Genomic DNA, 144179 nt, shown 5'->3' with positions numbered 1-144179 from the left:
GGATTAAATAAAGTCCTGACTTTTTGGGATTCAATAACCAAAGGCATTTCCAATTCGATATTGAAGTTTGTTTACACAGAAGTTTCCAAAATATAAACCCTGAACTTTTTAGGTTTGAAATATACGTTTATTTAGCGCTATAAACTCGAGTTTAATGTTTTGTGTTTAATAAACTCTGAGTTTAATAAAATTTTAAAATTAATTTAATAAATTAAATATAGTGCTTTGAGTTTAATAAACTCGGGTTTAATGTTTTGTGTTTAATAAGCTCTGAATTTAGTGTTTTGTGTTTGGAAAACGCTGAGCTAAATAAAATATAAAAATTAATTAAAAAAAATTAAATTTTATATTTTGTGTTTAGTAAACACGAGTTTAGTATACTGTGGGTTAAATAGAACATAAAAATTAATTAAAAAACTAAGCCTTATATTTTATATTTAATAAACTCCAGTTTAATGTTTGGAATGTAGTAAACTCTGAGTTTAAAATAACATAAAAATATCAAAATTAATTAAAGAAAATAAAGTTCAATATTTTATTATTATTAAACTCGAGTTTAATATTTGGAGTTCAATAAAATCCAAGTTAAATGAAATATAAATATGAATTAAAACAATTAAACCTAATAGAGTTAGAGTTTATTAAAATATAAAAATAAATTAAAAAAATTAAGTTTAATATTTTGTTTTCTACTAAACTCGAGTTTACGTTTTGGGTTTAATAAACTCGAGTTTAAAAAAATATAAATGTCAAAACTAATTTAAAAAGAATTCAATATTGTATATTTAATAAACTCGAGTTTAATATTTTGTGTTTAGAAAACCCTGAGCTAAATGAAATAAAAAATTAATTAAGAAAATAAAATTTTAAATTTTGTGTTTAGTAAACCCGAGTTTAATAGACTGTTTAATAGATTATAAAAATTAATTAAAAAATAAAGTCTTATATTTTATATTTAATAAACTCCAGTTTAATGTGTGGAGTGTAATAAACTCTGAGTTTAAAATAACATAAAAATTTCAAAATTAATTTAAAAAATTAAGTTCAACATTTTATTTTTATTCAGCTGGAGTTTAATATTTGGAGTTTAATAAACTCTGAGTTAAATAAAATATAAATATGAATTAAAAAAATGAAACTTTATAGAGTTAGAGTTTATTAAAATATAAAAATTAATTAAAAAAATTAAATTTAATATTTTGTTTTCTTCAAAACTCGAGTTTACGTTTTGAGTTTAATAAACTCGAGTTAAAAAAAAATAAAAATATCAAAATTAGTTTAAAAAGAATTCAATATTGCATATTTAATAAACTCGAGTTTAATGTTTTGAGTTTAATTAACTCTGAGTTTAAGGCAATATAAACATGAATTAAAAAAATTCAATATTTTGTTTTAAATAAACACGTGTTTACTGTTTGGAGTTTAATAAACTCAGAGTTTAATAAAATATAAATTCGAACTAAAAAAATTAAGTTTATTGTTTTGCTTTTAATAAAGTCGATTTTAATGCTTTGGGTTTAATTTAGGAAAAGTGTACATAAAACTTCTTTGACTCTCCACGATTACTAGAAGTGGAGCTTTATACGAGTTAAAAGCAAATTTTTTGTATTTGATAAACTCACTTTTCCCAAAAGTGACTCACCAATGAAAATAATTAATAAACTTGAGTTTATTAATAAGCTACGGAAATTCTTTGAAAATGGAGTTTAATGCGCGCTGAAATATTTTTTTTTGTGTGTGGTAAACTCCTTTTGACTCAATAGTTAAAATAAGCAATAAACTCGTGTTTGTTGATAGGCTCTTAGAGTTCACTAAAATAGAGTTTAACGCGAGTTAAGCGAGTTTTGTTTGTTTCCTGTTCTCGAAAGCAACTCAACAGCAAAATGATCAATAAACTCGTGTTTGTGCTTCGAAAATTCGTGTTGAGATTCGTTACACATAGGCGCCGATGTTGAAGCTATTGACCGTTGAACGAAAGTAACATAGCGCTTTTCATAATATGTCTTCCGAAATATTCATGAACCCGATCTACACCCTGACTCTGATGCTCTGCAGTTAGTTCGTGTTTAAGCTCATAATTTCAAACTTTGTTAATTTTATTAAATTTTACAACACAATCTTCAGGACTCAACTTCATTCCTTATTGCTTGCACGCGCAAGCGTTTGCCTATAAATGCACAGCATGAGTAAACAAATATTCCAAGCATTTTTCATAAAAGTTTTAAAATGTGGCAGTAACTCATTGCCACTTATTTCACGGCGCTGCGGTTCATGTGCCCGGGCACTTTGTCTGGTTATGCATTAATTGTGCATTATGTGAAAGAGCGGTAAAATCGACCAAAACAACAACAAAAGCAATTTGCAAAAAACGAAATTAACAAAACAGAAAAAAGTGCGAAATTTTTAAAGTTAACTTTGTTGGTAATTGGCATTCAAAGTGAAAATTTTAACGCAAGCTAAGTGAAGTAGTGAAATTATAAAAAAAGAACAACAAAAAGTGCAATTAAAAAGTCAAAAGCAATACATTTTCCGCCATTTCGCTTTTGCAGCGCGCATTCGCTTATTACTTAACGGTTTGCTTTTGTCTCGCAAATATGCGTCACATGGCGAGTGTTAAATAATTTTTCCATTTTTTCTAAATTTTACCATTTTTACCCATTTTTACCATTTTGTTTACCATCGTTAAGGTTTCAAGCGAGTCTCACATACACACATATGTACATACATCCATATAAACATCTGCGTATACCTCACAAAAGTGAAGCTAGTCAAACTAACTACTTTTAGTTAATAAAAATACAAATCGTGAAGCAACTCTGTAAAATAGCGCTTAACGACGCAACTACAACAACAATAGCTACTAACAAACCGGTGCTACAACTATAGCGTGCTGTCCACCATTCTTACCAGAATCTGCACCAAAAGCCACTCTTACCCTGCGTTCGTGTTCGTGTGCGTGTGTTTAGTTTTGTGTACACTTTATTGCGTGCTTATTTGAGCGTAAAAGGAAATCGCCGCTGTAATGGCTCCCAAGAAAGAGGCAACCTTGAATCTGCAGCTACAACAACAGCAACAAGTTTTGGATATCGAGCGCATAAAGCGACATTTCAGCTGGTCCGATCCAAATGCAATGTAAGTCAAATGACATTTTTTGCATTTATACACATATCTTTACAATTATATATACATATATATAGACATAAGTAGATATATAATACAATGTAAACGATATAAAGAAATCCAAGCTTTGACACCGGCAAATAACTTATGCGTTTAATGAGCAATCTTGATTGAGAAATGTGATATGGGACATATAGACCAAGTTTGTATGTTTGTGTTTACATATATAAAGTGCCTTAATCTGTGTATTAGTGTATGTATCGCTTTGTGATTACAAGTGATCTCAAATTACTAAAGTTCGTTTTCGTAATCTTTTGTTTACATACTACATTGCCCATCAGAATAATGTAAGTGCTCACAAGTGGTTCGCTTTCTATAGAGTTCGAATCTATAACTAGTTTGTGCTTGTAGGTACTACGTTATAGAAATACTACTACAGTGAAAGCTCCATTAAAAGAACGCTCTCTTAAGCGGACATCTTCATTAACCGAGCAGAATGACTGGTCCCAACTGTGTCCGCTTATTGGAGATTTCACTGTACTACTACTACTATTATTATAGAATTAATTTATAGCAATAATAACTATAAAATTTTTTTCTTTGCTTGCATACAAACAATTTTCTAAATTTTATAATTGTGAACAAATACGAACCAGTTACGGACTAGTTACATATGTAATTAGAACTTTTTTGAACTAGTAACAAAGTAGTCTAATTAAAACCACATGCATATACAACAAATTTATAGACATAACAAAAAACTGTAAAATATTTTTCTTTTCTTGCAAAATTTTATATCTGTGAACATATGTTAACCAGTTGCGGACTAGTTCCATATATATCATGAACTTTTTTGAACTAGTAACAGGCTAATCTACTGTCTACGACTTATTCGTACTAGTTACGGTTTAGTCAAATGAGCACATGAAAAACTGGAATTGATAGCCTCTAAACGTTGAACCATAAGCGGTCTAGTTACATATAATATCAGAGCTTTTTTGAACTAGTTACCGATTAGTCTAATGAGTAGCAAAAGCATTTACAACTTTGCGAACTAATTACGGAGAGATTATTTGAAAGCAATTGATCACAAGAAAACTGGAATTTTAAACGTTACGTCAAAATTCAAAAGTTGGGAAGTTCCGTTTGTTCAAGTCTACATTATTAATTTGATGAAAATCGCACAAAATGTTAAAATATTTACATTTTATGGACCCTTTCTTATTCATATACCTGGGCCAATTTCTAGCTCAATGTGGTTTGCAAAAGAGTGAGCTCTTCGCCGTCAGCTAGATTAGCCTTTCCGTAGTTGTAGAAGGAAAAGAGCAAGAAGATGCGGCAGAAAAATCTCAACACCTTCTTTTTGACCTTTGCGAGTTCAAGGCTAAAGCAGCAAGGAGCTTACACTTTCAGGCATTCCGGTGAGTTAGTGAGTATAAGGTTGAAATGGCAAAGCAGATTTGTAATAGTCTCAAAAGGTTTTTTTTGGTTTTACGAGATTTTTATATTTTTTTTGCATATTAAGTATACCAAGTAGACTACGTGTGATGATAGAACTTAACCTTAAATAATATGGTATGGATGATTTCAATATGTTGGCTATATTTTTTGTCATTTGCTGTGTCTGGGATGACAATTTCATTTCACTTGATTTCTAAATCGTCTTCAAAATTTGAATTTAAACAGAATCTGACCTCAACTAGGTGACTAAAGCAATTCGCGACTTTTAAATAATTATTTACTAACTATCATGTCAGTATAGCTCATGACCCAAAAAAATCGCAAAATTAATAATTACATGCTAAATTAGTCAATTAGCATAAAAGTGATGATTGATTTACTGATATATATATTTACTCGTATACAAAACGTATAAGAATTAGCTCAGTCGACCAATATTAAATGGCAATGGATTGAATAAACACAAAAAAATATTTAATAACACAACGAGAACATTATGAAGCGTTAATTAACTTCAATAAGCAAAATATTTGTGTCATGTAATATAACAATTACAAATCTTTTCAAATAACTCGATTAGCACCAAATGTTTACTGAAGACACACACGACTTCTTAGAGAATTGGGTGTGCCAATTCCACATTTGTGGAAAAAATGCCAAAATAGGTTGGTGTAATAACAAGCAATCTTAAAATGTTTGCTTATATTTGAATGGAGCTGCCATTTTTAAAAAAGTTAAAATTTAAAATGTGACAAAATGTCTGTCAAAACTTTTGGTGTTGGAGAAACACTGAGTCTTCTACTTATATATATTTTGGAGAAGTGTTGTCACTTATTAAAAAAGGTGCAAAATATAGTATGTCAAATAAAATGGCGCAATTACACAGCATTCTCGAAATAAATTTTTTAACACATTTTGAAATGGGGTTGCCACCTATTAAAAAATTAAAAATTGTCAACGATATTAAGTGTTGTGGAAACTCTCAGATTTGTAACCGGAAGATTTTTATTTATTTACATTTTGGTCTAGAGTTGCCACTTATTAAAAAAAGCTCCATTACAAACATGCAAAATATGTCAAAATAAAATATTGTATAATAAAATATAAATATTTAATGTAATTCCACATTCAAGCATTCTCTATATATTGTTTTTGCAAATTTTGGAATGTGGTTGCCACCTATTAAAAGCGTCAACATTAAAAAAATTAAAAAATTCTGCCAAAATATTAGTTTTTTCAGAAAAGTGCTCTGAAGTATATTATTTATAAATGTATATTTAGAAGTAGAGTTGCCACCTATCAAAAAGTCAAAATTTAAAGGATGAAAAAAATCCTGTCAAAAAAGTTAAGTGTTGAAGAAAATCCCAGGTAGAAAATATGTCCAAATAAATTAGTCCAATTACAAAGCAATCTCAGAAAAATAGAGTTGCCACTTATTAAAAAAATCTTCTTTAAAAAGGTGGAAAATATGTTAAAATATAATAGTGCAATTAAAAAGCAATCTCGAAATAATTATTTTTATACATTTGGGAATGAGGTTGCCACCTATTAAAAAAGTAACCGGACGCAGTATACATACATATATGTACATATATGTATATGTTTAAGAAAATAATAGTAAAATCTTTGAATGAAAAAATTAAACGTTCTCTGACGGCGCTATGTCAATGCCGTCATCTTATACGACTCGTCAGTTGTTGCCATCGCCCAAGCCTCTGCACCATATAGCAGGACGGGAATTATGAGCGACTTATAGAGTTTTGTTTTTGTTCGTCGAGAGAGGACTTTACTTCTCAATTGCCTACTCAGTCCGAAGTAGCACTTGTTGGCAAGAGTTATTCTGCGTTGGATTCACAGGCTGACATTGTTGATGATGTTTACACTGGTTCCAAGATAGACGAAATTATCTACAACTTCGTAGTTATGACAACAGTGACGTGAGTGCCAAGTCGCGAGTGCGACGACTGTTTGTTTGATGACAGGAGATATTTTGTCTTGCCCTCGTTTACTGCCAGACCCATTTGCTTCGCTGCTTTATACATTCTGGAGAAAGCAGAACTAACGGTGCGGGTGTTGAGGCCGATGATATCGATATCAGACAAGTCCCTAGGGTGGCAAAAATCGACAAAATGGTAAAACTCATATTAGTCTTCAGATTAAACAATATTGAAAGGAAAAACTGTAACCTTAAAAATAATTCACACCTTAATTTGCACCATTTGTTTCTAGATTCTTTATTTGCAAAACACATACTTTTATTAACACAACTAAAACAAATATGTATGTATATGTATATATGTATATGCATATATATGAGTGTATATTTCAAGGTGAAAACATTTAAATGTGCTAACTATAAGCCATATTTGATTAGGGGTGCTGGAAAAAGTTGTAGAAATCAGCGTCTAAATAAATTGCGAAACTTCCACAAATTAGCACCTAAGAGCGCTTTCGAAATAGCCGCAAAGAATTACGCAGGCGCAAAGTGTTAAAAATATTGCAAAAGTGCGAAAATGAAAACCAGCCAATCACTTTCAATGGAACTGAGCGGCGTTCGTGCAAATATCACCTACTTACCGCGGGGTATGTGCTTGTTTACATGAGCTAGTGCATATAAGCGCGTAAATATGTACATAATTGCACATTAAATAGTTTTGCGAAATTACCAAATTTGCTTATTAGTGTGTAAGTCTGTGTGTGTGTAGGCAAATAAGTTTGTTTAAAGCCGTCAACGAGCTTGCCAACGAAATCGAGCGCGTGCTGTGAAACCCATTTTCGCCGATTTTTACCATTCTGCTTGGTTCGGCGCTGGTGATTATGCGAATATTGATGAGTAAATATGCAAACCATATTATGGGTATTAATGGCTGGCTTCTGCATGCTTGGGCAGTTGAGTGTGTTTGCAGCAAAGGTATGGCATAACTTCTACTTCTCAGTTTTACGATCGTGTGTTAGCGTGGAGTTGGAAGAATGAAGTTGTAGGCAAATTAGAAAAAATATATTTAATGAACACGAAAATAATATGATAATTAAGCTGTAAACAATGTTATAAGATTAGTAAACTCATATTAGTCTTATTGTTAGTTCGAAAGCTTTAAAAAGCTTTGCAATATAGCCTTGTATTTATTGTTATAGCTAGAAGAATGGAGCTGTGGGCAAAGAGGAAGCAAAAAATTAACAAATACACAAAAAAAAAAATTTAAAACGTTGACTTCAAACGCACTGTAGCTAAAATATTGATCACAAATGTAAAAGTTTGCTTACAAAAATTTTTATCAGTTTGTTCTTATGACAGCTATATGTTGTAGTGACTCGATTTGATCAATTTCTTCGGAGATTACAACGTTTCCTCGAACAATAACCTATGCCTAATTTGGTGAAGATAACTTGACAAATGAAAAAATGTTTCATACAATCACTTGAAATCGTTTATTCTGTTTGTATGGCAGCTATATGTTATAGTGATTCGATCTATACTGTTTCTTGGGAGATTGCACCACATTAACATACCTCAGCTAGTTATCCTTACCAAATTTCGTGACGCTATCGCGTCAAACAAAAAAGTTTTTCATACAAATACTTTATTCTAATCGTTCAGCATGTATGGCAGCTATATACTATAATGGAACGATATCGGCCATTCTGGTAAATGAGTAACTTCTTGGTGAGAAAAGTACTTTGCAAAATTTTCTCATATATAACGATGGTCGCGCAGACGAACATGACCAAATCGACTCAGCTCGTCACGGAGACCATTTATGTAGTATGCAAGTCTCTTAGACGCTTCCTGCTGGGTGTTATAAACTTCGTGACAAAATTATGATACCTTATTCAGGGTACAAAAATAAAATTTTAAGCATTTCCATAATCACTCAAATTACATTTTTTCCAATTTTTAGTAGAAAGCTCACAAAAGTTCTTAATACTACACTTATACTATATACATTTTTTTTATTTATTTTGATTATTGTTATTTACTGGATTGTCCCGTGTCATTTTTGACCTAACTACCGTAAAATTCCAAATTATTTCAATCGACTTCCGCATTAGGTAAATAGCGCACACTAGGCGACACTAATCAATAGCGGCATCAACATTTGTTTACAAATAGTTTTGTTTAATAAAAGTCACCCACTCACACATGCGCGCTTAATTGTTTACAAAGTGATTGCTTGCTGTTAAATAAGCAAATAACAATTAATTGTGTTGCTTCTTTTGTTGTAACAGCCAGCGCGTGAGCTGCTGCCTGCATGCTCGCCATGAATCAGCAAACAGAATGAGCCGATTCGCATGTCAAAACCGCATTTGGCGTCAATATGGAGCGATCTTGTCTATAAGTAGAGAATACAAAGCGCAATTGATGCTTGCAATTGATATTCTCGGACCGTATTGGCATTGTGATAAAAGTTTTTATGCTTCATTCTTTGTGGCTAATGACAGTGGTGGCATGCCAAACACACACTTAGAGAAATGTGGGCAATAAGTCGCATAAAGATTGAAGTAATCCAATCGCATTTATAACAAGTAAGGAAGGGCTAAGTTCGGGTGTCACCGAACATTTTATACTCTCGCATGATAAAGTGATAATAATTTACATATTTTTTATTTTGCTGTAAAATTAATTAGATTAGATCAATTTATGTACTTTGAGCATTGAATTGTATTTTCATTCCCTAATGTATACATATATTATACAGAGATGGCATCAGATGGAATTTAAAATAGCGTTATATTGGAAGAAGGCGTGGTTGTGAACCGATTTCACCCATATTTCGTACATGTCATCAGGTTGTAAAGAAAATATTATGCACCGAATTTTATTGAAATCGGTTGAGTAGTTCCTGAGATATGGTTTTTGGTCCATAAGTGGGCGGCGCCACGCCCATTTTCAATTCTAAAAAAAAGTCTGGGTGCAGCTTTCTTCTGCCATTTCTTTTTTAAAATTTAGTGTTTCTGACGTGTTTTGTTAGTCCGTTAACGCACTTTTAGTGATTTTCAACATAACCTTTGTATGGGAGGTGGGCGTGGTTATTATCCGATTTCTTCCATTTTTGAACTGTATATGGAAATGCCTGAAGAAACGACTCTGTAGAGTTTGGTTGGTATAGCTATAGTAGTTTCAGAGATATGTACAAAAACTTAGTAGGGGCGGGGCCACGTCCACTTTTTCCAAAAAAAAATGCGTCCAAATATGCCCGTCCCTAATGCGATCCTTTGTGCCAAATTTCACTTTAATATCTTTATTTATGGCTTAGTTATGACACTTTATAGGTTTTCGGTTTCCGCCATTTTGTGGGCGTGGCAGTAGGCCGATTTTGCCTGCGAACTTAACCTTCTTATGGAGTACCAAGTTTCATCATGATATCTCAATTTTTACCCAAGTTACAGCTTGCACGGACGGACGGACGGACAGACGGACGGACGGACAGACAGATATCCGGATTTCAACTCTACTCGTCACCCTGATCACTTTGGTATATATAACCCTATATCTGACTCTTTTAGTTTTAGGACTTACAAACAACCTTTATGTGAACAAAACTATAATACTCTCCTTAGCAACATTGTTGCGAGAGTATAAACAGGGAGGTTCACATGCTTTTTGTACATTCAGATAATAATATTACAGCATTTAGATTTTTTTTCGAGAAAAATATGTTTTTTTGCGTAGCCAATTACCCAGCACGCTCTGAACTTTGTCCGTAGCCAATCTGCTTAAGAAAGACCAACAGTTTTGGTCTTTTCTTAGTTATACCAGCGTCCAAACTGAGGTTAAATATTTTGTAGAACGCAACTTGCAGTGAGGAAGATGAGCTGGAAACTTTCTCGACCACTGACCGGCTTTCGCCTGAACAAAGTTGAAACATCTCGGTCGTCATACTTTTTACGAACCCAGCAAATTGACTGGAATTGATATCAAGAAATTTGTGGCAGTCTGCAGACGTTTTATCGTATGCGACAGCCTTTTTGCACCAGTACCAAGAGTTCTGGGCATCAAAACAGGAAAGTGTCTCTAGCAGTCCAATTGCGATTATTCGTGGCTACAAGAAAAATCAGCCTTTTTACCTTACTTAATTTTACTTATAAACACTTGAGAGATATTATTCATAGAAAATACAAGTTAGTATCTAATTCTATCCTAATAATCAAGACAAAAAAAAAATATTCTGCACATAATTTTAAGGAAAAGACTGAAAAAATTCTTTATTATTATAAAAAACTCTTTTCGCTTTTAAACTAAAATATTTCTGCATTCGAGTTTATATATAATTAATATTATAATTATTGGAATATATAATTATTATATTACTCTATTAAAAGTCAGAATCGACTTAATCACATACTATTCATACACTTCCATTTCACTTCCTCATCGAGTTCGTTGCTTAAGTCTTCTGTACAATTGCCTTAAACAATATTACTGCTGTTCATTAGGCTTATCTTAACTGCGACTTGAAAACAACTAAAAGAAAATATTTACTTAAGCAAGTTTTCTCACACCTGAAACACCCTTTGTCTGATGCAAAAAGCTCGCTGTTAAAGCTTTTGCTGGCGCAAAGTTTATGCCACCTGCCGGCATTTTGCATTGCTGTGAGGCAAAGCTAATTGGTATACAACATGCTTGATTGTGGTGCGCGACTTGGATGAGAATTTGTGCGGAAATTTGTAAGGCGATCTTGTTAACAACTTTTGTTGTGTTTCTTTGTTGTTATTGTGGTTATTTAATGCGATTATTGCTTGCTTGCTACATTGTGCTTGAAGCTGGTGCAATAAATGCTTTGGGCTAAATTGCTTGTTGTTGCTGTTGGAATACTAACTTAATACTATTAATATTTGCTTACTTTCTTCGGAAATTTAATGTATTTGAAAAAATTACTGTATAGTCAATAATAAAATTTGTCCTTGTAGGAACTTAACGATCTACAAAATCGGTCTAATAGGATTTTTTGCTAAGCTGCCGCCTTCAAAAGGTCAAAGTCTAACTTGAAATCATAAAATATATTCTTCAAAGTTTTTTATAATTTTTGACAAACTTTTTTTTTGCACACCTAATGAGAAGAGAAATCTGGTATATTAATAAAATAATGATGAGTAGGCATGTTACCTAAAAAATTAATCAAGAAATGTGCAGTTACAATAAACTTTAAATATCGGTGATTTATTTTAAAAAAATTTACATTCATTAGTGTGTAGGTAAAGCAGATTTCTCTGCTTAAAATCATCTGAAATTCTATATATGAAAATTTATATGTACATATATGTACAATTTTTCATCTATATCTGCAAATTTATCTCAAATGGTCCATCCGTTGAGTCCAATTTTCGATGACTCGTTTGAGCATTTCAACTGGTAATTGCCGAATGACACGCGTGATGTTTTGCTCCAAGGCCTGAATCGAAGCGGAGTTGTCAGCATAGATTTTAGACTTTACGTATCTTCTTCTTCTTTACTTTACGTATCCCCACAGGAAAAAGTCTAACGTTGTGATATCACATGGTCTTGGTGGCCAATTGACCGACCCGAAAAGTGTAATTATCTGCTCACCTAAGTGTCTCTCTCAATAAATCCCTTGATTGATACAATGTTGATACATTGGAGCCGTTTTGTTGAAACCAAATGTCGCCGAGTTCGCGAGCTTCAATTTCAGGCATCACATAGTGGGTTATCATTGCGTAATAAAGGTCGCCATTGGCGGTTACGTGCTCAGTGTTCATTATTTCTAATGAAATGTAGACAGATGATTCCACCGGCTCACAAACCACGAATGAAATTGCAGTTCTTGATTCTCTTCAGGTTGCTCTTCGTCCCTAATGCGGCAATTTCGCTTGTTTACATACCCATAGAGCTTTAAAATGGCCCTCATCGCTGAACAAAATTTGGTTCGAAAACATCGGATCTTCTTGGAACTTTTCAAGAGACCATAGAACGAAACGTTGTCGCTTGGAAAGGTCGAGCGTCTTCAGTTCTTGCTCAAGTTGTATTTGGTATGCTTTCAAGTCGTTCCATATGCCACTAAGAGTTCCTGGAAACGGATAAAATTTAATAAATATATTAATTTCCTCTAAGTCTAATTACGCCACATCAGTCAGTTGCTGAATAAAAACTTTTAGATCTTTATAAGCATTGGTGTGCGACTTAGATAAACAGTATAGAAATTCGCCTGTATGTAGGCAAGACATCCTTGCCAATATATTATTATATGTGTACAAGTAGTTACATAAAATATTTACTACACCTAGATTTAGGGTGTTATAAAAGTAGTAAATATTAAAAATAAATAAATTTAATTATATATTATTCTATACTAAGTATATGTGACCTGGTCTACGAAAAAGGGGCTGCGAAAACTAGTTTTCTGGAAAAAGCTGTTAAAAATATTCGTCAGTTTCTCGTTATCTCATTAATTGTTCCCCTTTTTTTGACACCTAAGCCCCCTTTTCGTAGACCAAGTCACATATAATAATGGTAGGTCCTTACTATTTATACTGAGAAAATTTCTGTTTTGCTATAACTTGTAAAATAACCAATTAGGTAAATAATGCATACGAGACTTTTTGCCGACAACGGTATATAACTAATTACAACAAAATAATTTATGCTATTATACAAATACATACAACAAATCCGCTACACTCATCCTTGTGGATTTCAAAGCTAAAACCTGTTCCACAACTTACTCTAATTCCATTCTGTTATTGTTTTTTTAGTATTCTACCGTAATGCACCGCAATCACTACCCATTACTTTGCACTTGCACACAATGCAACAACTGCGAACGTCAAGTTTAAATGTAATTATCGTAATTAAGTCAGTGGCCAGCAGCAAAAACTGCTTGCTAATGCAAATTGAGAATCGAGAATTGTAACTTGCATTGATCTTCAATGAAACAAAATATGAGAATATTGATAAGTGAGTGCACATGTGATTTGCTCTACATAAATCCATATGTAAATAAATATTTTTTAAATATAATTGGAACAATGAATTGTTAATTGCAATGACATTGATAAGGTAGTAATAAAATTGACGCAGAAAACATGAAATATACCCTTAAGCCGCTAGGAGACCCATTGTGATACCACCAGGACTAAAATGCCCTAACTCCATTCGCTGCTCTCTGAAGAACCCAGCTGGAAAAGCTTGTAAGCGCTAACTCGTACTAAAAACTGTAGCAATTGAGCAGATCTCTGGCTTGGCAGCAGGAAAAATTACAAAAGCACACCAGCCTAATTACCGTTAAACATACAACAAACAACTTGAGCAAGCACTTGGAGTAAATTGGTGTAAAAAGTACAAGAAAGAGATTTTTTCTCATTTTTCATCATAATTGCATTCAATTAAAATATCGTTTTGGCTAATGTTACAAATCTACATGTGTACATGTGTGTTTGTATGCTTGAAATTTTTAGCTAAGTGCGGCATTTTCTTGCATTAGCAAGACCTTGACACATTAAAATGGTACATGCAAAACATGTGGTACTTACGGCGCATGCGCAATTACATCTCCTCAACTTTGAAAGTTCGACATCTCCACAATTATATTATTAAGTCATGTGTGTAAGCGTCATGCAGAGAGCAAATTTACTGTTAATCGCTGCTTTGTGCGCTGTGCTTTGTTGTGCTGACCGGAAAGGCTTGCTGTAAAGATTTTTAATCATTTGAGTTTTAAGGATTTTGCAAATTATAAACTTGCCTCTAGCGATTTTGGCTATTAAAGGCTCTAACGCTGGATAAGTTTAGAAAAACTTTAATTAAATTTGTTTCAATATTAAAAATAAATTTCGTTAATGAACAAAAACATTAAAAAGTGTATCTAGAATATATATAATAAAAATGTATTTGTATAAAGAGTGATCGATTTTGTGGAGTCTTTCTTTTTTTAAAGAAAAAGCACAGAAACTTCAAATTTAGTGGAGAATATTTATTATTTGAAAGAACATTATTTGGCATTTATTTTTTTAAAATTATCTCTATCAAATATTCTCCGCTGCTACGTCTTAGATGGTCCAACCGTTGAGTCCAATTATCGATGACTCATTCGAGCAGTACGACTGGTAATTGGCGAATGACACGCGAGATGTTTTGCTCCAAGGCCTGAATCGAAGCGGGATTGTCCGCATAGACTTTAGATTTTACATATCCCCACAGAAAAAAATCTAACGGCGTGATATCACACGGTCTTGGTGGCCAATCGACCGGCTCAAAATGTAAAATTATCTGCTCACCGAAGTGTTCTCTCAATAAGTACATTGATTGAAGCGACGTTCATGTATGAATTAGCAGCTCTTGAAACTGTTCAGGTTGCTCTTCGTCCCAAATGCGACTATTTGGCTTGTTGACATACCCATTGAGCCAGAAATGCGCCCCATCGCCGAACAAAATTTGGCTTGAAAACGTTGAATCTTCTAGGAACTTTTCAAGAATCCAAAGAACGAAGCAATGCCATTTGGGAAGGTCGAGCGGCTACAGTTCTTTTCCAAGATGTATTTTGTACGCTTTCAATTTAAGATCTCGACGTAAAATTCTCCAAGTCGTTCCATACAGCCGTCCGAGTTGCTGCGAACGGTACCGAATCGACTCTGCACGGTCTTCGTGTACACTCTTAGTTACGGCTGCTATATTTTTTTCATTGCATGCTGGATGTGGTCTATTCGGTCGAATATCATCGAATAATGACTGCTTTGTCGCATGATGGGTGTTGCGAATAGTACGCTCAGTAGGACAATTATGTTGACCATAAGTTGAGCGAAACGCGCGAAACACATTCTTTACAGAACGTGTTTTTTCGCAATAAAGTTGAACGACTTTCAAACGTTGTTCAGGCGTAAGTCTTTCCTTGATGAAATGCCAAACAACACTGAACAAAAAGTACCTCTATTTTGATCACCCGTTATAATTAAGGGCGCATTTTAGTGTGGAGATCCAAATTTCGAGCGTTTTTTGGCAATTGATGGAAACGAGTATTTTGTGTTTTTGCTATGCACATTTTATTATTTGGTTTTTTACGTAGGTTGCTATATATATTTCTGGCCTAATAATGTAAATAGGCATATTTATCAACGAAAATGTTTTTTTTTATTTTTTTATTTTTTTTTTTTTTTTTTTTTTTTGTCGATTGCTGTTTTGTTTCGGGCTCATACGCATAGATCCATGATTCGTCACCTGTGACGATCTTATAAACGTCTTTTGAAGCACCGCGTTCGTATTTTTTCAGCATTTCTTTACACCAATCCACACGAGCCTTTTTTTGAGCGATTGTCAAATTGTGCGGGATCCAACGAGAACAAACCTTTTTTACGGCCAGGTGTTCATGCAATATCGAATGTATGCTGGTGGGAGAAATGCATAGGCATGCCTCTATCTGAAGGTATTTTACATGACGGTCTTGCATTATCAGTTCACGTACGGCATCGATGTTTCTGGCACAACGGCTGGTTTTGGACGACCTTCACGGAATTTGTCTTTGAGCGAGCGTCGGCCACGATTGAATTCGTTGTACCAGTTTTTCAACAGTGCTATAGGATGGGGCTTCATTAGCCATATAAAGATTTTAGTTCATCGATGCACTCTTGTCGTGATAATCCACATCGAAAGTTGTGAAAAATGATCGCACGAAAATGTTCACGAGTTAATTCCATTTTTTGGCCGAGATGCATTTTTTAATTCCCTGTAAATAAAACAGTTCACGATTAAATGACAAAACGTTCTGAGTGATGTTATGCTAAAAAATGTCAAACTTTCCAATGGAAATGTCAGATTGCACTTGGCAACACTTAGTGTTGCTCTAGGCCAGAATATATGTATATAGCAGCCCTCGTATAATTGAAGAAAACACAAAAATGATTAAAAAAAAATCATAGAGTTATGGGTACTTGGAGTAAAGAGAAAGAGGATCATTGTAGTAAACAAGAAGCTGCAAAACTGAAAACAAAATCAAAAAATGGCGGCTAATCAAAAATAAAATTTATATTTTCACTATTTTTTAATTTTGTTGAATTTTTTAAAAATATTACAAATATCATTTTTACTTTTTTTTTTGTTGATTTACCTTTTAGAGATTAAGCTTTGTAAATATTGTAAATAAACTCTTAATTAAAGAATTTGAATATAATAGCTGTTCTCACTGGAGTTCAACTATTTATGTTATAATATTATATTTTTTTTAACAAATTTACTTATTGTCTAATTGATAGATTGTAAATAAATAAATCCAAAAATAAAAAAATAAAAAAAAAATGGTTTTGTTGCTTCCTCTGATAGTGGGCTTACACTGCTTCTCATTTGAAATTTGTCTTCTTGAGTACTTTTCACTTCTTAATTACTTATTTTCCACTTTGGAAAATTTATAAATGTTTGCACTTCATCTTTTCAATGACGGTTTGCTCAAGGTTCGAATAGCTGCGAAAATGAAATTGTGTGCCTTTGTTCTATACCAAATTATTTGCCAAAAAATTACATTAAAAAAAAATACAAATTGCACACATATACAGACATTTATTTCTCCGACTTCAAAACTAAATGTCACAAAAGGCGTACAACAACAAAATACTGGCTTTGTATAACTTTTTTTGTTATTAAACATTTCCGTATTAAAAAACCGCAATTACTTGGAGAAAAACGACCACCACACATGCGAAAATTAAAGAAAAACTTTAATACGAAATTATAAACAAAATGTCATGCTATTGGCTAAAGGAAAATGTGAGGCAAATAAAGAAAACATTTTATTGCTGTTGTGAGTGAATGCAAATGAAACAAGTGACTAAAAACAAAATGACTTAAACGCATTTGCATGCATCAAATTGTTACATGTTAACATCAATATTGTTATTATCATTGTTATTACGAGTACGCTTGCCGTTGTTGATCTTGTTGCCGCTATTGTAGTGATTGTTGACGCTGCTGGCGGCGCATTTGTCGAAGTGACTTGTCAATTTTTGTGTTTCTGTTAAGACGTGTACGAGTTCAAAGCTATTGAGTGCGCTTACAATGGTTCATTTGTATATATGTGTGCTTGAGTATATATGTATGCTAAGCATATAAATGTTGTATGCTAAGTGTAAAACAAAAATATACATATGTATATATGCACATGCAGGTTTATTTAAGAAAAAATGTGCAATAATACTTGCCCATCTTTCTGACAGTTTGTGGATTGTGTGATTTGTGGATTGCAAAAAATAGTACCTTCTTGCGGTCAAGAATCATCAAGTGTTGATACTCTGTTCCGATGCGCACCGCATTCAAGTGAAGGGCTTCTGCATCGATTGGAACAAATGGTAGTCAGCAAGGCCACGGCTTGGACTATGAAGCGATTGAGGCAAAACTTTCCAACTGCTGTTTTCCAAATGGGTTTTAACCGATGTTGAAACATGAGACCGAGCGTTGGCGTGATCGAAATATATTCTCTGGTGTCTAGTTGCAAGTTTCGAGTCTTCTTTCCCATTAATGGTTTCACTCTCAATCGGTGTTAGAAATTTATAGTATAACCCGCTCTTCTGATCTCACTTCTGATCCCACCAAATACATACCTTGGGATTATGAATATTCGGCTTCGACGGTGATTTGGCAAGTTGGAAAGGTTTCACAGATGATTTTTGGCATTTAGGGTTGTCGTAATGAATACATACAAAAACGAGTTAGTTTGTTTAGCATTCGAGCGGCATTTCTGACAAACAAAATTGGCTTTAATTTAGGTGGCATCCACTTTCCTAGCTTTTAAAAGTATCTGCGATACTTCATTCTTGACTCTGCGATCTCTTCCTTTTCGATATCATTTTTGTAATACGATTTGGCCTTCCTCCTTGAATAGGCCTCAGTTTCGGCGATCACCTCTTCATTAGACGAAAATTTCTTCCCAGCGAGCTAACTTTCGGATGAACAGGAATTAACCGCTAAAGGCCAGATTTGGGAATATGGTGTACAAGTATGCGTAAGCAATTAGTAGCTCAAGTCGTGGATTTTTGCCATCGTTTTCACCGACTTGTGTCACGCTGCATTGACTTGTTGAAACATCGTTTTCTTTTTTTTAATTGCGGCCGTTTTTCGGCGATTTCGTCCTTTAAGTGGTCTAATAACACTATGTAATCGTCGCTATTAATAAACATTCCTTTTTCAAGGTAGTCAATAAAAATTATTCCATGTGCATCCTAAAATACAGTCGCCATAACCTTGACAGCCGACAGCCGCGATCTCAAACGATTTGGAGCGGCTTCAACGTGTGCTGTCCACTCGCATGACTGTCGATTGGACTTCGGAGTGAAATAATGGAGCCATGTCACATATCGACGGGTTTTGTTACGCCTGAATATCTCCAAACACTGCTCCGAATCATCAACTCGTCGTTGTTTTTGGTAAAAAGTTAGCTTGCGCGGCACTAACTTTCTACAGAGCTTTCTTATGCCCAAATATTCGTGAATCAAATGATATATGCTTTCAGTTGATATCCTTAGTGTGCCTTCTATCTCGAACAACTCGTAAAGTGAGATCAAAGTTTTTTTTTTTTTTTTTTTTTTTTTTTTTTTTTTTTTAAATTGAAAAAGGTAATTTAATTACTCAACTCTATTTTTTCCCTTCAAATAGCAATATTTTAGCAACACGTAAAATTACCTTTTATGATTTTTTTTACGTTAAAAAAAGTTACTTTTCTCAAAATGATATAATTGAAAAACTAATGATCCGCTAGTTGCAAAATTTATAGACGCGCACTTCAAAAGTTAGGGCTAACTAAAAATTATAATTCTAGTAGCGCCATCTATGTGTCAGGCCGCGGATTTTTTAATTGACTTGTTAGTTATATGCCAAGGGTCTAGCATTAGCACTGTGAAATAAAATAAATTATTAACTATTACACTGAATTTAAAGATTTTTTGTAATTATCTAAATTTTTTAAGTTAATAGTAATACCAGCAAATCCATTTGCAACCCACATTTTCTCTTCTATTCAACAGAACTTTGCCCGCTTAACACAATAGGCCCGCATCAACGCATTTTGTTTATTATTACTTTCATCACTATTATTATTTTTTTTAATCACTGAAATTGCTATTTTTATGTCATTTTCACATTATGAAACTTCTTAATGCTCACATTTGGCTGCGCCATGCATTAACCCTTCTACGACTTACGTCACATAAGTCTGTGACTTTTGCACTTGGCGTCGCAAGCGGAGAAAATTGCAAAAATCACCTAAGCTTAATTACATATGGAAGATACTATATATATATATATTCTTTATAATTGTAAGTGTAAGTGTCTGTGCACGAGTATGTGTGAGCAAACAATTTCAATTGCCTGACAATGAATTTCAGTTAAGTATGCGGCTAAAACGTCTAAAAGGTCAGCTAATGGCCGTTCAAACTACAAAATTACACGTAAACAAATACAAACACATAAATATAAAATGACATATGTACACATATTAATATTGTAAGTAAATAGAAATTAACAACAACAGCAAGAAAAAATAGAAAATTAGTAAAAAGCTGACATGAAGAGGAAGTGCTCAGAACAAAGTTGTTAATACAGTATATGTATGTATCTATGTATGTGTGCATATATAATTACTTGTAAGACATTAGAAAAGTGTGAAAAAAGTTTCGCTTTAAGACATATCAATATTAAGCTGCGAACTGAAATAAAAATTAGCGAAATAAAAAATTTATCAAATAAAAAATTTATCAAAATTTTTTTTTTGCCCTTCCAACAACTCTTTTTTCCTAGAAGCATATTCTATATAACACCAAACTCCAAAAATGCTTTAAACATGATTTACATAAAACCAAAATAGTCATAACCTCAAATTTCAAATGAAATTGTGACTTCGTGCTTGAAAGCGTTTTCTACTTTTCCGCTTGATCGCCTGTACTTTGCGCCTGATTCCAGCTAATCGCCAACTGATTGCTGAGCTGAGTGTTACATTTCGCTGTTCTGCTGCATCTATTTCTAATGTTTATTCGCATTAAAGCATGTCCAGCGCTGCCTCGAGCTGCAATTAGTTGCTTTACTCGCTTCCGTTGAGGTGAATACTTTATAATTTGTTTTCCATGTTCTTTTGTTGCTTGTGCTTTCTTCGTTTTATATGGGATGTAGATTACGAATTCATGCATTAATCTGTGTATATGTAAATGTTTCTTAATTATCGTTCTTCGAAATAGAAAAATTAATAATTCAAGCATCATTTATACACACTTTACAGGGTCTCCGGCGTTGCTTTCTAGGCATTACAAACATCGTGGCAAACTTAATATACCCTGTTTAGAGTATACAAGTATTTTGGAAACCCCAGAAAGTTGTTTCAGAAATAGAAGTAACCATTAGTTTCATGTAAGAAAACGCTTCGTTTTGGAATGAACTCGAAAATCACATATAACGATGCGATTTTCGATTGTGGAACATAACTGATATTACTCAGAAAATAATTTTTAATATACCATGATAACCTAACTTTGCGCTCATCTGAATAATTTTCTCTTTAAACTTGACGAAAAATGTGTAAAAGAGCTCTAAAAGCCACTGGGAGATAAACAAAATGTGTGATTAATGTTATTGCATTAAGATCCTCTCTATTTTGCCTATATTGTCAAAAGTGTGTTCAATAACGTACAAAAGGTGCAAATAAAATTACTTAATCCATATTTAAGAAATAAGTTCGCAAAATAGTCTTCTTTACCTTGAAACCCTAACCCTTGCCTTAACATCTCTAAGGCGATCGTTAAAAAAAGATTTCATCTAAATTAAAAGCAACCCAGTTTCCAAAAGAATATTTTGCTATACGTTGACGTATAAGAATACATCTCCAACGCAGCTATTCAAACGAATGTATTGTCATGCTCAGCGTCAAATGGCACTTAAAGCGATCACAGCCAACGAGTTTAAATTGCCATTGGTGCAGGAGTGTATGGAAAGGTATGTAAACCCAAGTGGGTTTCATATTATTTTAATAGAACTCAGCAGGATTCTGGATTTTTCAGAATGCTGTACTTACTTGTAAGGGTACTCTCATGTGAACGCATACATTTTACCACTTTTTAGGACATTTTTTTTATGCGACAACAAAGTTCAATCATTTTAATTTTTTAATATATTTTTAAATGTACAAAAAAATTTTTTTTCGTTTTTTACATTTTTAGTATATTTTTTTTTTTAATCAAAGTAGTCCCCAACAAGAAAAAAGTAGTTCACTGGTCATGGTGATAGCGGCTGTTCATATTGTCTGAAGTAAAAAAATCGAATGGATTATTATTCAGTAGTTCTGACGCTATCGTCCCTACCAAATACATACATATAATCAATTTCATTAAAAAAAAATGTCGAACTTCAAAAAAAGTCACGAAAATATGGTTTTTTTTTTGTCGTTAAAAATCTTTAAAAAAAAATGTGAAAATATTTTCGAAAATAAACAATTCAGGTAGGGACGATAACTGTAAATGAGTATAAGAACATATGTAAATTGTAAAGCAATCGGTTCAATACTTTTTTTTTTAGGACCATGACAGTTTCAGAAAATGATGATTCGAGAATGCAAACAATAGAAACATAGCAGCTGCAGACTTGTCATGGCGCCTGGTAGACAGTCGCTTACGACACGTCGGCGACTATGTGCTGTAACTTATCAAATACTATGAATTTCGGTCTGAATTTTTCGCAGCATGTTTTCAATAGGTTTTACTGTCAAAATATAAAAAAAATCGATTTTTTGAAGTGATTACATGAGAATACCCCCTTATGTGAGTGAGTCTATGTGACAGAGGGGAGATCACAATAGACTTTAGGACGCAGTACAAAATCCCAATTTATTTCTATTATTTAACTGCATAAGTGACATATTTCCGAACCAGTGCTAATGTAGCAATTTCGGTGAAATTTTACTAAAATATATATTTATCATTCTTGAAAACGAAGTATTTAATCTGTCATAACCTAAAAGTTTGACATATCGTTATGCTATGTAATTAGTGTTATTGAAATTGTAAGACTATAATTAAGTCAAAGTTGAACTGAAACGCTGTTCTTCAGTCGGCTTATAATTAAGATATTAAACAAGCTTGTTAGGCCCTTCCTGATGGTGTTTTTTGTTTTTGTTCAATTTGAATAAACTTTAACACGCTATAATTATCGCAATTATATAAAATAACTGAAAATTAAATGGTATTGGTATGGGCTCAAAATTACTTGAACAAAAATGTGTAAATTAAAGGTATAGATATTCAATCTCAATTGGGTCTAGATGTCACGCGATAGTTTTGCTTGAGGTTAAAAGAGTATAACACAATTTTTTTCAGTAATACATGCGTGTCAATTAAAAAATCATCACATTTAGCATGTCTCACTGCAATGTGTTCCTCGAGCGTATTGTAAAGGTTGGTATGACTATTTAGCTATAGCGGTTTACGAAGGGCGGCAAGATTGTATTTTTAATTTTTTTTTTTTAAAGATCCCGTTGAAATATCATTCAGAATGAAAAAAAACTTGAGTTTGTCCTCTTAATATTAATGTTAAGAGCTGGCGCTTTGTGTGTTTTGATTTTCCATATATGGACAAAAAATAGTAAAACTAAAAATTCGTCCCCCTCAAAGTAATTCTTCTTGTTCCAACTATACTTGTTCCAACGTTCTACCCAATCCTCGAAACAGTTGTTAAAGTCAATTCCCGTATAAGCCTTCAATGTGCGTAGCTATTCAGGTTAATGTCTTGACTCAAAATGGCTTCCCCGGAGCAATCATTTGAGTTTGCTGAATAGCCAGAAGCCACACAAAGCTAAATCAGGCAAATAAGATATTGGTCAAAAATTTAGCGAAAAACTCACGAAGAATCTATGCACTATGCATGCGACGGTGCATTATGGTGATGCAAAAACCAAGAGTTTTCGGCCCATTACTCCGACCACGTTTTACGAATACCTTCGCGCAAACAACGCATAACAAATAGTATACCTTGTTGACAGTTTGGCCAGTCGGAGGGAATACGGAGCGCAGCACACCTCGATAATCGAAGAAAACTGTCAACAAACCTTGATTTTTGACCGGCTTTGGCGTGACTTTTCGACTTCGGCTCACTTTTGTCATGATATTCGGTCTGTTGATCATCTATTTCCGAGTCGTAAACATAACTTTAAGACTCATCGCCAGTATTAATAAGTTTCATGACATCCTGGTAGTCGAAAGCATTGTTTCGCAGACCTAAACGCGGCGCTGTTTTTTGAAAAAACTGAGTGATTTTGGAACCAATCGTTCTAAATAATATTTAAAATTGTTTTCACTGATCTTTCCGATATTCCAACGATGCCAGTAAGATCAATGACTAGTAATCGTCGATTCTCAAACACATATTGCTTTATTTTATTGACGTTTTATTCATGAGTTGATGACCGTCCTGGACGTGATTCGTCGTCAACGCTCTCTCGACCCTCTTTGAATAATTTGTACCAGTGAAAAACACTTGCTTGCGACAAACAATTATCACCGAAGGGCTTTTTCAACATTATGAACGTTTCGGCACCAGTAATTTGAAACAAACATCAATGGAATTTCTTTGTTGAATAATTTCGGTCATCGTAAAATTCGCTGAATGAACTTTATGTACTTCAGAAAGACAAGCATATGCTAAACACTTATGATTACTTTGCTAAAAAATTGGCACAGATGTTGCTGCCAGTCATACCAACCTTGAGAAAAAAATAGTTCGATGAATGGGTTTTCGTGTGAAGTTTAAATTAAAAAGTCCTACTATTTTCTGCCCACAGTAGTAGTCTCTTGCAGAATTCTGATAATGCTTAACTTAAGTATTATTTAATTGATCCACTGACTACCGTATTTATCTAACAATAAAAAACAATTAGGGTCTCATAACTTGCCCAAACGAATCGTAAAATCCTAAAATCATAAATTTTTACACTTGTTTAAAAAAATTGTTGTTGAATAACATACAAAAATGAGTTTGCGCAATTACAATTTTCAAAGCCATGTTTTTGGTTCATTATAGCTTATAACTTTATGAGACTGAATGAGATCCAAAATATTTTTTCATCACAAAAAACTCAATTAATTAAAACAAAAAAAAAATAATAACCTCAAATAAAAATGCTCTCCATAAATTACATACATGTGTTGAGCTATAAGTGCATATAGTACAGACCTCTCCACCGAGTTCAATTTTTTATAACAAAATAAAGCACTCGAAAATCTGTAAACACCGTTAAAGACAACAAAGAAAAATATTTCGTATACATTTTATACTATTTTGAATAAAAAGCAATTATTTTGTCAGCACCCGACTTGCATACATACAGGTATGCATTTCGTTTGACCGGTGAACAAAGTAAATGTTAGTGGTGTTGCCAATCGCAAGCACATTTCATGCTCCAGTTATGCCAATAAATTTTCGCATTTCGTACATTTTCAACGCACGAGAAATGAGAATTCAATTATTTGCAATTGTCTTAAGCTCTCAAAAGCGCAATGAATTTATGTATTTTGTAGTGCATGTGTGACTGAAATAACTATTTATGCTCTGGTCATTAGGGGTGTTCTTTATAACAGTAACAAAAAATCAAATTAAACAACGACAACGGCTTATGAATATGCCGTTGGACCTGTCCAACTAGCGTTTGGCGTTTCGAAATATCAAAATTCGCTAAAAAAAGAGTCATCCCAACCGAGGCTTACGTTAAGTGTGTGGAAAACTTGATTAATATTTGGCTCAGGAACTTATTTTGAAGGAAGTAGTAAAATTGTGTCTTAAAATACGTGAAATAGTGTTTTTTTTGGTCAGTCCGGGTGAGTTTTGATCAGAGGCTATTTTTATTGTAACCTATTTAAATTAAAATTATGCTAATTGTTGATTAATTTAAAAACATTTAAGGTGCGCTTACTGATTTAATATTTTTAGTTTAAATGGATTTCGCACTGAGTACTGCCGTGATTAAAGAGAATTATGCTGTCGGTTTAATATTGCAAATTTTATACGGCATAACCGGACATATTCCGATATTCCGCCAATAATACGGCAATTGTTGAATTAAATAGACAGTCGCAGCTGACGTACTTTTCTCTTAAAGGCTAAAGTTTAATGTCATGAAATCATATGATCTAGGCGGACACTTGACAAGCTCATTTGTTGCTATGTTATAGTCAATAAAATTAATGCCAATAAAGTGGCCATTTCTCTCGTTGAATGATAGTTATTGGGATTGGTTAGAAGAAGGAAGAAAAGTTGGCAACAATTGACCTTTAGAGCCCTCATTGATGGTAGTGGACTTATCCTCCAATATTAAAGACATGTGTATACTTTTAATCCAGTAATTATAGTAAGTTCACCTCGGTATACCCTACCATATGGAGGTTTTGAGACAACTTTAGGGTGTCAATACACAAGTATTTACAGACATATAAATGGGTATATCGAATTCCGAGATTCTTACCTAATTTAAGCTTAAATGACTGGACTATTTCACAACTTTTTTTATAGTAAATTTTGTGCCTTTAAAAACAGCTTTATGGTTGCGTTTTCAAATAATAATTAATTCCCTAAAATAACTTTAATTTTATTTCTAAAATTTAATTTCAACATTTGGTTCTTTTTATACTCTCGCAACAATGTTGCTAAGGAGAGTATTATAGTTTTGTTCACATAACGGTTGTTTGTAAGTCCTAAAACTAAAAGAGTCAGATATAGGGTTATATATACCAAAGTGATCAGGGTGACGAGTAGAGTCGAAATCCGGATGTCTGTCTGTCCGTCCGTCCGTGCAAGCTGTAACTTGAGTAAAAAATGAGATATCATGATGAAACTTGGTACACGTATTTCTTGGCTCCATAAGAAAGTTAAGTTCGAAGATGGGCAAAATCGGCCCACTGCCACGCCCACAAAATGGCGGAAACCGAAAACCTATAAAGGCTCATAACTAAGCCATAAATAAAGATATTGAAGTGAAATTTGGCACAAGGGATCGCATTAGGGAGTGGCATATTTGGACGTAATTTTTTTGGAAAAGTGGGCGTAGCCACGCTCCCTACTAAGTTTTTTGTACGTATCTCGGAAACTACTATAGCTATGTCAGCCAAACTCTATAGAGTCGTTTCCTTCAGGCATTTCCATACACAGTTTAAAAATGGAAGAAATCGGATAATAACCACGCCCACCTCCCATACAAAAGTTTTGTTGAAAATCACTAAAATTGCGTTAACCGACTAACAAAAAACGTCAGAAACACTAAATTTTACGGAAGAAATGGCAGAAGGAAGCTGCACCCAGGCTTTTTAAAATTGAAAATGGGCGTGGCGTCGCCCACTTATGGACCAAAAAACCATATCTCAGGAACTACTAGACCGATTTCAATGAAATTCGTTTCATAATATTTTCTTAACACCCTGATGACATGTACGAAATATGGGTGAAATCGGTTCACAACCACGCCTTCTTCCAATATAACGCTATTTTGAATTCCATCTGATGCCTTCTCTGTATAATACGAGTATATACATTAGGAACCAATGATAATTGCGGAATAAAACTTTACACAAATACGGTATTTGAAAAATATGTAAATGACTTCATCATGCGAGAGTATAAAATGTTCGGTGACACCCGAACTTAGCCCTTCATTACTTGTTCTTTATCTTCTTCTTTAAAGACTAGTTTATGTGATACGCACCAAACATAGTAAACTACCGTACCGAAATTTGGGAGAACATCCCTAATATGGATTATTTACATATGTATGTGTATGTTGTAAAGTACGTTGAATACATATCTATTTTATTTTTTTTAATTGCTGCATTTTTTCCATTTTATTATATAAACTCATAGTGAAATAGATTTTCAGATACTTTTCGGTTGGCAGTCATTAACACTTCGGAAGCAAAGCGAATTTTAATAGATCTGGGTAGATATTCCATTGCTCTAATGTATATTGCCATTAGTGCATTGTATTTTTAAGCACGTGCCTAACCTATAATAAAGTTAATGCGTTAACCAATTAAAAGGTTGAGAGGCTTAGTAAAGCGTACAATATTTGGCATTCAAGTATTTGTTTACTAAATTATATTTTTAAAAGATTGAAACAAAGACGTCTACATTTCCTGTCTGGCAGTTTATAGTATAAGTGTAATCACTGATATGTTGGAAAAAATATGAAATAATATTTACTTAGGGTTCAAGGGGATTATACCCATTTGTAAAACTCCAAAAATCGCATTTGCTTTTCGCATATTTATTGAATGTACTATACATATCACCACCTAAAATGCTAAACAACGTATCATCAAAAAAAAAAAAAAAAATCGAAATTGAGTTTTTTATTGCTTACGACTCACTACTTCATATTACATATGTACAAATAACATAATATTTTCAGCTTCCCGCTGTCAAATATAACCAATATATAACCATTTTATAGCCAATGTGTAACGATTGTATAACCAATATATAACCATTTTATAGCCAATGTATAACGATTTTATAACCAATACATAACCCTTTTATAACCAATGTATAACCATTTTATAACCAATATATAACCATTTTATAACCAATACATAACCTTTTTATAACCAATATATAACCATTTTATAACGAAAACTCAAATTTTGTTTTAATATGAGTAGTTTTTAATATATCATTTCTTTCGCTTTTAAACTTAAAAAAAGTGACGATATATTAGAGAATTTTCTATGAAAATTTGAGGCCAATCCGACAAATAGTTTCGGAGATGTGAGCGTATTTGTAAGAAACGCTTTTCTCGAAACGGTGAGTCGGTGAAAAAAGCCCTCCGAAACAGCTGGACCGATCGGCTTGAAATTTTTACATACCTTTTTAGATATATTTGCCAGACATTGATTGGAAAATGCAATATTTGATATTAATTTCGACTTTAAATGACCTTTTTGGGGAAGCCGCTATTTTGAAAAAAAGGTTAATTAGTCCTCCAAATTGCATGAATTCCTTTAAAATATAATTAATAATATTAATTATTTCGTTTGGTTTCTGGCTGTGATTGATAAAACTTTAACTCGCTACCAGACATTCAAATACTATATTCAAATACGAAAGTAAAAAGCCTAGTATATTTGAAAAAGCCTAATATACCACTAAACACTATTCAACATGTACAATACTCACTCTAGACCAACTTATAAAATAAAATATTTATTTTTTGTTTTATTTTTCCTCAACTGTCAGTTGTTTTTCTCACCGCAAGACTCACTGTGATCACGAAATTTCACTCAAAACTGGTATTTCTTTTGGTAGTTTGTAAATAAAATCAGCAAGCAAATGTTGAGCAAAAGGAGTCGAAATTCCAATCTAAATACTCCAATACAATTTCGAAGACAACAACACTGGTAAACATACAAACATATACGGACATGTGAGCAATAATTACAAACACAAATAAACTTACTAAGATGTGTGTGTGAATATTTTTGTATTGAAGACTTGCATAATACTTGGCGAATAAAATCGGCAGTCGCTGATGATGCAAAAAAAACAACAACAACAATAGCAGTGTAGCGAGCGATAGCTCGACTAAAGTTGTAGTTGAAGTGGAAGCTGCAGCTGAATCTGCAGAAGTAGTGAAAAAAATGTAATTGATATCTTACAGTAGTTAATGATAGTAATTTGTATGAAAGAGATTTTGAATAAAAAATATGACTTGGAAGTAAACGGTAAAAAAGTTGAAAGAAAAATATGTGAATGATATTTTTGAGTTATTTGATTTATTTCATTATTTAGTAAATAGGGTAGGTTTAACATGAATGATATCTAAAGTGCTTAAGCCAATCCGTGGTCATAAGCACCCAGAAAAGGCGACCTGTTGACTCCATATCACAAGTCAGGAGCCAGAATAAAATTTTGACGGATTGCGTCTGCACGTCTCACTATAAAACATACGAAAAGAAACAAGCACTTCTCAGCAAATAACGCATTTAGAGCCATCCAAAACAAAAAACACTCCTCGACATTGGCTATATCGCAGCGGTAAAAAATAAAAACCTACATTGTTAGTATAGAATGGTAAGAAACAGCTGAAATTCGCCAGAGAGCACTGAAATTAGATAGCAGATGACTGAAAGCCTGCAGTCTGATCAGTCGAATCAATATTTAATTATTTTTAACCAGTAGGTTGCTGGCATTGCCATTGGGGAGACCATCCAAAGGAACTATGTTACACAAATAATGAAATATGGTAGAAGGGTCGTCATGGTATGGGGTTGCTTCACATGCTGGCATGTAGTACCTCTAAAAATTCTATGAAATAATGAGGAAAGAAGACTCTCCGCATATATTGCAGACTATATACTCGACTTTTTTGGCAAGGAGTGCTTGTCGTAAAGAAGAAGTCATACTTAGGCAGGATGAGAACCCAAAACAAACATCCAAAATCTTGGCCAGCCCAAAGTCCTGATCTCAATTGAGTATTTTTAATCCATCGTTAAATGAAGGTTAGGACAACACCGATCAACCTCAACGAATCTGGACGAGTTGTGGCGATGGGTACAGCGATCATGACATATCAATCCAAATGAATTTGCCAAACCTTGCTTAAAGTATTTTGTGTAATAAAGGGTTATGTACTAATACGATAAATTAGCTATTTGCTGAGAGTTTCTGTAAGGTGCTGCCCACTATAAATAAAATAAAAAATATACCAAGAAATAAAATTAAAAAAAAAAATTATAATAAACTCAATAAAATAATATAAAAAATGCATTCGAAAGTTTAATGACTGCAGTAAGTTTCTAAAAATAAATATATTTTACTATTTTCTTATTTTTAAGGGGTCAAATAATAGGAAAATTCCAGTTTTTTTGCATATAATATGTTAATATATTAAAAACAAATTGTATAATTTTTGATAAACTATACTTCAATATCAAAATAAAAAAACATAGAAAAATTAAAATTGATATTTACATTTAAAATGTTCAAAGGAAATACAAAGTATGGCAAAATTAAATTATATTTACATCAAAAAAAAATTGTTTTTTAATAATTATTGATTTATACAAGTATCTTATTGCGTCTCAAGGCCCTTGGATCCATCAACGTGGTACGGGATCACAACCACGTCTTCCATCATGCTCAGCAAGCTTCTGGAATTGTTCAGAGTGCTGGACCTTTGTTACAATATGTGATATAGGAGAGGGCACATTAGACCGTAGGTCGAAGAGAAAAATCTCGATTAGTTTCTATCTATCTTATTAGAAAACCTAAACAAAAACCAGAAATTGTTTCAAAATATTTTTATAAAATTTTTTTTTAGAAATTTAGGGTTGCAAATAATTAATTAAAAAATAATTTAATTAAAATTTAAACTAAAATATTTTTCCTACATATACAAATATAGGACAAAAAAAAAACATTTTAATCAGACATACCGACTTAAAATATTTAATACCAAAAGCCGGATTAAATTTTTTAACGTAAAATCGAAAAATTAAGGTTAAAAAAATTGTTTTAGAATTAAAAAATAATGTTTTCAAAAAAAGGAAAATTTTAATTTTAATTCAAAATTTTTGAACTATCGAAAAATTAAGGTTAAAAAAATTGTTTTAGAATTAAAAAATAATGTTTTCAAAAAAAAAGGAAAATTTTAATTTTAATTTACAATTTTTGAATTTAATTCAAAATTTTTGAATTAAAAACTTTGCATAAAATATATTAAATAATTAAAAGATATATTGAAAATATATTAAATAATTAAAAAGGTGGCCATAAGTATTTTTAAGCTTAAAATTTAATAGAATAAAATAGATAATATAAAATTAAAAAGAAAATCAAAATATCTTCGTCGACTAAAAAGTTCACTTAATGATTGCAAAATTCTTTGAGACTTACTTTTATGCCTTTCCAATAATAAACTAAAAATTATTGCATTAATTTCTATTCATATTCTGGCGATTTTAAGGTATTTTTTTTAATTTCCTTAATATAAAAAATAATAATAGTAAATAAAAAATTATTAAATCGTTTAAATATAATATAAAATATGGCAAAAATAAATGCATAAATAAAAATTGTAATAATATTAATAAAAAAAAAAATAGTCATAATAAAATAAGTAAAATTTATAAAAAAAAATAAAGTCAAAAAAATAGCAATAAAATATTTCAATAATTTTTTTCCATTCAGAAAATAGTTCACAAAAGAGCTTTGCTGAAATGGCCACTTGCAACACGCAAACAAATTCAAGTTCAGTTTTGCAACATCAACAAAAACTCAGCGAAGCGTAAAAAGTCAACTGTATACAACAATAGTGCTCGCATAAAAGCGGCCAGCCAGCGCGCCGCTGCAGTGGAGCAACCTTATTGCGGCAGCGCATGCATAAAACACAGCTTCCGTATTGTACTTTTTGTTGTAGACACTGCTCAACTACCACACTTTTTTTGGCTGATTCGCTTCAATTTTGATATCACACAGTCGCCATGCATACACATGCAGATGCAAATATACAAAGAGTAAATTTTGCCGCGCTGTTGTTTTGTTGTCGACCTTGTTCCAGTTATCACAGCGAAAATCATCAAAATCTCAATATAAACGCAAAGAAAAAGGCGGCCAAAAAAGAGAAGAGGGCAAAGAGCAACAGCAGCAGCGGCGGAATAGGGTGAGAAGCGGCTGAAAATGCATGACACGCGGCGGGCATGTTTGAGTGTACGTGTGCTTTTATGTGTATGTGTGTGTGCGCTTATGTTGGTATGTGTGTGACAATGAAAAAAGAAACTGAAAGTGAATGAAAGATGTTGCAAAGAAGCTGAAGCTGCAAATAAGCTGGTTGGAAAACAAGTTGTGCGCTGTTGTCGTTGTTTTTGTTGTTGTAGCGTATGTTTTGTTGTCTACGCATGGGAATGCAACTGACCACCACAAGATTGCTGTGGCGGGCGACAGCAGTAAATGTGCAAAAATATGATCAATGAAATCAACACTGATGATGCGCTCAATTACAATAACAACAAATTTATAACAACAACAACAACAAATTTATAACAACAACAACAACAAATTTATGATAACGACCAAAAAAAACACTAGACGGCGGTGTGCAGCAGCTCTTTAGCTACGAAAATGTGGAAGTGAAACCAAACCGCAAGCGATTTTAGCTGAAAATGTCACAGCAGAAAGCGAGTTGAATAAAAAAAATTGTTGTAAAGCCAAAATCGCCGATAGTCGGTGTTGAAACTGCCACTAAGCTTACACGCGCTCATTAAGCTTACATCCGCGCTCACAGTCCAGCGTTGGTGCAATAGCTCTTCAGCAATACTACCAACTCGAAACATGTCATATAAATTGAGTTTCTTCATTGAGTGAAACTGCAAAGCCACTCAAGCAGACACACTTGAAGCTATTTACTCTGGCTGTGTATGTGCAAATGTGTGAGTGTGTGTTCTACTCCTCTAATCCATTGTGTGCAAGCATTTGCTTTGGTTTTTGGTTGACCAATTTTTGTTTAGTTTTCCATGTGCTCATTTGTGGGGGTTTTGTTTACCCAACTACCACTAAAAACCAATTTTTATTACATTTCTATTGAATTCACTTGTCAAAATATCACTTTGTATTAACCAGTTACTTTGCTTCACTCAAAATTTATCGCAAAAGGCCATTACAGCAAGTCAGTCAACAAGCGCAGTTACTTGCTTATTTATGTATGTGTGTATGTTGATATTATAACGGGCGAACGCGACAAGTGTCTCGTATGTTATTTGGTGACAAAGAAAATTTTGAAAATCGCAGTTGAAGTTTGTTTCTATGATTGCTGGTTGTTTATTATGATTTTTCTATATTAGGTTAGGTTAGCTTAATTTGGTAGGTCAAAAAGTCACACATAGACCAGTTTTGCTCGTTTGTGATAACAGATGAAGTTCAGTACCTATGTTCCTAGGTTCATGAGAAGTAGTCTTTTAGAATTTGAACATATTCTGCGGTCTCACTATCGATACCTCCTTCAGTATATCATACTGTGGAAGCTCCAGATGCCTACAGCGTAGTCCTTCCAACGCGGAACAAGAGAAGTGCCCAAGAGATGCTCCATTGTTTCCCTGGTGCCCTGCTCTAGACATTTCCTGCAGTCTTCTCGATCTGTCAGCCATATCCTGCAGCTGTGAGTCCCCACCAGACAGTGACCAGTTAGTATACCCATCACGTTCTTACAGTCTCTTCTATCGAGTGTTTAATACATTGGTTTATAAAAAATTACGTTATTTAGGCAAAAAGGTTTTTACGAGGATTTACGTAACATGATTTTTATAGTTTGACATTTTTTAAGGAAACCAAAGATTTTTAGAATTTTTAACGACTTATTTCTAATGATGCAAGTTCACTAAGTAATTTAATTCTTTAATACAATTTAAACACTTCTTCTTTCTCCTGTAAAACATTATATGAAATTATATATACAACTGCATATTGATTCAATTCCTTTTGCCAGCTTTCGGGCAAGAGTTTGAGTTCCCACTCACAAAATTTTCGATCCTTTCAGGCAAAAAACCAAGGCATGGTCCAAGTAGTGTTTAACGTACCGATTTAAGAAGAAAGTTTTCTCATCCGTACATTTTAGCGGAGACCAGAACAATTAAAAGTCCGAAGGTGCTAAGTCCGGTGTATATTGTGGGTGTGGTAGCACATCGCATTCAAGCAGCAAAAGCTTTTGGCGTGTCATCAAACTATGAAGTGTGTAATGAAGTCTCGCATTGTACTGGTGGAAAACTGTTTCTTTTCTATTGATCAATTCTCTTCTATTCTGTTTGAGTGCATCACTAACTTTGTTCAGCTGAACACACTACACTTCAGAATCGTTGTTAATGTTGGGTAAAAGTTCAAAATATACAATCGTTTTGAAATACCACCAAACAGACAACAAACATTTTTTGGGGACTATTGGCTTTCGAAGTGGTTTGAGCTGGTTCATATTTTTTAGAGCATGATGTCTTGCACTTTCGAAAATGAATCACCTCCTTGACAAATCGTAGTCGTTAATGCGACGAAGCAAATTGCGTTCTGTAAGCACATGAGAAACCTTTGGCTTCGAAATGAATCCTACATGTCTCAGGTGCTTATAAACAGCCGCGTTCGGCAATTTTAATATTTCAGCATCTCTTGAGTTGTTATTCGACAATTTGTATCAACCAACGACTTTGTTTTGTTCACATTGTCTTCAAGATGCCTTCCAGAACTTGGTGCATTTTCAAGATCGAAAAGGCCGGAACGAAATTTTTCAAACGAAATTTTGGTATTGGTGTTAGGCCAATACATCGTAAAGATCACATAATTTTCGCCTTTTTTGAACTGCATTTTTACCCTTTTGTTAATAAAACAGTAAAATATGCCGAAAATGCTGTTTTCGATTTTCCATCTCCTATAGCACAACCAGAAAACGTTTCACAAACAAGCCTTACTATCTCAGTCGTTCAAATATATAATGAAAAATTGGTTAAGTGTAAAGTTGCCTGCGAAAAAATTCAATAAGAATTAAGAAATTACTTAGTGAACGATCCGATATAAAATCGATGAATAAATTAACGTTAAGGTATGACTATGGTCAGTATAGTTACGGATGTGGACTAAAACCGATCTGTACAAGTTCTTCGGTACATAAAGTCTAGTTCGGTCATATGTCAAAATATAAAATTTTCATCGCGACTCTCATGATAATCAATTATTAAAGGGACTTAAGTCCGACAAATTTAAATGGTCTCTAAAAAATATATGGATTCTAGTGAGATATTTTATAGGTACAGGTATAAGAAAATAAAAGAAACCACGTATTAGGCTATTTTGGCAATCAAGCTTCATTCATGAAATTTTAGTGATAAATGGATATAGTCTTCAAAGCGAGATCAATCAAGGCTTATATGGAAATGTGTTATGAAGGGATAAAAGGATAATTCTTCTATGTTACTTGCACATTTATATACGAAATATTCTAAAACAACCATATAAAAATCTTTAAATTTTCAATATACAAAGTGCGTTCCAAAATAAACAGGACTTAAAAAAAACAGAACAAATGGTTTTATCGGCAAAATCAATTTATTTTATTCAAAATAGTCTCCTTATGCTTCAATACTCAATACAGCTTTTTGCACGGTCCAAAAGCATGTCGAACTAGTGTTTTAGCTCGTTGGCCGGTATGGTCGCCAGTATGCCGGTGCAAGCCTTTTGAATGGCCTATACGTCTGCATAAAGCTTTCCTTTCATGAGCAAATGCATTTTTCCAAAAAAGAAGAAGTCACACGATGCCATAGCAGGTGAATACGGGCAGTGGTTAATGATTAAATGCGATTTTTGGTCAAATAATCGGTCACAAGCGTCGATCGATGCGACGGCGCATTATCGTGCACCAAACGCCAACTTTCATTTCCTTCACTTTTGACTTCTACACGCGCGAATTTTGGGTTTCGGCTTGGCCGGTGCCTTCCATTTAGCACTCTAGCGTTTCGTTTCGGGATGATATTGGAAACACCACGTTTCATCAGCAGTCACAATATTGTAAAGGAAGTCTTTGTCCTTTTTTGACCTCTTTAATGATGTCCTTCGAATGTTGGATTCTGAGCAATTTTTGGTCGTCAGTCAATTTGTGTGGAACAAACCGAGTACACACCTTTCGTAAGCCCAAATGTTCGGTAAAAATGCGATAAATCGATGATTTGGAGATGTTCAATTCCATTTCCATGAATTTCAATGATGATTTGGGCTGGTTTTTGATGAATTCACGCACAGTTTCGATGGAATTTCCGGTGAACACGGATTTTGATTGGCCCACATGTTGCTCGTCATTTATGTCCTAACGACCACTTTGAACACGTTGAAACCACTCGTGCACTTTGCTACGGGATAGGCAATCATCGCCATAAACTTGTTTCATAAATCGAAACGTTTCGGTAAAAGCTTTACCAATTTTATAACAAAATTTAGTGTTGGCTCTTTGTTCGAAGCTCATTTTCACACCGATAACACAAACATACTGACACTTAAAACGCAATAACTTCACTTTCTATCGATGAAATGTCATGAAATTCACTCACTCGACATTTGATAAAGATAGCATATTCTAATGCATTAGAGGACATATAGATGGCGCGATCAGAGGGTGCTAGAATCAAAAAGTCCTGTTTACTTTGGAAAGCACCTTGTATGAAAGACATTTTTTATAGCATTGAAAAATACAAAGAGACTTTTATGTAGATTTCAATCCATCAGTTTGAATGGAATTTATATGATTTATTGTTTCGATCTAAAAAATATGTTCGGAGGTAGTACTGGTACGTCAGACAATAAGCCATGTCTAATTTCATGAAGATACCTTGTCAAAAAAGCTTTCTCTACAAGTGCTTGATTTTGGTTGATCAGTTTGTATGACAGTTATATGCTAAAATCGATCGATTTGTCTAATCGCTATCGGTGGTTCCGATAAATAAGCAGCTTTTTGATGAGAAATGTTTGCAAAGTATCAAATCGATATCTCATTAACCAAGGGACTAGTTCGCGTATATACAAACGGCCAGGCAGATGAACATACCAAAATCGACTCAGCTCTTCGCGCTAATCAGTTATATATATATATATACTTTATACTAACTCCGACTTTTTCTTCTGAGCGTTACCAATTTCGTGGCAAACTTAATAGTATAACCTGTTCAGGGTATAATTAAAAGCCACTAGGCTTATTCCATTATATTACAATAATAACCAGTAAAGTTCGAAGCAATAAACTTTATAGAGTAACAAAACTGGTAGCGAAACCACTAAAACTATTTAAAAGTTTTCAACCTGAATGACTAAGTAATGCGCGTGGCTCAAATAAGCTGCTATACAACAACGACAACATAGGTATTTATTTTGTTACACTTCTTGTTTTACTATTTTTGTAACAATTATTGCTGCTCGAGTTACATTTTTATCTATAACATATATGTGTATATATATGTATATATATATGTGTGTATATACAAATGTATAAGTATCTGTATATGTGTACGTTTCTAAGTAGTATGTATACGTATTTGCATGTGTGTGTATATGTATGCAGTTGGTAGTTGCATGCTAAACTGGCTGCGAAATACTCGTGAAATGCCAAAGCAACGAGAAGTCTGTGAAAAATTACTCATACGCCTGCTCGTACCGGCAACAATGTAGTTAACTTACTTACTATACTTATACAGCATATGTATATACAAAAGTATGCATGTGTATGTATAAATATTTGAGCATTTCGGCGTTTACCAAATCCAAGCTTGTAAATATCAGCTTTATTTACATAGATTTGCTTGTGCCGGAGGCTTGTTTGTGGGCATGTAACGGCCAACAAGTTTCGTATGCACATTTGACGCGGTCTATTTTGCGCTTAAATTACTGCAATAACAAATACAAAAAATTATAAAGATTTGTAAATGCATATGTATATTATATAGTTAAGTTTTGAAAGTAAAAGCACATTTTCGTATTTTAAATAAGTTGTGTTGTTCATATGTTAGAATGTGTGTGTGTGTCTGTGAAGTTACGCTAATTTAGTTCAATTTAGACGATGAAAATATGAATGTGTGTTAACGTGCAAATTAAATTTTTTTGGAAAAATAAATTAATTTATAATAAAATGTGCTCATATTGTAGATTTTTAAGAGAATTTGTCTTAATCAAGTATATATCGTCACCTAAAATGCAAAACAACGCTTCATAAAAAAACAAGAAAAGAAAATCGCTGTTAGATATAATAACCAATATACATATAACATAATTTATAACCAAAACTCAAATTCTGTTTCAAAATGAGTGTATGATAACCAATAGATAACCATTTTATATGAGTGTATGATAACCAATAGATAACCATTTTATATGAGCGTATGATAACCAATATACAACCATTTTTAACCAATATTCAAATTTTGTTTCAATATGAGTGTATGATAACCAATACATAACCAATACATAACCAATTTATATTATTGTATGATAACCAATATAGAACCATTTTATGACCAATATTCAAATTTTGTTTCAATATGAGTGTTTGATAACCAATAGATAACCATTTTATATGAGTGTATGATAACCAATAGATAACCATTTTATATGAGCGTATGATAACCAATATACAACCATTTTTAACCAATATTCAAATTTTGTTTCAATATGAGTGTATGATAACCAATACATAACCAATTTATATTATTGTATGATAACCAATATAGAACCATTTTATGACCAATATTCAAATTTTGTTTCAATATGAGTGTATGATAACCAATATATAACCACTTTATAACCAATATTCAAATTTTGTTTCAATATGAGTGGTTTCTATTATATCGCCTTTCCTGCGCCTGTAAACTTATGATATTGCGATTTTTTACGTGACGATATGTGCATATACATACATATAGTATATAGTATTTCTAAACACATGAATCAGTAGTAGCAAATTATGTACATTTCGATTACAATTCGATTTGATTATTATAATCTACTTACCTAAATGCATTTTTTTATAACAGTTCTGAATTCGCTTTTAAATTACGCACATATTTACATACACATACACGTATGTATGTATTTACAAAAAAATTTACAAGTGTAAAAAAGCAAATTAATCCATTTCCTCCTTAGCTTTATGACTCAGTTCCTTCAAAACAATAATTATTTTCCGTTTGCGTATAACTTGTATGCCTTTTTATAATAAGAAACAGTCATATCCGGTTAATCGCTCACCAATCTCTTCGCCTCTCTCACCTTCGCCAATTTATCAGTAATAGAAAAAAAGTAAAATTTGCTGGGAAAAATTAAAAATAAAGAAAATTGCACACTCTGTGTAAATATTATTGCTTTTTGTTGCATTTAATTAACACTCTCCTACTCGCGATCGCTTCAAAAGCTCTGTCTCGGATTTGTGTCAAGTTCATTTCTTGTTTACTATATTTTCAGGTACTCTTTTTGTTGTCACCATACATATTTGTTGTTACAAATTAATAAATGTATTACTGTCTGGAGAAATAAAATTATAAAATAGTTTTTGGCTTGGAATGGCTGCAGAATATATGAAAGTATTAAGAAATATTAAAGAATTAGTTTCCAATAGCATTATCTCTCGGCGAAGAACTCATAAACTTTGTGTTCTCGGAAAGTAGCTCATTATTTTAGCCTGTCTTATTAAACAAGCCTGTATTATAGATTGAATAGAGAAGCAGTCAGTGGTGTGCTAACCAGAAATTATATAAATTAAAGGGGCGATCAAATTTAATATCTAATTAGACTTGAAATCCAATATAGAATCCCGCATGCCACTAAAGGCCATTTTTTGCTAAGTATAGGCAATTGTGAAGTAAATTTCGCTCTCAACGCATAAAATCGACTTTTTATCGATACATAGCTGTACAATATTCGGCGCTGAAAGTGATGGATGTGGTGACAGCTGCTGATATAAGAGGAAGAGCGATTTTTTCCCTGTGTGATTACGAAAATTGGCTTATGTGTATGCAGAACCAATGAAGTAGAAAACTTTAGATGGCAAAGTTTTCAGATATTTGTAACTACATTTTAAGTTTTGGTTTGATTATTAATATTAAAAAAAAAACTAAATTTTTTTGAAAGTAGATATTATTGAAATAATCGATATGAAAATTTATTTCCAAAAACCATACTCAGCCACCGAAGTTAAATATAAATATCCCCTTATCTTTGTGGTTTCTTTAAAATAGTGATTGTCGTGAATAAATGGCTGATGATATTTAGTTACAAACTTATACATTTTTAAGCTCTGTTTTTATACCCTGACGGGTATATTAAGCTTGAAAATGCTGTTTGTAACATCTAAAAGAAAACGTCATAGAAATGATCAGCTAAATGAGCTGCGTTGATTTTACCAAGTCCGTCCGGCTGTATATACATATATGAATTAGTCCCTCAGTTTTTTAGATATCGTTTTGAAATTTTCCACTCATAATTTTCTTACCAAGAAGTTGGATATTTGTCAGAACGGCAGATATCGGACCACAGAAATATTCTCGAAACAGAAAAATGCAAGATTTAAATGGCAACTAAGAAATTTTCGGTGGTACTGTCTTGTATTGCCGACAGCTCGGTCATTCTTCGCTTATCTCAAGGAATTGAGAATTACGAATGTTTAGGCAATCATACCATAGCAACCGTAAATATATGTGCAAAGAATTGTAAACTGATCCAGTCTCAGATATAATACAAATTCTAGGAATGGAAGAATATACATAACTGCAACCAAATACGCTGTGCATCACCAAAAAAACTTGTATGAGTGAGATTATATATATAAATAGTATAGAGTACATATGTATATATATAAAATTCCATCATATATGCATATAAAAAATGCGAAATTATACTGCAAACGCTATATTATTGAAGCAATTAAAAAATTATTGTAGACAAATAACCTTGCGAAAAAATTCCAAAACCATTTTGTAAAATAACAACTTTTTGTTTACCTTAACATTTTGATTAATTCCGCAGAGATAAAAAAATATTTCCACCAAATTAAATGCTTCTGATGAGATTTACGTGCGTGTGTGCCAAGAGTTCTTGCTTTCAATAATATTGCGCAATTGTATCCTGTTGCTGTAGAAAAAAATACAATAAGTATGTGCTTCGGATCCTACAAAGCGATAAGACACAATTAAAGAATATATGAAATGTACCACAAAGCGAAATCCATCTGGCACGTTTGAGTTGTTATAGAGCATAATAACCTCCTCCAAATAATCGCGATAATTATTTTATTTGTGTTGCCAGGTTTTTGACTACTCACTGTTATTGAGCAGAAAATGCGTTTTTTGACATAGAAAATACGTAAAACAAAGGTTTTCGAATTGTTAGAAGATCAAGTAAGGAAATATGTTTATAGAGGCCACATATTAGCTACTCAACAGTCTTTGTTAATGTTAGACACATTCCTTCGTAATTACTAATATCATAATAAACAAATTGCTGCTGACACATCGGATGAACTGTTAGTGTTAAATAGCATGTACAGTTTCAAGCCAAAACCCTTAAACAATTTAAGAAAGAAGACATGTGTCTGTGCTACGTGTTGGCATGGAAGCACGTCTTTGCGGTCAAGGTTAAATGTACACAAGTGATAACAAAAATATGTATAATATGTATGAATGTGTGTAAGCTATAAATAAGTTTCAATAATATTAGGGTTATTCTACATTTTAAATAGCAAATTCAATTTTATGACTTTAGTTTGCCGCAGATATTTTTTAACAGTATACAAAAAAATAATAACATTTATAAATAATTATGATCTTTCTAGTTTCTACTAACATAAGATTTATATTGAATGGGATGCTATTATACCCTTCAGAGGTGCGTTTTTTAAAGCATAAAAGGGTATCAAAAGATATTTATGCTGATTTTGATTGGTCAGTTTGTATGGCGGCTATATGCTAGAGTGGTCCGAATTAAGAAATTTATTGGGATATTTTAGCATTGCCATGGATATTAATATGTTCCGAATTTCGTGAAGATATCTCGTCAAATAAAAGAGAGAGACAATGACTTGAGTTTTATGGTTCAGTTTGTATGGCAGCTATAGTTATGCGATCTGAACAATATTTTCGAAGATTGCATCGTTGACTTGAACAATAACCTATGCCAAATTTCTTGAAGTTCTCTCGTCAAACGAAAAATTTTTCCATACAAGCACTTCAAGCCGATCGTACAGTTTATATGGCAGCTACACGTTATAGTGGTCAGTTATCAGCGGTTCCGACAAATGAGCAGCTTCTTGGCGGGGAAAGAACGTGTGTGCAATTTTAAACTGAAGTCTCAAAAACTGAAAGACTAGTTCATGTATATACATACGAATCGACAAGCTGACGGACATGCCTAACTCGACTGATCTCGTCACGGTAATATTTTAAATATATGCTTTATAGGGTCTGAGACGTTTATTTTCGGGGGTTGCGGTTATAATATTAGACTTCAAAATATAGTTCTGTAGACAGAAATTCATAAAAAAAATACAGATCGTTTAGAAAAGCTCGATTTTAAGTAAGTCATAGATTAAAATAAAGATCGAACTAGTTTCTCTGCACCATATTTTGTAGACTAAATTATGTTACTCTAAAGCTCTACATTAATTTCAGAAATTTCTAGAATATCCCTGGACTAGAAGCATGAATTTCATGTAATTTTTAAAGTGTCGTAAAAAAAAGGCAATTAATATTTTTATTACCCATTTTTTTATTAGTTATTTGTTAATTTTAGAAAAGTACAGATAAAAATTAAGAACTAAAAAAAGTAAAAAATTTTAAAAATTATGAGCTGACAAAGTGGGGGGTCTCTAAAAATGTCCACATGACCATACCCATGATTTCAACCCTCCTAGTTATCTGAAACCAAAAAAAAAAAATTATTAATCTACAATAATGTCGCAATGGCCGGAACTACGGAAAAGTGGGAAAAATTTTTTTTCACAAAATGGCGACTGCCTGAAAAAAAAGTTTTTTTGGATAATTTTTTTTGACTATTTCGAATTTTTTAAAAATAATAAAAATATAAATTTGAGGATGGAGCTAGTTCCAACCATAGACAAGCTTATAAAGAAGATTCTATATAAATTTCAAGTAAATCGGTCCAGTAGAACCTGAGAAATCGTGGGTATCGTTCCGAAAAAGCCAGTTTTGAGAAAAACGCGTTTAAAGTTTCGCGTAAAGTCTTTTGTTCGATTAGTTCCGGCGGAACCAGTTTGGATGCCGGGTCAGGAAAATGCCTATATATCCGAAAATACTTTGAATTTTGAAAAATCCTCTTATACACATATTCTTGAATAGTTAAACTTTGAAAATATAAAAAAAAAATTAGATTTTTTTTAATTTCTAGACCAGAATACACCCTTCATTATTTTATATAAATTTTGTGAGCTTTTTCTGTTTACAACGTTAGCAGCTTTAGATAGGCACCAAAATACTATATAGATTGGTAGCTAAAAGTATTTATCTATTTATACTTATAATATTTTGGCAATTTATATTTATACCCTTGCCATTTTTTAAAGTAAAAATAAATCAAATTAAAATAAAAAGTGCACCCCTAATGTTCCTATATGCAACGACCTAACTTGTATAGGCTCAAAGCGGGAAGCAGCAGTAGCAAATGAAAATAAAAGTTAACATTAATTGAGGGCTGTTACACCGGTATGGATAAAGCATAATGAACTGCATTTATATATGTGTTTTGGTGTAAATTTTCAGTCGAAAATGCAAGACATGGTTGTAACATGATACTGGCAGCTGGCTGCATACCACACATTTTTATATAATAAAATTTGTTTTCATTATGGATTTCTGCTGGTTTAATAAGTATGAGCATATATACTTGTAAGTATGTAAGTATAACAGTAAAAAATGCCTCAAATATCATCATGGCTTCAAGCTATCTGTCTTTGATAAAAGGAAGATCCACTTACAAATAATAAGTTTCAATACTACATTACAAATTTCACTTTATCAAAGAACCATTTTTATAGGACTCGATGGTGGCGAAAAATGTTCCTCCATTTTTGCTTTTGTAAAAGAAACCCAATTCTTCAACTTTTATGTACAAAATGCTCGAGAGAGACGTAATTTCAGAAACTGAAGTTGAGCATTCTGCAAGTCTCGATAACTTTAACTTTTAGGGCTGTTTTCACAATGTCTGATTAGCAGTCATGTGTCAGTTAACTTTTGGTTAACAAAAAGGCTCTTTACCGAAAGAAGTAGTCTTGGTTAAGTTAACCAGAACTCAACTGACAGATAGCTGCTAATCATATATTGAGAAAACCGCACTTATTGTTCATTCTTCAATTATTGGTGAAATTTCTTCATTCAAACTCAGCTTCATCTTATTATTACAAACACAAGTCAAAGAATTAAATCAAAAACACATATATAAAATATTTACTAGTCCCTTAGTTTTTGAGATATTGAACTGAAAATTTTCACACGTTTTTTTCCTACGAAAACTACCCATTGGTCTGAGTCGCTGATATCATATCACTAAAGCATATAACTGCCACACAAACTGATCGATAGCAAGTAAAGTAAAGTAAAGAAGGGCTAAGTCCGAGTGCAATCGAACATTTTATATTCTTGCAAGAATCAAAGCCAGCGAAATACCTTAACCTCAACCAGAGAATCGGAATATGAGCAATTACATATACAGTTGAACCTTCTTAACTCGAATCACCATAATCCATAAAATAAAAAAAACTTGGTATTAGAGAGACTTCGAGTTATGGTAGGAAATTTGTATGAAATGGACTTTTATTGCCAATTCAAGAGTTCGAGTTATGCAGAACTTTGAGTTATAAAAGCTCAACTACATATAACTCATACACTAACCGACCTATACGACATAAGGTTGGTTATTATATGCGAGCTAGTTTTCGTTCATTTTTTACATTTTAGACACAAAGGTAAACTTTTATGAGTAAAACACGCACCCTCATTTTCGTTGTGATAACTTACATGTCTACACCTGTATGCGATGTAAAGTCTCCTGATAGCTCGAAAATCGTTTTGTTAGCCATACAACGTGACATGCGCTAAAGGATTTTATACCTAGTTTAAGGTAATACACACAACCGTTAGGTGAACAAAACAATTATACTCTGTAGCAATATGTAGCATGAGTACAAAAATCCAGCTCTTTTGAAAAAACTTCCTTATTTGACTAAATATCTTCACGAAATTTGGCTCAGATTATTCCCCAAGATAAGGCTGTATTATCCGAAAAAATGTTCACGATCGGATCACTATGACATATAGTTGCTATTACAGTTGGCAAATCAAACTCAAGTCCTTGTATAGACAACTCTATTGTTTGTTAAGTTATCTTCACGAAATTTGTCAGAGATTATTATCAAAAATATTTCTACAATCTTCAAACATATTTTCCAGATCGGACCATAACTTATAACTGCCATACAAACTGGCCGTTCAAATTTAAGATACAGACCTTTATTCCATATACGCTTTTATGATATAGAAAATGCAGCTATTAAGGGTCTTATGGCTTCTTTGCCGCCAAAGTTAACGTTTTTGCATTTTTTATTTCAAAACGCCAATCATTGTTACACTCAAGACTTGTCATCATCTATAACCAAAAGTGTTAATGCAGTGACCTTCAGCGGCGCAGTAAAATGATCCAATTAGCTTACAAAAATGGTTGAATCACAAAACATTTAGCAGCTTTAACAGCATAAACACAGGGGTCAGCAGAATTACAATCAGTTATGCACCTGCGCTGCTCTGCCATGCACACACACACAAATGCATACAGCAGCTGACAGCGATTGCATAAAGTCCCCTTGAATAGTTTCAATGTCAATATGGTATGTCCAACGTTGGCGACGCAAAGCAGACACATTGACAAGAGAGAAAAGAAAAAAAAATAAATTACAAAATATTAACAAGAAGGCAGCAAATCAAAGTGACTGCCAAAGGGTCGCATACTACACCTCTGCGCGCTATTTTCCCCCTCTCAAAAACACACACAAGCACACATATAGACATATGCACATATGTAAAGTAGCTTAAGCTTGTATAGCTCACAGACAAGTGGCGCTCTCTGCTTTCTATCACTTGTACTCCGTCTTCGTCTGTTTCTCTTGCAGCCTTCAAGCAAGCGCTAAATAGCAGTAACAACAACAACAATATGCAAGCAGTCCAATTCAATTTGTGGCTCATTAATTTATTGTTTATTGTATTGTTGTTGGCTTGTTGTAATGCGCATTGTTTGTTGTACTGCTGAATGGTTTGTAAATGAAATCGAAAATGACAAGAGCCAACAACAACAACAATGTCGTCGAGCGCATATTGGCAATAAGGCACGCTGGTTTGCGCAAGCGTGACATTGAAACCTGAAATCGATTCGGCAGCGGCAACGGCGCTGGCTACGAATCAACGCAAATCGAAGTGACTTGTATTAGACGCCGATGCCTGCTCATCATCAAATTGGTGGCGTTGGTTTTTTGTGTTTTTTTTTTGTTTGGTATGCGAGCACATACCCACGTGTGTGTAGGTGTTGTTGGTCATTGGCCTAGTCGCTTTATATGCGCAAACACACACACAAACAAAAAGTAAATATTTAGGAATACACACACACACATGCTTAGTTACACCTGTGGGTGGCTAACTGCTTGCTTGTTTTTGTTGGCTGCCTTCTTGTCTTGGCTTATAAGCTTCGCTCATTTATTGGCCATTGAACGCGGTTTTGGCTACTACACCAAAAACAATAACAAAACTTATACAAAAAGAGAATTTGTGCTCATATTAAATAAAAAAAATTTTGTTGTTGCTTAAAAATATATATTTAAGTTAGTCTGGTTGTTATGTTGCAATAGCTTATGGCCAAAATAGCAAATAGCATAGTTGGCAATGCGTTTTTAGCGTGGTTATTGTTAAGCACTTGTTGTTGTTGTTACTTTTTTGCTGTTTCGCTCGCCCTTACATGTAACATTCGTAAATGTGCTGCAAAGAAATAAATGCTCGCATTAAATTAATTTAATAAACTTCCACACACACACACACACACAAATAGACAGGCACACAGCCATAGGCAAATAGGCACTCGGTTGAAGGTAATTGGCGTATGCAATAAAAATAAATAAAATTAATAAAATTATATTAAAATAAAGTACGCAAACACTCACGCATGCACATATGTGCTTATGCATATAACGGCACCTTGTAAAGCTTGTAAGCGTTTGCACAAAATACTTCTTATAATTAAATTTTATGAGGCGAACACGAATTTGGCAAGGTCTGAAGGTTTCTTCAACATAGAAAAGTACTTAACACTCAGTGGTCTAACATTGCTTTTCATACTGCAAAAGTTAATAGAAACGTGCGAGTAGTACTATAAAAATTATATTTACTTTTATTCAACGACGGGTACTCCAAGTGGACCATAGGAATATTACATTGACATACTACATTTTTTCAGTTTTTTCCAATTTGAGTTTTTTTGGAAACGCTGTCTGAAGTTTCAGTTTTTACCAACATTGCCAACTATGCTATTAAAGGTTCATTCCATGTGACGACCTTTTTTAGGAATTTTTCAAGATTTTTTCTACGCCCAGTAAATAGATAGAGCATATAAGTAGTCGACTTGTTGAGCCTATCGCTTGTAATGATCTCCTTAAAAAGATCAAATGTAAACACGCTTTGTTTTCAATTCAAAGGGTTTTCATAGAAGTAAAGAGGTGTAATGCCTTTACAGTAAATTCTCCCCACACCATTACAGCGACTAGATGGTGACGAAATAAACCTTTGAAATAACCTTTTTGGACGTGTTTGGTGTTTTTAACCACTTCTTCAACAGGAACATGCTTTCATCTGTAAAAAATATGCTTTCTTGGCCTTTGACCACTGAACCATTGAAGACTCCAACGGCAACTGTTGAGAATAATTTGCTTCAAGCGAGTTGTCAGAAGATGAGCAGTTGACCGATGGTGGAATTTAATATGGAGAACATACCGATTTGGACTTGGAATCGATCTTGTCGATATATATTTTTCCGTTTTCTAAGGGAACTTCTGCGTATGTATTCGCGAATAGTCTTTATGGCAGCATTGATTCGAACAACGCGAGGACAAGCAACTATCTTTCTATCATAAACGCTGTACTGTTTCTATATAAGTAGATGCTGCATAAAAATCACAACAAAAAAAAACTTTACTTTCTTCTGCGAATTTGTCTTCGCTGTATGCATTGTAAACTTTGTAACAGAACTTTTGGCAACACTATGTATATATGTTAAGTAAGGTTTCAGCTTTTCAGATATCGATCTGAAATTTCGCACACGTTCTCTTCTCCGAAAAGAGCTGCTTATTTGTCGGAATAGCTGATATCGGAACACTTTTGCATAAGACTGCAGTGCAAACGAACAATTTAAACTCAAATCTTTATAATGATTTTTTATATTTTAAATTTTATTCTGGGCCGAATCAACGCCTGCGATATGCTGCTGAAACGGAACGAACTCGACCCATTTTTGAAGTGGATGGTGACTGGCGACGAAAAATGGAACACATACGACAATATCAAGCGAAAACGGTCGTGGTCGAAGGCCGGTGAATCGTCGCAAACAGAGGCCAAGCCGGGATTGACAGCCGGTAAGGTTTTGCTGTGTGTTTGGTGGGATTGGAAGGGAATCTTACACTATGAGCTGCTCCCATATGGCCAGGCGCTTAATTCTTCTATCTACTGCAAACAACTGGACCGCTTGAAGCAGGCGATCGACCAGAAGCGTTCAGAATTGACCAACAGCAAGGATATAGTGTTCCACTAGGACAATGCAAAACCACGCACTTCGTTGATGACTCATAAGAAGCTACGGGAGCTCGGATGGGCGGTTTTATCGCATCCACCATATAGCCCGGACATAGCGCCAAGTGTTTACCACCTGTTCCTGTCCATGGCGAACAGGCTCTTGTTGGTGTAAAGTTGAAATCAAAAGAGGCTTGTGAAAAGTAGCTGTCCGAGTTTTTCGCAAATAAGAAGAGGTGCTTCTACGAGGGGGGTATTATGACGTTGCCGTCTAGATGGAAACAGATTATCGTACGAAACGGCGCATACTTGAGCTAAATCCGATCACTGTAACACTTTTCTTAAAGAATTGAATAAAGAGCAAAAAAGCGGAGATATTTGACAACCTTATATGACATTTCTTCACGATACAATAACATAAATTATACTGGTTAACACAATTTTGAAAGTAGTGGGGTCGCTGAACAATATTATGTGAATGATAAAAATATTATTATATGTGACCTGGTCTACGAAAAACTAGTTTTCTGGTTTGCTGTTAAAAATAATAGTCAGTTTCTCGTTATCTCATTAATTGTTCTCCTTTTTTTTTGACACCTAAGTCCCCTTTTCGTAGACTAGGTCACATATATTATACATGTATACATAAACTATTTGCGACAGTCGAGAATATTTGGCTTCTGGAAGGTTTTTTTTTAAGTCTCCAATAATAATCTGCTAGCATTCCTGCACTCCATTTCCCTTGACTGCGTTTCAGCAATGTCGGTAAATTTTTGCCACAAATTTCGGGGTCTTTTTCACTCTTTTTTTTTGGTGAAATTTTCGTTTGAATGAAAAACGAAAATTCCTATGTTAAATGTATGGGAGCCTAAAAAAAAATAACTACCCCTTAGAGTTAAGCTACAGCGCCTGGCTTCAGGGAGGATTTTTTGATTGTCAATCACTAACAGTTGAGGGGGTAAAAGTTGAAAAAAAAATTTAAAAACAATTTTTGAACCACTCTAATCTTTGTAGTATACTATGAAGTATATATAAGTATTCTATGAGAAGAAGGCTTGCTGGCTGAAAATTATTCCAATCTTAACGGGGTTATGACATTTGCACATACATTTCTAGTTCCCACATGCTGAAGGCAACACATTTTTCTCATCAAACTCCCTCAATTGCATAAGTACTTAAATCAGTTTGTGCTTAGAGCTCGAATTCATCCGGGTTTATGGACCATATTTACGACAAATTTGACTATTCGTATCCTTGGGGTTGGATACATTACATATATTTAACAATAATTAATTAATAATCTCACTGTTTTTATATAATAAATGTGAAAGTAATAATATAACTCTTATACTGAACGTGGTCTATTCGGTCGAATATTATCCAATAATGAATGCAGTGTCTCAAGATGGGTGATGTTGTTGCGAGTAATTGAGCGAAGCGCGTGAAACACATTCTTTTTGGTAATAAAATTGAACGATTTGTAAACGTTGTTCAGTCGTTAGTCTTTCCATGATGAAATGCCAAACAATACTGAACAAAAATAACATTAGAGCTTGATACGACTCACGCGTGATCTGTCAAGGAGAGGTTATTGAAAAAAGTATTTCTACTCGGATCACCGGTTGTAGTAGTCGGTAAGGTCATACTTTTAATCCGAAGTTGAGCATAGCATTTCTTTAAAGTCATCTTTCTTAGAATAACTGCATTATTCTAAGCTCCTCGGGAGGACAATGAAAAACCCCAACTTAAAGTGCTGTATTGTATACAATAATCCATGAATATTCCACTAGACTAACCGGTTAGGCTTAAGCACATACACTTCGAAACTACTTTACGCATTGCTTGATTGTAATGCAAATAACAAAATTCTCAAATAGAGATATTCTAAAAGAGATATGTATATGTATCGAAAATATTTAATATGCGTTACGTTATTAAAATAAGTATAAATATAGAATCTATCAAGAAAACTGGACTTTAGAACTGTTGCTAATAATTTGCTTGCATATAATTGTTATCACATCCGGCTTAATATTTATATTAACTTAAAATATACATGTGTTGTATTTTTAAGTGCATAGGGTTTTCAACACCATTTTAACCCAACTATACACAAATATAATGGGTTGTCAAAAAAGTCTTGCGGTATTTTTACTGATTTTTTTAATTGAAATTGAAATGAATTTTTGATGACTCATGCTCAGCTCTTGACCGATGCTACGGCTGCTACTATGCCGGTCTCTTTCGACCAATTCAGCGATTTTATCGCAATTTTCGACGACAGGCTTTCCGGAGCGTGGCGCAGCTTCGACCACCTCTACACCAGAACGAAAACGTTGAAACCATCGTTGTGCGGTGGAAATGGAAACTGTATCGGGTCCATAAACTGCACAAATTTATTGGCGGCTTGAGATGCATTTTTGCCTTTATCGTAGTAGTACTGTAAAATATGCCGTATTTTCTCTTTATTTTGCTCCATGTTTGCGACGCTATAACTCACGAACGACTTAAAAGAAACGACAATCAATCAAACACGTGTTAGCGCGTGAAATGAGCTCTCCAAAAAGGTATAGCATGACCCGATGCGACGAATAAAACTAGAACTACGCGCTTTCAGCGCCAACTAGCGAAAATACCGCAAGACTTTTTTGACAACCATTATACTATGTGGGTGATAACATGTTTCTGCGTATTATATGCATTTATTGAATGGGTCAACTTAGCGCTGCCTGTTGCTATACTGTATTAAACACGCTTATTATAAGTACATATGACTCACTAGCTATGCATATTTGCTAAAAAAAATTATAAAATAACATTAAAAAATAGTAGTAATGCACAAAAATCTATAAATAATCTCAATGGAATAAGATTTTCCTCAAAACTGATCGCATCCGCAGCAAACTTTGATTCCACCAGTGCAGCAATATTTCACCACACATGCGTGTATATATGTTTCACGAGCAATTGCTGTTCACATTAAATCGCATTTGCGTTGAAATGTGACCTACAAACGCTGCAAAAGCGCGCTTAAGCCGGCTACAAAGCCTCGTAAACAATCACAACTCACACTTGGCTTGCAAAACTCGCGTAATATACCAACATATATGTAGGTATGTGGGCAGGTAATTCACTTTACCGCTAATGCGCTGTGTCTAAAGATGCTTTAGAAAATCGACCGGAAAATCTTTTGCAACTTTGTCGTAAATTTGAGGGGCTCTGCCGCAGACTGCTTTGAGTATTTCCTTTCGGTCTTGCACAGCGCGAGTTTTTCGAAATTATACGCAACTACACATACACACTCAAGCACTTAAATATGCACCACAACAGCTGCTGGGTTGGAATGTATATGCCGTTGGGTATGTGTGCGCCTCGTTGTCTGTGTATGCTTGAAGAGGCTTGGTAGTCACCACAGACAGTCGACTGTCGACTCAAATCGGTCAAATCAGCAGAAAACATAAATTAATGAACAACAACAACAGCAGCAAGCTATTGCAATTGCTATTGTTATTGTGCTGTGTGGTCGTTCTGCTTTTGTTTTTTGCGAATTTTCGGTTTTCGACATTTTTTCTTTGTTTTTTGGCGATCATACAGGTTTTTTTGGCCATAAACCAATTTGGTTTATAGCTAAAAAAGTATAAAACGATCAATTCAGCTGCAATAAAAGAAGTGAAAATTATTTTAGTTGTTGTTGTAGTCATATAGTAAAGTCAGAAAACTCAAGCACTAGATATGAGAGTCGGAGTTGACTTGAAATATTTCCCATACTATCAAAAAAATTAAAAATAATTGCTTACATATACATATATCTGTGTGTGCAAAAAAGTACAAAAATTAAAAAAATAATATTTTATTAAAAATTTTAAGATTTGTTGGTTTGACTTATAACCTCTGGACTTGCCACTTGCAAGCTAGAAAAAAAACGGTTTTGTATAACATATAATGTCGGCCTTAGTTAGGTAGCTGTTCACAAGAAAGGCGTTGTGAGCCGGGGCGTTGTCGTAGTGCAACTTCCAATCGGCTGCGATATCTTGTCGGACCCGATTGATTCTTCGTTTGAGTCTTTTGAGGAGTTCCACGTAAAATTTGGCGTTGACGGTTTGTCCAGGAGGAACAAATTCATGGTGCACGATGTCTTTGATGTCAAAAATTAGCATCCTTTTCACTTTGGATTTTCTCATTCTTCCGGTCTTCATCGGCGACCTCTTTCCGGCCCACCAAAAAGGCTTGGTGCCACCGAAATACACCACTTCTTGCTAAAGCAACATCTGGGTAAGCCTGATTGATCATATCAAACATCATCTCTGTCGTAGATGTACCGAGTTTCACACAGCATTTAATGGCGTATGTCTGCTCTAGCGAACGCTGTATTTTCGACTTGCACCACTCACAGAAACACGTCGCGCGAAAATGCTTGTCTTGCCTCTCCAGGTACTCAGAGACAACTGGCCAGCCGCTCGTTCGTTAGCTAGGAACGCCCTCTACCGAATGCAGTCGGTGCGCGCACGCTCAGAAGTACAGTTTCAGTGGAAAAAAATCAGTCATATTGCTTTCCGGACAAACCCTGTAGCTCGCCCCTTTTTAATGTTTAGCTGATTTTTGATAGCTGTTTTGCTTGCAAGGTTTTGGTTCGCCTTTGATTTTTGTCAAAATGGCTCACTTTCGACCAAAATCAGCCTTGCATTGACATTGTTCAGGATATGATGCATTCAGTACGCGACGAGTCTCCAGAGTGTCATAACTGGTGACGAATTATGGTTTTATGGTGATGACATGGAAACCAAAGCTTTTAGTCATCGCTACAGAACTGCCGTATGCCGTATGGGCTAAGACCAAAAATATCGCGGCAAGTTAGGTCGAATGAGAAGGTTTTGCTAACAGTTTTCTGTTTGAGTTTTAGCCAAAGGGTCGTACGATTAATAAAGAGTATTCCCTGCAAGTTATGCGCAATTTACGCGAAGAAATCCGCCAAAAACACCTGGATTTTTAAGAGAACAAAAATTCGGCACGCATCGTTGCTTGCGCGCGAATATTTTGCCAAAAACAACATATTTATGGTGCTGCAATCATCATATTCCCCACATTTGACCCTCTGTGATTTTCTGGTTCCCAAAACTGGAGTTGCTCATGAGAAAACGATGTTTCGCTACGCTTGAGGAGTTCAAAACTTCAACGAAGGAGGAGCTAAACCAGATTTTTTAAGGATTGCAAAAACCGCCAGCAGCAATATATCTGGAAATGATTTAATTTATGGCGACAATATAGCTATTCAAGAATAAATAAACACTTTCTTAAGTAATACAAAATTCGCGATACTTTTTTTTATCAAACTTCTTATTATTAAAAATATTATTTTTACATCATTACCTGACAAATAAATCTGAAAAGGTTATTAAAAAAAATAATCAAGTTGATTGGTTCATCCGTTTCGGAGACCGACTCTGACAACAACTTTTCGCAAAAAATGTTCTTGAATTTTGCACCCGATTACACTAGGGTCAACAATTCTTACAAATACGCTAATATCCCCAAAATTATTTACCGGATCAACTTAAAATTTTCAGAAAGTATGCCTTGAGGTCCCCTACTTTTATAAGAAAACCTACAGAAACTTCAAATTTAATGGGAATTGTTTATTATTATTCGAAAGAATATTCTTTGGAATTTAGTTTTTGAGGATTATCTCTTTCAAATGTTGGCTGGGTTACGTGTCAGTTGGTCCATCCGTTCAGTTCAGTTTTCGACGACTCGTTCGAGCATTTCGACTGGTAATTGGCGAATGACACGCGTGATGTTTTGCTCCAAGGCCTGAATCGGGATTGTTCTCATAGATTTTGGACTTTACATATCGCTACAGGAAAAGGTCTAATGATTCGATATCACACGATCTTTGTGGCGAATCGACCAACACGAAAGTTGCAATTATCTGCTCACCAAAGTATTCGCTCAATAAATTTTTTGATTGACGATGTGTGGGAAGTGGCGCCGCCTTGTTGAAACCAAGATTGCGAGCTTCAATTTCAGGCGTCAAATTATCGGTTATTATGGCGCGATTGACGGTTATGTTCTCACTGGCATCATTTTTGAAGCAACATGGACCAATGATTCACGCGTTATTAGCCAAAATATAGGCAACACATTCAACGCCAAATTGTAGGTTATAAAATATTTAGCTGACGAGTGGATTATTCTATAAGGAGCAGGATTTTTAAAGTTGAAAAACCATGTTTAATTCAACAATTAATTAAAGCTTATGGAACATTAAAACTAATTAGCAACTGCACCGCGCCATCTACTTCGATTTATGATGAGTTGTAAATTAAATTTTGTTCATAAAATAGCGGTAAATCCATTTAAATAACTATATTAATATTTTAATTCATAAACTACAAAATTATGTGTTTCATATTAAAGTATTCGTGGTAACTTTGCAATGCCCGTCACTGTAAATTTTATATACGCAACTGCTTAAAGCCGTGCAGTAAACGCAACGATGTTGCCACTTCAAGGTTAACCACAGTTATTGACTGCGTTTCTTCGGTCAGCTTATAAACTTTCCGTTGCATTATAATTACTATGGGACTAACCAACGCAGTTGAGACTGAGGCTTATTGTAATCAATGCTGATGCAGCTAGTTAGTTGTAGTCAGTAAGTTTTTGGTATTGCTCAAGTTGTAGAGCATATTTGTATGTATTTACTATATGTAGAGTATATATATAATACATATGTATACTTATAATATATGGAATGTAGTATATAGAAAACGTATTCATTACTAATTGCAGACTTTGTTTACATTCTCCGAGTTTTTGTGTGAAATAAAGCAAAAAACTCTCGAAATTATAGCGCTTTGCAGTCATACTTGTTTATTATGTAAATAGCGCAGCAGCGTCAGCATATTTTTGCCACTTGTAATATCAGCCGAAAATCGCGTAAAATCCCAACATAAAATTATTTCGTATGACTCACTCGATTAATGATAAAATTTTACTGTTTGAAAATGAAAATACTAAAATGTGTGTAAACCGAATGGCTCGCAAGCTCTCAAGGTCAGCTTGAAGCAAAGAAAGCTGCATAAAAAAGCAAGTCACGATTATGATTCTTGCATGTGTTGGATTTTATATTAATTAATTAACAATACTTAAAGCAATATTTAATTAAATTAAGGTCTACAACTTTGCTTCCGCCGTTTTCCAATAGATGTCTCTAGGGTCAAGCTCTGGTCGATTAAATCGATTAAATCGTTTTATTTCGATCTTGGACATTTGTGTCAACATTAACTCAATAAAGTATTTGTAGAGATCTGTTTGCATCCCAAACTTATTCTCAACTGAAAATGTCACCTTTTGAGCCGAATTCTCGACATTTGCGGAAATTTTGCTTTTCTTTTTTAATTCCAAGAAAAGTGCGACTGAGGCTCATCGAATGCTTTCAGATACGTACGGTGAGGCTGTCCTAAGTAACCAACATGTCGCGAATGATTTTAACGTTTTCAGAATGGTGATTATGAAATCGAAGACCGGCATGGTGGTGGAAGAGAGAAGATTTTCGAAGATGCTGAATTGGAAGCATTACTCGACCAAGATGCGTTTCAAACCCAAGAAGAATTGGCCGAATCGTTGCAAGTGACACAGCAAGCCCTATCAAAAGGCCTCAAAGACATGGGGATGATTCAGAAACAAGGAAACTGGGTTTCTTACGACTTGAAATCAAGAGATGTCGAACGGCGCTTCTTTGCATTTGAAGAGCTGCTTCAAAGGCACAACCGAAAGGGATTTTTACATTGCATTGTTACTGGCGACGAAAAATGGGTCCACTACGATAATCCTAAGCGAAGAAAGTCATGGGGAAAGCCTGGACATGCCTCCACGTCGACGGCAAAACCGAACATTCACGGCGCCAAGGTCATGCCAGCTGGAGGTGATATATTATGGGCTGCTAAAGCCAAGTGAAACCATCACATGAGATCGATACCGAACGCAATTGATATGTTTTAGCCGAGCACTAAAAGAAAAACAGCGACAGTACGAGGAAAGACACGATAAAGTCATTCTCCAGCATTTGGAGACACTGAAATGGGAGATCTTACCCCACCCACCGTATTCTCCAGACGTTGCGCCATCTGACTACCACTTGTTCCGATTGATGGCACACGGTCTAGCTAACGAGCACTTCAGTTCTTATGAAGAAGTCAAAAATTGGATTGATACTTGGATCGACTCGAAAGATGAGGAGTTCTTTCGTCACGGAATACGCATGCTGCCAGAAAGATGGTCAAAAGTAGTAGCTAGCGACGGCCAATATTTTGAATAACATCTTTGTAACCGTTTTTATACAATATAGCCTTAAATTTACAAAAAAACGGCGGAGGCAAAGTTGTAGACCTAATAATTCAGTAAGTTTTAAATAGTAAAAATTCTTATTTTGGTAACAATATGGATTAGAAAATCTTTTTTCATAGACTTTTTATTGCATGGTGTACGTCAAAGGTTCATCAAACCTTAAATATATGTTTTCTAAAAAAAATTTATAATTCTATATTTCATCGAGAAAATTTCATAAATAGCTACAATTAGAATTTTTAATAGCCTCTCTTGTTAGTTCATAAGCTACAAAGGGTTGCGCAGGTTCAATGTCCGCATTATAAAATTCACTAAGGAAAGAGTTCCTAATTATCACAATTTAATAAGCACTTCTTCCATTAAATGTGTGATTGCGTGTGACAGCAATCAGCTGACACCCGGTCGTCAAAGCGCACGTGTAAATTACAGTGATAAAGCACTTATCTAGGCTCGCATACTTGACCTTTTGACAGCCGCGATACAAAACTGGCTTAAGCCTACTTATATAGTATATACATATAATATTTATATATAAACATATAATTTATATACATATATACATATGTATAAACATATACTAGTTTGTACTTGAACTCATTAATCGTAATATAACATTTGGCAAATGGCGAAGTTTTAATTATCGAAAGCCGAACTAGGCTCGTGGTGTCCAAACATGAGAATGAAACTGTAGACCTTTTGCTATGCGTAGTGCCTAGTGTCAATTTATCTATGTGAGAGAGAAATAATGATACTAATAAATAATAATGTGTTAAATGCGCAAAGGTCCAAGTCCTACAAAACGAGAGGAAGTACAGACGGAAATGTATAATTTATATATGGTTATATGGGGTCAACGAACAATTTTCATTTGGTTTTCTCGATTTGTTATTAGATCACATGATTGTCAGTAAAATATGCTCGCTTAGTTTTCTTATGAAGCCTCGTAAATTTACCGAAATTTTCGGCATGATATTCTTCATATTTGGTATCTGGAGGCCTAAAAAGTTTTATAGTTGGACTGCGATCACTTATTATTATATGAAAATGCTGTATAAAGTAGGTGCGGTTGCGGTTATGTTGTTAATGTATAATATTTGAAGTTGATCGATTAGTTTTTGAGATGTGCATTTTTATCTAAGAAAAAGTATAAAACATATACTTCAGGTCCATCAGCCTATCTTCCTTCTTACCAAAACTCTGGAAATACTGCTGGACTGGTACATAAGAAGGCGCATTCCGAGGGACCATTTATCAGGAGCTCAACGTGCTTATTGTAAAGTCATGTCAACGGGTACTGCCCTGCATACTCTCGTGTCATGACTTGAGGAAGCCATTAGGGTTAAGGAATTCGCTGTTGCGACCTTCCTTGACATTGAGGGAGCTTTTAATAACGTCCTGCCGGAAGCAGTCGTAACTGCTCTGCACGGTCTTGGGTTTGAATCAAATCTCAAATACCTCATTTTCAGTCTTTTGTGCGACAGAGTGATTGAAACGGAAAGGAGCCACACACGTGTTCGACGAAATGTGAGTAGGAGAACCCCACATGGTGGAGTTCTCTCTCCCCTTCTATGGATTCTGGTCGTTAACGACTTGCTTAAAAAACTTGAGGATCGTGACGGGTGATTGGCTATGCAGACGATGTAGCGCTTATGGTCAAAAGAAAGTTCCTGAGTACCATGTACGAATTGACGCTGGGGTATCCAGCGTTGTAACATATTGAGCAGTTGCCATAAACTAAAATGAGAAATGGTGGTGCACTAAGGTACACTCCAGCCATGGCACTTAAAGCCATCTTACACATATTGCTCGTAGACATCGTCGGAAGGTAAATGGCTGCGAAAATTGCTATCAGACTCAAAGAAGCTGGGCTCCTTAAAGAACACATGTCTGAAAACTTTGGAATCCTCACACACTTTGACTTCATACCGGATCACTTGCATAATGGAGTCGCCAAACCGAACTCTGGCGGCTCCTTCTCAGACCATATACTGGCGAGGGAGTTGTGGATGGGAAGAAGCCGTTGAAGAGGAGGGGCAGTGAGCCTTTGAGGCAGTGTTTTCCAAGCCGCGGTAGCAGCTATTAAGGTAGTACATAGTACATTTACTGCTCCGGAGTGCAGCCTCCTTCAGAGAGGTGACCATCCCCTCAGATAGCAGAGCGGCCATACTAGCCGTGAACTTATTAACAGTGCGTTCAGGGTTGTTTATAAGAGTGTCTAACCTCACTTTCAGTAGCATCGAGTGTTTTTGTGATAAGACTGGCATGGTGCCAGGTCACAGCAAAATCACAGGAAATTGTCAAGATTTTGAGCCAGCAAGAAAAGGCAACCTAAAACCGCTATCGGTTGAATGGGAGTGGCTCAGTGCTCTCGTATTCTCTTGTGTTCTACTACTAGATAGCTGGATTTCGCAGTAGCTTGGTCAGCGCTGGGCTACCATTGGTACATGCGCTTTCGCAAAATCCTTTTAGTCCAAGATCGATCGCAAGAGATCTAGCGATTGTCCTCAGTAAGGCTAACCTCTAATTAATTGTGGGGTTTTTAACAGGTCATTGCCTTATTGGCGTTCACGCGGTAAAGCTGGGTATCTTACCAGACGCCATCTGCAGTCGCTGTATGCAAGAAGATGAGGTGCAAACAACTCAACATTTCCTTCTTCACTGTACCGCGTTCGGAAGGTCAATACTTAAACACTTGGGAGCGCATACTTTCAGACATCCCACCGAACTCGCAGTAATGGAAATTAAACACCTGTGCAAACTTGTATTGGCTACTAAGAGTTTTGCGAATTTTGAGCTTTGACCACAGTAGTTCTTCTTTTCCATGGCTTCACAACATTTTACATATAGCAGTTCACTTCATCCTTCTTCGATCAGCCATTTAACTTAACCTAATTTATATAGCTTCTGAAATTATTGTTCATAGTGTCATTAAACATGAAGCCGTCTATAACTCAATTTTTCCTAAAATACCTGTCTTGCTCCATTTTCACATGCTAGCATAAGGTGGTGATATCAAATGAACATTTTGAGGCACTGTAATTGTAATATTAAACTCTTTCACGTGTGTGCCATGCCTACTTTTCAAAAAAGTACTTGTTTGGGTGTGGTAATGACCCGATTTGGTCTATCAACAATACCAATTTTTCCATAATCGGACTAATATGCATAATAATGAACTAGTTCGGAACTAGTTAAGCTATAGTCCAATTTCATTACCAATAATAATATCGTTCATTTATCTCTAATTGTACTTTAATATTTTTATCAAAAATGATGCCTCCTTTTTTATCGACAAAAATCACTTAACAAAAATTGCCGACTTCTGCACTATTCATTTCTTATAACCAATAATATCCATGACTATGATAATAAATTATATACAGTAGAGGCCCGCTAATCCGAACACGGCCTAATCCGGATTCCACTGTAATCCGGACAGAGTTAAAAAATTCAAAATTTCTATTATGTCCCTTGTAATCCGGACCGACATTCTCTATCCGTATTCTCTAATCCGGATCACATATTTATTATTCACTACATTCACTTTTATGCTTTATTGTTTTAAGTTTTTTTTTGGGAGCATGTGTATTATTTGTTATAATAAACAAACAGAAAATTATAAATATTTTTTCTTAATACGAGTACATAGTTCTGATATGTCTTTGGTAATCCGGATTTTCTGATATTCCGGATAGGGGCCGGTTTTAATTGATCCGGATTAGCGGGCCTCTACTGTACTATAATGCGCATTATTCTATTTCATTTCACTATAGCTAAGCGTTGGAAGCTTTCAACTCGTAAAATTAGGCTCTGCATCAATTCATAATTTAACTTAAAAAGTGCTCACACTTTTATTGTTTTGTAATAAAAAGTTATTTAAAAAATGCTTTCAACTGCAGGACAAAGTCCGTTTGCTTACGTCGCTTACGTTGCTAGTTCTTTGAGCACACAATTAGTGTTGACTCTATAGACACTTTATGCAACTAAATTACTTTTTAATTAACACGTGCGTTTATCCGTGAGTCTAAGCTAGTTTGTAGGGCTGAGTTTGTTTAATTGCGCTGATCTTTTGATCCCGTCGTCAATCGATAAATTTCCAATAGAAATGCTAATTAACAATATGATTGCTTGATAAAAGGTAAGTTGCATGGCAGATTATGAAAATGTGAAATATGAAATTACTAACAATGCTTGTGTTTACGGCGTTATTGGGTTGAGTATGAGTGTGTGCGGTAATATTATATTGTTTTTTAGGAGAGATATTCGATAGAGGTTCATAGCGCAAATGTCTTTACAATTTTTTTCAAAATCATCGCATTACTTAGTTCAGATTGATTTTTTAAATTAGTCAGTAGGTTCACAAAGTACTAAAGCTGGTTTAATATTACACGCTACCATTTTTTATAGCTATGTGAACCTCAAAGTCGATTGGCGGATAAACTACAATTATATAAAAGTTTATATGAAACGTACCAGAACATTGAAAGTTCTCGGTATTGATTCATATTAGTTCAATTAAAAATAGAAACATCAGTATATCGGTATATATCATATGAATGTTTAAAAACCCTTTTGCCTTGATTTTGCTATAAATTGACAATAGAATCATATATCGGCTTAATTATTTTTATGTTTTCTTTATTTTTTAGTGTGCTTTTGTCAACACTACAATAAATAGTTACACACAATATTCTTGTACGTTCAAATAACACAACTCAACATTAAGAGGTTTTTCAATTACTTAGTACTGATTACAGTAGAGCTTTACGTAGGGACTTACATTATTTGTTAATTAATTGCAGGAAAAGCAATTAGTTTTCATAAATGTCAGCTTCTTCAGCTTGTTCAAATAATATACGAACATACTAAAAAAATTGAAATAAAATAATTACAGTACTTTTGCCTTGAGATAATTTATTTACACCCATAAGTGCTCAGCATTTCTCATCAATAAAGCGAAATTTTCGAATTGTAATTGGATCAAAATGATTGCATTAATATTTATTTATTTGTCTGCCTAATGTTGTTATAAATATAAAATAAAAATCAACATCTAACACAATTGGGCAAAAGCTTTGAAAAAAGTAGTATGTTATAAACAACCTTCAACATAATTTGGAATAGAAGCATAAGTTATGGATTCTTGCAGAGTTCAAGTGAAATTTCGTCGAATTGCCTGAGCCTTCCTCACGTAGTTACTTATTGCAGGGGTAGTAATTGGATGGAAGTAGCTTTTTGCAGACAATAATCCTAGCTGTAATAATACTTTTTAATACCCCGTATGGGGTATATTAATTTTGCCACGAATATTGTTAAACTAGATGGAGATGTGGGAGCTCCTATAAACCCCAACCAGCTACATTAGACAACTATAGCATATGACTTCCATATAAACTGATCAATCAAACATAAGATAAATTATTATACCCTGAACAGGGTATATTAAGTCTGCCACGAAGTTTGTAACACCCAGAAGGAAGCGTCGGAAACCCTATAAAGCATATACATATATAAATGATCAGTATGTTGAGCTCCAGCTCTGGAAGTATTCGATGCTGTACCCGCCGGGGGAAGCAGAGGAAGAGGAAGACCTCCACTCCGTTGGAAGGACCAAGTGCAGAAGGACCTGGCTACGCTTGCAATATCCAATTGGCGCCACGTAGCGAAAAGAAGAAACGACTGGCGCGCTGTTGTTAACTCGGCTATAATCGCGTAAGCGGTGTCAATTAAGAAGAAGAAGATGCTGAGCTGAGTCGATTTCGCCATGTCCGTCTGTAATTTTCTCTTCAAGCTGCTCATTTGTCGGAACCGCCGATATCGGACCATTATAACATATAGCTGCCATACAAACTGAACGATCGGAATCAAGCTCTTGTATGGAAAACTTTCACATTTGACAATGTATCTTCACCAAATTTGGTATAGATTATTTTCTAAGGCAACAATGTTATCTCCGAAGAAATTGTTCAGATCGGATTACTATAGCATATAGCTTCCATACAAACTGGATCCATAGTTACTAAAAGAAATTCACCTGCGAAGGGTATATTAGCTTCGGTGCAGGCGAAGTTAACGTTTTTTCTTGTTTATTTCAAATTTTGTCCAGCAATGAGGCCCATTTCTGCCTTAATGTGAATATAAACAAGCAAATTTGCCGCATTTGGGACGAAGAGCAACCTGAAGAGAATCAAAAACTGCCGTTTCGTTCAGAAAAAACAACGCTATGGCGTGGTTTGTGGGCCGGTGGAATCATCGGTCCATATTTCTTCAAAAATGACGCCGATGAGGATGTAACCGTCATTGGTGACCGTCGTGCGCCATAATAACCGACTATTTGATGTTTGAAATTGAAGTTGGTGACCTCGGCATCATTTGTTTTCAACGGTGAGCACATAATTTCACGACGCCGATCGATTGGCCATCAAGATATCACACTGTTAGACTTTTTCCTATTAGGATATGTAAAGTCTAGAGTCTATGTGGCCAACGCCGCTTCGATTCACGCCTTAGAACAAAACATCAAGCGTTTCATTCGCCAGCTAACAGTCGAAATGCTCGAACGATTCATTGAAAATTAGACTCAAGGGAGAGACCATCTGAGACGTAGTCGCTGTCAACATTTGAAAGAGATTGGCTTTGGCTTCAATTTAGATATATGTATCTAATGGTTATTTGTATCGGAAACTCAGCAATATTTAACGACTTGTGTATTGTAAATCTTCCAATTTAAACTGAATAAACTTTTTTATCTCTCTTCAAAATTTATGTGCTACAAAATTCTAATAGCGTCTAGAACCAGAACGAATTCCTGCCACTTGTTGCCTTAAAATGTAAAACTATTGCCTTCAATTATAATTAAATAGCAGCAAAATGCCGCCATAAAACGCAACATTTCTTGCAATTAAGAGTAATGAATGCTCTAATGCATGCGCATAACTATATATGAGTGTAAAAATATATATACAAACATATGTATGGTGTTAATATACTCACCATTAAAGTTGAAAGAATTATCTTTCGTTGCGTGCATTTTCTATATATAATATTTTTATTGATTTCGAACTTTGCACCGGGTCACTAATACGCCTTGGGGTTCCGCATAGCGCTACACACGCGAATACATACATACATATATAGATACAGATGGGTGCTTGCATGTATCGGGTGATTTTTTTGAGGTTAGGATTTTCATGCATTAGTATTTGACAGATCACGTGGGATTTCAGACATGGTGTCAAAGAGAAAGATGCTCAGTATGCTTTGACATTTCATCATGAATAGACTTACTAACGAGCAACGCTTGCAAATCATTGAATTTTATTACCAAAATCAGTGTTCGGTTCGAAATGTGTTTCGCGCTTTACGTCCGATTTATGGTCTACATAATCGACCAAGTGAGCAAACAATTAATGCGATTGTGACCAAGTTTCGCACTCAGTTTACTTTATTGGACATTAAACCAACCACACGAATGCGTACAGTGCGTACAGAAGAGAATATTGCGTCTGTTTCTGAGAGTGTGGCTGAAGACCGTGAAATGTCGATTCGTCGCCGTTCGCAGCAATTGGGTTTGTGTTATTCGACCACATGGAAGATTTTACGCAAAGATCTTGGTGTAAACCGTATAAAATACAGCTCGTGCAAGAACTGAAGCCGAACGATCTGCCACAACGTCGAATTTTCAGTGAATGGGCCCTAGAAAAGTTGGCAGAAAATCCGCTTTTTATCGACAAATTTTGTTCAGCGATGAGGCTCATTTCTGGTTGAATGGCTACGTAAATAAGCAAAATTGCCGCATTTGGGGTGAAGAGCAACCAGAAGCCGTTCAAGAACTGCCCATGCATCCCGAAAAATGCACTGTTTGGTGTGGTTTGTACGCTGGTGGAATCATTGACCGTATTTTTCAAAGATGCTGTTGGACGCAACGTTACGGTGAATGGCGATCGCTATCGTTCGATGCTAACAAACTTTTTGTTGCCAAAAATGGAAGAACTGAACTTGGTTGACATGTGGTTTCAACAAGATGGCGCTACATGCCACACAGCTCGCGATTCTATGGCCATTTTGAGGGAAAACTTCGAGAACAATTCATCTCAAGAAATGGACCCGTAAGTTGGCCACCAAGATCATGCGATTTAACGCCTTTAGACTATTTTTTGTGGGGCTACGTCAAGTCTAAAGTCTACAGAAATAAGCCAGCAACTATTCCAGCTTTGGAAGACAACATTTCGAAGAAATTCGGGCTATTCCGGCCGAAATGCTCGAAAAAGTTGCCCAAAATTGACTTTCCGAATGGACCACCTAAGACGCAGCCGCGGTCAACATTTAAATGAAATTATCTTCAAAAAGTAAATGTCATGAACCAATCTAACATTTCAAATAAAGAACCGATGAGATTTTGCAAATTTTATGCGTTTTTTTTTTTAAAAAAGTTATCAAGCTCTTAAAAAATCACCCGATAGTTATCTAGTACCAATAAGAACAGCGCTTCTTTTAGCGGAAACTTGCATATTTTACAGGTGAACTAAAAACTCACCACAGCGAAGAGACCGAGCGCGCTCACACTGAGTGCTTTCATTCATGTTTTAAATGAGTACAAAAGGCACTCACTCCAAAAGCAAAAGTTTACTGACTGCGACAATGCGTTTGTTGCCTTTGTTCGTTGTACAAATCGCAAAGTCCAACTCGTTGCCGAAAGCGCTCAACTGTTTGAGAAGTATTCGGCGCTCAAACGTCAAACTCAACGCTCAAAATTATATAGCTTGATATTTGATAGCAAAGTGCAAAGCGGAATTTTTTACTACCAAATTGTATATTTTTTAGCGTTTAATATTATGTTTGCCTATCTTTTTAATGCATGTAAGTAAATAAACAAATAGATTATGCTTGCGCAATCTAGAAAAGTTTAATTACACAGTATGAAAGCATAAACATTTTTTAAACACTTTATATCCACTCTCAGCCATTTTTTATGTTGTTCAAGCGCGTTTGACCAGCGTCTGGTGCAAAGTCTGCACCGACAAGCATATTCTACAACAACTAAAACACACTGAGTCGCAATGCTGGTCGCTGGCGCTGTTTGAGTTGGAGATCGACGCGCTCTGCTTTGAGTTAAAGTCACTTCATTAAGTGGGCTCAAAGTATTTCGCTTGTTGTTAGCCACTGTTGAGCTTATGGAAATTAGCAGGCTGTCGTTTCAGTACGATTTGGACGGTTAAGCGTAACGCAAGTGCAGCTGTGATAACGCCGTTGACGTCGGAATAGTGAAGAATTGGTGTTTTTGAGTTGTGTATTCGAGTGCGTTTGAAAAATATATAATATTCATACAAATACATATATATACATATGTGATTTGCATAATAAAAAAAGTGACAATTTTTGGTAAAAAATCTTTAAGATTTGTTGAAGAAAACTTTGAAGTTTATTAAAAAAATGAAAAAAGAAGAGGAATTAAGAAATTTTATGCAAATAACTTTGTTTAATTAAATATATCTCTTGCGCCCTTTGCTGAAAAAATTTATTACTTAAATTGACAAAATGAGTTATTATTTTTGTTTTTTTTTTTAACTATTATTGGTGTCATAAAAAATAAAAAAAAAAATTTAAAAACATTTTATTATTTTATTTTTCTTTATATATTGAAGTTAAAAAATAATGAAAAAAAATTTGAAACAATAAAAATATTTTTCAAACTTTTTTGTTATTTATTTTGTCGAAATATCTACAATTTTGAGAGCAATAACTCAGGTGAACAAGAAAAAAACAAAAACAATAAAATGGTTTTTTTTTAATTTTCCGAAATAAACAAAAATAGTGAAACATTTGCTAAAAAATTCATATTTAGTTAAAAAAAAAATAAACAAATTTTTCAATACTTTGATATTATTTTTTTCATTAGAAAGTACGATGAAATAAAATAAAAAAAAATATATTTCTTTTTATTATTTTAAAATATTTTAATATTTTTTTATTATTTAAAAAATAATTTTAAATAAAATAAAAAAAATATATTTCTTTTTATTATCTTAAAATATTTTAATATTTTTTTATTATTTAAAAAATTTAATTTTTGTTAATAAAAAATACACTGAAATAAAAAAAAATAAAGTTGAATTTAAAAACAATTTTAAAATCAAAAATCATAAAATCAATTTTTTTAATATTTTGAACACCAAAGAACAGTGAAAATTTTGCTGGAACAAATTAATATTCAGTTAAAAAAGAATTTTTAATATTTTCCTAACTTTTTTTTGCTGTTTTTGTTATTAAAAAAAATTATATTAAATTAAAAAAAAATAGTTAAAAAATTTTTCAAAACTTTTTTAATAATTTTTTCGAAATCAAAAACTGTGTTGAACAAAAATAACTATTTCCCGCACACCAGAAAACTGTGAAACGTGTGCTGTCAAATAAGCATGTCAAATTCTCTTAGTAATTTTTTTGGTGTTTCTACCTTTTTCTGAAAATTTTGCATTCATTTAAGTATTTAAAAAGCAAATAAAAATCGATTGCAAAACCGCCGCGTGCTAGTGTCACCAAGCGCCGAACCCAGAAGAAACAAGTTTGTGTCCAAAATCTTTTGTTTTAGTGAACTCTGCGATTCTTATTGCTTTATTACCGAGCAATAAATATTCGCAGAGCACTGTGCAACAAAAAAAAAAAAACAAAAAACCAAAAGCAAAAACGCTGAATAAAACTACGTAAATATCATATATATGTATGTATATATGAATACTCTTAAAATTTCGGTAAAATTTTCGTTTAGTTTCTCGTGCGAACAATCAAAAATAATAAAGAAAGCCTTGACAACAAAGCGGCAGCTTTGAACGAAACAGCAACAGCAATAATAGTGACAGCAGCAGCGCAGCACAACAGGTGATAGAGCAGTGAAAAAAACGTGTTGGCATTTACTCACATAGAACTAACTACAACAACAAAAATAGTCGCTGTAGCAAAACGTAAGTGCTAATTAATGAAATTGATTCTTGAAATTGGCGTCCAAAAATCCGCGTGTCGGAAAAAAACGAAGATTTTGCTGTAAACCAAGAGAGGAATAAATGCTGTTCCAAAAATAGAGAACAAAGAAATTATAATACCACTTAAGTGCGTAAGAAGAAGGGGATTTTTCGTTAACGAAATGAATTTGGAGCGAATTCGGCAAAAATGTAAACAATAATTTTCCATATCGGAGCTGAGGTAGAATACAGTCGGCTTTAATGACTGTGCAAATAGGCTTTTATTTTATTTTTAGATTAATTTCAATTCAATTTCGCGTTTCTTTTTCTTTTGCTTCTTCTTTCTTGTAAAAGAAGTGGTCTATTTTTGTATTAGTGATTCACAATTTTAAAATTTTGCGGTATGATTTTGCGAAATATCATGTTGGTAATAAGGAAGTAGTGTTTTTTCGAAAGCCAAATTCTTGCAGTATTTATTTTTAATTATGAATAAGCGTAAGTTATTTTTGTTGATCAGCTTACTTTTGAAGTACTTTGTGACTTGGCTTACTTTTGTGGCATTTTTACCTGGCGGCATCCATTTTTTTTATTATGTGATGGCTTAAATTTTTTTAATTTAATAATTGCAAAATTGTTGCTATTTTTGAAATCAACAAATATACACAATATTCATATTAAATCATTAAATTATTGGTTTTTCCATTGCTTATATTCGCTAATAAATATTTGTGCCCTTTTTTGTATTTTTACTTTTATTTTATTATTTTCTTTTTTATTTCTGTGCGATTTTTCTAAGGCGGCATCTAATTACTTGAAAAAAAAAAAACATAAAGTAAAGACTTAAGTTTTTTTTTGTAATAATAAAAATATATATTAAAATATTTTTTAAAATCAACAAGTATTGTTTTGCATCATTATTTAATTTTTTTTATTGCTTACATTTGCTAATAAATATTTGTGCATTTTTTTAACTTTTATTTATTTTTACTTATTTATAAATATTAAGATTTTGCAATTTTTTATATATTTTTTAATTTTTAATTATTTTTTTTTTGTTTTTATCTTTATTGTTCACAAAATTATATTTATAAAAATGTGGGCAAAATTTTTCGCACATTTTTAATTTTTAATTGATATTTTTTATTTTGTTTTTAGTTTTATTTTTTTTATTGTTTTTTTTTTTTATGTTTCACAAAATTATAAATACGACTATTTTAGTTATTTATTTCACATATTTTATAAAAATCTTTTATATAATTTTTTTTCACAAAATTGTAAATATGATTATTTTATCAAGTTTTTCACACATTTTTGAATTTTGAATTATTTTTTTAATATATATTTTCTTTGAATTTCAATTATTTTTTGTTTCTTAATTTTTTTTTAATATATTTCTGTATTTTTACAAAATCTTAAATATAACAATTTCAGCAATTTTTTCACTTATTTTTTTTTAAATTTTTTTATATTATTTTTTTCAAAAAATTATAAATATGACAATATTTACAATTTTCTCGCACATTTTTGAATTTTATGAATTATGTTTTTTTTATAAATTATTTATTTTTTCTGCTGAAAACCAGAAATTTACATTTACATTGATGTGGCCGCCGGCTGTCACTGTAGAATAAATAAATAAAATTATGAAAAAGTTTCGTTAGAAGTTTCAATATAATAAATACGATAATGTATAGTTGACTTCTTGAATAACTGAAACGCACACTTTCAGCATTTAAAATTTGCTTTTTCTTTCTAGAAATTGTGTTTTTTGAAAAAGTACCTACATACTTCTATGTCTCACCTGGTTAAAAAAAAATATATACTCGAGTCAGAAAAGAAAAGCTTTAAGAGATTTATTTTTATTATAGTTTTATATTGTTTTAATTTTTTGGTTTAAGTTTTTTCATGTAAAATACTTTTCATAATTTTGTTTTTAATTACTGTAGTTTTTATAATTTTTTTTTTAATTTCAATAATTTGATTTCTACTTGTATATTTCTTTTTGATTTGTGTAATTCCTATTTTAACTTCTTTACTTTAACTTTTGCAAAGCTGATTTCCACATATTTGAAGAATTTTTAACTTTACAGTGTTCTTTTTGCGTGGTTTTCCGCCCACAAATCGTTAGCAAAGTTCGCAACCCTCTTCAGTCTTTTTATTACCTCCGTCGTTTTTATTTTTCTTTGGCACATTTCAGGCTAAATCATAATAATTTTTGACCTAAACGTAGTAGCATTTATATTTATTAGTAAGCTATCAGATATATTTTGGAACAAGTTTTAACTGTAACTGTTATTTATCCAATAATAGAACCAATTTGAAATTTATTTATTTTTTGTTTTGTTGGACACATAAGTATTCGAATTGTGCTCAGAAATTAACTTTGAAAGCGTTAACTGATCGAGGAAGTCATGTTTTTCATTGCTCTAACTTCAGCGATTTTCGTAGCTGAATTTTTTTAGAATGTTGAAGAAATCACAAGAAGAAAAATAAATAAATTCTGACACATTTAAATTTCATTCTGTGCAAAAACCCAGATTTAGTCCGAAATTGGGCACATTATCACACAACTGAAGTTTTTGTTCCCAATAAATAGTGTCCATGCAAAAAAAAAAATTTTCCATGTTTACATATTTGAAGTTGCATCACTGATTTTACAAGGAGCATTACTCACAATCCCCTCAATTATGCAACTATTTTCTAAGAAACAAAAACAAAAATTATATAATTTTCATATGAATTGCTGAGTGCACTTCACTTTTGCTTTTAGCTTCCTTTCCTTTCATTTCAACCACCTTATTCGTACGCAATATCCTGTTTGCGAAATTAACATATCAAAAACGCTTGAAGAGCGCAATGCGCGCCATCGATAAACGCATAAAAACATATAATTATATTTATTTATATTTATATGCATATATATGTATATATATATGTGTTATATGGTGTGGCGTATGCATAAAGAATAATAGCGCTGGCGAACGACAATAGCTGCTCTGCTCTGCGCTTGTCAGCATATAAATGACCACATTTCCAATGTTTGACGATACAACAATAACACATAACATGCTACATGTAATAGATACGAACATTAGTGATTGCAAATAGGTAAAAATGAATTATTAAAATAAATATAAGGAAAATATATTGCTAATATGTGTGAGTGTATGTGTGCAAGTATAGGCAAATATATGCTTAAATGACGTTTGAAGGCTTATAAGTATTTATTAAGTGTAAGCACACTGTACATATAAAAGCAGTGTCTTTGCGATCCATTTGTATATATTTATATATATCCATTTATATATATAATATATATATATATATATATATATATATATTTGCCATATGTTTGTATGTGTGTCAAAATGTTTACAAATGTAGCTAAATTTTCTGAAAAGGCAGATTTTTGTGCACGCCAGGTGCAATTATTGCAATATTTTGTATATTTTTGAAATGTTTCGGTGTTAGTGGCTCCAAATAATACACATACACATTCACATATACTCACATACATATTGTATTTACATATAAATATTTTTCTTGAAGCAACTTTTCCGTGTGCTTGCCTTTTTCCATGCTTATAACTGTTGCTCTGTCGCTTGGTTTTGAAGTCAGGCGACATTTGTACTTTGCACACAGCAAATTCGCCGCAAATTACCACTTACAGTTCTATTAAATTGATTGCTTTGCAGTTGAATGAGCAGTGAGCTGACAATTTTCAACGACTGTTATTAGCGTGGCGGTATTCCTTGGGGTTGCAAGTGTGTGTATGCATATATATTTGTAATTAATTATTTTTTTACTCTATTGCTGTTGTTGTTACACTTTCTTGTCGATTCATTAGCGGCAATTATTAATTTTTTTAATAAAAAGTGATAAAAAGAACTTCAATTTGCATTGGCATGTGGCCTTAAGGATATACACATACACAGCTATATGTGTATATATTTAGCTATATAGTCACATTCATAACCATACATATATACATAACAAAATATATAGAAATATGTAGAAGGCACTTTATACTCAACACTCCATTAGCGCCAGCCAATCATAATTTTGCATTGAAAAAAATAAAAATAAATTTATTGAAAATTTTATGCAGTTGGGCAGCCACTGGTTAATTGCCGGTTCATTAATGCATGTTTAAATGGCACGGGTGCTGTAAGCATTTAATTAAATTGTATTCACTAAGCAATGTTCGCTAACAAACAATTAAAAAACTGTAAAGCATTGTAAAATACCTCACCAGTCACCTGTTTCTATTTTCTATCGCGCACCTTCAGTGTCTTTCCGCGATAATTAGAGCGCTCCACTTAGTGCAACCGAACAATTGTTAATTTATGTGCACTTTAAGTAATTGCAAAGTAATTAATTATAATTGCTCGTAAATAACATAAGAGGGCAAATATTTTTTAGTAAATTTAATAAAACTGGCAGGAAAATAATTTTATTAAAATAAAACTAAGGCAAAATATCTCAAATAAAATGTAAATTTTTAGTACACATTTTTAGTATAAATTTTAAGTAATAAACTAATGTACTAAATTTTAACATATATTTATTGGAGCTAAGACTTAGACAAAATATCTCAAATAAAATGTAAAATTTTAGTACACATTTTTATTATAAATTTTTAGTACTAAACTAGTGTACTAAATTTTAACATAAATTTATAGGAGCTAAAACTTAGACAAAATATTTCAAATAAAATTTTAAATTTTAGAACACATTTTTAGTACAAATTGTTAGTACTAAACTAATGTACTAAATTTTGATATAAATTTGTAGGAGCTACAACTTTGACAAAACATCTCAAATAAAATGTAAAATTTTAGTACATATTTTTAGTACAAATTTTTAGTACTAAACTAATGTAATAAATTTTGATATAAATTTTTAGGAGCTAAAACTTACATAAGAAATCTAGAAAGAAACTAAAATTTTAGTACAAACTTTTAGTACTGCATTAGTATACTATATGATATAAATTTATAAGAGCTACTTTGTGACATAATATTTCAAATATCTACTAATTTTAAAGATATTAATTTATTACTAAATTTTAGAATGAATTTTAGAACTAAACGCTGTGTACACAAATATAATATTATGTTTGAGTTTTACTACTTTGAATAAATGCTTTAAAACACAGTTTTAGTACTAATAAATATTGAAAAATTTGAAGTATTAAATTTGCAAAATTAAAGCTTAAGCAGATATTATAAGAATTTAATTTTAGTACTTTTTGTATTAAATTATTGTACTAAAATACTTAGTACTTGTTTGAAGTTTGTTGCGAAAACAAAAGACTGTAAAAAATGTTGAAGTAACAGAAAACAAAAAATAAATGGAAACTTATTATTTTTTGTTTTTCTGTTACTTCAACATTTTTTACAGTCAAGAACTGAATGTGGATCTGAACGACTTGTTCGGCGAATATACGCTGCCTTTGATAATAGTCTATGCCAAATTTCATGAAGAACGCATTTAACGCTTCCTTCTGGTTGTTAAAAACTTCTTGATGAACGTAATATACTCTACTACCAGAACCTGTACCTAATAAAGTTTCAAACACTGCTAAAATTTCGAAATAATTTTTGCAATTACTTTCGCACAACAAAAGCCGTCAGTTTGCCCTTTTTGCAATTTTTCCATTACTATAATCACTACTTTTTATTATTTATTTGTATTTAATTTGTAGTAATTACATGAAACATTTAATGCCTACTACACATTGCGTAGATAAAACTGTTATCAGCCTATGCTCGGTTAGGCTGCCACTGCAGCAGAATGTGTGACAGTGCGTATACGTGATGTTATCTCACTGCTATCAGCAATGCTCGCGAGTGCACAAATAACGCTGTTAGACCTTTAAATAACTGCGTACGATGTTACATTTGTTTACATTTTGTATGCCCTTCGTTCTTATGTTGCGCGCCTCAATGAAAATGCCAGCATTTGACGATGTTGTGATTGCACAGAGCTACACAAGCGTGGAGCCTAAATAAATTTGCGCGATTTTGAGCAAAATGTAAGTGCAAAGGAAGCAGTAGACAAAATAAATATCTGAAAAGAATAAAAATCGAAAGCAAAAGCGTTTGTAAATTCAATTAGCAAATATTACGCTTTCCAACAAATTGTGCCCGTCTCTATGTCGCAATGAGCATGTAAGCTTGTGGGGGCACTTAAGAATTTACAAGTGTTTACGTCGATTTTCGATTTGTTTTGTGACATCAGCGTTAATTAGTAGTTGTGTAAATGCGTTTAGATGGCAGGAATACTGATGTGTGTGTAATAACATGAATAACTGCATATTCTTAATATATTCAAAAATTATAAAAATTTTAGTTACATCATAGTCAATATGATTTAAAGCATTCTAGTAATCTATATTTTTATGTACTATTAAACACATTTTTCCGAAATAATTTCTCTAACAAAATGCAGAACTGCATTTTTCTACGTAAAAAAAAGTTCATTGATCTACTAATTTCAAGCAGCTGGCAACTCTCTTCTGGAATTTTTTATGTAAAAACAATTTCAATGTTCACTTTCTATCCTTAAAAAAATTTGTAATTTATTTCATTAAATTGTTCATGATTTTAATAATTCCAAACAGCTGGCAACTCTCTTTAAGAATTTTTCATACAGAATGCTTGTGAAAGTATTCACAGTTTTATATCTATATTTCAATATACCATTTATTTTCACAATTTAGTGGTTTAAAAATAAAAACGTGGCAACTCTTTAAATTTTTTACTACTTTAAATTATTCTTAATATTTTGACTTTAAACTTTAAATTTCAATAATTAATGTATATTATCATATTTATTGTGTTATATCTTGAGTTTTTAGTGGTTTAAAAATAAAAAGGTGGCAACTTTTAAAATTTTTTGCAACTCCAAATTATCCGTATCAGTTTTACTTTCAACTTTAAATTTTAATAGTTAATGTATGTATATTATCATATTTATTGTATTGCAATTTGAAAAAAGCCGACATCTCTCTTAAGCAGCAGATGGCAACTCTTTAATTTGTATTTCCAACTTCATATTATTCATAATCTATTTAGTTTAAACCATAAATTTCAATAATTAACCTACTTTATCACCTTTATTTAAAATTAATTTTTAATAAAGCTGGCATCTCTGCACACACAATTTTTCAACTTTGAGAAAACCTTTTTAATGTTTTTCATTCGAAACCCACTTTGCAATAAATTATTTTTTTTACAATTTTATAGTTAAATTAAATTATTTAATTTTTTATTTTATATACATATGTACATATTTTTATTTTAAATTTTTGTATATATAAATTTTTTTTTTTGATTTTGAATTATATGGCAACGTTCCAAAATTTTTTCTTTAAAGCACCTGATTATTATATAGATTCCTTACGAAACTTTATAAAAATATTTATTTTGTTTTTGCAATTTTATAGTATTTATGAAATTGAAATTATAAATAAATAAATTAAGTGGCAGCACTCATAAAAAAGTATTTTAAATTTTAAACTGTCTCAAGCAACTTCAGTTGTCTATTGCATATTGTAACATTTCTTTTTTTTGTTTTTTTTTTAAATATGGCAACCTTCCCACTTTTTTTGATTCGAAGTAATAGATTATTGCATACGTATCTTAAAAAATCTTATAAAAAGTTATTTTTTAAAGTTATTTTAACAATTTTATGGTATTTAAAAATATAAACAGGTGGCAGCACACTTAAAAAAATATTAAATTTCGAGTTCGAGTATCGTGTTGCAGCAGTTTCTTATATTTATTGTAAAGTTTTTAATTTTACCAGAATTTTTTTTTCGATTTTGAAACATATGGCAACCTTACAACATTTTTTTCTTTGAAGAAACTATTGATTATAAAGATGCCTTTTAAAATCGAATAAAAAACATTGTTATTAAAATAGTTTTATCTCACTTCAACCAACCTATTATATCAACGGCAACTCTTGGCTAACACTACTTTAATCAGCAGATTAAGCTAAGAAAAAAAAACGTAAGTGCCAACGAACAGCAAGTATTCACTTGCTAAACGCGCTAAAATTTAAGTTTTAGTTTATTTATAGTACAAAACCGGTTGGACGAGCGTTTGCCTGCCTTGTAAGTGGACAGTGAGATAGCCACATGTGACTAGCATACACACACGAGCGCACCGACTTACTCAAAAATTACGGCTTGTATTTAACGCTTTAGAAGCAAGCATGTGAATTTCATGCGAAAACAAAAAAACTTTTATGTGTGTGCGAAACAAAGTTTCGTCACAAATTTTGGCTCTGCACAAGTGCTACTGGCACCGCGACCCACGCACGTGGCGACCTCTTTGACTTAACCAGTTATTAATTAACCTTTTGTAATGCTCCGGGTTTTGATGAGTGTGATGGACTTTCAGATAGTTAATGCAGAAATTTTGGAGTGCTGATACTTTTTAGGAAATTGGTACTGTTTTTTAATTAATTTTATTATATTTTTTTAGGTTATATTAGGTTATCTAAGTTAAAAACTGGTGTTGTGTCTTTCAAAGAAAAGAAAACTACTTTTTATATGCTAAAAAATCAGCTGGCAGCACAATATTGTGCAGATTATTCTTGTAAATTATTATTGTAGAGCTGGCTGAAGAATTTCTGTAGAGAAATTTGTTAATCATAGAGTAGGTATAACCTCAAATTTATAAAAAAAAAATACTATTTTGTGGCCTCATATTTGGATATAATCCACAGACAATTAGTTTTCTTAACTCTAGAAACTTATTTCTGAAATAATGAGTATTGTTAAAGCTGAAAAATATTGCAAAATAATGCTTTCGTCTTCTCCACATAGAACGTTTAGTGTCAAATACCTATACTAAATTATAGGTACTATTAGCACTGATGCATGAAATGAGGCAACGAATATTGAATACGAGCATAAAATACCATTCCTTTGCTATGGTTTATAAAGCAAAGAGTAAATAATCTTCAGAATAAGTTTAGTTAGCTCTTTTTATGAAAAGCCAACTCTGCTTAATAGACGCTGATAAATTCCACTATTAAAATATTCATCGGCATATGAGCTGTGTGCCTAGAGATGAGTTTGAACTTATTTGATGTGAGATATTATCTTTAAACCTGAAACCAATATTTTAGGTCTATTTAACTGGGATATTGATCATACACTGAGTTTGCTCTAACATAGAAAGTCATTACTGCACTTAGGAACTCTTAGGAATCATAACAGAAACTTTAAAAGTCATATGAGAAGCTCGATATATCAAACAGTCGTCAGATAAAGGGTCTAACAACAAAAAAACGAGATGTTAAAATGACATAAAGCAATCGAATTTGATCAAAATAGGTATTTTTCTATAAATATATCAGATATATATCGATATCATACCTAAAACTCTATTAACCAATTATTTCAATTATGCGTTGAGGTTTTGAGGCTTTGTCAAAACGTTGCATACCTTGAAGTATCAATCACATAGGATTTTCCGCTGAAAGAGATGAAGCGTAATATGATTGGAAACGGAATTCGTCAATGTAACAATTATAAAATAAGCTAAAATTCTTGGTAAATGCGTACGCGGTATATTTTATGGCTAGAAAATGATAAAAACTAGTATTCCAAGATTATTAATTAACGCCCGACTTTGCAACGCGGGATTAAATGAATTAATGACGAGTGACTGTCGCGTCGAAGACCAAACATGACGTATTATTACGGCTGTAGAATGGCAATTTTAGTATTTATGGATAATTGTGTGTACTATAATGACTTTTGTCAGATTTTGCATTGAGTTTAATGAATATATATACTTCTAACTATAAACAGGGTGAGCATAAAATATTTGGTATTTTTAAAAATGGCAAAAAAAACTTGACAAAAAAATGTATTAATATTATTTATTATTGTATACATTAAAATTATATAATAATTTTTAATATTTGTATATTTTGACATTTTTGTATGCAGAAGCAGAATTTGTTGATGACAGCTTGACAGGTGACACTTTGTACTTTCTGCTGAACCTATTGCTTTAACTCCTCAAAGGTCGCAGATTTGTTAAATAAAGTTTTTTTTTGAAAAAGTTTCAAGCAGTTTTAGTAGCTAAAAATATTTGCTTTTGTTAACGCTCAAGGGGAACTTGTCAATGCCAGTTTGACAGTATCAAACTGTATTCTCTCATGTGTATATTTTTTAAATTTTTTTTTATACTCTAAAGTCAAGTATTTGACAATAAAAGTTTTATTTCCGAGAAATGTGTGAAGAAAAAATACATTGAAGAGCTAAAATTAAAATTAATCTTCAAATGTAGTCGCGCATAACCTTAAATCTGAAACTATAATATTGGTTGGCGGTATGAAACCTTGAACTAATTTGTTAAAGCAAACAATGTTGGCGAAAAATATTGAAATTTTACCAAAAAAATACTCAAGCAAGTTTTCTTTTATCATTAACATCAATACTAAAACTTCTGGTGCACCCTGTGTTCGCATGTAAAAGCACAAAATTAATACCTTTTTGCATAAAAAGTGGCACAACCTCGTCATATTGAACATTTGTCAGTGCATATACGCTGTTTTTGGATTAAATGCTAATTTCTGTAATTAAAAAATAAATATTGTCGAATATGAACTATAATTTTAAGGCCAAGTAAACAATGCAAATTATTAACAGTGGAACACCATTTAATTCTGGGTATAACTGTAAATGTTTTTGTTTACATTTTTATTAATGAAGAATTCAAGTCGAAAAGTTTTCAAAAGCCACATACTATAAATATTTTAAATAGTCTACAATGAGCAAATGGCTGTGAACTAACAGCTGATTTTGTCGCGAGAAATGGCACACCTGGTATTGACACACTAAAAATTTGCCGCTACATACTTTACTGCGTATATATGTATAAATATATGATATACAATATAAGTACATATACATACATACATACTTATGTATAATGTACAGCGCACATTGATTTTCCGACATAATCTTTTGTGCCATATTAGATTTCTGTTGCCAGCGACTAACCAATTATTTACTACATATCGTCAGCTGAAATGCAAAACAACGTTTCACCAAAAAAACCGAAATTCAGTTTTTATTTCTTACATACATATAATGGGTTTTCAAAAAAGTCTTGCGGTATTTGTATTGATTTTTTTTTTATTGAAATTGAAATGAATTTTTGATGACTCATGCCCAGCTCTTGACCGATGCTACGGCTGCTACTATGCCGGTCTCTTTCGGAAATAACCAATATACATATAACCATTTTATAACCAAAACTCATTTTTTTTTCAATATAAGTTTATGGTAACCAATATATGTAACTACATATAACCATTTTATAACCAAAACTCAAATTTTTTTTTTTCTATATGAGTGTATGATAACCAATATATAACCATTTTATAACAGAAACTCAAATTTTGTTTCAATATTAGTGGTTTCTATTATATCGTCTTTCCTTCGCCTGTAAACTTAAGAAAAATGATGAATTATTTTTCATTTTATGTGACCATATATACCCACAAACATATGTATGTATGTCTGTATGCACTCTAAGTTATGTGCATTTGTTGTTCGTGCAGCAATTCATTGCGGTTTGACTTGTTGCATCATTACCACACCGCATAACTGCTGCCTTACTTTGTGTCTTTTTTACATATGTACTATGCAGCGGCGTTAACTCACTTGTATTCTTGCACTTTCGCAACGGCGAATTATTTATAGTTTAAAGATTATTAAACGGCATGAAATTTGCATACCAAATCAATATGTAAGTAATGAAATAATCTACGATCTTTAATGGCGACTTAATTGAGTTTGTCAGAAGCATTTGTTAGTTCACAGGCGCTAAATTGACGCCCTGTCTTGCGGTCGAGTGCAAGTGTGGGGCGCAGCGGTGGCTGGTCAAACTAATTTATTTATTTACAAGCGTATTAATGCTTCCTCTGACAGTTTAGCGGTGTTGCTGTTATTTGTGGTCGCAGTAGCAGAAATTACAACAAACAAATAAATAAGTAGCGCAACCACTGGGCACAGCTTGTGGTGGGTGGCTTTGGCTCGCGTATGAATGCAAGCAATATGATGATATGCTTAGATACGGAAACAATTTAAATAATATTTGCTGAGTATTTTTAATATTAAATTGGAGCAACAATGCATTTGGTACTGTTTTGAGCTTACTTATCCGATTTTTTGTGTTATTTAACAATATTATTTTAACTAGCATTTTTACTCACATGTGTGACACTACTATTCAATTTAAAGTTATGCCTCAGCTCTGCAAACATTAAAATTTGAATTAAAATATCCAAGCCGCCAATAATGCTTTAGAGGTATCAATTAGCGGCTTTGAATATGGCAAAGTCGTTCTTAGATAAAAAATAAAAATCCATTACATTTGCATTGAATTTAAGATTTTGAAGGTCAGAGTTAGATTTTTCCATTTTGATTGAAAACTTGTTGCCATTTTGCAAACAATTTCATAATGCCACTTTCAGAAAGTCTAGTTTCGATTGACACACAACTGAGAGAATTGACTTTCACAAGCTCCTTTTGAGATGATTTTTTCAACAGCGATATTATTCGCCTTCGACAGGAACAGGTAGAAATCATTTGATGTCACGTCCAATTTATACGGTGGATTCAGAAAATTATACCACCCATGATCTGGGCGCTTCTGGCGAGTACCTATCGATATGTGATAGAAAATAATTCCTCGCTTATTGGCCAAAGCTGGCTACTTCTGAGCGATTGTTTACTTGCGTTCGAATTAGAAGTTTAACCATAGGAGAGCAGCTCAAAGTAGATGATTCCCTGCCAAGCCCATCAAGCACATAACATAAGCTTGCTGACCATTAATCCTGGCAACGTTTGAACAGGCTCACCGCGATTCGACTAAGACCTCTTAAGCTTTCGCATTGTCGTTCATTACCAGTAATCATCCGCGCTTGAGAAATGTATCGATTTTCTTGCGATTCTACAACGACCCTGCAGCGATTCGCAGATGGAAATTCAGCCATGAGTGTTCTTGCGTTTACTCTAATGGCACCCATTTGTCAATCTTTTCTTATGTTCAGCCTTATTTAAATGCTACCAAACTGTTTTTTGAGTCATCTTGAGCTCCTGAGTAATCGAAAGAACGATTTACGCTTTTTATCGATATGTTCGGTAGTTGGTCCGCCAGAGCCTGGTGCATCTTTGAGATCAGCATTATTGGAACGGTAAAGTTGAAACCAAAATTATGCATGATAAAGGGAGTTTTTGAAGTAGTCATCTCACATACATATTACAATTTTCATATAAGTTGCAGTGCTTCTAATAAGTTAGTAAAAGGGATCCCTGTTGTGGGGTTATTTCAGTAATAGTCTGAAGAAAAGTGTTCTAAATAATTTATTTTGTGGAATAACTGAAACCGCTCAACGTTCTCAAACGACATCATTTCGTTCAATGGGTTCTTGAAAAGTTCTCAGAAGATCCGACGTTTGTGAGCCAAAATATTTTCAGCGATGAGGCTCATTTCTGGCTCAATAGATATGTAATCAAGTAAAATGTCCGCATTTTAGAGGAAGAGCAACCTATAGAGATTCAAGAGCTGCTATTTCATCCAGAAATTATAACGATTTGGTGTAGTTTTTGGGTCGATGAAATTATCGGTCCATATTCTTCAAAAATGAAGCCGGTAAGAATGTAACCGTTAATGGCAACTGTTAACGCTCCATGATAACTGACTATTTGATGCCTGAAATTGAAGTCATTTGGTTTCAACAAGGCGACGCCACTTCCCACACATTGCACCAACACTTCAGTGAGCAGATAATTTCACGGTTTGGGCTGATCGATTGGCCACCAAGTTCGTTCGATTTTTTTCTGTGGGGATATGTAAAGACTAAAGTCTATATGGACAATGCCGATTTGATTCAGGCCTTGGAGCAAAACCTTAGGAGTGTCATTCACCAAGTATCAGTCGAAATGCTCAAAATGAGTCACAGAAAATTGAACTCAACGAATGGATCATCTAAGATGTAGCCGCTGCCAACATTTGTAAAAAAGTTAATCTTCAAAAAATAATTGCCAAGGTCTGTTCTTTTGAATGGTAATAAACATTCCCCATTAAATTTGAAGTTTCTGTGTTTTTGGTTTTAAAAAAGTAAGCAATCTCGAAATATATTACACTTTAGTAAAAATGACTACTGAGACTAACTCTTAAGTTCAGACGTAATTATTGATAAGATTGCAACACACTTGGAAGGATATTATTAAAAAATATAGAGCCTTAAAGTCCTCAGTTACTGCAATGATTTCGTCATTCTCTAAGGTTGAAACCAAAAAAAGGATTGGTTTTAAACAAATTTGATTTTTCGAGGTTATATTTAAGCAACAATTATTTTTTTCGATTTTAATATGTAGTGAATGTATTAGTTGGTTGTATTTGAGGCGAAAACAGCACAACAAAACAAAGGAAAACAATAAAGATGTTGTAATAACAGCAAAACTTGGGCGTCTGCAAAAGCAAAAAAAACATAAAAACGCAATGGTTAGAGTGAAGTATGAAAAGAAAAACCACACAAAAAAAAGAAAAGCGATGTTAGCCAAACAAAATAGCAAAAGCAATGGAAAATTTGAAGAATAAATAAATGAAATAAAATAACGAGCAAAAGCCGAAGTGTGAACTATAAAGTTACTGAACGAATATTTGCAAACACGCACACAATTTATATATGTTAGTGGGCACTAATTTTACATTTAGCAAGACCAACTAAGTATTAACCGATAGAAATCAGCTGCGAATTGCAAGAAGCAAGAGAAATGAAGACGATGTAAAAGAGAAAAACACATAAAATGACAAAATTTGCCAGAATATGCAATAAACGCAGGAAACCCGTAAAAAACCAAATTAGACACAGTGGTGAGAAAAGAAAAAGCAGCGAACCAAAAATAAAAAAAACGATTGAACATGCAGCAAAAGAAAAACGCAGAAAAACTAATTGAAAACAAGCAACAGCTGGCTGCTTTCGATTGTTGTTGTTACTGGTGGCCAGCACAATTGCTGATTGCTGGCTGGGCGAGTGGCCGCTTGGCTGAGTGGCTGAGTGGCCCACAAAACCGGCCGGTACGTTCATGAAATTATGTCATCGCGCAACGATGGCGAAAATAAAGCAACAAAACAGCAAGAAAAACAAATAAAATTGTAAAAATGGGGCCAAAAGGAAAAAGTAATGAAAATGCAGAAACAAATAAAAAGCAAGAAATGAAGAAATGCGGCAGCTGAGAGCAGAAACCAGCGCCTCCACTGCAAATATTGCTGCTAAATGCAGAGAGCGGCTGATGTTGCAAGTCGATAAATTGCTTTTGCCAACACATACACATGCGCACAACGTTGGTTTTACGCGCCGCTCACCCGCTCACCCGCTCTGCTTGCTTGTTTGCGCGCTTGTAACCGACGAAGACGTAATCAGCGGAAAAACCTGGTTGCAAGCTCGACTGGCTGCCCAACAATCGGTGTGGCTGTGCGTGTGTTTGTGTGCGTGTGGTGAATGTTGTGTGCGCTCGCTAATGTTGCATGCAAAACCGCTTCGCTTCGCCTCGCATTGCAATTCGCACATTTAGCCGATTGTCATAGTTTGACGCCGCACAATGCAACGATTACCGCAACGGTGGCGATGACGCAGCCGCAGATAGCGAAAGTGAAATAAGCGCAACAGCCAGAATGTGTGTGTGTGTGTGCATGTATGTGGAAACAGAAGTGCCGGCAATGTAGTGCTGTCAAACGAAATTAGCCGTTGAAGTGCTAAATTGAATTTTCCTTTATGTAGATTCTTATACATATACACAAGTATATATGCAAAAATATATATATATATGTACACATGGTATGTATATACCATATACAGTGGTAGACATTAGTATATGCGCAGTCATATGTTTTGGGTTTTTAATAAATAAAAGCTTTAATTGTTGCATTTAAATATTGAAAGTTATTCATTTTATTGTCTTACATATTACTAATTTAAAATTTTTATCAATTCAACAGTAACTAGTAAAAACTTAATAATTTTTTAATAATTTTAAAGAAATCTGGATTTTTAAGGAGACATTCATTTAAGCGCACTCCACATCTTATGGAAAATAAAATAAAACTCGATACTTTAACTTAATCTTAGTACTTGGTATGGCCACCCCGGTTTTCAATAACAGGAAAAATGCGACTTGGCATAGACTCAACAAGATTTTGAGCAAATCTCCGCTCAAATCAAGCCAACATTGCTGAATTGAAGTTTTAAGCTCATTGACGTTGCTGTATTGACGCCCATTGCCGTAAACTTTCCCTGCCATTACTCCCCACAGATTTTCTATGGGGTTACAATCCCGACTGCATGCCGGCCAATTAAGTAAAGGCACTTCTTGGCTCTCCAACCACGCCTTTGTTTGCCGAGAAGCATGTATCGAGGCATTGTCCTGTTGGAATACATATTCGATTTCCGTTGCTTGCCTTACAAATGGAATGAGGTTTTGTTGGAGTAGATCTATGTACGCTGTGGAGTTCATGCGACATGTTATGGGTACAAGGTTAAGCCTAGTATCATAGCAAAATGCTCCCCAAACCATGACGCTCCCGCCTCCGAAATTTCGCTTCGATCGCACCACATTTTCTTTGATTAGATTGTAGCAATCTCGTCCGTCTAAATTGAATTTTTTCTCATCCGAAAAAATAACCTTCTGTCACTCCTTTTTCCAGGACGTGTAGTTTTTGGCAAATCTTAACCGTTCTTGCTTGTGCTGTGTTGTTAAACGTGGCTTGTTCTTCAATTTCGTCCATTTAACGTTCAGGGAAGTGTTGAGCATCCTGGCGATTTGACGAGGTGTTACGTCGATCTCTAATTTTGCTTTAATTTGGCTGCAATTTAGTTTATTTTTTATTGCTGCATGGAGTATTTGCCCTTTTTGACGGAGTGTCCTTTTTTGGTTACCCTTTGTTGGCGGTTTTATTCCAAACTTACTGCCTTTTTTTTTAAATTTCGGATTACGTTCTCAAACCTCCCTATTCTCCTTTCTATCGCACGATTTGAGTACTTCTTTTCCTTTAACAATTTAACTGACACCCGTTCTTCTTGCGTCAAATAAGATCATTTAGGCATGATCTAAATTATCAATAAAATACATGAAAATACAAAATTTTACACTAAAAAGCCCACTTTACCTTTTATTTATTATCTACCGACTAATGAAAAGCAAAAAAAAATTTTACGCTGCAGCTCCTCTTTTAAAAAATAAGTATTTTCCTAACATGCGCTTATACAAATGTCCGCGTTACTACTGCGATGCTTCCTTTATTGTGATTTGCCTACTTAAACAAGTACCGTTACATGCCGACTTACTGGCGCCAGTCATTGGTATACAATATAGCATTACAGTAATTGACACATCAAAATCTTTTTTTCGAAATAATCTGCTTTAAATATGCTTTTTCGAAAAATATACATACCATATATATCTATACATGCACCCTCATATCTCCTCCAGCACTTGTCACTTCGTCCACTGGCGCAGACGTCGCGCTTTTGCGGCTTCTGCGCTGCGTTAGGCGCGCTTGTGACGTTCTGCCCTCCCCATTTGCCAACCAACACATCCACACATACATTTGTTTAGTATGTAGTGGTGTTGTTGGTGGCCTTTCAATTTCGCCAGTGGGCGGTGTATTTGTTTCGCCATTATTTCGTCGCTTTGAAATTTCGCATGCAACGCACGGCACCGCTTTGTTGAATTTAAATCGCCTGGATGACGCGCTGAAATCGCCAAAGCTTTGTTCTATAGGCTACGCAGAAGCTTTTTCTTATATGCGTTGAGTGTTTTTAAGTTTTGCGTTGGATTTGCTCACAATTAATTTTGCAATAGTTAGCGGCAAATATACAAATACATATACTTTTTTACTTATTCTTGGAATATTTCTTACAACTGAGTCGCATGTAAGCTTATTACGGCAGTAGTTGGGCATTAACAGCGCAAAAGTTAAAAAATTTGGATTTCAACGTCCCCACATTTTTGTTTGCTTTGGAAAAATATCAACAATTATTAACGTTATCGCTCAACCACTGTTCAAGTTTGACGAATCATATATCCGTTTATTATTTGTTTGGCTTAAAATTTTTAGACAAAATTTACTAATATCGAAGGTTTAATTAAGCATTAACTTCGCTTCCATCAAAGCTATAATACACTTCAAAATGAAATAGATTTTTAAGCCAGAAATTGATTTTGGTTGGTCATTTTGTATAGCTAGTAGGTATAGTCGTCCGATCTGAAAAACTTGTTTGGAGCTTATGACGGTTAAATAAGAAATCCATGCCATACACGGACTTGAATTCATCGGCATTGTCAACAAATTATCTGCTACCTCAAAAACCGAGGGACTAGCTTGCGGCGGACAAACGGACAAAACGACTCAGCTCATTACGCTCGTTTGTATTTATATTTTATAAGGTATTCGACCTAGCTTTTTGGGTGCTGCAAATATCGTAGCAAACTCTATATACACACATTTAGGGTATCAATACATATTTTATCTAAACAAATTTGACCCAGATTAGCAAAAAAGCTAAATTTTTACGTATGTTAGTTGAAATATTTATTATCGCCTTCAAAATATAAAATTTCAATCCAATTCTCAATACCTTTTTTTACAAGCCTCGGCTGGACTGCCCTTCAGTGCCTTCTGCGAAGTTTGGTTTCCGGTTTCGAATAATTTTTGCAGCGCCATTCGCTGGATTGTTGAACATTTTCGACGTCATATTTATAAACCCACGTCTGGTCAACAGTAGTGATGCCTTGACGAATGTAGAATGTCCTCAGGTACGTTCTCAAGCAGCTGTTTTGTCATATCTACTCGACTTCGTTTTTGCAAAGACTCATGTCTTGATTTTGGAAGAAAATAAAAAATATTTATAAGACTCATGCCTTTCGGTACGAGTCCAACATTGATTGATATGCTTCATAACCAAAACATTAATCAAGATGAATTGAGTCGTTCCATAAGAGAAGTTATGGTCTACTGCTATCTGTCTGTTGCAAACAAGACGATTTTCAAGCGCTGCTTCTTTGACTTTTTCTATTTTGACGCCATTAAGAGAGTAAATTAATCGAGTCCATTAACAGAGTTGGTGTGTATCAATAGTTTTGTACAAGCGCATAACTCGTAAAAGCGAAACTAAAAAGCAAGTAGCATTTCTGATATCATTATCTGGGTTTGCGTATCCAAAATGATGTGTGCAGTCGTTATTCTCTTAATAATGCCACAATATTTCGCTCAGATGACTTGTTGTTAATATTTTCAAAATAACTATCAATAACAGTGTGAGTCAAGCACTTTCGCCAAAACTTATTACATATTCTAAATGGGTCACCAAAACGCCCACAACACTTTTGTATAAAAAGATATTATTAAGAGTTAAAACACTTTTATTGGGAGTGAACTTCGCTGAAAAATAACTATGGAAGCGGGGAAACCCCGACAGATAATTATTTTGCGCACAAAAGTTGAGCACTTATTTAATGGGTTGCCACATAGTTTATTTTGTTATTCACATTTTAAGTGTGACATTGATTTTTATTATATTTGTTTTTTTTAATTTTTGTAAATACTTTTTATGAGAAAGGTGATGAGTAACGGTACTAAAACTTACGACAAAATAAGCTGTCAAATTGTTAAATATATGGCAACAATGACGCTTGGAATTTTGACATTTATGACGGTAATTATTGGAATAAGTGCTGAAAGAAAATACAAAATATTTGTTGTGTGTAAATATTTAAAATTAGAAATTACTAAAGCTTGATAGCTGCAAATTAGTGAGTTGAAATGGCGCCATGTAGATGAAATAAATTTGTGTTTTTTTTTAAGACCAATAGAAGGATTTTTTTGATAGCATATTATTTTTTTAAATTTTTAAAGTCAAATAAATATTTTTACTATGGTTTTTTTTTTTAATTTTACGGAAATATAATTTTAAAGTTTTTTAAATGACTTTTTCAACTGACTTTTTCAACTGATTTTTTTTTTTGAAAATATATTTTTTATTTTTTTTAAGTTGAAACTTTTTTAGTGATTTATTTTTTTATTGTTGGAAGTGTATTTGTAAGATTTTAAGCTGAAGTGCTTTAATGATTATTTTTCAGTTTTACAGATATTTTTTAAAATTTTAAATTTTTCTTACTATTTTTGGTTATATTTTAACGAAATATATTTTTAATATTTTTTAATGTTGAAATGACTTTTTCAACTGTTTTTTTTTTGAAAATATATTTTTATTTTTTTTAAGTTGAAATAGACATTTTTACTGTTTTTTTTAATTTTATGGAAGAATATTTTTAGTTTTTTTGAAGTTGAAAAACATTTTTTAGTGTTTTCGTTTTTTATTGATGGAAATGTATTTGTAAGTTTTTAAGTTGAAACGCTTTAATAATTATTTTTCATTTTTACAGATATTTTTTAAATGCAATTTAATATTTTTTCAAGTTAATTAATTTTTTTATTTAATTTTATATAAATGTATTTTTAAAAAATTTTAAAGTTGAAATATATTTTTTTAGATTTTTTTTTTAATTTAAGGAAAATACTTTTAAATTTTTTAAATTTGAAATACATTTTGTACTGAACTTTTTTTTTTAATTTTAATGGGAATATATTTTAAATATTTTTTTTTTTGTATACAGATATTTCATATGTTTTAAAATTTTTAAAGTCAATACATTTTTTTTTAATTTTTAATTTACATAATTTAATATGAACATGTTTTTAAAATTTTAAAAGTTGAAATATATTTTTTTACTATAGTATATTGTTTTTTAGTTTTGTGGAAATGTGTTTTTAATATTTTAAGTTGAAATACAATTTTTTTAATAATTTTTTTATTTGATATTTTAATATTTTTAAAGATAATTAATTTTTTTAATTTTATCGTAATATGTTTTTAATATTTTGAGTTGAAATACAGATTTTAATGATTTTTAATTTTATATATATATTTTAATATTCATTAAAGTTTAATTTAAAGTTAATACATTTTTTTAAATTTTTAATTTAATTTTTTTATAAATACATGCATATATTAAAATATTTTCAGATTTTTGTTAAGGTTAAATTGGATTTTTCAATTTTTTATGTTTGTGTAAACATATTTTTAATACTTTTTTAAGCATTTTTTAATATTTTTTTAAATTTTATATAAGTACAATTTTAATAACTTTTTTAAATTTAAATTAATTTTTTTAATGAATTTTTCTTACTAAACATTGTTTTTTAATTAATTTGTATACAAAATTTTTTTACCGCAATAAATATAATAACCGCCATCGCTAACGCTAGACATACAAGATATGTGAATAACCACTTAAAGCTTGAGGCAAAAGTCCAGTAGCTACACACGGCCTACTTCGAAAATAATGACAGCATAATTAAAGTCATGAAAATGCTGATGAAGATATAAAAAAGAGAATTGCTTAATGCTCACAAACTATTTGCATGCCAAAATATCCATACATATACTACCATATGGAGACAATAAAAACAATAAACATGCCTAGTCAATTGTTTTATGTGGGTATTAAACGAAAAAAAGCTAAAGCTTATACCCAGCATAGAATTGTGTGCTTCTCCCAAAAGATTATACAATTTTAAGAAAGGCTACACCAACCAAAGACTTACGGTCTACACTTGCCTGCAATGTTAAAAAAATTTAAAAATACTGCAGTGTTAAGGCCCAAACAGGCCCCTACAATATTAAAAACTGAAAAATACTAAAGACTTAAGACACAAACTTGCCATTCGAACCACGAAAAGTCATGGTATAAAAGACTTAGGTCACAAACTTGCTTGCTATATACGAGACTTCATACAAACTATAGACTTAAGGCACAAACCTGACCTCTTCAGGCTACAGCTTGTTAAATTTCAATAATCTTTTCGCTCTTTTAATTTAGTTTGCGTGTTACGTTAAGCTCTTCAGCTGTTGCTGAGCGCCCTTTTCGAGCTGATTTGTTTGTTGTTTTTTTGTTTAAATTTTCAAGTATTTTTCGCCAGACTTACGCGCATGCGCTCTCGTTTACCAACGGCCTATCAGTTTAGCGCTTTGTTTCTATTTTTGTACTTGCGCGCCTGTCACCGCCAGCTGGACTGCCTTATCTCAAGGCTGACCACTTTGTAAGCGGCGCTGAATGCACTGCCCGTCGGTTAGTTTAAAGTACACACATACGCACACACACCTATAAGCGATTGGATACATATTAAGCAAGTTTGTGCCGTCTGCTGCCGTAAATTGCTTGAGCCATCTTCACTTCGTTTACATGTACGTACCGAGCTATTTATTTTATATGGTTGTCGGTCTTTCAATTTTGTTCCCTTCAAAAATTCAGCGCTTCGTGGTCGAAATGTTCCTCTTTGTGTTGTGTGCGGTTGTAGTGGTGTGTGTAGTTCAGTGCAAAATTTCATCATTGACCACATATGTGGCTGCGATGTTTATGTTTTTGTCGTGTAGTTCATTGTTTGGCGGTATTTCCCAGCCACCATTTTGGTAATGCTTAACGGTTATGTGAAATTTTTATATTGTGGGTTTATTCGTATGGTCACCATGAAGGCTTAATTGGTGTATTGTGACTTTAAAAAGAACATTGAATATGCTTTCGTGTTGTTGCATAATATTTCAGGCGTTATATGCATATGAGTATACATTTTATATTTGTTTATTGTGGAAGTGTGCGCTGTTATCTTTGGTGTATTGTCCTTGAAAGCAAATTTGGTGAACAGTTTTGCAAAATTAAAAAAAAGACTCTAAAAGTAATCTGTGCAAATGATTTAGAAAATTTAATGTTGGTTAAATATTATTATTGTCATGATAAAATCTGTCAAAATATGAGATTTTAGAAAATTATCAAGCGATAAGCTGTTGCGCGCAGTTTGTTCAAAAATTAACTGGACTTTGCTTGCTTATCAAACATTTTTGGTTGCTTAATCGCCAATATTAATGTTGCCATCTTCAAAATAGCTCCAGAGATATAAAAACTTATTTTTTTGACTCTCTTTTAAGCCCTTAAGACTCTTTGATAAGTCAGTTTAAGTATATCATTGAGTTTTCTAAGCATATAGAATTGTATACTTTTATTTGCATTAATACTAGTGTAGTAAATCTACGTTAATTCTACGGCTTCTTTAGCTTTAAATTTGAACAAAAGGAAACGAAAATCTCGTTATATCATTGAGGCTATTCTATAGCTTCTAAGCAGTATACTTGTGATTATTTTCTTATCTAAAATATCATAATATTAAATTAAATATCAGGAGATATGATATCAGCAAAAGATTTAAGACACGAACCTGACTTGTCAAAGCCATGATTTGTAAAATATTAATAATTTTGTTTAGTTGGCATTTTATTTATTTAGTTAGCGTAATAAAATACGCTCTTGAGCTTGTGCTGAATGCCCGTTTTTGAGCAAATTTTCTTCACTTTTGAATTGTTGCTATGGTGAGACGCGCAAAACTTCCGATGTTCATCCTTAGAGCAAATATATATATTTTTTATTTTTACAAAATATATTTTAATTTTTCACTGTTGAAGTTTAAGATTTTTTTGCGGCACTTTAATCTGTTTTTCACTCACAATCGAGTAAGTCTTGTGAAAAGCCGCTCAAGCGTCGTGCTACAAGTGCTATAATTGTAAGCTCTCACTCTCTCACTTCAGCGGCTATAAAGGTTATGTTACAGTAATTTTTTAAAAACGAAAACATCAGTTGTCATTTAACGTTAGAGAAAACAATTTTACTTTTAAGCTCGTTTTAAAATTACTGAGAGTAAAAGGGTTTCCTTTTCCACTACCTCCATGAAACCCAAAGTACTCTGAAAATAAGAAAATAAAATAACTGCCGCCTAAAAGTATGCTCTTGAGTCTCTGCTTGGAGTCCTTACTTAAATTCCAAGTAACAGCTTGTGGTTATAATTTTAATTGGCGATTTCGGGAAAGAAGCATTATATTCTTCATACTTCAATGAAGTTTTTGAGCCGTGAACACGATTGACTTTGTCACGAAGTTTGACCCTATAAAATGTATGCTATATAAATGTTTGGCTTGGCGAGCGGTTTCGATTTAGTTAAGACAGTTTTCAAGATATCGATCACAAATTTTGTACGCGTTTTTTTCCCCCAAGCAGCTGCTCATTGGAGCCGAAGCGTCGATATCGGGCCATTAAAGCTTGTGACTGCCATACAAACTGATCGATCAAAATCAAGCTTTTGCATAGAAATCTTTTTTATTTGATGATATGTCTTTAAGTGATTTGACTTGGATTATTAATGAAGGAAATGTTATAATCTCGGAAGAAATTTTGCAGATCGAAACGCTATAATACTTATATAGCTGTCAAACAAACTCGGCAAACAGAAATTAGCTCTTATATGCAAACTTTTGTGTTTGTGTATGGTATTAAAGCTTCGGTGCAACTGTAGTTAAAGTTTTCTTTTTGTTTTTATTCAGATATCTCAAAATCAATTTATTTTATTATTTTCGAACTCCCTTATTATTAAACAAAGGGTGCATATAACTCTTAAAAAGCTTATTTCGATAACAACGTAAACACTAGTCATTTCGTAGCCGGCTCAGCACCTGACCAGTCACGCAGTTAGGTAATCCTTTAGTTATTCCGTCCTTCCTCTTTTCCTCTATTACATTTAAATATATATTTTTTGCAACATACTATTTAATATTATATGTTCACATTTTTTGTAATGCAAATTTTCCACTTAAAGTCATTTGGAATACTAAAAGTAAACAAAATTGCATTAACTGTTGAGAGAACGCGTTTCTAATTGAAATTTGTAAACAAAGCCGATTGCAAAAAGTGCCAAAAAGCAATACTTGCTGAATTGGCAAAGCAACCGGAGACCAGCACACACCTACGCACACACACATATAACTGTGGGACTAGACCAGCGAGTCGCTGCGCGCGATCTTAATGAATCAGCGGTGATTAAGCAGAAAACGATTTTCTGTAGGCAAAAAAAAAATGCTAAAAAACAACAAATATACGGAGCAAGCTAAATTTTTATGCAAGCAACAGTGTATGTGAATTGCGTAAGGCGCACATACACACACGCATTGCAACACGCACGCACAAATAGTTTAGCAATCAAGAAGTTCTGGAAACATCATGCGTTGCAACTGCGAATTCTATGGAATATAATTATAATAAAATTGCGAACTTTGCACGCACTTTTATTTGTTGTTGTTAGCTCAACGTTGCGTACAACAGCAAGGCTCGCTCGTTTGCGCTCAGCCTTTGCTTTGCTTTTAGTTGTGTCAGTCCATCATTTGAGTCACCAATAAACGCAAAGCTAATGATAACACACATACAGGCACATATACATAAATGCATTCACTCATAAATAAATATATACACAAATACACACATTTCGGTATATGCAGGTAATTAAGCCGTAATCGAGTAGCTTTTGCTGTTGGTGGACACTGTGCGCAGCTCTCTGGCCTCTGGCCTGTCTTGGTCCAAGTTTTCCAGCTGCGAATTACTAAATTCACGCTTATCGATGCTAGTTTGTGCATATACTATACATATATGTGTTTATTTGTGCGAGTCGTTGACATGTATGCGGCTAGTTAAACCGGTTAAATTTGTAGCATTGCAAAATTGTAAAATATTCCATTCGCACATTGCGATTAACTAAAGGCACACCAGACGATGGAAATATAATAATACAATTAATGGCGATTGGTTGGGTTTCTAGGTGATCGGGCCTGTTTATAAATATACTTATGTACATATGCATACGTACATATGTATATACATATACATATATCATTGCGATCTAAAGGACTTCATTTTATGAGCAAAGGTATAAAACATATTCGTACCTGTGAGTATTTATTTTATTCAAAGTCAAAGGCATGACTGTTAGGTGATATTTAAAAACAAATTTCGAAATGTTGTTTCTTCAATTTTTTCAGATTTTTTTTTTCCTTTTTTTATTGAATTTATATGTTGCAAAAATTATCTATTTTTTCCTAAAAAAAAAATAAAAAAAAAAAACATTTCATTTATTAAATTTTTTTCTTAAAATTACAATAAAAAATGTAAACAAATTAAAAAAAAATTAAAACAATTTCCTAAACAAATTAAAAAAAATTATATTAAGTATTGTTTGTTGTATTTATGAAATATTTTGTTTAGCTTATAAAATTTTTGGAAAAAAATTTGTGCTAAAAAATTTATAAAAAAGAATAAAATAAAAAAATAAAATGATTAATTTTTTTCATAAAATAATCAAACAAATTTTTCTAAAAATTTAATAAATTTTTTTTGATTTAAATTTTCCTAAATAATAAAAATGAAAAAAAAAAGAAAAATTTTCTTAGACAAATTAAAAAAAAATTAAAATTGTTTTGTTGTTTTTATTAAATATTTATTTATCTTATAAAATTTTCTCCTAAAAATTTAAAAAAGAAATTGAAAGAGATTAAATTTTTTTTTTCTAAATAATCAAACATATTTTCATCAAAAAATTTCAATATTTTATCTTAAAATTTTTTCTAAATAATCAAACTTTTTTCTAAAATTACCAAAAAAACTTTCCTTAATAATCAAAAAAGCAATAAACTGAAAAATTTTCCTTAATGACCCAAGCAATTTTGTTCCTTAATAATCGAAAGAAAAATTGAAAAAAAAATTATCATAAAATCATTTAAAAAAAAATTACCTAATTAATCAAAAAAATCCGTCAATAAAATAAATTCAACTTTTTTCCTAAAAATTATTATTTTTTAATATTCAATAATTTTTTTCTATACATCAAAAAAAAAATTTTATAAATATTCAAAAATGGTCTAAAAATTTGTTTTTTAGTATGTTTTTAATTTTTTGAATTATTCTTCAAAGTTTTACAAATTAAAAAATGCTAAAAATTCAAATTCTTTATTCTTACTTTCTAACAATTTTTAAAGATTAAAAAAATATTTTCTTACGAGTTTCCGTAATCAAAAATTTTTATAATATCAAATTTATTGAAGTTTAAAAAAGATTATAATTTGTGTTCCTAAATAATCCAAAAAAAGTTTTCTAAAATATTTAAAAATTTGTTTCTAAAAAAATTTAAATTTTTCCTAAATTTTTTTTCTTAATTATTAAAGCATTTTTTCCTTAATAATCAGAAAAAAAATTTCTAAAAAAGTTATAAAAAAAAATTGTTAAAAACATTTTTGTCCTAACAAAACTTTAAAAATTTTAACCTAAATATTCAAAATATTTTGTCCTAAGAAAAAATCAACAATAAATTGAACTTTTTTTCCTAAAAATTAAATCTTTTTTCTTAAATATTCAATAATTTTTTTCTATATATCCAAAAAGAACTGTTTTTTTTATAAATATTCAAATTTGTTTTCTAGTATTTTCTTAATTTTTTGAGTTATTCTTAAAAATGTTAAACATTAATCAAATGCTGGAAATTCAACAATTTTAAATTTTTGAAATTTTTCTTACCATTTTTAAAAATTAAAAAAAAAAAATTTTTACGAGGTTTATTTAAAATTTAATCATGCCAACAGTAAGCATTGCTTTTCAACAAAGTTATTATCTTCATTCTTCCTTTCACCTATTATACTTTGAGAAATACGTTGCTTACTTACAGCAAAGTGTGCTTTCATTTTAGCCTATACTGTACATATGTATATATGTACGTGCACGTAACTTCGTGACTCTCAAGTTTTAAAATGCGCTTCAGCTTGGGAAATTCACATATTAGCAAAGAATCGTTCGTTACTTATTCAAGGATAAAGCTCAAAAAACCCTCAAAAAGTCAGTGGCAGCTGAAGTGGTTGCCAGTCAGCTTTCAAGAATAATACGAAGACCGTGTCAAAGTACTCAAACGACCTTTGAGCAGCGCGAATTGGAGAGTTAATATTTTTTTGTTACAGGAAATAGCGGCGATACCTTGGTTGGACAGGTCCATAGCATTGCATTAAAAAAAATATCGAATTAATATGCGAAAATATGAAAGGGCCCAGCATACACGCTCATTTTGTAAGGTTTTTGAACGGTGACTTGTTGGAGTTTCCGACAAAATACTTATTCTTATTGTATTCTTAAAAGTGCAATTACACCTTCGTGACAATTTGAGCGGTCATGCTTTACATACAAGTACACATAAACATATACACAAGTGTGTATATGTATGTATACAAGTGTGCATATATGTAAGCATTTATATGTATGTATGTAAGTACTTGCAAAAGAAACCTTAAGTAATTACTAGACGCAACTGCAATGGAAAGCTTTGTGCAAACCTGCTGACGAGGTCATAGTTTCTTCAACCGAATTACTTTCACCACCTTAGCTGCTTTGTAATTGTCATTTGCTCTAGAATTCCAAAAGCATTTAGTCATCTCCAATATCAACTTACGGGTAATGCGATCAGTTTTCGTTAAGCAATGCGAGTCAAATGAGCTTCGGTTGAAAGTTCGTCGTACTATAACATATGTATACAAAGCTGCCATTCACATTAACAAATCAAAATCTAGATAAAGTTACTTTAGGTAAAGGGTACATAAAACCCGAGAACTGCACATAATGATTCCCGTTACTGGTTTCTGATTTTTAAGTTCGAAAAAATTACCGAAAATGAGCTAATATTCGCGACATTACTATTTATTGTTATTGCGCTTAAGTTTGGCGTTTCACTTGCAATATTTTGTAATTCGTAAGTATTTTCATTATTTTTATGCGTTTGTGAATTTGTTTTTGCAATCGCTTTGCCTTCAAATTAATTGCAGGGTTAAAAAAAATACTATTGTTGCAATTGTTGTTGTTAAGATCTTTTATTTTTTATTATTATTTGTTTAGTGTTGCCTGATTGTTGCTTGTCAGTGTGTGTGTCATTCTATGTCCATGTGCGTGTGAATGTATGCTTGGGTAAAAATGTCACATTGTAAACATGTCAAATTTGGAAATAAAACGAAATGTGCAATGGCATGAAGTGATTTTGCGCTTGTCAGCAGTAATTAAACAATTAAAAGGTTGCAAAGCGCTTACCAAATGCGTCAAATAAAGCATAAAAGTTGTAGTTGTCTGTTGTTTGATGAAAAAGTTTTAGTTAATTCACAATTACGCTCGAAAAAATATAACTATATTATAAAACATAAAATATTTTTCTTTTAACTTTTTTTTCACTATTTAAATTTATTTTTTTCAAAAATAATTTCAAGAATGTTTAACTAATTTTCCAAAAAAAATTAAAAATATTTAATTTAAAAATTTAGAAATTAATTTTTCCAAAAAATTTTAAGAATAGTTAATTAATTAAAAAAAAGTACGAATATTGAACCATATTATAACTTTTTCAAAAATTTTTAAAATATTTATTTAATTTTTTTCAAATTTATTAATTTTTTTTAATTTTTTTATTTTAATTTTTGTAAGAATATACCATTAATCAAAGTTTTTTTCCAAAAAAATTCAAGAATATTCAATTAATTAAGAAAAAAAATTAAGAACACTTAATTTGTTTTTTTTTCAAAAAAATTTAAACAATATACAATTAATTTTTTCAAATAAATTTTAATTATTACTCATTAATTTTTTAATTAGTGAATTTAATTATTATTTATTAACTTTTTTATTTTAATTTTTGTAAGCATATTGTATTAATCAAAGTTTTTTCCAAAAAAATTTAAGAATATTCAATTAATTAAGAAAAAAATAAGAGTATTTAATTCGTGTTCTTTTTTTTTAATTTAAAAAATATACAATTGATTTTTTTCAAATAAATTTTAATAATTACTAATTAATTTTTTTTAATTTTTGTAAGAATAATAATCAAAGTTTTTTCAAAAAATTAAAAAAAATAAGAATTTTTAATTTTGTTTTTCAAAAAACTTTTAAGAGTATTTAATGAATTTAATAAAAGTGGTTCAGAATATTTAGTTAATTTTTTCAAAAAAAAGCTTAAGCATATTTAAATAATTTTTCAAAAAAATTTTAAGAATATTTAATTAATTAAAAAAATGGTTAAAAACATTTAATTAACTTTTTTTCACAAAAAATTAAGAATACTTAGTTAATTAAAAAAAAAAACAATTTTAAGAATATTTATGAGGTAATTTTTTCAAAAAAATTTAATTTAATTTTAAAAATTTAAATTTGAGTTATTTTTCAAAAAACTTTATTTAATTTTTTGTAAATAAATTTTAATTATTATTTACTATTTTTTAATGTTTTAAAGAGTATTAATTCAATGTTTTTCAAAAATATTGAAAGATTATTTAATTTTTTTTTTTTAATTTAAGAATATTCAATTAATTATTTTCAAAACAAATGTTAAGAACATTTAATGAATTTTTTTTCAAAAAATTTAATTAAAAAAAAAATGTTAAGTATATTTTAAAATTTTTTTTACAAAAATTTTAAGAATATTTAATTAGTTTTTTTTCGAAAACATATTAAGAATATTTAATTAATTTTTTTCAAGAAATTTTAAGAATACTTAATTATTTTATTTTTTATTTTTATAAATACTTTATATTTTTTTTTTTTTTGAAATGTGCTATCTACTTTTTCCACTGTAATTGCTGCACTATTTTTCTTACAACTTTTATGTAGCTAAGCCAGTCAATTATGGATTTTTTAATAAAACAAACTTACACATATCGTTTTACATATGTTCGCGTATACTTCGCACTATCGATAACTGTCAAAATATTCGTTTATTCGATGTAAGCTGTCTATTAGTCCACCATATATGACTAAGGCGAGCTAGAAATGAGCCACAATTCGAATTTCGAAAGTGAAATATGTATAACATATGTATATTTGTATAAATATATGTAAATATGCAGAGAGATGAGTAATGTATCAGGCGTTGAAGTAAACTATTAAACAAGCTGTTTACAATATTTAAAGGTGAACTTGTATAATTCAATTACATGCGTGTTAATTGGAGCGTTTTATACATTAAATTGGCTGATAGCGCAAAATAATAATATGTTGTAAAATACGCTTAACTTATTTTACAAGTTTGCATCGCAAAACAGTGACAGTTAAATTTAACCAGCATGAAGTTTACATACTTGATACTGATCATAATAGACGAAGCAATAGTCCAAGCAACTGATTTTTTCATATCAGCTACGGAAGTGGCACATAGATAGCCTTGTACACTTTCTCAACAGCTGTTTGAGAAAACTATTGCTAGTGATAAGTTTCTCAATAGTCTGTTGAGAAAATAATAGTCGAAGCAATAGTCCAAATAACTGATTTTTTTCATATCAGCAACGGAAGAGGCACACAATGCTATCTGTACACTTTCCCAACAGCTGTTTGAGAAAACTATTGCTAGTGACGAGTTACTCAATAGTCTCTTAAGAAAATAAATTTTCAAAAATGGCGGTAGAAAATATTATAAAAATAATTTTCTATAATGCTGCTGTGTTCACAGACTTTTGTTGGAATTAATTTTTAACTTTTAATACTTTATACTAAATGAAAATATTTATTATATGATGAATATATACATATACTATGTACATAAATCCTTTATCAAAAGTCTGTTGAGCAAATAAATTTTTTAAATTCTTCTCTCAATTCAAAATGCTCCCATTTTTTTAAATTGAGCAGAGTACAATTTTTTTAATTTATTTTTAATATAAAGTAAATTAAATTTTGAACTATCGTCTATACGAACACAGGCAGGGAAATATTAAAAAACAAGTTCGCAAAGTCTTACAAGTTACAAAAGCACAAAAAAAGTTGTATATCCACATTTTCAGAACAGCATTCCCCTCAATTTGGTTTACACAAAGGTCGCCAATTTTGCACTGCCTGATATATTTATTAACATTCAACAATATTTTCCCAATTCTTCTTGCAGCAACCCATACTCGCCCATCAACCAAATACACATGTTACCGAAGTGATATTTTGGCATAAATATATATTTCTTTGATTAAGAAACGCGAGCGATCAGCAAATCAAGTGCCTATGACTGCGAAATTGTAATTGAGCATTTTTTAAATTCATAAAAACACTAATTTGTTTATTTGCAAAGCATAAACAAATTAGTAACAAAGCAGTCGGGATAACCCCTCAGCAACGGCAACAGCTGACGGACAACTTTTTAACAAAAACCAACAAATAAAGCTCAAACAAAATGTTGATAACAGCGTAAGTAGAAAATGATTTCTTTTCAAACGAAAAGTGCTTTAGGCAGAGTTCACACTGTTCAATAAATTTGCTTGTGAAGAAATATAATTTTCAATCAGCAGTCAAACAAAGAGTCACGGAAATTATGCCGTAATTGTTGTACTCGAGTGCAGGAGAGCAATAAAACAAAATATCATCAAATAAATGGCCGAAATCGAAATTGCACAAAAAGCGTAAAATTTATGTTGAAAGCATGTGGTGAATTCTGCACACTATTTTATTGATGTAATCACTGATGTAATGGCATTAAGTTTTAGTAACATTTTACAAATCATTAACCATTCTATTAGTAATGAAAGCAAAATTGTTGAGCGGGTGCTTCAGTGATGAAATGGAATGACTAAATAAATATAATAAAAAAAAAATTATTTTATTTTTTATAATTACAAATATTTATTTTTTAATTCACTAAAAAAATACTCGAAAATTTGGAAATAGAATTTTCATGCAGCTTTTTCCATAACATTCAATGAATACAAAATATTTGTTGTAATAGTATATTTTGCCGTTTAGAAGTTAATAGCATCTTCCCACCATCCGCTTCCCTATAGCGCTTTTATTTAGAAATTAGTTTAATATGTATTTCTTTTTCTGTATTGCGCCAAAATGTCGGCAACATTTTTTTCAATCACCTCTTGTAATGCAAAATTCACCAAGATTTGTACTGTCAATATATCTCTTACTATTATTTCCATTAGTATACCCACAAACTAGTATAAAACGTTTTCATTATATTGGAAAAGTATTATTTTTTACCTGGCAGCCAAAAGATAGGCAACATTTCTTCTGTAAATCTTGATTATACATAACTCAACGGAATGCAGTAGAGAGAACTTTCAACTAAATGTCTTTTTATATCCAAAAAAGGGTATTATTATATTAATTTAAATTAAATAAGTAAATTTAATAAATTATTTTGTTAAAAATTCTACTTCTTTTTGTTATGAAGCCAACAGATAGCAACATTTTTTCGCCTACATTCTGGCATGCATACTTTCCAGAACTCTTATAATAGAAACCTTCAGCCACATAACCGTATGCTATCATAAATATAATATCATTAATATGAATTACTTATTTTTTGGCTAAAATAATATTTTCCATTGTTCGCCAAAAAGTAGGCAACAAATTTTGTTTGATATTGCAAAAGCCATAATTCTTTATGGGAAAAATACATGCGCATATTGAGAATCAATGTAAACGACTTTACTAACTATATAATTGTAGATAACTAAATTAAAATGTTCGCAAGTTAATTTTCAGAAGCTTACTCAAATGTTTTTGTATTTATAAGGTCTTCCTGCCGGATATTACAAACTTCGTGGAAATTTAATATACCCTGTTGAGGCTATAATCATTATTCTGAAAAATAAAATAAATTTTTTGTATTTTTATAAGGTTTTATGTGCCAGGAAAGTTTCCACGTTATTTCTATACCCAAAATGCCATTATCTGAAGTCAAAAATCTCGTAGGAAATCAACGAGTAAACACGCTAAAAATTTGAATCACCAAAGACAGACTGCAAACGTGGAACGAACCTCATTAAAGACACGCACCAAGCAAATATAAAAAAGATACAATAAAAAATGCAAATGCCTGCGGCTAAAATTAAAATTTAAATATTGCATAATATTTGTTTGTAAATTTCGACGCAGGCAAATGCGTTTTTATACGATTTCCAGTTCACTTATTTTTTTATACTTTTTTATTTTCTTTTTTAATTTTTTTTTATTTTTATTTTTTGTAATTTAAATATTTGCGGTCGAAGTCGCGCCCATTATTGTAGGTGTTGAAAGGTTTACCAAATGACCGTATCTCGATCGAGAGGAGAAAGGCATGCGGGTGCAAAAAGGTGTCGAAAACGTGCTGATTAAAATGATTTGGGCATTTTTGAATTAGCAAGTAACCATTTGTGGGTATTGTACTACCCTATGAGGAGATATGTATGTAAATTGTGCCGCTCAACTTTTCTTCATTTACATGGCGGGTTATGCAAAGACAAACATTATGCGCGCATTCGCAATGATTGCGGTCAGCGATGATTTGACTTTATTTGCGGATTAATGGAAGCAAAATGAAACTTGTTGATGATGTTGCTGATTATTGAACATTTTTAGCGCCTGATTACTTGCAGAAATATTTAGAAATATTTTTTTGGACTTTGGAAACAAATTTTTATATATAAACCAAGCTCTTTGTGTCAAAAAAGTACTCGGGAATTGTGAATAAAACGCAAAATATTTTATTATTTATCAATATTTATATTGTCGTCTTGAAAGTGACACCCCACAGGTGTAATATATCTATACTGAGGATTTTTTCCAAACTTCGAAACACTTTTCATAAGCATATTTTGGGATGCATAGTAAATTTGTTTATTTTTAAGATCAAATTTGTTTGATATTTGAATAATATGGCATATTGTTATAAAATCTAGATTAAACTAAAGTAATATTTATTTATAATCAAAATATTATATTTGCACAAATTATCTGTTTCCTATTAAAAAGCCCAAATCAATAGTTTATGCAATGCGCCAAAATGTAGGCAACGATTTTTTATTTAACCTCTTTTCTTGATTAAAAATAGACGAAGTTTGTGTTTTTACAATTATCGTTTAGTAAGTTTACTGTTCTGAACGTAATTTTATAAAAAAAATTGTCCAGCCTCTCCATTGATATAAAAGAAACCTCTAATTGTTTTTATTTTTCTAAAAAGCGTCGGTCTGTTAAAATGCTATAAAATTTGGTACCCTTACCGTAAGGTTATTATTTAGTACTATGTGCTTGCTTATGTATCAATAAAAATATTTCACACAATTTTTAATAGTCAAATATTTCTTGCGTATTTTTTGGGAAAAAAAAATTCAAATTGAACTCTTCTCAAGTAAATCACGGTTGTTGAAAAACGATTTTGGTTTTTTTCTTAGTAAAATTTCTTGATTAATAATTTAAATTAATGAATTTTTATAAGAAAAAAATCAAAATCATTTCAAAAAATAAAATTTTTTTTTTTCAACAACTATGATTCACTTGGCATGCAAATAATTCCTTTTTCAAGGCGCGTACTTTTCCTGGTCGCTTCTTAAAAAAACGGAAAAACTAAAAAAAATATTTTAATTTTATTTCGCAGTCACCCTGTATGCCAGCACCCACAACTGACGCATAAAAGTTTCCGAAATAAATAACAATTTGAAAAGACAAACATGTCATAAACTCAGTCTAAATTGTTTGTGTTGAAACTCGTGTTTCTTTTTAACATACATTCTAGGCATTTGCCGCGTTTTTGCACGCAAACTACGCGCATAACAAAAAACAAAACACAAAGAATTGAAATTCATATCTTTGCCTACAGCTTTTAAAACGCAGAAAAAAGCCATAAAACCATTTTGCCGCTATATCGAAAATCTAATTAAATGTGAATCGTAAATTGAATTCCTTATTACGCGCATGCGAAGCACAGAAAATATTAAAATCACCAATTTGCATACGCGCGCTGGTTCGTTATGTAGTCGTGTGTGTGTGTGCGTTGTCAGTTCGAGTTGAAATTATTCGCGCATCACGTGTTGACTGTCTTGAATTTTGTTAAATTTTGTCGGCGTGTATGCTGAAGGAATATGGGTTTTTTATTCTCCTACTGTCTGCACACGGTGCTCGCGGGCAGACCAGCCTTAGGTCCACACATCTACAACTTTGGGTGAGCAGAGCGCGTGAACTTGTATTTGAAATATGTATTTAAACTTCTAAAGTTGTAATATTTTTGGTTTTCGTCTTATGTTAGCTTCTTACATAATATTTATTAAAGGTTTCAAACGTTTCTGGTACGTTTTTTTGTGAAAATGTTAAACTTTTTTTGTGAAAATATTAAACTAAAATGTATGTAATTCATTTTAAGTAACAAAGACGTAAGTCTCTTCATTAAACATTTTTATGAAAATTTCTTGAAATATTTTTAGGAAATAATAGGTTCTTAGAACATTAGATAATGAAAGTTGGAAATCACTTCAACAGTGCTATGTATCTTTTATTCGTAAAACCCTCAATATATGGAGGGTACTCTATATGACTTTGTCTTCGCTTCAGTGGAGTTCAAAAATTGTTGAGGTTATTGAAAAAGATCTTGATGAACATTTAGTTATACAGGAGCGAAAGAAATATTGCATAGAAATCAGCATGCTGAAGTAAAGTCTGATGTTTAGAATTGTTCGAAATATTTACCCATTGTCGTTAACATACCCGAAGATCGTTGGATTTGTAGTTGGAACGGACCCGTATCTATGTATGTTCAAAGGCGATAAACTTGATAGAATTCAGCCAAATTTTTAGGAATTGTTTTTTACTGCCACAACAAAAACAACAAAACCTATTTTTCGGGGAAATTGAAATTTGTTCTACGAATATGTCATAGTTGAACTGCTTCTGAGCGAATTCTGGCAGCTGTTATTATGAGATGAAAGCTTTGTCATCATAAAAATTTCTATAAAATTACATATCGAATTATTTAGATCAGTTGTTCAAGAGATTTCATATGAAATCAATACTAAATTTATTAAGAAATCATCCTAAATAAAGATAATTTTTTAGCTAGAGACGAAGTCGATACTTGCAAGTAATAAATATTTTTATTGTTCTAGACACCACTGGGGTCTCTCATCCGAGGCTGTTGTGTCCTTTTCATTGGGAGTGTTTTTTTCACGTGGCAAAACACTGGGTAGGGAGGATTCGAGAGGATACTTGATATGCCTACTATGGACTCATATTCCTTGTTTAGTCAGGTTTCTAAAACAACGAAACCGTAATTTAGCAGGCTTGCTAAAATTGTTCATACACCAAGTACATAATTACGTATGTATTTGTTATGAAAAAGTTGAGAAGCTTTTGTTCGATATCATATATTATACGTCTGTATAAACAAATGCAGTTAAAAATACAGATATAAGCTCAGTAAGAGAAGAAAAAAAGAATTGTTATGAATATGACATTTTCTCAAGCAAAAAATCTATTTCTTTTTTACATAAAATTCTGTGATTAGAATACTAAAGCATGTCAAACACATAAGTGCTGTTGCTTGTAGAAGCGAGAAGCAAATAAATGTATACAAAAAAAGTCAGAAAAGTATACAACAAACAAGTATGAACGCGCCTTAGAGGCAAGCGTAATGTGTAAGCGGACGTATGTACATGAGCATACTTATTTCAAAAATTTATATTTGCAGAAATACATATTTACGCACAAGAGGACATTAGTATGCGCTAACAGAAAGTAAATATAAATATTACTGTATATATTAATGTTGCTTTTATTTTTCACAACATTTCCTCCTCAGAGGCAAAGCACTAAGCTTGAAGAAACTTCAGAAAATATAATAAATTTACTAGGTGACTGGTGACTTATTGGCCGCACTTGCGGAAGGTTTTTCTTAAGCTCAAGCGCTCTAAAACTATTTTTTCTGTTTTTATTTTTTTTCTTTTCGTTTTCTCAAGCTCTAACAACTGTTTTCTTCGAAAATATTTTGTTCGACTTAAATTATTACAAATGGTAGAGTTATATGGCAACATTTATTTATAAGGACTGTGACTCACCCTAATGTATTTACTATGTAAATGCAAAAGTATTCAAAATTTTTATAGCAGACACAATTATACACACTAATTTCAAGTCTCATCGGGGTAGTACTCGTAGTAACCCGAAAATTTGCCGGCATTTACCTACCGCATAATATGCTTTTATACACACGCATATATATATTTATATATAAATATATTGCCAAAGACACATGTGCAAATATTATTAACAAAATATACATTTATTTGCAATTTGTTGCCAATTTTTGGCCTTATTACCTTCTGCTGCTGCCTCTAATGATCTCAGTAATTTATTAGAATATTCACTTTTGGCTCGCAGCTGTGCGGCTGCGCTGCGTTTCCAAGCAAAAATGTTTTGCCAAAATTATTTTTTAAGCATTTTCGTTGAAATTGTTTTGCTGAAATCACAACACATACTATTCTAAATGGTTGCACGACTGAAGCCGCGACTTTTTCGATTTTTGGCGAGCAGTTATGAAGGTGTCATGTGTGTGCTAGAAATGGCTGTGAATGAATAATTGTAAGTACTCTGCAAGGTGAGCTATTTGTATGGCTTAAGGCATTGATATGATGTTATACATATAATACATATGTACAAATGAATATTTATTCTTTAAACAAAAAAATAAACTTTTTGCATAAGTTTTTGTTGAGGTGCGGCGATAAGATGGGTCACTTTGTAGTACATTGATATTGGAATAAAAATATTGAAATAATCGCACTATGGCGGGTTTATAGGTATCTTTTTGAGAACAAGACAAAGAGCTGCGCAATATAAATGTTCGATACATTTTCGAAAAATAGGTGAAAATAAAGGACATTCGGTATTTTTTCTATAGCAATCTTGGAAAAAAACTAATTTTACATTATTTATTATTTTTTTTGAGTACCGTTTTTCTTTTATTGAAATGTTACTTTTCCCTTGTATTTTTATTTACATTTTTCAACAATAAATATAGATTTTTGACATACTCTTTTTGATGATTTCAGAGAGCATATTTGTGTGAGACGAAAATTTTTTTCTTTCTTTAGAAAAAGTTTTTCTTTTATCAAAATATTACATTCCCTTTATTTCCATTTTTGTTTTTATGAAATGAAAAATTTTAAAAGTAAAATATTATGTTTTTATTATATTTATATTTTTATATATGTGACCTGGTCTACGGAAAGGGGGCTTAGGTGTCAAAAAAAAGGAGAACAATTAATGAAATAACGAGAAACTGACGATTATTTTTAACAGCTTTTCCCAGAAAACTAGTTTTCGCACGTTAGCTCCCTTTTCGTAGCCCAGGTCACATACATATATGTATATATATACATACATATAATATAGTATATACATATATATTTTTTTTTATATAAAATTTTACTTATATTAGTTTTTGAGAATTTTTTTAGCATAAATAACTTTTATAAAAAAGTGGGAAAAAAATAAATTTGTAGCTTGGAAAAAATTTTATAATATTTGTATTATATTTATTTTCTTTAGAAAAAGTTTTTTCTTTAATTAAAATGTTACTTTAATTTTATTCCTTTTTAATTTTTATGAAATTAATTTTAAAAAATTTATAAAAGCCAAATCATATATTTTTATTGACGTAGTTTTTTTAAATAAAATTTTACTTTTTATTAGTTTTTTATAATTTTGTTTTATAAGAATTTCCTTAGAATTAGAATTGTTTTAAATTAAGTTTTTGAAAAAATGTTTAAAAAATAAAATTTAGCTTAAAAAAAAATAAAGCTTTGCTGAAAAAAATTAGTTTTTTAACAATATTTTTGTATTTATTCGAAAACTAAAACTTGTTTTTTTTTGCGTTGGAATCTTATGTATTTTTGTTATAAAACTTTAACTTTATTAGTATTTCATTTTTTTTATTAGAATGTTGGTATTTTACTTATGTTTTTATAAAAATGATGAATGAGTTTGAAAAAATGTTTTTTTTTACAATATTTTTTTATATATTTAAAAACTAAAACTTTTTGATTTTTTGTTGTTAAATCTTATTTTCATTTTATTTTATATATTTAAACGTTTTTTATAAAACTAAAAAAAAGTATTTACAATCTTTTATGTTTTTTTTGGTTAATTAGAAAATGTTCACTTATTTAAATATTTTTAATTACCGTTAATTTTATACGTTATTTTTATGTAAATAATTAAAAAAATATATATATTTAAATTAATAAATTAAATATTTATTTATATTTCTTAATTAGTTTCAATTCCTATTATTTAGTTTTTAATTACACCATTTTTGTATTAAAATAATAATTTATTTTTTATATACATATGTATATAGCTTTCTATATCCTGAATAGCTGAATCGTTTTCGTCATGCTTTAGTTTTAGAGATATTAACCTGAAACCTACTAAAAAAAATTAATAACATTTTAAATTATTTACTTTTTAATATTCTTGAGTAAAATCATTTTTTACAATGAAATTTTACTTTTACTCACATTTCTAGAGAATTTTTTTTAAATAGAAATGTATTTTAATTTAAGTTTATAATTTAATTCACATATTTTATCAATTTAATTAATATTTGGAACAAAAAATTACTTGTAACTATTTTGTTTAAATTTATTTTATATAAATTTTTTTCCATATTAACTTTCAAACAAACAGCGGCGGAAATATCATTCAGCTCTTCTCAAAACATATATTTATCAACGCATTTATCAATTGAAACTTCTAAAGCGTATTTGCAATTCTTAGCACAAGTCACACACACATACACACACTTGCATAAGACGACATGTGTTGTTTATCGATTCACCTCAAGCGTGCCAAAGTCATTAAACGATAGACGTCAATACTAACGACTGCCAAACTGTCGACATATTGTTGTAATTGCATAATTTGCATTCCTTTCCGACACTCGTCGGCTATTCAGGGAGTGTAAATAGCGTCCAAAGGTGCGTTTAATGATTTCAAGTTCGTTGCTTAAGTCTTTCATATTTTATTCATTTACTTTTGATGCGGCTCTACGCGCGTCATTTATTTGCTAAACCTAAAAGTTTCATTGAAAAAAAAAAAACAATTATAGCTAGCTAGTTGTTGCTAAGCAACGCAGGTGTGTGTGTGTATAAGTATATATGTATTTCAGTATGTACATGTGTATATTATATATGCTTTTTTTTTACTATACTCCGCTATTCGACTTTTTTACTATATTTCTACACACGCTCATGCATATGCATGTATATTTGATTTATATATGTATGTATGCATAATTTCTTGCGCATTCACCCTATAATTATTTATTCGCAAAGCGCTTGCGTAAAGCTTTACTCCAAAAACGAATGAAATGAATGAGTGTGTGTCTTGGTTTCGGCCTTTTGCATATACTTATTGTATTCCATATATATATATATATTTATACATATATATATACATATATATATAGATACATAATTATGTTTCACTCTTTAAAGTAGCATATGTGAGCACTTGCGCGTCTCTCAAGCTTTTATTTTTTGGGCGCTGCCGCTCGCCGTCTCGTGTCATCGCAAGCGCTTAAACGGCAAGGTCAATCGGACTTTTGTTTGGCTTAGTAAAAGCATAACCACAAGCGCATATGCACACATTTGTATGTACATACATATGCATAAAACCATAAATATATTGTGCTTCTTTTTACTATCGTGCAACTAAATGCTTTTGGCCCGACAACAACAATCAAATCGCAGCTATCGAGCAGAAAATATTAATATTTGACGGCTTTTGATTTAAATTTTCGCTTAAGTGCATTTGCAGAAAATTACATTTAATCATTTGCTATTATTTCACTCTCATCTTTAATTTACGGTTATTTTTTCTATCATCAAACTTCCTTGAACTACGCCCACTTCCATTGAAACATTTGATATAACATGCCCAAAAATATTTCTTATCCAATTAATCACTTAAAAATTCATTGCCATCATTCGGCTGTTACAACAAAATTAATAAGCAACAGTAACAACAAAAACAGCAAATGCAACCCAAAGCAGCAATTACATTTGTACGAATGTCGGCATTCGCGGCTTCAGTTGGATGCTGTGCATCGTCATCTGCCCACACCTTCGCCGCTTACCTTTTAGATAACCTCTAAATTAATTATCGCCATTGTTGTTGTTCCTGCTTTTGTTTACACATGTCGGAAAGTCAATTAGTCAATGTATTGTGACCGATTTGTTTGCTTTGCGTGTAAGCTATTACATATTCATAACACTCTATTTGCTTAAGCGCTTGTGACTGTAAATATTTGCCTTATATTTTTGCTGTGGCTGGGTTATTTCCTTTTCTTATAAATGGTCGAGAGAATTGGTAATATAGCTGTAATAATAAATTCACGCTAGTTTTCTCTAGGCCTCACATTTTATATTAGTATTCAAAGACTTTTTGAAATAAGTGAACTTTTAAGCAGATTATTTTTTTGTTGTTTTTATTGTCATTATTTTCATTATACTTCGATTACTATAACTAATAAATTCTTGACTACGGGAACTCATTAAATTTTAAGTTAAATGTGGAAAAGTTAGAAAAGTATACCATCAATAGTAAATTAAAATCAATCTGCAATGTAAGGGGGCTTGCAAATAATACTCAAATCTTGAACTCTCGAGATAAACGCGTAGAAAATAAAATATCTAAATTTGCTCAATATACTTTCGGTAACAGAAGACTCGGCCGGCAGGATATTTAGCGCAACTAAATGTATTCATTCGGATCTATGATAAAATATTAAAGAGAATATCCTTGAAAATATTCCACTTCATTATTTCAACTCATTCTTTCAAAAATATTCATTGATGTGATATTTTAACTTAAATAAATAAAAAGCTGAAAATTTTAATATTTACGCTTAATGGGTTGTAAGCACTTATAAGTGAGAAAAAATGTGATTTTTTTAGGAGTAATTTTTTATTCCATACATTAAATAAAAATAATGTATAGAAAAACTCACATCTCACTCTCAACTACTTGAAAAAACACCGCAGTTCATTTGTTAGATTTTGTTGGCAATTCAATGCACTACGAAGTTTTCTCTTACGATTTTTTCGTAAACCTAACCGTTTAAAAGATATTAACGGTTGAAGCTTGATTATGTTAAGGCAATTTTTTTATGAAACGAGATATTGGTGCAAATAGTTGGAAGCGAGATATGAATTTATTTCAACTGATAATAAGAAAAAAAAATAGAAAATTGTAAGTTGAAGAACTTTCCGATTGCAATTAAGAGCTCATTCTTGAAGTGAGTTTCATGAAGGTGTCTAAGAATATTCGTTTTTTTGGCGCACCATAATCTACATCTACATAATTAAATATACTTTAGTAATTGGCGATTTATTTTGAAACATTTTAGTTTCCTTTAACACCGTTGTTGAGCTGCTGGAGGATCTCCAAAACAAGGTGTATGACGTTGGGGAAGATATTTCTGCTTAAACTCCAAAAACCAAAACAAAAAATGTATTACTGTAGATAAAGACTGGTAATGATTGAAAGAATAGTCAAAATTTGTATATTTTACAAATTGGCGGCCTCCAAAAAAAGTAATTTTTTTGTGTAAAAATTTGCTCTACAGATTGGTTTAAAAAATTTACAATATTATCAAAAAATATGATTCGCAACCGCCAATCAATCACCTAACGTCGCCTAAAATATAAAATAAGGCGAAGGAATGACGATATAATAGGCACTATTCATATTGAAAATAACTGAGTTTTGGTTACAAAATGGTTATATATTGGTTATCATACACTCATATTAAAAATAATTGAGTTTTGGTTATAAAATGGTTACATATTGGTTATTACGTTTGACAGCGATTTTCGATTTTTTTTTATGATACATTGTTTTCCATTTAAAATTACGATATATGTAATGGGTTGTCAGAAAAGTCCTGCGGTACTTTTATTAATTTTTTTTTATTGAAATTGAAATGAATTTTTGATGACTCATGCCCAGCTCTTGACCGATGCTACGGCTGCTACTATGCCGGTCTCTTTCGACCAATTCAGCGATTTTATCGCAATTTTCGACGACAGGCCTTCCGGAGCGTGGCGCATCTTCGACCACCTCTACACCAGAACGAAAATGTTGAAACCATCGTTGTGCGGTGGAAATGGAAACTGTATCGGGCCCATAAACTGCACAAATTTTATTGGCGGCTTGAGATGCATTTTTGCCTCCATCGTAGTAGTACTGTAAAATATGCCGTATTTTCTCTTTATTTTGCTCCATGTTTGCGAAGTTATAACTCACGAACGACTTAAAAGAAACGACAATCAATCAAACACTTGTTAGCGCGTGAAATGAGCTCTCCAAAAAGGTATAGCATGACCCGATGCGACGAATAAAACTAGAACTACGCGCTTTCAGCGCCAACTAGTGAAAATACCGCAAGACTTTTTTGACAACCTATATTATTTAACATGCATTAAAATATTATATAATGCGCCAAAAAGTAGACTACAACATATCTATCGTACAGCTAGTCTTAATTACAAAGAAAATGATTGAGGCCAAATAGTCAGTTCGCCCTGGTATACTGAAAAATGTTAGCCTTCTTAGCCAACTTTGAATATAAGTCGTTTCTTTCATTTCATAGACGGTTCACCTTTAACTTGGTCAATATTTTTTCACCGCTAAAGTTAATTAATAAATATGCCTGCGATATGTAGAATTAAATTTGTCTCTAACACAATCTAAAACAAGTAGCTGACTGAAACACCCATAAGTCAGCTTTAAAGTTAGAGCAATCAGCATATGTTACTGAATTCTTCAGTTGAGTTATTGTTGAAACAAAGTAAAATTATAAAAATTTTAGGCATTTGTTAAATATTTTCAATATAAATTAAGTTGGAATACGCTATAAATTGAAAAATAATTAGTATTCCGAAATATTTTTTGGACCACTTTTTTCTGTCCAATCTGTAGAATATTGAGCACTAGTAGGATTTGCTTTGTAAAATGACAGTTTAGAGTTGTACAAAAACAATTATGAAAAATGTTTTCTAAATAGTAAATAAAAAAAATAAAAAAATTTACTTGTAAGTCAAATAAATGGCTAAACTCTACTAGAAAGCTTAATGTTTTGCCAATTTAATTAACTCAACGCTATATACATGAATCCACTGAAGACAAGTGTGCGCGTGATATTGGCATACAGTGCACATGCCTATGTATAGCATACATTTTAGCGTGAAGGTAATAACACCGGGTATTAGCTAAATGCTTCGAACATATATTAATTTTTTATTTATTGTAATACTAATTGTAAGCAAATCAACTGTTAATTGCAAAACAATATATAAATATTAATTATACATACATATGTATGATTACATTATTTACAACATGGTTTTATTTGTATTAATATTATTATTTATTTTAAATAATATAATTTTTATCGCTGTTATTTAAGAGTATTTTTTTCTCCTGTATTATGCAATTGTTTATGGTTTCTTTTTAAATCCGCTCTACTCAACTGAAATCAATTACTTTTTTTCGAACCGGCAATATATTATTAAATATTATTTAGCAACAATAAATTGCACCCTTTACATGATAAATGAGCATCTAGGCGTGACTTGAACTCATATACATATAGTATATAATTTCCATACTCTGTACTAAGGCATGAAGAAATAAAAAGTACCTTTGCTATACTAAATAAGTATGTATGTATTTACAAGTATGTTTATGAGTATTTACTTACATTAATGTGTGTTATTTGGAGAGATGGGGCGTTATGTAAAAAGTTTATATACATGTATACATATATATATGTATGTATGTATGTTAATAAATTTTTGCATATATTTATTATCGTTATCTATATATGTATGTATGTTCGTACAAGTATATACATATTTACATATATACATTTTAGCTATCTATATACAGAGATATATACAAGTATACATATATATATATACATAAATTTACCTTAAATTTTTCCACAACCAACTCAACCAGAATCAACATCTTTAAAATGTCCGCAAATATTAAAAGTCTTTCATCATTTGTTGCGTTTATTTGCTGTGGTTAAACAAGAGTAAACTCAACTAGCCGAACCAAGTCACCAACTAGTTGACCGGTTATCGCTTTGGGCGCTTCATGTGCATATTATTACAACATACGAGTAAAATGAACGAGCAAGTTCGTTTAATATTTAGAAGCGCTGTTCATATACATATATGTGTATATTTATATGTATATTTATATGTGTGTGTGTGTAAAGGCATGTGTGTAGTGAAAAGACTAAAAAAACATAAAAAGAAAACACAGGTGCTTTTTATAGCATAAAGGGTACTAATAGATCGTTATCTTGATGTTGAACGGTCAGTTTATATGGCAGCTATATGCAATAGTGGCCCGTTCTGAACAATTTCTTCGGAAATTATATCAATACTTTGCAAAATATTCTATGTCAAATTTCGTGAAGATACCTCATCAAATGAAAAAGCTTCCCATACAAGCAATTTACTCCGATTGTCCAGTTTATATGGCAGCTATATGTTATAGTCAACCGATATCGCCGGTTTCGACAAATGAGTAGCATCTTGGTGGAAAATGGATGTAAGCAAAATTTCAGGATGATATCTACAAAGTTGAGCGAGTAGTGCGCGTATATACAGACGTACGGACCTGGCCAAATTGACTTATTTTGTATCCTAAGTTTACTTTTTGGTGTTACAAACTTCAATGCAAGCTTAATATACCTTCAGTTTCATGTTATAAAAATAATATTATATATTAATGTTAATGGTTGATAATATATTGGTAGTCGAAAAAGTCTTTTCGTATTTTTTCAAAAGATGTCGTCACAATCGTATATCTCCAGTGCTACCAATCACATTGCATCATACCATAAAGTGTTGGAAAGGTGGGATTTTAAGCTTCATTTAACCAAAAAAAAAAAAATAAATAAATTCGGGGAAGTTGAAAAAAGCTACAAATGGTCCAAAATGAGTGAAAATAATGAAGAAATTCACTATATTTTGAAATTTTTGTCTGAAAAGGGGAAGAATGCCACGCAAGCCACCAAAGAAATTTGTGAAGTTTACGGAGACGATGCTGCGTCAGTTCGTGTAGCACAACAATGGTTCGCGCGCTTCCGTTCTGGCAATTCCGAAATCTCGATTTACACTGATGCAAGTTTTGCACTGATGAAATAATGTCTCTGGCGGAAAAATGGCAAAAATTGGTCGACCAAAATGGTACATATTTGTTTTTTATTAGTATAATAATAAAAAAAATTAGTTGAAGTTCGCTTAGAAATAGGAAAAGACTTTTTCGACTACCCAGTATTATGTACAAATATACTTATATATACAAAAATACAAATTTAAATATATGGTATACATAAATAGATGTTATCATTATAAATATTTTAGTTGTCGTAAAAATCAAACGCAATTGACTAGCGCACTCGGCTTATTTACATATAAAATATATGTATGTATGTCAAATTGAATATGCCATTGATTGCATGTATTTGTTGCTTATTGCTCTCACATATACATACATATATTTATTTGCATAAAGTGGTGCATTTTAGCTCAGCGCTAATGACTTCACTATGTCAGCCACTAATAATGCTAGCTAATACATGAGCTTATAGTTATATATATATGTATATGCATGTATGTATACAGCGTGCATTGACCACTCAGTCAATCGTCAGTTATTGCCATTACAAAATCTCAATTTAACAAGACCCACACACACTCTCACATACAAGTGCGTATACGCTTTAATTGTGTTTGCTTAAATGGAATCGCGTTAAGCACTTGACCTTGAACTAGTTTATGTTTTCGACACAACACTTTATTGACCGCTTTGTAGCTACCGAACGTAGAAAAAAGAAAAAACATAAAGTAAATAAATAAAAAAAAACCTTTTGCATGCAAGTTACTTGGTGCTTCAGTGTGAAAACGCATTTCCATAAAGTAATTTTCGATATTTTGCCAATGCAATTAACACAGTTTTTTATTGTGCTGATGTGGTGAACTTTGTGGTGTTTTGAGTGCGTTGACTTTTGACGATTTGATGCGAAAGCGAAAGTGAATTTCTGCAATGAAAAAGCGACGCCTTCACCTTGACCTAAATCGATAGTCTGCGCGTAATTGGTGTGAATATTGCTGCGATTGCGAATTAATATGTATATGTTATTAATACACACACACACACATATATATATATATATATATACATACGCATATGTGAAATTGCCTAGAGTTAAAAGATAGTAGTGTGTTTATCTATTTATTTTAATTTCGCAAGTTGACACTCAATATTGGTTTAAACTCAATAACACTTCAATTCAATCAATTTGAATCGTTATATTGAGTCAAAAGTAAATAAGCAATTTCTCCGTTTATTGAAGTTAGGCTCCAACGTATTTTGGCAACTGAACTTATTGCAAAAAATCATCATTAACTACACTAGTTCACAGTAAGTCTGCCACCGTGATGTTAAAGGCTGTTTTTTGCTAATTGTGTGTTGCTAAAACTGAAAATGAAAGCAAAAGTTTTCTAACACGCTGGACTCTTTGTGTTGTAGTCAAGGCGTGTAGGGATCAAACCACCACTATTTGCTATAATCGCAAATCTTGCTGTACGTGATGGAAGATTTTGAACTCAAATTCATTGTCAAGACACCTCAAATAGTCCACAGATCTCTCAGCACAACTGTCGCAACTTTTTCCTTCTAATTTGTTGGGTAGTGTACTTATAATATTTAACTTTTTACTAAATAGAAGAGAAAACAAATGAACATCATTCTTTGAATTTGGGTTTAGGAAAAGTAATTTTCCTTTATTTCAGACCCATGATCTTAGATCTCGCTTTTGCTGACTTATGTTTTTAATATGTTTTTAAAATGAATGCATTTAGCTCAGATTTTTATGTGAGTATAGGGCATTGCCTTCATAAAAACCAAAGAAAAACCAGTAGCAAAACGTTTTCATTGTTTTTAGAAATTGTGTAGCTCAAACTAGAACCAGTGCCCAAACGAGTTCAAGTTCCAACAAAAATTTGAGTTAGGGTTAAGAAAATGACTTCAGATATATATTTCATTATTAGTATTTATGATTTGCAATAAGTAAAATAATACATTTATTATTGTTATATAAATATCGAAGAAAATAACAAAATGTGTTTCTAGTTCAGTCTGACAACACAGTGGAATCCAGCCCAATTTGCCAGCGCAGAAGCCTTTAAGCCAGGGGATCGGAATCCAAGAAATTTTATGTATACATACATACATATGTATACTCTACATAACTCATACGCTGGCCGACAAATTCGACATAAGATTTGTTAGAAAAACGAAAGTATCTTACATACAATCAAAAATCATATGGAGCAAAGTCAGCCGGATGTTCGAAAAGTCCTGAAACTGAGTCAAGTTTTCGCTGAAATCTATACATTTTGGGCACAAAGATACACTGTTATGAGCAAAATACACTTTGACATTTTTATTAAGATAACTCAAATATGGGCCGATATATCCAGCAGTTACCAGGAGGTTCGAAAATCTTTATATTAGGTATATGAGGGCTCAGGAAGTATTGGTCTGATTCAACGCATTTTTGACAAACACACATACCATTGTGAGAGAAGTACTATACCTGAATTTCAATTAAATATCTCAGACATTGACCGATATTTTCGAACAAAAGTCAACTATAGGCACTGGGGTCCACATATCCGGTACCAATGAGCTTTAATAGTATTGGTTGGATCTGGACAATTTTTGGTCATAAGGTGGCATATTTTAAAACCATTATTACAGTGAAGTTTAGTCCGGTTATATTAATTTCTTCTTGATTTGTGTACTAGAAAGAAAAAGAATCAAGTGGAATTTAAATTCATGCTATGTGGGAAGTGGGCGTGGTTATTGTCTGATTTCGCTCATTATCACAGAAATACATATATCCACAGAAATATGAAAAGAATACAACATACTAAAGAATGTCGAAATCGGTCAGTCGGGTCCCGAGATATGGGATTTCACCAAAAAGTGGGCGGTGCCACGCCCATCGTCCAATTTTAATACCGGTTCTCATAAAGCTCTCTCATAGCAACTCGGTGGTAAAATTTAATGTTCAGTTATTGATTTATCGCGCTTTTAGTAGTTTTGAACAGTACCGTTATAAGGGGAGTGCACGGGGTTTTTATCCGATTTGATCCATTTTCACACTATCGGTAGGAGTTTAATTGTGTCGGCCGAATTTTGTTGTTGTAGCTTTAGTGATTTATTATTAAACTTATCAGAGGGCGGGACCACGCCCACTTTTTCAAAAAAAAATTTCCCACAGGTACCCCTGGCTATTGCGATCCCCTGTGGCAAATATGAGTTTCGTATCTTAATTTAGTGCTAATTTATGGCACTTTATGTGTTTTCGGTTAATAGCGGTTTGTGGGCGTGGCAGTGATGCAATTACGCCCATCTACGAACTCGAACTTTTTTTATACTAAGAAACCTGCATACCAAGTTTCATCAAGATATCTCAATTTTTACTCAAGTTACAGCTTGCACGGACGGTCGGACGGTCGGACGGACAGGCAGACAGTCAACCGAATTTCAACTTTTCTCGTCACCCTGATCATTTAAATATATAAAACCCTATATCTCGATTAGTTTTAGGTGATACGTACAACCGTTAGGTGAACAAAACTATAACACTCGACTTCTTCTTCTTAATTGGCGTAGACACCGCGTACGTGATTATATTGGATATTCCAAGCGAAGCCAGGTCCTTCTCCACTTGGTCCTTCCAACGGGGTGGGGGTCTTCCTCTTCCTCAGCTTTCCCCGGCGAGTCTCATCAAAGGCTTGTTGTTCCTTTTCAATGGGGGTGTTTTTTACGTTGCGGGTTCCAAACCCAGCGCACAACGCTATGTGGGGGATGTTTCGCCTTCTCACTTTAGCTCGCCTTCGAACGGATGTTCTTAGACTACCCAGAGGATACTTGGTCAAAGACCGGAAGTTGTGAACTGTTTGAGCTGCTTGAGCCATGTGTAAAAGAATCGTTTCTGGCCACTCCCAAGTGAATGGCAATCAGAGAACTTTTCTCACTTGCGTAAACTTCTACGCATGACTCCATCCTCCGAAAAACTTTTAGACTACCATATTTACTATACCGCTTAAAATTAAGTTCTTGTGTTGAACACTTTTTACTTGAATTTAATAATCTCCTTTCTTTCTTTATTATATTTTCTTTTTCTTTTCATTTTTTTGCCTTCCACTTTAACTTATTTCAAGTACGTGCTAATAAACAAAATATCCAAAATTTGTACAAAGCTCTTACACAAGAATCAGCACAGACACTTGTTGCAAGCACAAAACCACATTTAATGATATGCAACGAGCACTTACTCCACTTACTCATATCTGCCACACATGCACATAAAGCCGCATTTAAAGTTATTATCATTTTATGTTTTTAAATCATCATATTTCCATGCTTGCATACATATCTACAGTTTTATTTATTTCATGTGCATCTACATATGCATATACATACATGATTGTTTAAACTTGTTTAATTATTATGTAATCGCATGCAACTTACTACCACTACCGTTAAATAAATGTATTTGATTTTGCATTTATCGCTCATCATCGGCTTTTATCGTGCGCTCTCGCAGCAGCATTCGCAAAAACTATAAAAAAATACTGTACACGTGCTTGTGTGCCACTATAAGACGCACACATACACACATACACATACTCCCAAGCGAAGCCGATTTGCACAAATAGGCACCAGGCACCAGGCACCGCTCCTCCCTCCACTGCACAAACAAGAAGAAGTAGCTTTTATTGAGCAATCGATACGCGTCACAGCTTTTCTTTGCAGCTGCAATCAACAATTGCAACAACAACACTAACAAATATATAAAACACAGGCAGAGCGCAATGAATATGTCACAGAGCAGCAGCCCACTAACCCAGAGTCAGTCGAATGTTGTCAGTCCAAGAAATGCCGCAAATGAGTGGCCGACCGACCGGCAGAGCGAATGCCACGCGACGTCGCAACGGTTCAAAGCTGACGGCTGTTGGCTGTCGGCGCTTCTATGAGACTTTGCCAAAATCTCTTGGCTGGCCGCCTGTTGACAACAATAACACACCCGCAATTGTTGTGGTCACGAGTACGGCGCGTTGTTGCAAAGACAAACAATAAAGCACTGCAAACTGTATATTAGTGAGCGCGTGAATGCTCGAGCTTCAGCGGGCTGGCGATTAGGAAACGTCTGCCGCTAAGTATGGTTAAGCGCCGCAGACGAATGCTGCTCGGTGGACCGGCAACACCAGTTTTTGCATTGTTGACATACTTTTTTCTTTGTTTTCTGGTTGCCTCGTCGTCGCAATGTTTCTTGCGCGTGCTTCGTGTCTTGCGAGCCTCTTCAGCGCTGTGGTGGTAGCTCTATTGGCTGTAGCTGCGCTATAGAAATGCAAAGTGCAAGCGCGCGCCACTAGACCGGTGTGGTTGATTAAGAAATATACCGCAAAACAAATGTAATGTGCAACAAAAAGTGTAAAGAAACTTACAGAAAATAATAAAAAATAATCACGTTGCAGTTGCGTTTTGCGAGTGTGGAGGTTGCTGTGTGTTTTCTATAAGTTGTTGTAAGTAATTTGGTTTTATGTGTTTGTTTGCAACGCAAGTGTGCCACGAATTGTGGCATAATAGTTGTCGAACGACTGTTGATGAAAAGTGAAATGATTTTCTAAGTGAGTGATTTAAGAAAAGGCGGCAAATTGTGGATGTATTTAGTTATTAATAAAGCATAAGGTTTATTGACTAGTGTATTTTTTTGTTTTGAAGTTTTGTGGTCTAATTTTGAGCAGAAAATAGAAAAACGTTTTCATGGTGATCTGAAAATATTTATTTATTTATTTTTTTTTAATATGAAAACTATTTTGTAAAAAGCAGCAAAACGCTTCGGTTTTTCTAAGAAGAGAGTGCATAGTTATACATATTTGTTTATTAAAAAATATTTTTTTATACTTTGGTTGTAATTATTTATTCAATCAAACTTTTGGCGACTATTGGGACTCTATGCAATTTTCGTGCCGTTTTTTCTATAGTTAGATCGCTTCTTTAACCCATCTTCTGCCTTCGTGTCTTTTATTGTAGCTTATAGCGTAATAATGAGTTTCTCATTTTTCTCAAATTTTGTAATTATAAATTTTAATACACCAACGTACTAAATTAACTTATATTATTTTTATATGTGCGTTTTACTAACGTATCCTCCTATTTTTATTTTTTTTGCTTTTAAATCATATATTTGTTTAACTAATTATATTTATACCCTGAACAGGGTATATTCAGTTTGTCACGAAGTTTGTAACACCCAGAAGGAAGCGTCGGAGACCCTATAAAGTATATGTATATATACATAAATGATCAGTATGTTGAGCTGAGTCGATTTAGCCATGTCCATCGGTCTGTCTGTCCGTGCGTCTGTCCGTCCGTCCGTCTGTCTGTATATATACGAACTAGTCCCTCAGTTTTTAAGATATCGTTTTGAAATTTTGCAAACGTCATTTTCTCTTCAAGAAGCTGCTCATTTGTCGGAACTGCTGATATTGGACCACTATAAAATATAGCCGCCATGCAAACTGAACGATCGGAATCAAGTTCTTGTATGGAAAGCTTTCACATTTGACAATGTATCTTCACAAAAGTTGGCACAGATTATTTTTTAGGGCAACAATGTAATCTCCGAAAAAATTGTTCAGATCGGATTACTATAGCATATAGCTGCCATACAAACCGAATGATCGGAATCAAGGGCTTATATATATAGCATATAGCTTCCATATAAACTGAACACATATGTAGTTACTAAAAGAAATGCACCTGTGAAGGGTATATCAGCTTCGGTGCAGCCTAAGTTAACGTTTTCTCTAGTATTTTTTTGTTTTTGAGCTTGATTTCCTATATTTTATATATTGGTAGCTTCTCAGCCTGTTTAATTTAAGAATTTTTTTATATGTTTTTTGAATTTAATTTTATTTATTTATTTTTATTTATATATTAGTTTATTTTTTAAAAATTTTCTATTTCTATTTAATTATTTTTTTTTATATTTATTTTCATTTTATTCAATTTATTTTAATTTGATTTATTTAAGATTACTTTATTTTGTTAAATTAGTTAATTTTCTTTACTTAATTTTATATTTTATTTGAATTAAACTCAGTTTTTCTAGCTCTTGTCATTTTAATCTATTTTAATTTAATTTCATTTTATTTATTTCTTTTGATTTGTATAGTTTTATTTAATTTATTTTATATTTTATTTGTGTTAATCTATTTTGTCTAAAATTTTTATTGTTATTTTTATTCTGTTTACTTTAATATAATTTATTTTTTATGTATTTGAGCTGAATTATTTTTTTTTTGTATTTTGCAGTTTAATTTGTTTTAATTTTTTTATTTTAATTTAATTTATTTTATATTACTTTACATATTTTATTTTTAGGGTTTTGTTTCCTTAATTTTGTTTTATTTAATTTAACTAAATTTTAGCATTTTTTTATTTATTTGAATTTAAATTGGTATTATTTTCATCCTCCATATTATTTGTTTAATTTATTTTATTTTATATAGATTTATTATATTTAAATTTTTATCCTATTTTATATATCTTTTCTCATTATGTTTATATATTTTTTGTTTTATTTTGTTTATTACTATTATTTCTTATTTTATGTAATTTTTATATTTTCATACTACATTTTTTATCTTATGTTATTTTATTTGATATCAGTTATTTAAATTAATTTTATATTATTTATTATATGTGTAATTACACAATTTTATTTCATAATTTTAATTAATTTTACATTTATATAATTTTATTTTATGTAGGTTTATTTGATTTTTTTTGTGATTTTTTCCCCTGCATATTTCCTATATCATTAACAACAAAATCCAATAAACTCTCGCCGGTGTAGAAAAAATGCTCAAACATCAAAATTTCAAGTACTCAGTATGCAACTCAACACTCCTCATTGATGCACCCTCTAAAATATGAAAATTTCCGTGAAAATGCAACGTTATTTCCCTTCTTACCAGCAATCTAAAGACTTAAGCGACGAACTCGCTTTACCTTCTCCCGAAAGTATAAGATACCACTGCTTCTGCATATATGTATTATATTAATTTAATGGCAATCAACATAAAACATTTTATTTTATTTATTATTCTATTCAATAATATATTTATATTTTATTTATTTTGTGCTTGCAGCGCCAGCGAACCCGCCATGGTCACAAACAATGATGGCGGAACAGCAGCACAATGGAATCGGAACTCACAGGCTGCCGTGTCGGTGCGACACGCCTTCAAGACCTACGGCAAGAAGAAGAACGCCATTCCGGTGTTGAATAATCTAATGATGACCGTACCAAAGGGCACAATGTGAGTCAAATTTCCATTTTTAGGAAGAACTGTTTTTATTTTTTGTAAAGGAAGGGAAAATTATATACATGTCATGCTAACTAAAGTTGGTTCATGCAAATGTAATGCTATTTAAGATTGGTTCATACGACTTTTGTTTGAATATATGTAGCTTAAACCCAATTTTGAACCCATGTTCCAACTAGTTTTGGTTACAACTCAGCTATGAGCATCTAAATATTAAAGATAGCCAAAGAGTGATCTGTGCTCACATGACAGTACCTTCTTCAGTTTTTGCTGTCAATACGGCGCGCAATCATTTTTCAAAAACTCAGCCCACTATAGACAGTTGTTTGCTTTGTCTGTCCGATAACCTGTCATATTAAGTAATTGCGGCATAGCAAACAACGCCATAACCTAAATACCCCATTGTCCATACCCACATAACCACTTTCATAGGTATTTCTATGTTTCTGTGAGTGTGTGTCGGCAAGTGCATGAGATTTTCACAATGAGCTAACAAATCAAAATGAAATGTGCAAACAAGAAATGTCAACGCAACTTAGCACTGCACAACATAACATAGCTGCACATAGCAGCGCATAGCATAGCGCACAGAAAGTTCAATTATTTTTATTTAGTTTGTTTGTTTGGCTTGCTAAGCTCAATGGGAAATTAAGCTTACAATTGCGCGAAGCTGTTAATTTACAAATCTGTGTTGCTGCCACAATCCGCCTTGCTGTTGCATAAGCATAAGGGCACTTAACTAGTTAGCGCCTACAACAGCGTGTTTTATATGCAAGTGATACGAAAAGTAGGTGCGTTATGCTAATTAGTTCACAAAAATGGTTGTAAATACTTTTTATTGAAAAATGGGCGCATGAGAGCAAACATTTTTTATTGAAAGGCCGAAAAATTTCGCTGAAGGTCAGCGTGCGCCTTCTCAACTTTGTATCAACGCACCAAAAATAATTCCAATAATCATAAAAAAATTAATTTGTATATGCCAACATTTAATATTTTACTACAATTGCATTAGTAATTCTAAATATTTTTTAGTTGCTCACTGCTATTCTCCTCAGATGATTTCCATGCAAATTTAAATGGCGATAATTGCCGCCTCACTTATTTCATGCTTTTCATTATTATTTTTGCGCTTTACATGCTGCTTTGCATACGATTAAAATTAGAAAAAAATGAAAAAATTAAAAATGCTATTCTATATATAAATGCTATGAATATTCTGTTCTACGATTTGTTCAATCAATTTGTGGCGCGTGCGTTTTTACGAGTCTCATTAAATGGCATTCCGATAATTACATTTTTTGCAATAAACTGTGTGAACGCGGTGCTTATTGTTTCCTAAAGAGTGTGAAGCACAGAGCGCATGGAAGCGCCTGTAATGTATTTGTAAGATGAGACTGCGCTGAGTGAGAAGCAAATGTCCGCATGGCATAAAAGAAATTTGTGCTTAAAAGCGATAAAAAATGAAAATTTCAAAAACAACCAGAAGAAAACGTTTAAAACTTTATAAAGGTGGATGAGATACCTGGCTGAGTCCATTTAGTCAAGTTCGTCTGTCAGTTAATATAAAAGCGAACAATTCCCTCAGTTTTTGAGATATTGATGGGAAATTTTGCAAACGTCTTTTTATATCCACAAAGCAGCTCATTTGTCACAATCTTCGATATCGGATCACGTGGGCATATAGCTGTTATACAAATTAATCGGCCAAAATCAAGTCTTTGTATGGAAAACTTTTTTGTTTGACAAGATATCCACACAAAATTTTATCTTCAAAGAAATTTTTCATATCGGATAACTATATCATGTAGCTGCCATACAAACAGATCCAGCAAAATTTAGTTCTTAAATGAAAACTTTTTTATTTCACAAGATATTTTTATAAAATTTAGTATGAATTATGCTGAAAGGCAACGCTGCATTCTCCAAGCAAATCGTTCAGATTGAACCGCTTTAACATATAGCTACCATACAAACTGAATTATCAAAATCGAGTTCTTGTATGAAAATCTTCCTTATTCGACGAGATATCTTCACGAAATTTGATATAGACTACTTTCCAAGATAACAGTACAATCTCCGAAAAAATTGCTCAAATCGAAGCACTACATCATATAGTTGCCATACAAACTGTTCGTCAAAAGTCAAGAAAAAAGTTTTTTATACACTTTTATTCTATAAGAAATGCACATAAGAAAGGTATTATAGCTTTGATGGAGTCAAAAATAACGGCTTTTTGTTTTGTTTTTGTATTTTTTGTAGTTTTTTTTATCAAACTTTACATCTCTCATTGTCAAATCTCCAAGTATAACGTCAGATATCTTTTTGTAAATAATCAGCTTGATGATCAATTTTTGGAAATACAAGAAACTTCCTATGAAAAATATTTATGCATTTGGAGCATAAAAAACCGTTAATTGCATATTAACTGTTGAAAATGATGAAGAATGCGAAACATTGACACACATACATACATTTTTGAAGGCGTTAATGGCATGATTACTGCAAGTGGGCAAAAAACAATGTGAAAAAATAACAAAAATCAAAAATAAAAAGATGAAAAAATAGAAAATTGAAATAAAAAAATATTCAAATTAAAAAACTAAGAAATAAAAATTTTTTAAAAAATCTTAGAACAAAAAAAACAACGTAATTATAAAAAAATTAAGAGAAAAACCAAAATAAAATTAAACTAAAAAGCAAAAAATTGAAATAAAAATTAAAAAATATTAAATATTAAAATTAATGAAAACAGAAATAAAATTAAAATTAAAATATTAAATAAAAATATAAAACGTAATTTTAAAAAATATTAGAATAAGAAACCAAATATTAGAATTAAGATAAAAGAAAATGGAAATAATTAATAAATAAACTAGATTCAAATAAAAAGCAAAAAAAACGGAAAAATACAATTAAAATAAAAACCAAAATACTAACAATAATAAAACTAATATAAAGAAAAAATTTTAATAAAACCTTAAAAAAAGTTTAAGTAACAGTTAAATAAAAAACGGTAAATATTGAGTCACAAAATTTCAATTTTTACGCTTCAGCATTAGCACAAATTTTTTTGCGTTGCTACCGCCAACATTCAAGCGACACAAAGCGCACAATACACTTGCCTAGTGTGTTTGTTTGCATACATATATGTATATGTATATATATTTGTGTGTCCGTATGTATGAATCAAGTCAAGTCAACAGCTGTGAATTAAGTGATTAAGCCACAAAAGCTAAAAGCAGCAAAAAACACCTAAATAAATGGTGCCGATTGCTGGTGGCATTGTTGCGCGACTAAATGACCAATCGACCGGCACAAAGGCGCGCACACGCATATAAACTCACATTGAACGGCTTGACCCTCAACAAAGTTGCAGCGAAAAAATAGCAGCAATAAAATGAACAAGTAATAAAAGCAACAAAGTTGGTGGCGACCCCAACGCCAACGCCAGCAGCAGCTGCAGCGCGCAGAGTGGGCAGCGAGCAGGCGTAGCCATTGACCAGCGTGTCATTGCCGTTAACTCGAGCTGCTTTGCTAGCCAAATAAATTAATTAAAGAACTGTGTTGTTTTGTTTATATTTATACGTCTATAAAAACATATATGTATATCTACATACATATATACTTATACACACTCATATATTATATATGTATGTACCTTGAAATGGCACACTTGTTTCTTGTATTGTCGCTTGTTTTTGCTGCTTTTCGCTCAAATACGCTTTTATCAGCTGGAAAATCGCTTGCAATTATATATAATAAGTGCAGAACTGCAATTAAAACAACAGCAATAAACAATAGACGGGTGGTAGGTACGTGCCGCTGCCGAAAAGACCCTCAAGCGACGCAGTTGTGTGACATTTGTTGTTTGCTTTGTTTGTTTTTCAAAGAGATTTCCGAAAAAGTTGCCGAAACTGAGTTGAAAAATACACATATATACATTTACTGCTGATTTCTATATGTATGTGTACATGTATGTGAGTCTGTGTGTGCTCGAGACTCAAGGTGTCTGTCGCCGGTGTCAATTTGCTTTCTCAGCGTTCTTTGTTGCTTTTTGGTTTGACTTTTTGCTGTTTCAACGCGTTTAATCATATTTGCTTGCATGTAAATATGTATGCACGAATGTGTAATTGTATATATGATGCTATATGTATGTATGAATGAGTAATTGTATATATAATGCTATATGTATGTATGTATTGACATGGTTTATCTGCGCTTGTCGGTAGGTCGAACCGTTTACTTGGCCATTTATTTTTTGTGCGTTATTATGTTTTTTATATCTTGTTCTACTTTTTCATTTTTATTTTTCATTTTCGTCAATTTTATTGTCACTTATTTTTTTGTTTGTTTGTTTTTCTTGTCATCTTGAACCGCATTTCAACTTGAACTGTACCGTTTAGCATTGAGTCGCGCATGTGCATGTCAATGTTCAAGTTAACTTTATATCTATGTATGTGAATCTTAGCAGAAATATAAATTATGTATATATGTATGTGGGTATAGAGTGTATATTTTATATGTATGTAGGTAAGAAATATTTTTACGGCTTGTTAGGGCCTCTTATAACGAAATTTATCATTGTGATGACATGAGGCACGAATGTACTCTATAAAGGCACATATCTTCACCTAAAATGCAAAGCAACGTATCATCAGAAAAAAAGTCAAACATCGCTGTCGGATATAATAACCAATATATAACCATTTCAAATCCAAAACTATTTTTTTCAATGTGAGTGCATGATAACCAATATATAACCATTTTACAACCAAAAACTCAAATTTTGTTTCCATATGAGTGGTTTCTATTATACCGCCTTTCCTTCGCCCTATAAACGTATGAAAATTGATGTTATGTAATTTTGCGTTTTAGGGTGACGATATGTAGTTTCCTAAGTAATTTTTTTTGTAACATTTTTTCAAAAAAAAAATAAATAAATAAAAAAATAAAAAATTAATAATTAATAATAATAACTATAAGCAGAATATATCATTTTTGTAATATTTAAAAAATAAAAAACTTAATAATAATAACTATGCAGGAGAAAATATTATTTTTTCTTTGTAATATTAAAAGAATAATAATAATATTAACTATAAGCAGAAAATGTTATTAAATATCTTTGACTTACATTAAATTTTATTTATTTTCGTTTTTTTAATAATCGTAATAATTTTTGACAATAAAAGGTGTGGACGTATAAAAATAATTATGCCTTAAAACATATGCTTACATACATATTACATTAGGTTGTCAAAAAAGTCTTATGGTATTTTCAGCTAGTTGGCGCTGAAAGCGCGTAGTTCTAGTTTTATTCGTCGCATCGGGTCATGCTATACCTTTTTGAAAAGCTCATTTCACGCGCTAACACGTGTTTGATTGATTGTCGTTTCTTTTACGTCGTTCGTGAGTTATAGCGTCGCGAACATGGAGCAAAGTAAAGAGGAAATCTCAAGCCGCCAATAAAATTTGTGCAGTTTATGGACCCGATACAACGATGGTTTCAACGTTTTCGTTCTGATGTAGAGGTGGTCGAAGATGCGCCACGCTCCGGAAGGCCTGTCGTCGAAAATTGCGATAAAATCGCTGAATTGGTCGAAAGAGACCGGCATAGTAGCAGCCGTAGCATCGGTCAAGAGCTGGGCATGAGTCATCAAAAATTCATTTCAATTTCAATAAAAAAAAAAAAATCACTAAAAATACCGCAAGACTTTTTGACAACCCATTATATACGAACAACAGTGTGGCCTTTAAACAGGCACTAAAAATGTAGGCCGCAATTTATATTTTGTTTGAAAGTTGTTTTAGTTTTAAAACAAGACAAAAATATTAACTTGTTCGCACTGAAGCTATAACACCATTCACATGTGCATTTCTTATAGCATAAAAGGTATGACAAGTTTTTGGCATTATTTTATTCAGTCAGTTTTGTATGACAGCTATATGCTATAGTGGTCTGAACTGAATAATTTATGCGAAATTATACCGTTGTCCTGAATAAAAATTCATGCCAAATTTTGGGACGATATCTCGAAAATAAAATTTATTTCACTTACAAAGACTACACTTTGATCGTTCAGTTTATATGAGAGCTTATATGATGATATATTCATTCGATGTAAAATTTTTTCCATACAACAGAAAATCATATCCAGTTATACTATAAATTCATTATGACCATGATTTTATCCCTCTCAAGCAGCAAAACCTAACATAAACTCTTTCAAACTTGGAGCGTCGAAGGGAGAAGTTGCATGCTTTCAAACAACTGCATTTGACAAAATCTTCTTCAGATTTCACATTGAAACCCTAGAGTATGGAAACTCAGTTTCTATAAAACTTACTTAAATTTACTTGACAACGAAGGTTATTACGACTATGAACATGTCGGAAAACTATTAGATCACGATAGGTCATTTTAACAACACGTTTTAGCGATAAATGTAGAATTACTACATTTCAATAAATATTTTTCCCTCAACACTGCAGAAGGGAAGATTGTTCAATTGTGAACTGCCGCACTGCTAGCAACCACAAGATATCAGGTTTCTAAATCATACCTTATGTAATTGCTTCTTTTATACGAATCCATGCATTCAAGCTAACTACTATTTGGTAGTTTAAGTGGACTCAAATCTGGGCAACAAATAAAAAATGGCAGAGAAGTCTATGAATAAGACGAATATATTCGTGAACCTGTTGTCATTGACAGAGGAGGATGGACGACTTCCAAGAGACAAGTTTTCGTTGACTTCATTACCTTGATTGAATGATTTGTGTATTGGTAGTGAACTGTCTTAAATAATTCTGCAATATTTTCAACGATTCTATAGCCGTGTTTCCATTGGGGAGCGAAAAATTTTCAAACAAACTGGTTATTCAATGGTTTGCGCGCGGTTTCGACGGTTCAATCTGAGTCAAATTTGATATTCATTTACCATATCCTTTGCAAGTCTCTCAAAGCTCCATATACCTCTTTCAGACCTGAGAAATTAACGTTTACAGATTTTAACGCCGCTTCGCACAGTTGCTGATATGACCATCGTGAATGCAATAAAAATAAGAAAAAAAAATTATCCGAAGTAGGATTCCTAGAAAAAGGACTCGCACAATTGTGTATTATCGGTCTTAAGGCCATATTATTGAAAGAAAAAGCAGTACGATTTAAAAATCTTATTTCAAGAAAAAAAAAAATGATTTGATATTGATGGGATGTATTTAAAAATAATATTCATGTACATTGATTGAAAGCGATCATTTTTTTATGTGGTACTCCTGAAAACAATTTTTATTTTAGGTTAGGCAGAGAAATACATCGCATTTGGAGCATTTTATTCTAGTTCTGCTTGAACATTCTTTCACGCGGCACATCCGTGGTGTTGTCATACCGATCAGTACGTACATCAACGGGAGGATCCAGGGGTCTGTTTCTTTTTACAGCTGGCTCTGCTGCTAATGTGCAATACGGAACAGGTGGATTAATTGGCCTTTCAGTGAATTTGGCCAATACTTCGCCGAGCTCAGATTTAAACTTAAATAGGTCTTTAATATTCTTTTTTCGCATGCCCGCCTTTAGTGCATCGGCTCTGTACTCTCTTCATGCATTGCATACTGCCATGTCAATGAAATGAAAAGTTGTTTTTACAGTCCATTTCTTCGTTTTTATAAAAATTTTGTAGTATTCCATTGACTGATCAGCTGCGTCGACTCCGCCCATTTTAGCGTTGTAACGCTTTCCGATTTGAGGGCATGGTACATTAATGTGCTTGCGTTCCTTTTTGCACCACCTTTGTACAACTTCAACTGGGTCTTCTCCACATTCTGTGGATACTAGCGTAACGCACTTGCTATCGCGCCATTTAACTGCAACTACATTACCATTCACTAACTGGATTATGTCTCCTCTATTCATAATTCGGTCTAACGGGAAATCCATCCTCTGCACAGGCAATCGGTTTAAAGCCATGGTCCCAGTAGCCTTGTAGCCGAGTTCCAGGAGCTTTACTAAAAGAGAAATCATGGAAAGGTACCGATCAAATAGAGAAACCTTCCTTTCGGCAAATGTTTTGTCAATCTGATGACAATAGACGGTCCAACTCCCAAGCCAGTGTCAGAAAAAGTTCCTGCTCCTTGGAACATTTCGAAATCGACGACGAGCTCGCTGAAGGTCGCAACAACAAGGTTCTTAAGACCTACTTTTAATATCGGCTGCAGTAGCATTAAGGACACATCCATGCTGAGATAAGTGATACTTATTCATGAAAAAACGCGGCGTTTTGAAAATGATCTTCAGGAAAATATTTCTGAAAATACTCCATGGGTGTACTAACTAAAATATTTCATTGATGACTTGTTTGTTGCGGGGGCGTCGAGTCAACAAAACCGACGCTCTTCCAGGCTACATCCCGAGCAGATACGCTTGTATTTACATGACTTACAGTTGGGTCTTGATTAGCTGGAAGTAAAATTCCATCTTTCGAAGAAGTTTCATTACAATCCGACTCGGATGAACCGCCCTATTTGGTGGCTCCCAGAGAGCATCATCATTTGAGTTATCAAAACTAAAGTCATTATCAAGATTCAAATTGAAATGACCTGGAATGACACAAATGTGGGGGTAAATGAAAATACGGGGTCAAAGCCTGAAGCGCACAATTGGTGGTCCTTTTTTTCAATTTATCTTTTTCCATTCTTGACAACACGGCTGAACACTTCAAAACTTTGCAAATTGTGACAAAAATATACCAAAAATCAAAGAAACCGTTGAAAAGAACCGTTTGAAATAAATGGCACAATCATTGCTTTCGAGTCTTAACACGTAGTAAAGCGAAAAAAAAATGTTAACATATTTTTAGTCTTACCCCTACAATTGTGTATTGAAGGTCTGAAAGGGATACATTACATATTGTGGATTGAACTTGAACGTTTTCAAAAAACCATAAATATATATGTAATAAATGCTAAAAATATAGCATAATTCAGATACTTTTAGCCATTTCAAAGCTTGTTGAAGGTCTTACTTATTTACAATTCCTTCGAAGAACGAACTATGAACCCTTTTTCTTCTTACTTATTGGCGTAGACACCGCTCCAGTCGTTCTTCGCCAATTGGAAATTCCATTCATTCGAACAACATGACCTAGTGTAGCCGCTGTCGAGAGAGGATTTTACTTCTCAATTGCTTACTCAGTCCGATGTTGCACTTTTTGGCAAGAATTACTCTACGTTTAACATCGAGGCTGACATTGTTTTTGCTGTTAATGCTGGTTCCAAAATAGACGAAATTATCGGTGTCTTCGAACTTATGACCGTCAACAGTGACGGGGGAGCCTAGTCGCGAGTGTGACGACTGTTTTTTTGATAACAGGAGATATTTCATCTTACCCTCGTTCATCACCAGACCCATTTGCTTTGCTTCTTCATCCAGTTTGGAGAAAGCAAAACTAACGGCGCGGGTGTTGAGGCTAATGATATCGATGTCATTAGCGTCCGCCAGCAACTGTACAGTGTACACTCTTATAAAAGAGTGTACCTTCTCTCTTCAGCTCTGTAGCTCGAACTATTTTCTCCTAGAGTAGATTGAAGAAATCGCGCCGTAGGGCGTCGCCTTGGCTAAAACCTCATTTGATATCGAACGGATTGGAGAGGTCCTTCCCGATCCTAACGGAGCTTTTACGATAGCTTAACGTCAGTATAGACAGCCGCATTAGTTTTGCGGCGATACCAAATTCAGACTACTCGGAAGGAGGTTATGAGTTGTCCTTTTCAAATAACTATTCAACAAACTATCGAATTTCTTTTGCGATGTTGACTATAGAATCGAAATTTTTTAAACTAATGATCCTGAGTGAAAAAGTAAAATTTTGTGTCCTTTTTAATACAAACCAAATTTAAAAAATACACTTTCTTAACGGTATTTTTAAAAATGATAATCTTTTTCTCTCCTTTCAGCTACGGTCTACTGGGCGCCTCAGGTTGTGGCAAGACCACACTACTCTCGTGCATTGTCGGTCGACGTCGCCTGGATTCGGGTGAGATCTTCGTGCTCGGCGGCAAACCAGGCACACGCGGTTCGGGAGTGCCCGGCAAACGCGTCGGCTACATGCCACAAGAGATCGCCTTATACGGCGAGTTCTCTATACGCGAAACAATGATGTATTTTGGCTGGATATTCGGTATGGGCACCAAAGAGATCATGGAGCGTCTACAGTTCCTTTTGAATTTCCTCGATTTGCCGTCGGAGAAACGTTTGGTGAAGAATTTGAGTGGTGGTCAACAGCGACGTGTTTCCTTCGCTGTGGCATTGATGCACGATCCCGAATTGCTGATTTTAGATGAACCCACAGTGGGTGTGGATCCGTTGTTGCGCCAGAGTATTTGGAATCATTTGGTGCATATCACAAAGGCTGGCCAAAAGACAGTCATCATCACAACACATTACATTGAGGAGGCGCGTCAGGCACACACGGTGCGTAAGAATGTTGTGTAGGGAGGGGAGAATAAAGGGTAGCGCTGATATGCGCTGGAGGCGAGACTTTTTTAGTTATCTTTATTTATTAATATATGTGGTTTTCGTTTTGTAGATCGGTCTTATGCGTTCGGGTCATCTGCTGGCCGAGGAGTCACCAAGCGTTTTGCTGTCCATGTACAAATGCATCAGTCTGGAGGAAGTCTTCCTTAAGTTGTCGCGCATGCAAAGCCAGAAGGGTGAAATCTCGAATGTGAACTTTAGGTGAATTTCGTTTCCAATTTATATCCTAGTTAATTAAGGTTTAGAGCAACTACTCGTCATACTTGCCACTAATAGTCTTGTCTTACAACAAGTACACAACACTAAACAGACACACACACATACGCAGCAAAATGCGACAATAGCAACATTAGAAGCTGGGCGTGCTGAAAAGCCCCCAAAAACACTCAAATTTACATAATTTTTTGCACGTTCGTCATTGTTTTTTGGCCATTTTTGTATTTGCGTGTGTTTGTAGTTGTTGTAGCTAACCATCATTGTCATTCAAACATTGTACGCCACAGCATGAATATCAATTAATACGTATGTACGATTTGTTTTTCGTTTTTATCTTATTCTTCACATATTTTAACGCATATTCACCACTCACCCTGTATACGTGATGTGCGCAATCGCCGTCGGCATCCTCGTTGTGGTTGCTGTTGTGCTCTTCACGCTGTTGATCCATCCACATATCCGTATGTATGCATCTACAAATGTACTCGCAACGCATATGTGCATGTATTTGTATGTGTGTATGCGTGGGCTCGTAATTTGTGACTCATCGCTCGTTTAATGGCGTTGGTAACACTGATTGTGGCGATAATTTCATTTATGCGGTTCACGTTGCAATCGATTTATCTCTATTTTGTGGTTGTTGTGATTTAATTATGCTCATTGCTCGTGATTTTGGCGACTAACAGTAATAATATCTCATTACATGCCATGGCATTCGGCAGTAAAATGGATAAGCCCAGCTCGAGTCAAGAAGGCGGTGTTGTCGGACTGAACTTCCATCAGAGCAAAGAAGTGCTGATCAACGAATCGAATGGATCTGTTTTTACGGTTTGTTATAAAAGTTGAATTATTATTTCATAGTCGCTCATCCTATCGTTTACTAAGCGATTTCAATTGAATTATTTTTTTATTTTAATATTGCCACTGCAAGCGATTTTTTAGAAAAATTTTAAATTTCATTCAGAACCCTTTGAAACGGCGTGATTGGAAGGTCTCGTTAATTCCAAAACTAAAAAAATATTAAGCAAGCAATCGATTATTAAGATTTTTTTTCAATCAATTATGGTAATAAAATTTGATAAGAGTAACGCTTATCAAATTTTAAAAATTTTGTTATCGATAAATTATCGAATATTTTTACTAATTAAATTATCGATAAAATATATAAAGATTTATTTTTAATCAATTATGGTAATAATATTTAATAAGATATTAAGACAAAATAACATTTATCAAAATTTAGTTATCGATAAATTAGATATAATTAAGATAACTAATTTATTGATAATAAAAAAATTTTGTTTTATCTTATGTTAAAATGAAGTTTGCCGATAAATTATCGAAAGTTTTGATAGTTCAAATGATTGATAAAATATAAAAAGATTTATTTTCAAACACTTATGATAATAATAATTTATAAGTGTAACACTTATTAAATTTTAAAATTTTAGTTATCGATAAATTAGATATACATTTTATCGATAAGTTATCGAAAGTTTTCATTAATAAAATGGTCGATAAAATATATAAAGATTCATATTTAATCACTTATGGTATTAATATTTGATAGGTATAACATTTTTTAATTTCTAAAATTTTGAGTTATCGATAAATTATGCACACTTAAGATAATTAGCTTATCAATAAATTTTATTTCATACTAACGATAAATTATCGAACATCTTTATTAATAAAATGATAGATAAAACAAATTGGTTAATAAATATTTTATTTTCAATTGCCGGCAATCGATTATTATTTTCTGTTTATTTATTTTAATATATTTTTTTAATCACTTATGATTATTTTATTTGATAAGTGTAACTTAAATCAAATTTTTAATGTTTTGAGTGATCGACAAATTATCGGTATTTATGATATTTAATTTATCGATAAAACAGCATTTTCGTCGGAACTTTAGATAATCAATTCATCGCCCAAATAATTTTTTCAATAAATACATATTTTATTTTCAATGACTGGCTTTTGTCGTCCAACTGAAAAAAAAAATTATTTAAGAAAATATTTCCTAAATATCCCTTTTAACACCGTTACTCATTTTTTTTCGAAAATTTCAATCGATACATTTAAAGATATAAATTTCACGATTTCTGTGATTTCGATAAATTGTAATCGATAATTTAAAATAATAATTTATCGATAAATAATTTAGGCAATTACAAAAAAATATTTTAAATTTCTGCCTTGTGAAATTGAGAAGAAACAATTGGTTAATTTTGTTCGATAATTTTTTATTAGTAACAGTTTTAAGACAGCTTTTCTATATCTTTTCGATAAATTTTGTTCTATTAATTAAAGTTAAAAGCAAGCCATTGCTCCCTATATCATTAATTTTCTATTAATTTTTGTGATTTCGATAAATGGTAATCGATAATTTAAATTAAATTTTATCGATAAATAATTTAGATTTAGAATTATTATATTTAGATTAGATTATATTAATAATTTAGAATTAGAATTTTTATTCTGCCTTGTGAAATTGAGAAGAAACAATTAGTTAATTTTATTCGATAACTTTTTATCAGTACGAGTTTTAGTACAGCTTTTCTATAGATTTTCGATAAACTTTATTCGATACCAGTCATTACTCTCTATAGCATTCATTTTTTTTGTTGAATATTTCGTTTAAACAAAATTAAAAATTATCGATAATTTTCGATAATTTTTGTAAGCAAATAATTTTTTTTTTAAATAATATATCTTATCCTGAAAATGAAAATACACTTTTCCTCGCATTCCAAATATCTTAATTTTTTAAGGAAGCTTATTTTGTTGTATAATGTATTGTTGTTATCGGTTGTTGAAAAGTGCCGAAATATAATAATTTTATTATAACCCTTCATCATACAGAACCAATTTATTAAACTTTTTTTCTAATTTGCGCCATATTGTTTTTTTTATGTTAATGTTATCGTTTATTTTCAAAGTCGATTATTTTCGATAAGTTAAATCTGATCAAAGTATTCTGTAACTTAAACTGTGTTATCAAAAAATAAAACATAAAATTTAATTTTAGTTTCATGAAGAATATCACCGAAGTCTTTCAAAAGGTACGGAGCTTGACCATGTTTGGCTCTCAGAAAATATTACTATATTCAGAGATACTTGAAACTTGTGATGTACAGATTTTCTGTTGTCACAAAATCTTTTTTGCGAATACGGTTTGGTATAGAGATTATTCTTTCAGGCGTTGTTAGATGTTTACCTAAACTTTACCACGATTACTTTCAATATTAAGGTCTATATTTCTTTTTATTGAATTAAATATTGTGAGCCCTTAAAAATAACCTAAAATATTTCAAAAATATTACATCTTAACTGCAAATTATTATTATAATAAATATTAGAAGTAGAAATATTTTAAGGATTTTATGATTAAAACGATCGCATATGAGAGTCTCATAGAAGCTTTAGTTTTCCTAAAATAATTTTTTAAAAAGCAAAAATTGATATCATCTCATTTCCTTTACGCTATATCAATAAAAAATCAAAAACCGAAAAACCAAAACCACTATTTTTGCACCGACAGTTAAATCAAGAACCCTACGATCCGCCCCAAATAAAACGCAACAAACCCAATGATGAAGAGAGCTGCCAGGATTGCTGTGCGAACTTGTGTAAGGTAAGCACTACTCAAGCCAAGCCTAGCCAAGTCTCAGACACGAAAACAGAATTAATATTTACTTAAATTTTTTTCTCCAATTTTTTCGCTCACAGGTCACAACTAAGGGCAAAATGAAGGCATTGCTGACCAAGAACTTCCTGCGTATGTGGCGTAATGTCGGCGTTATGCTGTTCATTTTCGCTTTACCCGTTATGCAGGTGATACTCTTCTGTTTGGCAATTGGACGTGACCCGACTGGCTTGAATTTGGCTATCGTCAACAGCGAAATGAATAACACAGTGAGTACAAGTCCCATCATAGTGCAAGTTTTCGAATGACAATTCTATATATATGACTTCTATTTTTAACACTTAGAACATCTGTCATTGGGAGGACTCTTGCCACTTCTCGAATCTCGGCTGTCGCTATTTGAGCCATCTGAATGACACCATGGAAAAGACATACTACACGGACTTGGAGGAGGCCAAAGATGCGGTGCGTGTGGGCAAGGCTTGGGGTGTGCTTTACATAACGGAGAACTTTACGGACGCTTTTGTGGCGCGTGTAGCATTGGGTATGTTCAAAGCTTATGCATTTTCATTCAATAATTATTTATTTAAAACTCATTACTATAACCTTGTTTGGCCTCTCTTCTGCATTCTGTAGGACGTGACGCGGATGATGAGACCATTGATCAGTCGGAAATCAGAGTGTGGCTCGATATGTCAAATCAGCAAATCGGTATTATGCTGAATCGTGACATACAGCTGGCCTATCGTGCTTTCGCCATGGACTTACTGGATCAATGCGGCAACAATCCGAAGCTCGGCGATGTGCCAATACAATTCAGAGAACCCATTTATGGCACAATGAATCCATCATTCACAGATTTCGTTGCGCCCGGCGTGATATTGACGTAAGTAGCGGCGGTGGCATACGCTTTAAAGGAAATCCGCACATTTATTTTTTTGTTTAACTTTTCATTAACTTTTTTAATTGTTTAATGGCATTGAAAGTCTTATTTGTTTTTATTAATTTTTTTTTGTTTGCCATCGGAATTTATAGCATTGTGTTCTTCTTGGCTGTTGCATTGACGTCATCCGCTTTAATCATCGAACGCACTGAGGTGAGTACATACTTTTTGCGCATAGTGTAAATGGATATGACGTAGGTGGAATGAAAATAAAACTTAGTTGATTTCCTTTGCCAAAAAATTATTCGCTTTTGTCGTTACTTCGTTCGGATCCTCAGCACATATGCGAACCAGAAACAATATATGTATAACAACTCTACAGTTGGACAATTTAAGAAATAACTTTCTCACAATTTAACAGAAACTAAAATTATTGTCTTCTCTTATTTACTTATTTTTCATGCAAATAGTTCGTCAAAATTGGGATCAAAACATTTACTTAGCAGTATTAAAGAGAGATCACTGTTCTATACATTCTTCTTCTTCTTTATTTATGTAGACACTGTTTGCGCGGTTATAGCCGAGTTTACAACAGCGCGCCAGTCATTCGTCCTTTTCGCTGTTTGGCGTCAATTGAAGCTTCTAAGTGTCATTCTCAATCTGGTCTTTCCAACGGAGTGGAGGTCTTGCTCTTCCTCTGCTTCGCTCGGCGGCTACTGTGTCGAATACTCTCAGAGCTGGAGTGTTTTCACGACATGATCTAGCAGCCAGCATAGCCGCTATCTCTTAATTCTTATTGTCTAATTATCTGGACTAAGGCTGTGGTTTTGACTAGAAAGTGATGGCTCGCCTTAAGACCTTTTTTATTTTGGATTATCGGCAGCCTTGGAGAAATATTGCTAAAAACTTGTCGACCTTTAAGACCTTTTAAGTGCTTTCAAACATCTTTCTTAAATGAAAATATTGGAATTGTTTTCAAAATGCTTAGCGGAAAAGTTGCTCTAATTGCATATCTTAAGAAAACCGTTGATGTGTTAATTCAATGTTGTGACCATTCTTGAGAGAACCCGGTTCGTTTTCAGTCATACGAATGAAAAGTTGGATCGTGATACAAATTCTGTTGAATCTTTTTACTCTACTTTGATGAAAGTGTGGATTTATATTGACCGATTAGCCAAGGAAACCGGCACTTTTTGAATTGAAAGAGTCTTTTATTCGGGCATTAAAGATGTAGGGTTGGACACAGGTGGTCCTAAGTTTAAACTTAGTTCTTGCGAGTAATTCAAGCTCTGTGCTTTGTTAAACTGACTTCTGTAAATCTTTTTGGCTGAGTAGCAGATTGATTAAGAATTCCAATACTTTTATCGTTTCAAATTTACTCTTTTCCAAATAATTCCAATATTAAAAAAAAAAAATAATAATTTCTCTTTGTTATTACACGCCGCTTTAATTTTAACTTTTCTAAATACTTTTAGGGTTTACTCGATCGCTCTTGGGTCGCCGGCGTCTCACCCAGTGAGATCCTCTTTTCGCATGTCATCACACAATTCGTCGTCATGTGTGGCCAAACAACGCTCGTACTTATCTTCATGTTGGTCGTCTTTGGTGTTACAAATAATGGCGAACTCTTCTGGGTGATCGTGCTGACACTGTTGCAGGGTATGTGCGGCATGTGCTTTGGCTTCCTCATCTCATCGGTATGTGAGTTGGAACGTAACGCCATACAATTGGCGTTGGGCTCATTCTATCCAACATTGCTGTTATCGGGCGTCATTTGGCCCATCGAAGGCATGCCTATCGTGCTGCGGTGAGTTGGAGTTTTTTTTATAGATTTCTCGTATGTTTACTCACTAGCTCTCTCTCATGTTTACTCACTATCTCTCTATAACTGTTAATTATATACGCTCTAACGGTTATTAATGTTATCTGTAACTGTTATTTATGTTATTCGTATCTTTATTTGCTCTCTAACGGTTATTTATGTGCTCTCCAAATGTACAGGTACATTTCACTTTGCCTGCCGCTAACGCTCGCTACCACATCGCTGCGCTCGATTTTGACGCGCGGCTGGCAGATCACCGAGATGGCTGTGTATTCCGGCTTCCTGAGTACGCTCGCGTGGATCGTCGGCTTCCTGATACTGACGCTGTTGGTGCTGCAAGCGAAACGTGGATAGAAATACTTCGGGTTTTTGCAACAGCAAATTGGGAGCAACAAATTAATTTAATATCTATAATTTTTTTTTTATCAACTAACTTACGATACTAGAAATTGTACAGAAATGAAATTAAGAGCAAAGAAAAACAAAATTGGGTTGCTTAATTAATCCAAAACTGTATCTATATATGTATGTATGTACATACATATGTATACATATATGCATATGGTTGGCAGATCGCACAAGAGATCTTGTGTAAAGTGAAAAGTGTCGATCGCATTGTAGCTGAGTTTTTAGTTCTAGAGAGTAAATTTTAATTAAAGAAAAAAACAACAACAAAGAAAAAAATATATATGTATAAATACAAAAACAACAACAATTGTTTAAGGTGTCTTGTCCTAATGTTAGCATTAATTCATATTAAGCATACTGTCTAGTTTATTTCGCACATACACATACACACACGCGCGCAAATAATCAAGTGCGAACACAAAAAGAAAAGCTACAAAGTTCAAAACACAGACAAAAAAAGCACGCAAGTGTTATTTGAGGAAATTTTAAAAGTTTTGAAAATTAAAAAAGAATTAAAATAAAATTAAAAATTTTTTTTTTTCACATTCTCGAATTTCGGTAAATATTTATTTTTCAAAATTTAAACAAATTAAAAAAAATTAAAATAAAATTAAAAAATATTTTTTTCACATTCTCGAATTTCGGTAAATATTTATTTTTCAAAATTTAAACAAATTAAAAAATTTTAAAAATTAAAAAAAATATTTTTTTCACATTCTCGAATTTCTGTAAAAAACCCGTTTTATTTATTTTTTAAAATTTAAAAAAAATTGAAAATTTTTTTTTTTCACATTCTCGAATTTCGATAAATATTTACATATTTTCAAAAATTTAAAGAAATGAAAAAATTAAAAAAATTTTCAAAATTAATTTCTTTAATTAAACAAATTTTAAAAATACTTTATTTTCATTTCGAATTCGATAAATATTTATTTTTAAAAATTTAAAGAAATTAAAAAATTAAAAAAAATTTAAAAATTAATTTCTTTATTAAATAAATTAAAAAAATTAAAATTTTTTTTTACATTTTCGAATTTCAGTAAACGGCAAACTATTCAAAAATTGTACTCAAACTGGCAACGCTTTCACAAATATTTAAGCTTTTCGGTAAAGCTGTCGCGCAATATAACTCATTTTTGCCAGCAAAGCAAGCCAAGCGCTTAGCACACTTGTTGGCGCATGCGCAGGCGTTTCCAAACCCCGAACACACAGTTGTTGTTGTGTGCGTGTGCAGGATTTTCCTAGTTTATTGGTTTTTTCTTCACTAAAAATGTATTTTTTTGTTTTTACAAAATATTCTAATTTAATTTAGCAATGATTTAAGGTTTAGGTTGTATTAATAATAATTATTACGTTTATCTTCTTCTTAATTTAAGCCAAGTTTTATAACTTCCTTTGTAAATAATTGTGTAGCAATTTTCCAAAATGTAAGCTTCTAAGTAAAAACGGAAAAAACTGTAAAGAAGGCATTATTGTACTACACAAAAACGAAAACAATAACAACAATAAGAACAAAAAAACAAAAAATCAGAAATAATATAACAACAACAACAACGAATTAGTCGGAATATAACTTATTTCTTTACTTACTCTTTCACGCACTCTCTTATAAGCATGCTATCACACGCTCTCTTATGCGCGCTCGCTCTAACTCACTCTTACACTCACTTTCTCTCACTCGCGCTTACTTACTCACTCACTTCGCCACTACTATCGCTTATTATTTGGTCGCATTTCCGTCCACGTACTCATATGTAACTTTCGTCGGCACTCGTGCCGCCCGAACGATTTGCTTGCTTAATCTCTTTATGAAACGAACTTCGAACTTAGACTTTTGCACTGCTGTCCAATTTTCTATAAATATTTATTTATTTTTCACATTTTTTCGAGTCTTTTCGCTAACATTATCTAACACAAAAGGACTGTGATTATATTAATTTCCTTGAATTTTTTTGTAAACAAGAAAAGAAATATGTAATGAAATTATATAATAAATACTTAATTACTGTTATTGGTTTTTGAATTCTTTGGCGCCTAACATACATATGTTTGTATACAAAAAATGCATTCATGTTTGCACATATGATTACATAGCAATACTATACAAATACAGTTTTAAATACCTTTGTAATTAAATACAATTACTCATATATAAATATATATGTAAAATGTATAGTTTATCTTGTATGTTTGTATGTGAAAGTCAAATAAAATAATTTAAAATAAAAATTTAATAATTTAAAATGATTAAGCGTGTCTCTTTACTACATTCAGTCTCTTGGATATTTAAGACGAGTTCAAGAATAGGCCGATATAAGCATAGGAGACGTTCTAGGGTCTCTATCATGCTCAAGCCCCTGCTCTTACGGCATGCATTATCGTTAATAATGCCCGTACGGCTCGCATGTGAGTCAGACAGACGAGCGTGACTAAATCGACTTAGCTTATCACATATCACGTCTATGTAAATGGGGATAGGACTTATAGTTTCCGACGATTCCTTCTAAAAACTTAGGAAAAACTATTTTACGTTCTAAAAGTGATAGTTTATTCGAGATAATGAACAACTAACGTACAATAATTATCCCCGCAAAACTAATACGGCTGTGTAAACTGACGTTGGGCAATATCAAATGCTCCGTCAGGATCGGGAAGGACCTCTTCGAGCCATTCGATGCCAAACGAGGCTTCAGACTCATATGACTTCTTTAACCTACTTTTGGAGAAAATAATTCGAGCAGCAGAACTAAACAGCGAATCTTCAATGAGAGTGTGCAGCTCCGACGATATTCGTATCATTTGTCTCAACTACCGCGCCGTTAGTTCTGCTTTCTCCAGACTAGACAAGGAAGCAAAGCAAATGGATCTGGTAGTGAACGATGCCAAGACGAAATATCTCCTGTCATCAAACAAACAGTCGACGCACTCACGACTTGGCTCTCACGTCACTGTTGACAGTCATAGCTTTGAAGTCGTAGATAATTTCGTTTATCTTGAAACCAACATTAACAATGTCAGCCTCGAAATCTAACGCAGAATAACTCTTGCCAATAGGTGCTCTTTTGGACTGAGTAGGTAACTGAGAAGTAAAGTACTCTCTCGTCGAACAAAGACCAAATCTATAAGTCACTCATTATTCCCGTCCTTCTATAAGCTGCAGAGGCATGGACGATGACAACATCTGATGAGTCGACGATACGAGTTTTCGAAAGAAAGGTTCTGCG

At 32.5% G+C, this 144179-nt stretch overlaps 1 protein-coding gene across 3 annotated transcripts; it reads left to right on the top strand.

The window, feature by feature from the left end:
- Positions 1-66393: 66393 nt before the first annotated feature.
- On the top strand, positions 66394-141231 carry LOC120772346 (ABC transporter G family member 23). 3 transcript variants are annotated; one of them, XM_040100913.1, is made up of 14 exons: positions 66394-66501; positions 67970-68162; positions 100085-100377; positions 123261-123431; positions 133392-133908; positions 134024-134172; positions 134874-135015; positions 137738-137830; positions 137926-138111; positions 138188-138386; positions 138479-138728; positions 138878-138938; positions 140201-140532; positions 140727-141231. In XM_040100913.1, exons 3-14 carry the CDS (start codon positions 100364-100366, stop codon positions 140899-140901), a joined length of 2289 nt encoding a protein of 762 aa, XP_039956847.1. In that variant the 5' UTR covers positions 66394-66501; positions 67970-68162; positions 100085-100363; the 3' UTR covers positions 140902-141231. The 3 variants fall into 3 exon arrangements, with proteins under 3 accessions (XP_039956847.1, XP_039956861.1, XP_039956854.1); XM_040100927.1 differs by having other exon boundaries at positions 66395-66501; positions 134910-135015; XM_040100920.1 differs by lacking the exon at positions 66394-66501 and adding an exon at positions 66562-66585.
- The last annotated feature ends 2948 nt before the right edge of the window (positions 141232-144179 follow it).

This window comes from Bactrocera tryoni, chromosome 1, assembly GCF_016617805.1.
Source record: "Bactrocera tryoni isolate S06 chromosome 1, CSIRO_BtryS06_freeze2, whole genome shotgun sequence".
In the NCBI taxonomy this organism is placed as follows: domain Eukaryota; kingdom Metazoa; phylum Arthropoda; class Insecta; order Diptera; family Tephritidae; genus Bactrocera; species Bactrocera tryoni.
The sequence above is the reverse complement of the archived record's forward strand: the minus strand, read 5'-3'. Positions and strand labels throughout refer to the sequence as shown.

Coding starts and splice junctions, on each gene's coding strand:
- LOC120772346 (XM_040100913.1), top strand. Junction 134,173..134,873: donor ATCTCGAATGTGAACTTTAG/GTGAATTTCGTT, acceptor GGCGACTAACAG/TAATAATATCTCATTACATG. Junction 138,112..138,187: donor ACAGCGAAATGAATAACACA/GTGAGTACAAGT, acceptor TTTAACACTTAG/AACATCTGTCATTGGGAGGA.